Genomic DNA, 144,179 nt, shown 5'->3' on the forward strand with positions numbered 1-144,179 from the left:
TATTTAATAACACCATGATTTAAAAATTCTATCAATTTTAGGGTGATTGAAGTAACTTGTGTAGTAGGATCTATAGGAATGTTTATACCTTGCTCATTAATACCTTGAAGACCTTGCTCATTAATATCAAGTCATTGTTCACTATAGCCTTGTTGACTATGAACATGGGTAGTATAAAGAGGAATATGAAGGGAAATAATCTCTTTAGGTAGATCAGGATTCCTATCGCTATTCCTTTCTTTATTAGGTGGAGAAGAAGAAGATGGTTTATCAAGATCTTCACATAGATACTCAACGTTATTCTTGGAGATGAATCGTTAATAAAATGTGTAACATCATAATTATGATAAATGCTTTGATAATGTTGGTTACTTCTAGTGTAATCATCAACAAATAGACTTGTGTAATCAATATATTATACGCATTTTGTTAAAGATCTTGTGAAAAAATTAGAATACTAATAAAAGTCTTAAAGACATCCCTCATAAGGAAGAAAGATATTTGAAAGTCTCATAACACCATATGCAATAAAATCATGGATTATAAACATCATTAAGTGCAAATGGTATATTTTTCACCATGTGATTAATAAAGAGAAGGAAAAATATAACTACATAACTTATCACACACCAATCTAACTTAGTAAATTCCATAACAAAAATTGCCCCAACTTAGACGTATAAATGAAATGTATTAGATCCAGTTATACAAAAAAGAGGTAACACTAAAATCAAAATGGAAATATCATATGTTGTATTCACCAAAATGTACACTAAGAAAATTTAGCAATGTGATTGTTCCCCTAATCTTGATTTACAATTGGAAGGAAGACATCTCAATAGGTTTAAGTCTTAAGCTATAAGAGATCCAGTGATACTTCACTGATAGAGATGATATGATGATGGAGAATAGAATGATGAATAAGAAAATATTGACAAAATTACAAAATAGACTTGGAGAAAATAGACTTTCTAGGTATGAAATTCCTTGGATTTTTTGTTCCTAGAAATACAAAGCCTGAGGCACTCTTTACCCAAGTGTTTTTCCATAATCTAGTTGTAGTTTTTTTACAAATCTTGTGCTTGTCATAGCAACTCTAGACAAGTGTGCCACCTATAACTGCACATGAAAGAAAAATGACAATTTGATAGAGAAAATCCCCTAATTGAAATCAACCTTGAGATTATTGGAAGAAATGAAATCATGTTTTCATATAACATGGCTAGATTTGAAAAGAAAAATATGTCATACCTTGGCTATGCAAATGTCTCTTTAAATATGTTGATGTAATAGTTGACATAACATAACAACCCCAAAAGGAAAACATGAAAGATAAAATTATACGATGGATGCTCTAACTCACCCCAAAATTTGATTGAAAAGAAGAAAAATGTAGATGTGGGTTTATCTCTTGGATAGAACACTCATTTTCTAGGCATTCAATGAGAGAAAGAAGATTGATCCATAGAGAATACCACCTTGAATTATTGAGAACAAATCTAGATCTGTAATGCTTGAATGCTTCCTTACAAACCTTGATTTTAAATTATTGCACTTGACAATAATACATGCTTGGTAATAATGTTAACACCTCTTAAATTGATGAGATAAGGTGTTTATATACCTCTAAAAACAACTCCAGGGTTATGACTAAAGTAGGTTGAGTGTAAATCCATATATTCCAGTAAACTGCCTAATCTTCAAGGAACAAAGTGTCAATGTATATGTTCCCAAGAACATAATGTCTTTCACTCAATCAGAGCTCATAGCAAGGCCACAAGTTGCAGACAATTAGGAGATGCCAGATTATAGAGCATGGTTGATTTTGAGATCAAGACATAAAATGATGCCACAATGGTAACATAGGGCCTAGCTTATGATATAAATTATTTTCTTGGAGGAAAAGGTTGAGTAGAACACTTCGAAATAAGAGCTTACCATGATTTCAAACAAGATTGATATAATAAAAGACCTATGCGTAAATTTAAGTGTCTGTGAAGATAAATTTAAAATCCTCTTATGAAAACACACTAAGGTGGGTGCTAAATAATTGTGAAATTGTACACACATGTTAGGCACTTGCAATTTATACTGTATAAAATAATTAGTTAATTAATGAATATTAGCCCCTAGAAAATAAGTGGTTAAAGCCATGTCCCATATTATACCTCCATAGATTCTCCAAGAAGATTTAGTTACTAAAGCACAAATAATGAGTTCTTTTTTGTCAAACCCATTTGTGTCCACTTAGAGAATGGCACTCAGGTATATGTATGTTTGAAGTAAAATAAAACATGTTTGATAGTTACAAGTAAAAATATATATTTTTAACATACAATGAATTTGTGGGTAGACATATATCAATTCTATCAATATGAAAAAAAATTGAGATAATATCTTAATCAATCTCAAAATAATTTAGTTTTAAAAAAATACTTTTATTAAAATATTGAAAATAGTTGATAATAATATAAATTGAATTTTTTAACTAATACTTCTTCATAGTTGTATTCCTTCAAAATAAGAAGGCAAAAACTAAATTTGTTATTATGAATGATCAAACATCATTGTTGACTTTTTGATAGATCTATCCAATATTTTCTCACTTTAATGTTGAAAACATAATATTATATTATTCCATTACATGTATACCCTCATCTAAAAAAAAATTAGAAGACTAAATTATATCTAAAATTATACCAATATTATTAACTAGCATAATTATATTTTTTAAAATAAATTATAGATGTTGTAAAATAAGAACTAACATATTAAGAATTGGAAAGGTTACAAGTCATATATTTTCAATAAGATTTTCATATGCATGACAACAAAGTGAATTTGTAGCTTGAGTATTTCAGATTAGAATGAAATGTAGAATCTTTAAAACACAAATTCAAATTAAATTGCATACATTTAACAAAAAGATGAGGAAAATATAGCAACCATCTCCTTTATATTGAAGTATACCATTTGAAACTTTTATAAATTGTGGAATAATCTTACAAACAACTAATATTTAAGACAAACTTCTTTATAAAATGAAAATAATACTAATATTAATAAATGATAGCTCTTTAGAATGAAAAACACACTATCTATATAAAATGAAATAATGTTAAAACAAAACATTAAATAAAGATTAAGAGGTCACTAATTATTAGTCTATCACATAAATGGGCTATAAGGCATATGACACAGAGCTTCAGCTCTATTTTTGAGGAAGAACCCATCATCAAAACATTATTTTGCTATAGGACAATTTTGAATCTCCTAGAAAATAATAGCTCTTATTTTTTTAGTAATATTTTTTTTTCATTAATCAAATATTAAAATTTCATATTTAAAAATATCAAAAATTAAAAGAAAATTAATTTTTTAACTTGTTTTTTATAGGCAAAGTTACGCCACGCCTTATTTAAATTTTGTAATTAATCTTTTTAGGTTAAGATAGACTATATAATTCATGGTAATGCTAGCTTTCAAATATTCCCTAAAAAAAAAAGCGAGTCATTCATCTCTACTTTTGAGGATGCTCCCTTCTAAATAACCCCACCCTGTACATTCATTCTAGTTAAGAATAAGAAATATCCTTTCCTTTTCAAATATGCTACAAATTATTCGTTTTCAAATATGCTACAAATTATTCTATAAGTGGTGTGATTTCCTCCAATTATTTTGCAAGGCACCAGCCTCATTTTTTTCATTTTGTTAAGTTTTACACTCTTTTAAACACAATGCCCCGTAGTAAACGGAATGTTGTACGTGCAATAATTGGTGAAATATTTCCATCGATCGGCATTTCTAAGGGCTTGTGTTGGAATGCATGGTTGGACGCTCTAAAGTTAACTAGTTTCATTGCTTCTAGTAGTAACTTCATTCCCCGCCCTCCACCAAATTCAGACCTTGAGACATCTTTGATTATGATGTGCTCCCCAACTAATATAGTAGCTACTATAGTAACTTGAACTAAGTTTCCTTCACCAGATTTTTCATTTCTTCAACACGTCATAAATAACAGAGCACAATGTTTGAGTTCTCAATGTCAAATAAATGTTTTGTTTTGTTTTTTCTCATTTTTCCCCATTTATTGTCATCAGATTTTTACAATCCATTAGAAATGCATAAGACAGTTTTTTCTACTGTGTATGAACTTTAAACATGAGTTTTCTATTCTCTTCACTCTCCTTCATCAATGGGTAACTTTATGGCCAGATATGTTGATGTTAAAAACTCACACAATCAAAATTCTAGAAAATTATCTTATGTAATTTATCATTATAAGGAAACCCACAACCCATCAAATACACTCCACAAAAGTTTTAGTTCACTGGAATATATATATATATATATATATATATATGATAATATTGTTTAGCCAAAAGTTGAGAATGTGAAAAAATAGGTGATAATAATATTTGATAAGAAGATATTTTTCTATATCAAATTAAATTGTGATATTGTTATTAAAATTTAATTTGGTAGATTTTGAGTCGAACTCATTGACACATGTTCTATGTGCAGCAATTCATAAGAACTCGTCTTCCATGAATGAATGGAACACTAAACACTCATTGCATCTCAGTATTACTCTAGCTCAAACACACCTAACCACAGTTTCCACAAGAATAAGCTCACTTGGGTTGCAATCTGGACAGCAATATCATAGAATAACGTTTTACAAACACTCAGAACAAACGAGTGCAATTCATTGTATCTTTACAATTCATCATTCCATTCTCAAGTATATAATAATAAGCAACTTAACATCAGTTAAGATTTTTTTCCCTAGTATATATGGTGCCTATCACAATGGAGGAAGCTCACCTGAGTACAAATATAGTTTACTAGAATCAAAAGACACTTGAAAAAATGTTATTTAAGGCTCTCAAAGATATAAAAATGACTTTTCTAATCGACATGGTTACAGACAAAAATCAGCACATTCAATCTCTTACCATTCCTACTTTTATTTAGGGAAAAACAAACCAACCATCTATACAAAGCGTCAATATACAATCATTACATGGGGATGCAAGTATATGTGTCCCGCCACTCTCCAACCTCACCTCCCACGGACACGAGGATCTCACCCAGTGATCCCCTGTTCTGTAAGGGAAATGGGTACAGGTGCATCCCTTCTTTTCTTTACTTTTAATCACTCACTTTCATTAGAAAAGCAGACAAAAAAGTGCATGGGGAACTCACAAGCCATCTTACTCCCCTTCTGAAAACCCTTAACATCCCAAATGGAACTCGCTCACCATTTACAAAGACTGCATAGATATTTTAGATTTTTATGTAACATTTGAACAAGGCAACCATTCTATGAAATTCCAGGAACTCAAAACAGTTCCTATATTAATATATATGAACTGCTGCCCCCGCCTTGGAAACATCGTGGAACATGGCACTTTTACAACAATATTTCTGAACTTGAATAGTTCACGTGTCTTTTGACAATAACAAAAACAAGGCATTAAAGAAATTGAACCTCTTTTGCCGAGCACAACAAAAAAATTCCAAAAATTAATCTGCCAGCAGATTTACATCATTGCCATCGCCAAGAAAAAGTATTTAGTAACAGTCGAGTCAATTGCAAATAGTTAATTTAGCAAATTGGATTGTCAACAATAGAGAGATAAATCAACGACAAATTCCAGTTCATCTATTACAACGAACATAATAATAATTGTGCTGCTCATTTATCATTTGAGATGTGCATTATAATGCAGTTAGAATGCCAAAGAAAATACAAAAATTCATCCAATACTTCTGCGCAGCATGATAGCAAATCAGCATTTTGTTTGACTTTCGACCTTTCTTGGAACACTTCAAGCTGTGAAAAGAATGCAATGTATAGTTACAATCAAGATATACATTAAGCAAAATTACATTTCTTTATAAAGGAACCACATATTCCATACAAACTTGGACACAATAAAAAGTTTTTTAGTCTCCCAAGTTAATTATTCTGAATTTCTGCACAATTCAGCCTTAAAGACAAAAAAATGGTATCAGTAACTACAATATCTATTAGTAGCAAAAAATTTCTATGATACAGGATGAAGCAACCAATTCCTGTAGTCAAACAAGGGCATAGTGGTATAGAAGACATACTATTAGGAATCAATATTGGCCTATATCTCATTCTTTCTCAATAAAACCCAGGGACACAAACCCAACCCAAAACCCCAGAGTACCGGGTGTTGGGACATCTCCAGGACGAGTACTCCGCATACCCAAGTACCCCCGCCACCGCTGGAGCTCCCACCATTCCGCGCAGGTGCTCTGAAACTCCAGTGTGGTGTGATGGTGCTTGGGGACTTTTAGACTCCAACAGTCCCTCAACAGCACCATGAATGTGACAAGGTGAGGTCATCTGCGGGAATGAAAAAGTACATTAACATCCTACTTGAAAAGTGTTATATAAGTAGCTTGCAACTCCCTTCACCTATTGAAGATATTGTTTAATGTTTCAAATATGATTTATCACCATACAAAGCTACCAATTATTTGGATGGGCCATTATCAACAATTGGATATAAAAATTTCACTCCAAGAAATCTTGAGGCCTAGTTTATTTTGATGTAATAAATATTTGAACTTCAGAAAATTTTATTTGTAATGCGAAAAATCTTTACTCAAATTCTGTAATAATTGTTTTCTGAACTAAATTATAGAATGTTCCCAATGAAACTGTATCTGGTTCACACTCAGTCTACTTGGGTCTGCCCTAGTTCAACCTAGGTTTGACCCAAAGGAACCAACCTGCTTGGCTTTTGATGGAGGAGCATCTTGGGCTTGCTTGCAATCCTGCATGTTGGAGGTGTTTTGGCGAAGTATTGTGGACTCGATCACCAAATAATGATGCTTGGTCACTGAAGGGTCTAGTTATGGCCGAGATGCTCGATCGTCGTTGGAGCTCAATGCATTTTGTGGTGCTCGGTTTATGTTGGCTGCTCGACACTCTCTGTGTGCTCGGCATAAGTTGGTTGCTCGGCACTCTCTGTGTGCTCGGCATGCACTAGGAGCTCAACAGTGCTTGGGAGTTAACTGATGCTCGGCTTGGTCTTTCTAACGCTCGGCTTGGTCTTGGTTCCTGATGGTGCCAAGTTGTCTATGAGCTCACTTTTGGTATTTAATTCGTGTTGAAATCGACTTCGGGTATTTAAATTGTGTTGTAGCCGACTTGTGGCTCAACATATATTTAATGTAAGGGATTTAATTTAATTTGTAATGAACTAGGCCAACTTGTGGCTTAGTTGGATATAAGTAAGGGATGTTGGGGAGTCTTTTAGAAAGAGGAAAGTGATCCATCTTGGAAAAGAGGATGCGAACTTTGAAAGGCTAGTGGCTGAGGCTTGAAAACTAGGAGAATGTTTGGTAGGCTTGTGAGCACAAGTTAAGATTTCCTTGGTGATTTTCTTTCGGAGTTCAAATATGAACAAGCTGGGAGTAGTGTTTGGATTGGATCTTGGGGGATCTTGCAAAACTATTATTGTAATTGTTGTTGTATTTGGCCCTAAACCAAAAGGCCTTACAACCAAGCATATTGCATATAATCAGTTGTTTTATGAATGAAGAGTTGTGATTTGGTATCACATCTTGCATTATTGTTGCATTGTTTTGGTGTTTCCGCTGTGTGGTTATTTGTTAGGCGCTTGGACATCTCCTTTAGGGATTCTCCTGCCTTGTACTACATCAAATGGTATCAGAGCCAAAGTTTTCCTAAGTGGTAGACAAATCGCCAAAGTCGAGGCAATTTGCACCAAGACATTGGTGAAGGCTGGAGAGATGGTTGATCTAGTGGAGCTGATTGATCTTCTTGATTGTGTATCTATTGATTAGGGTTTGCAAAGATTTTGGAAGATGCCTCTAAGAAGACTTGACCCTGGGGCAATTGATCATCTTAGTGATGTTGTGGAGGAAAGGATCTTAGAGAAGATTAGAGCAGAATTCAGATCTGAGATTGCATTGATGAAGAGTGACATGATTGCTGAAATTGTGAGTGATTTAGGTGGTGTACCTAGGCATGTGGTTACTGAAGATGGTTATGAAGAAGTTGTTGAAGACTTTGAAGTTACTGGATCTAGTGGTGAGGACAGAACTGATCATGTGGAGAGACCCACTGGAACTAGGGTTGGTCAGTTTGCTAGACCTGGATCTCAATTGAAGCTGAAGCATAAGATGGAGGTTTTTAATTTCTCAGGTACTTTGACTCATGAAGACCTGATTGATTAGATTGGTGAATTGAAAAACTACTTTGAACTTGAGGATATTGAAGATCCACTTAGAATGAGGTTGGCACAAACTAAGCTTAAAGGACATGTTGCTCTTTGGTGGAAAGAACTACAAAGAGATAGAGAGGAGGAAAGCGAAATGAAGATCACTAAATGGAGGTTGATGGTGACTAAGTTAAAGGCTAAGTTCATTCTTGATGATTATGAACTTGAGTTGCTTAAGAGGTTGCAGAATATGAAACAAAAGGATATGACTGTGAAAGATTATACTGAGGAGTTCTACAAGTTGACTATTTGGTCTGGGCATAGAGAATTGTCAAAGAAGAAAGTAATGGTTTGAGATTCATTATTCAGGATGTGGTTGGTATGCTGAATATTTCTTCGGTTGAGGATGCTTATCAGTATGCTCTGAAGGAAGAAGTTAAGTTGAAGAGGAAAAGTCAAGGGAATGCTAGAGGGAAGGTGAAGCAAGATAGCTTGGCAAAGGCTAAATTGAGTGCAGAAGGTGAGCCAAATCTATTAGAAGGACAGGTGGAGGTGAGTTCAAAAGTAATTGTTTTAGATGTGGTGAGGAAGGGCATAGATCTTTTGAATGTCCTCGTGGTAGGAGAGGAGTTGTTGTGAATGAGGTTGTAGTCCAAGATAGTCAACCTAAGCAAGGAGAGAGTTTACTAACTCGGCGAGTACTAGTTGGTCAAAGGACATTGGATTCTTGTCAGAGGACTAATTTGTTCAGGGCTTGTTGCAAGTCTGGTGGTAAAATCTGCAAGATGATTGTGGATGGTGGTAGTACTGATAACTTTATTGCTGAGGAGATGGTTCAAAAACTTGGTTTGAAGAGAGTGAGACATCTTTATCCTTATAGGATTGGCTGGTTGCATGGTGAGCATGCTTTGGAAGTGAGGGAGCAGTGCCTTGTTGATTTCCAGATTGGGCAGTATAAGGATCAAGTGTTGTGTGATATTGTGGACATAAACAGTTGTCATGTGTTGCTTGGCAAACCTTGGCAGTACGATTGCAGATTTGTGCATGATTGTGTCAAGAATGTGTTTACTATTGTGAAAGGTGGTAGGAAGCATTCCCTGATTCCTTTGCAGAATGAAAAGTTCACTACGAGAAACCTGAGTATTGGCAACCGAGTTGACTTGGGAGATCAGCATTGAAAGCAGACCTGTATCACACCTAGGATGGATGAGAAGAAGGGAAAGAGTGTGCAAGTTGAAGAGTTGGAGGATATGTATGTGAAGAACCAGTTTGGGATTTATGTGTTGAATCCTAGAAGATGTTCTTCCAACTACTGAGAACATCTTTTCGCACTTGGGGTGTTTGACGCAAGAGCATTCTGGGCTTGCTTGCAATCCTGCATGTTGGAGGTGTTTTGGCTAAGTATTGTGGACTCAGTCACCAAATAGTGGTGCTTAGTCACTGAAGGGTCTAGTTGTGGCCGAGGTGCTCGATCGTTAATGGAGCTCGGCACCTTCTGTGGTGCTCGACTTATGTTGGTTGCTCAGCACTCTGTGTGCTCGACATATGTTGGTTTCTCAGCACTCTCTATGTGCTCTGCATACACTGGGAGCTAGGCAGTGCTTGGGAGTTTACTGATGCTCGGCTTGGTCTTTCTAACGCTCAGCTTGCTTTTGGTTACACTTGGTGCCGAGTTGTCTATGAGCTCACTTTTGGTATTTAATTTGTGTTGTAGCCGACTTTGGGTATTTAATTTGTGTTGTAGCCCACTTGTGGCTCAACATAAATTTAATGTAAGGGATTTAATTTAATTTGTAATGAACTAGGCCGACTGCTTAGTTGGGTATAAGTAAGGGGTGTTGATTGTCCCTCTCAAATTTTAGCACCATTTGTATGGGGTCCTTATGATCCAAAGTCTCCTATGAAACCTATGAAACAGTTCCAATAAGAGTTTCACCATCAACACCTACAAGTTGTGGCACGCAAAAATGGAAATGTAATTTTTGTGGCACAAAATGGTTTTGAAGAATTATTAGAGTTAATTCACACCACCTCTTTTGGACTAGAAATTGTGTGAGTACATGCAAAATCTTGTCAAGTGCTGAAAATGGCAAGTTTAGAATTGAAATAAACAAAATGTGGGGAATTCCTAATGGTAGTGTAGTTCCAATGCCTAAGTCTTTGGCTAGTATGCAATAGGTGCACACAATTCAGCAATTACGGGGGTAGCATGTTACTTCTACGTGTATCTTGCATTAGAAAGTAAGGACTATGTCAGAATCAGCTTCGAGAACTTCATCCATTCACAGTTTAGCAAGAAAGGGTAGGGCAGGGGAAAGTAAGGTAGGAAGTTGTAGGAACCCCATTGCCGATTTGTTTAATGTCCACAAGATGGTTAGACAATGCCATTGGTACATTCTTCTTTACCAATGGCATCCCTTTGCATGCAGCTTGATCTCCTTATTATAAGGAGTTGATGTCCTTGGTGGCAATGGAGAAAGGGCCATCATTTGTGCCACCATCACACCCCTCCAAGATACTTTATATTAAACAGTGGTTTTGTAAATTGAGCTCTAAATGGTTTTAGCTTTAAATTAAACAATGGTTTTGTAAATTGAGCTCTAAATGATTTTGGCTTTACATTAAACAATGGTTTTGGAAATTGTGCCCTAAATGGTTTTATTTGGAGTGAACTGTGGTTTTGTAGGTTGTGCTTGAAGTGGTTTCTGGTTTAATTTTAAATGGTTTTGTGAATTATGCCACAGGTGGTTCTGCATGAAATAATTTATGATTTTGAATTATCCTTATTTGTATAATGAATTTAATTTAATTTTAAGATGTTATGGTTAATCAAGTCTAGTAGATTTAATTATTATTTTGCATTATGTATGTCTCTAAATTTACCATAATATGATAACAGACTGAATGCTATTGTACTGCAAGTGGGTGCAGGATCGATGCAGCCTCCAAAGGATGGGAAAGGTATCATCGGGAAAGATGTTTGGTCACCTTCGTAGATCAAATTTCTGGTAAGAAATTGAAATGGATATGTTCATCTTTAGCTTTGATTAATGTGCATGACTCCTGAGTCAAATTGTTACCCCCACTTGCACCATATAGGATATGTTGACCACGTATAGCTTGTAAGGGGTTCTAAAAACGTTATTAGGGTTATCCCAAAGCAAAATTTAATATGTGCCGATTTAAAATATGTATGTTTGGGTAAATATGTCACCTATATGAACATATTTACCTATATTTCTCTGTGTGCTCGGCATGCACTGGGAGCTCGGCAGTGCTTGGGAATTTACTGATGCTCGGCTTGGTCTTGGTCCCTGTTGGTGCCGAGTTGTCTGTGAGCTGACTTTTGGTATTTAATTCGTGTTGTAGCCAATTTTGGGTATTTAATTTGTGTTGTAGCCAATTTGTGGTTCAACATATATTTAATGTAAGGGATTTAATTTAATTTGTAATGAATTGGGCCAACTTGTGGCTTAGTTGGATATAAGTAAAGGGTGTTGTGGAGTCTTTTAGAAAGAGAAGATTAAGTGATCCATGTTGGAGAAGAGGATGCAAACTTTGAAGGGCTAGTGGTTGAGGCTTGAAAACTAGGAGATTGCTTGGTGGGCTTGCGAGCACAAGTTACATTGCCCACACAAGTAAATGTCACAATAGAATTACCCAAACATAAATAGTAAATAGAATTACCCACACAAGTAAATATGTGTCATGTGAATGTTTTGACTATATGAACATACATGTTTTATATTACCACTTGCTAGCACTAAGGCATTCCGGTGTAATGCATAGCGACACACTAAGTAATGTTGATGAGAAATTGTACAGCCATAATTTATTAATGCTTAGTTAAGTCTAACTTGATCATGTCCAAGTCGCCACCTTTCGATAATCCTATTGAATTTAATTCTTTGGTTAATGGATGAGTTGTCAGGAAAGCTTGGCTCCATATATTGAAATATTTTTGGAAAACATGAAGGTAAAGGATTTTATCGGGAGAGAGGGAATCCGATTTTGGAACTTCCAAAAACAAAAATGATCCCTAGCATGCAAATACATTCTTGAAGCACGAAGGGTGGTAGTGGAAATAGTGTGCCCACTCATTGTGAGTTAGGGATGCACCTCCTGCCAATATAATGAGGATGAGAAAACAGCTTTGAGCAGCAACTCTTCTTTCTAAGTTTGTAGTTTTGCATGCTTTGCAACTGAACACTATCATGAACCTAGGAAAAATAAACGTTGCACTTTGGGTAGCTTGGGACTCAGGTGGGGATGAGATACTTGCCGAGCCTTTTATGAGGAAGAGCTAATACAGACCTTGCAGTCTCTCAGCCAGCATGTCCAGGCACGTGAAATTCCAATCGCTTTATTACTTTCTTTTGAATTGAATGAACTAGAAAAGTCAAGTTGCCATCATAGTTTCCTGTTCAAAAAGGTTCTGATAATCACATCCCAAAAGAATGGAATGTTTCTGCTATTTTGTCTTGTTTATATCTGAAGTTCCAGTTTTATGCTTAAACATGAATGGAAAAATAGAAGTACAGTTAGGTGTTGCATAGTTCAAATTAAAAGAATCTTTGAAGATGAAATTAGCAGAGAGAAATTGAACCAAATCTTGATCTGGTGCTGGGCGGCATGCCCAAAGTGCCGCTCAGCTATTTCAATAGCATATAAACTTTTAGACATCCAAACTTACGTTGCATGCATTTAAGGCATTCTCTTGATCGTTTTTATGTCTCAACTCTCAACAGAAAGGACTTAAGCCAAAAGAAAAGTAATATGAAGGGTGACTAAGCTGTTAATGTTCAGACAGAACCGATGCAACCTGAAAGAATGGAAACAATAACCTTTAATGCCTTAACAATAACTCAGACTGCTTCACGTGCCATGTGTGAACTGGTTCAGTATAGGCAGTCCAACATAGCAGCAGACAAGTAGGAACTGTAACAATAGGTTCGATTTGACCAATATCTAAAGCATGATACAATAGTAATGATGTACTAAGAACATGCAGTTTATGGACGGTACTCCAGGATAGAGAATACCTATCAACACTTGTAGCAGAGCAACCTTACAAACCTACAACATTAGAAAGGTCATGCACAATGTAAGCACTAAGCCCAAGTTAGGACACCCTGGGAAAACCAACCATAAACAAGTCAGTCACTTCACATAAGCTGCAAAAGTTGATCTATGCAAGTCAGATGTAAAAGAAAAGTCTCAAATTATTCATAGCTGCAATCTAACCTAATAAGAGTAATGCTAGTGATCCAAGCTCAGTGGATACCTAGTAATTGTAGTTTAGACAATTGAATTTAGATGGTGCAAGTCGATAATGTGTGGACTGATTCCATGCTTGCCATGAGTATAAATCTTTGGCCAAGTTACACCAGAACTTGTCAGTGCTTGTCAATCTCTAATTCCCAGATACAACTTCGTCAGGAGTTACACCAAGTTAGCAGAAGCTTTAGGGTGTAACCGACTAAGGTTGTAGGATAACACCAGTTCCAAATGACTCGATCCCTTACCACGTACTTTTCCCTTGCAAAGGACCAGGCACACTCCAACTAGAAGCGTACAAAGGAGGTTCAGGTTGATCCATGGTTCGGTGGTTAAACGCCCCAATGATAATCCCTTGGGGAGGTTTGTGAGTGCATATTGATTCCATGCTTGGCCAGATAAGGGCGGTTGAGCGTGAGAGGGACCCCAATTTAGCATTGTACAATGAGCACATTCGGCCTATCATTCACTGCAGATAGAAGAAGTTGAACAATCCTTTGCACATGGTTGCCTATGCATTGAATCCTAAGTGGTACATGCCTAGGCCTAGAAGAGATACACCACAGCAGGATGATGAGGTGAAGACCAGGTTCTTTAGGTGCATTGTAAGACGTCTAATGTTGAGATTGCTGGTGAGATTTGTTCAGATTGGACGGAATTTGACACTCTTACAAGTAATTGCTAACTCAATATTCATTACTAATATTTACTATCTCTAGTTTAGTAACTTCAGTTTTTCTATTAAGTGTATTTATGGCATTATGTTCAAACTTATTACATTCTAGGTTTTACTCGGATTTGGCACAGATGGGCGTTAGAACAATAGCATACAAGCACTCAATTTTGTGATGGAAATATCATATACCACAGAGGGCAAAGATTACCAATCTAGCCAATCGATTGCTATCTCAGGTTTGTAGTTCCTCATTTTTAGAACCTATTCAAGTTCTAAATTTTATCATTTTTAATTTTAAGTTAAAGAATCATACTTTTCTGATTTTCTCACAAGAACCATTGGTTTGCTATCTCAAATTGATGAGGATGAGATTGCAGCATAAGTCAATGTAGTGCTAGTTAGTGTTTTTTTAGCAGAACTTGACCATGAGGAGTCCAATAGTTCTAGTGTAGAGGACTTTGGCTTGGGGTGATGATTAGAGGCCTCCCTTTCTTACATTTTGACATGATTTTGTACTCATTTTGGCTAAGTTGCCAGTTCGGGTTCAGTTCCAAGTTCAAAATTTGAAAACCAGTTCACTGGTTTGACAAAATTTTGGAAAGTGGTTTGGGTTCGTTTGGGTTTGTTAGTACAAAAACATGTAAAAATTATTTTTATATATATATACATTTTTATGAAGCATGAGTTAAAATTAGAATGTAGCATAGAAGCATAAACACATTTAAACAACAAAAACTTTAAAACACCGTAAACAATAACATATCATAGTGATCATACCATCATATAGTAACATAGTTCAATCAACTTCAACATCAAATATTCAAAACATTTAAAATATCAAGTTCAAGTAATCATTGTTTCACGTTCATGGTTTAACTAATGGAATGAAAATCTATTGTGTCAAAGCAACGCAGGGCTCTAACTTAATTTCTTATCGCCCCTCCCCTATTATCGTAAATGAGCCAGTTGGACCCGTCTCTGATTCCTACTCACTGCCTTACCCTTAAATAGTAGGGGTAGGCCCCCCCATAGAATTGTAGTGTGATTCCTTGTCCATTCAAAAAGGGTGGGGTCGAAGGGTCGGTTGGTTTAAATGATTGAAACTGAGAAAATGAACTTATTTTAGATCTTGTTTAATCTTTCCATTTTGCAATTTTATACCTAGTTTTTAGCTTCTCTTAGATTTTCACAGGTGGTTAATGATGGAAACAAATCACTAAAGATTCAATTCTTGAGAAAATAATGCCAATCAGGATGCACTGAACTTGTAAAAGGGCTTTCAAAGCAAAGGCTGAGGCCAAAAGATGAGTTTGGATAAAGTAACATAAACACACAAGGTGTAGAGTTGTCTCAATCATCAAGGCCAGATGCAAGTCACAGATGACTTTGATGGAAGAGATACTCCTTTGTCATGTAATCTAAGTTGAAGGTTGACCCAAAATGGGGAATCAATTGATTCTGTGTTCCCTTATTTCGCTTGTAAGTTATGTACTAATATTTATTGGCAAGATGTCAGGGAAATGATGGGTGTAAATTCTCCTTGAGAAAGTCTTCTGAGAAGTGAATGCTTTAGAATCTATAGTATGCTTTGCTTTGTTTGTTGTTCTGTCTTTGTCCGGACAATATTATGTGTTCCCGCTGTTTGCTGGATTTCTGCTCTTTCATTGGCAGTCCCTTAGGCCTCTTGTTGGACATTAAAATTTATCTAATGATCTATCTATTAATAACACCTTTTTAGGTTACATGGACGTCAAAACATTATACAAAATTGCAAATAAAACACTTAAAAGAGAACCCTGGTCGAACCAAGTTTGAACCGGACCCGAACTTGGAACCGGTTCGAACCAGATCGTGGTTCGGAGCAGGGGGGGAGGGAGGTACCCGTGCAACCTAGCATTTTGGTATTGATTATGATTCATTATTTCATATCATGCTACTCTACTCATTATCATGATCATCTTCATGAATTACTATATTTCATATTTGAACAATGAATTTTGAACAAATAGATTAATAGAGTGTCATTACTGAATGGTGACATAATTGTGACCGGGTCAGTTGAATTGGAAAAATGAGTGTGGAAAGCAGAACAAGGCTTTTTAAAAATTCATACATAGCAAGTAGCAGGGTAAAAGGTCTGATCCTATCAACAAAGTTTGGGGATTATATATATCCAGTCAATAATTATTTCAGGCAAGAAAACCCGGCAAATAATTATTCAGTCACTTCCAACTACTGTATCTAAACTCTGATTACTAGCTGGTTTGAAAAGTATGGAAATAGAATTCAAGATCCACTTTCTCAGCCTACCCCTGCAGTCCCTCAAGGCTTCAGAAATACACATCCTTACTGGTGGAAATTTATTAACGTCAAAATATACAGTCAAACATATAGTTCTAAAGAATAAACAGAGACAACTGGAATGAGGTCTTCGAATACAAGCATGAAATGATTATGATAGAAGTCTATATGAACCATACAAGGTATCGATCATCATTCTGATCTAAGAAGGTAATGATAAATAATTTGACTGTATATACCAAAAGATAACATCCACATCAAACATGACAACCGCACCTAATTGGAGGATTCAATAAAAATATAATTAAGCAGCATACAAGCGTTGACATCAGCAGGAAATACGAGTCCAGACAGGATGAGGGAATATGAGGGTCCAAATAATGCTTAAAACCTGTATGCAACATCAATATGGTTGAAAGAAAAGTAACGATAAAACCCAGATTTAAGAGTACCAATCAGCGATAAAGAGGTTTGGCGTATCCAGTATTATCATTATCAAGACACTGCACATTAACTATGACCGGTGGCAGAAAGGTTTGGATATTTACGGCATCATAAGGCTATCAAAAGCATCTTCTCCAAGTCCAAATATGTAGCTGTGCATACAGTGCAGGATCATTGCAACTCAAACATCTGCGAATGTATAAAATCTTCAGAGGTGATTGGAAGGAAGTAACGAAGGCAATATAGCAACGCTGAAGTGTGGTTCGTCTTTTGTGGTCGCTATAAACAACATAACCAATTATCAACCAAACATATGGATTATGCATTATAACGCAAAAGACATAATAGTTTATGTTACGAAGAGGTGGGATTAATTAATAAGAAGAGTAATATGACTTTTTGAAAGGTCACAATTTTAGAAAAATAGGATATATATAGGGGCAGAGATTATAAACCACATTATTCGAAAAAGAACCATTTATAAATATTTGTAGGAAGGAATAAGGAGCAAAAATATGGCTTTGTAATATGAATTCAAATATTTGTAATAAAATAGAAGGCCATTTATTTATTTTCTAAAAGGCGAGGAGATTTAAAGTGCAGTTGATTCGTCCTTTATAATCATTTTTGAATTTTATAAACAATTTTGGTCAGATAAGTGGACAAGGTTATCTATGGCATTTTAAACTCGATCATCACAAATATTGTGAAAAATTTAATTGTTTCTGAATCTGTGTCCAATCTGTCTCCCCGACCTTAGGAATTAAAGCACAATCTGGACTAGTTTAGAATTGTGTATATATATTTGATCTGTCACCTCTTGATTATTAAACTATTTATAGTTTATGTGCATAGAACATCATAAAGTTGTACGTTATAATCTTCATTGTAGTTGACTTTGTTGCCCGAATAAGCCAAAGCACTAGTCTTTTTATCATTGAAGTATTGGATTTATATTTGAAGTCGTAAAATCTATAACTTCCTTCTTACACACCTCAAATCCATTGTTAAAAAACTTATACAAAACATTCATTTCAAAACTATAATGTAACTCCATGTTAATCGAGTACAACGACCTTGCCAGTCGAAGAACTCCCAAAGCTTAAATTTTCTATAGAAAAGCTCTAAACCAAGTGATCAGGTTCGAGGAGAAGATCTACCTGCCTAGTGTAGCAGAGCTTGAAGTGCAAGGGAATCAAGGTGATTCTTGTTTGTTGGCCTGAACTAATTGTGGAATCCTATTGGAGAAGTAGCAAGCTCTTGGATTTCCAATCTATGGTTTTGGGAACCAACAAAACTAACTTACTTCTTGTTACAAGCTAGAGTTGTCGTTGCACCAAAAGACCCTGTCAGTGCCTGATACCACTATACTTATAGAAAACAGAAACCAGTTAAGCCATGTGATGAAACCCTAAGGGGAACGTCAGTGTTTAGTCCAACACTTTCATCATTATGTTACATTGTTACTCTTTTGGTTATTCAAAAGTTTTGGTTTGTGTTGCAATTTTTCCATCTCAAGCATTTGGTCTATTATACTGTAAGTGTGAGGCCTTGCTCTGATCCATCGTATCACATCTGATACATTTTATTTTTGACATATTATGACTCAATGTGTTTGAGACACTAATGTGTTAATACCTTAATTATGCAATTAGTGATGATTAAATATGTGTGCAGAAATGAGAAAAGTTATTTAAATGAAAATTTTAATGTTTTAACCAATGTGATTATGCAAATGTGGTTTTAAAATATGAATGTGATGTTATCGAACTACTGATATTCAAATTGAGTGTGCAGGATAATTAACCATGGAATTAATCGAAGTATAGGTAATTGACCCTATGTGCAAACTGTAACACTAAGGTTGAATCCAATAAAGTGATTCGAACCTCGTTGTCTAGTGTTTAATTTGTATCATAATCGGAATGTATGCATCATTCTGTATTTTGTGACATGTCAAATGTTATGTAAAAATAAATCTTATGGTGTCACTTGACACCCATCATATGCATATGTGGACTAACATATCAGTTTAGGGTTAGCAAAGTAACCCATCAATCTAAGACTGATTAGTTAGTAACCTAAATTAGTTCCCCTTAATTAGGGTTTAGTGGAAAGGTTACATCCTTAGGGTTTTTGAAGATCAAATATTTCAAGCCACTCGTATAGGTCATAAATTGATCCTAAAAGCCAAAATTAATGCAATTCAAGTGCCCAAGTGGTATGTGTATGGGCTAGGAACTTTTTCAACCCTTCTAGAACTTCCTAGCAAAATGGCGAGCGAGAGCGAAGGAAGCAATGTTTTTCAAAATTTGAATTTAGGTAAGGGCGGGACTCTGCAGGAATGTCGAGATCGGATCCCTGGTCTGGAACACGGGTCACAGGCGAGGGATGGACAGGCATCTTCTGGTACTAGGTACCAGTCGGAGATCCTAGATGGGGACCCAGTTATCCCCCCCCAAGGAGGTGGTCAAGATTCCTCCGCTTCCCAAAGCAGACCTGCCAACAAAATGGTCTTCTCTATTCAGGGTCAAACCTTTAGGTAAGTCATCTTTCCTGCCTGTTAATACTATTCCGAAATCTGAGAAAGGTACCTGTGCTATCGCCATCCCAGACGAAATCGTGGATCACAGCATTCGATCCATGGCCTCTACTCTGGTTGGCAAATTTCTGGGGCCGAGACCTAACATAGACAATGTAAGGTCCTTCATCAAGAAGAATTGGGCTCTGAAAGGTCATGTCTCAGTCACGGCAATGGCGAAGGGTTTCTTGTCTTTTGCTTTTTCATGCATGGAAGATATGTCCAACATCCTCTGTGAGGGACAGTGGGCTATTGGTCGCTCCACCCTGGTGCTCCAAAAGTGGACCTCCAATCTGAACTTGAACGACTTTTGTTGTCCAAGCCCCTGTCTATAGGTTAGATTACCTGAGTTGCCTTTAGAGTTTTGGAACGAAGATGTTTTTGTGGGGCTTGCAAGGACTTTTGGTGAACTCCTATCTACAGATCCGATCACTGCCTCCAAGCGCCACCTAAACTATGCTCGCATCTGTATTGGAGTCAGGGAACGCACAGACATGCCTACATTTATGGCCTTTCACTCTAAACTTGGAGTGCACATTCAAAAATTGGTTTATGAAACTATTCCTTTCGCCTGCTTTCTCTGCCTGAAGGCAAGTCACAAGGCCAACCAGTGCCCTACGGTGGTCAAGCAGAAGACGATGGTCCCTGTTACCTCAGACAATTCCAAGAAGCTTCCTCCTCCCCCTCGCCCAGCAGCCAAGGGGAAGAAGAAACTGATCTGGAGGCGTAAACCATCTAGGTCTTCAGAGACGTGGATTAGCAAGGTAGTTAAGCAGATTACCCCCAGGCAGATTGACACCATTTTGGAGGATCAAGCCCACATTGATCCTGTGGTGGAATCCCCTGATGCAGAGGACGGTCCTGAGGCGGGAGGGTCAAAGCAGAATGGCTAGAGGCAAGAAAAACCCTTCTCTAAAGAGAACATTGGTCAGAGGATTGAGCCCCCCTGTTCAGATGGTAGGCTGGACTCTCCTCAGAAGATCTCCCCAAGGCCTATGGTCCCCCTGACCCGACCTCTGGGTCCGGGTTCTGATCAGGCGGAGACTATGCTAGCTCTTAAAGGATAGGAGGCAAAACTCCTTCAACTTATCAACAACTCTTCCCCTAACCAGGTTGCTCATTGGGAAGAGTGGATAGACAGCTACTCTCTGGACAATCTAGATGGCTGGTGTATGAAGAAAAAATATCATAGGAAGCACCGACCTCATGACCTCCCCTCGTTGTCCCCAACGACAACCAAGAGCAAGGTAAAGGCTGATGTTGGGATAACTCCCAAGCAACCTGATAGGAAGAAATCAAACCAGCTATTGCAAGAAGAAACCAAAAGAAACCTGGCAGACAGGAGCCAGAGAACCATCAAGGAATTCTCAGAAAGCAAGAAATGAAGGTCATTTCTTGGAACATTAGGGGCCTTCATGGAGCCCATAAACAGGAACTTATCAGAAATTTGATCAGAGATCAAAGACCCGATTTTTTGCTGATCCAAGAAACTAAGATGAAAAGGAATCTCGTTAATAAGATTTCTTTTAGTAAATCCATGAACAGTGAAGCCACGGATTCAAAAGGAGCCTCGAGAGTGGTGATGATTCTTTATAACAGTAAGGCGTTCAAGTTGTCCCCCATTTTTGTTGCAAAGAATGTTCTCCTTTGCAAGGTGTCCCATATCCATACTGATGACTCTTGGTTCATTTTAAACCTGTACGCCCCTAATTCAGTAAGGGAAAGGAAAGCTAACTGGGACAAGATCTCAGTGTTCTTTGCCAACTACAATATTAACAAAGGGATAGTTATTGGAGATTTTAACTCTCCCCTCACAGATGGTGAAACAAGCAAACGTCTTGCCCCGGATCAAAACAGCAAGCTCGACCTCTCCAACTTCATCCTCAACCTGGCTTTCATGGATCTGGACCTCTTGGGGGTAAGATTCACTTGGTCTAACAGAAGAGTTGGTGGGGAATGCATCCAGGTCTGTCTTGACAACGCTCTCATCTCTCCTGGGTGGCTACAGACTCGCTGTTGTAGACTCTCCCTTCTCCCCAGAGTTGGCTCTGACCACTCTCCTATTTCTCTCTCTGTTAGCCCCCTGGCAGTGAAAAGGTCTTTCCCCTTCCGTTTTGAGAAAATGTGGATTTCCCACCCGGATCTGGAATCTAAGATATCTTCCTAGTGGGATATTGAGGTTGAAGGCACCGCAATGTTCAGGGTTGCCCAAAAATTGAAGAATGTGAAAAGAAACATTAAAGTTTGGAACAAGTCCAACTTTGGTCACATTTTCCAGGATAAAGACGAAAAGACAGACCAGCTCTGTATCATTCAGGAAGAAATTCAGCACAATAGATATAATGACAAGAACAGGCTGGAAGAACGAGCCATCCTCTCTGACCTCCACAACATAATATCTAAGGAAGAACATTATTGGAAACAAAGATCTAGAGTCAGTTGGCTGAAAGAAGGTGACCAGAACTCTTGTTTCTTCCATTTGACCATGCTCAAACATCGCACAAACAACAGGATCGCAAGCATTAAGAAAGGCCAAGACCTTCTTTCCAAGGAAGATGAGACTGCGGATGAAGCTGTTCAGTTCTTCTCATCCCTCCTCTCCAAGGACCCCTCTCTGTCGGCGATTGATCAAGCTGACATTCTGTCGGCAATCCCTTCATTACTGCAACTGCACCACAATTCTCTGCTGAAAGCTATCCCCTCCCAGGAGGAAATCCTCCAGGCTCTCAACTCTCTTCCGGGGGACAAAGCTCCTAGCCCGGACGGTTTCGCGACTTTCTTTTTTCAAACCTACTAGGAGGTGGTCAAAAGGGACGTTACTAAGGCTGTCCAAGAATTCTTTGGGGCCAAAAACCTTTTGAAAGAGCTCAACGCCACTTTCCTGGTTCTCATTCCTAAGATTCCGGGGGCTGATACGCTGGACAAGTTCAGGCCTATTAGTCTTTGCAATTCCTTTTACAAAATCATCTCTAAGGTTCTTACCACCAGACTCCTCAACATTCTCCCCCTATTTATCTCCCCCCAGCAGACTGGTTTTGTCCTTGGCAGGCAGATTCTTGACTCTATTGTCACGGTTCACGAGGTCATCCACTCTCTGGAGGCTGGCAAGAAGGAAGGCTTTCTGCTAAAGTTGGATATGTCTAAAGCCTATGATAGGGTGGATTGGAATTTTCTCTTGGCGGTCCTTCAGGCATTTGGTTTTGATGCTCAGGTATGCAAGATTATCTCTCAACTTGTCTCCTCTCCATCTTTATCTGTTTTGGTTAATGGCTTCCCCTCTCTTTTCTTCTTCCCTTCGAGAGGACTGAGGCAGGGTGACCGCATCTCCCTTGTTCTCTTTATCATTCTGGCCGAATGCCTGGGAAGACTCATCCAAAGGAAACGTCAGGACAGGAGTTTGCAGGGTCTCAAGCCCTCTTCGAGCCCCTCTACCTTCTCTCACCAGCAATTCGTGGATGACACCATCTTGGGGGCAGAAGCTACTATCCGTGAAGCCAGAGCTTTCAAGGGCATTCTGAACACCTACACCAGGGGTTCAGGCCAAGCTATTAACTAGGAGAAGAGCTCAGTTTTCTTCATCAACACCCCTTTGGAGATAAAGAGGAAAATTGCTCAAATTTTGGGAAGCGGCATTGGATCCCTGCCAGCCAATTATCTTGGCCTGCCCTTGGGCTTCAGACCCCCGAACTCCTTCTAGAACAGCATCATTGATAGATTCAATAAGAAACTTGCTGGATAGAAAGGGGCTACCCTTAGCCAAGCTGGCAAGTATACCCTGGTGAAATCCATTTTCCAGAACCTCCCCACTTATGCTTTAAGCCTCTTTGGAATCCCTGCCAAACATGCGGATAGAATGGAGAAGATTCAGAGGGACTTCCTTTGGTCAAAGGTTGATGACCATAAGAGATATCACCTTGTCGCCTGGGATCTTGTCTGTCTCCCTAAATGCTATGGACGTCTAGGCATCAAAAAGATTAAACACCTCAACAACGCCCTTTTGGCCAAATAGCTATGGCGTATCTTTCAAAGCACCGGTGTTTGGAGGGATATCCTGACCGAAATATCTGAGAAGTCAACCCTTTAACTTCCTGATAAAAGAGACCGAGATTCCCCAGGGGTCCTATATCTAGAATGGGATCTCAAAGGCTAGACCCCTGGCCAAGTCAAAGGCCAAATGGAAAGTTGGCAAAGGGCATAATATCTTATTCTAGCAGGAAAACTGGACTAGTGAGGGACCTCTTATCAACCACCCCATTTATGGAAGATGGGCAAAACAGTGCATTGAAAGTTATGGTAGGCAAGTCAGTGATTACAGAACTAGTCAAGGTTGGCAGGACCTCACTGAGCTATCCCCAGACCTTATCCCTCTGATGATTTTATTGAATGCCACCCCCATCAACAACAATAGGGACTCTGTCATTTGGGGTGATAACTTGGATGGGCTTTTCTCTGTAGCCTCTGGCTACTTCTCCTTATGGGCCAGAATGGAGAAGCCATTGTGGGCCAGTGCCTGGATTTCTGGCCTCACTCCCAAAATTAATATCTTTTTCTGGCTACTACTGCAAGACAAAATTCTTACTTGGACAATTTAGCCAAGAAAGGCCAATTCATCCCCAATAGGTGCAGCCTTTGCAAGTTTAACCTGGAATCGGTAAATCACCTATTCATCCTCTACCCCTATTCCTCTAAGGTGCGAAATCTTTTGACCAAGCATCTTGGCTTCAGCTGGTGTCCCCCTGACAACATCCAGGACTTCTTCTACCAGTGGAGAAGCCACCACTCTATTTTGAATACTCAGCTTTTTAGCTCCTGGATTCTCCCACACTTTTGCTGGGGAATTTGGAAAGAGCGCAACAACCGAATCTTCAGAGACAGAGAGGTTCCTAAGTTCATAATTGCTGAGAAAATTGAAGGTCTAACTATGGAGAACTTTGCCATCACAAAGGGAGGAAACATCAAGGAAGGAGGGAATAGTAAAGCTAGGAAGAAAGATAGGGACAAGAGAAGACAGGAAGCAAGATGGTCCTTCCGCCCTGAGGATTGGCACAAAGCCAACTTTGATGGGGCGGCTAAGGGGAATCCTGGACCGACCAGTAGCGGTGGCATCATCAGAAATTGTTCAAAAGGAGGAATTGCGGCTGTTTCTTTCCCTCTTGGTCACCAGACCAATCGCTTTGCTGAAGCCAGTGCGGCCAAACAGATTGTTAAGCTCGCCCTAGCGTCAGGGATCGAGAGCCTATGGCTTGAGGGCGACTCCCTAAACATTATCAATTGTATTAAAGGACATGCCCCGCCCTCTTCAACGATTGCTAACATCATTGAGGACCTTAGATCTGACTTGGGAAAGTTCAAAAGGACTTTCATTAGCCACACTTACCGTGAAGCCAACTTGGTTGCTGACTGCTTCGCCAATGACGTTGTTACCAGAAACTCGGTGATGACATGGACGAACAGAGACGAAATCTCGGCAGCGGCAATTGAGTTACTCCGGCATGATCAAATCTAGGGTACTAATATCACCCCTTTTTAATTATGGAAAGATACGCCAAATCACACGTCGAAAGGGGAGTAATTACAAGTCATGCAAAGCTCTTTTCAAGTGATAATCACGCGTACGGATGGCACACTTTTTGGGCTGGTGTGAACAGAACCACCAAAAATCGTAATTACGATTTTTTTTTCAGCGTCTCAAGGAAAACCGAGCTCAACATTTCTGCTAGAGGAATAGGGTTTATAGAGCCGAAGTCTGCCATGGTTGGGGAAAGGATCAGAAGAGAGCCTTGGGGGGAAATGGAGAAGTGGAAGGGGAAGGGGAAGGTTTGGCACAAGCTCGAAAAAGGGGGTATAACCAAATTCATGGAGAACCTTCATGGCTTTGACGTTGGGGTTACCAAGGGGATGGTGGAAACATGGAACAATGGGAAAGTTAAAATTGATGGTCACCCACCAAATCACTAAGGGATTGATAGCAGAGGTGACGGAAATCCCTCAAGTTGGCATAAACTTCTTCAGGGATAAAAAGATGTCGGCCAATGCTATTAGTGAATTTGTCAAGGACAATGCTGAGAGGAACAATCTTATCAAGATAGACACTTACTATGAGATGGAATCCATCAAAAAATTATGGAGGTATGTTCTCAGGATTCTCATTGAGTATATTACTCTTGACTCCAGGTTCGATAGGATAAGAACGCACCATTTTGTGTTGCTTAACCACTTTAAGCATGCTGTTAAAATTTATTTTCCTTTCTTTTCACCTCCATGTCTAAGAATATTGAGGGTTTCAAGAGAAAACCCATCACTAATCCCGCCCTCCACGAAGGCCGTCTCCTCTTGGTTTATGAGTTTTTGAAAGCTCAAACCAAGGGAAAAACCCTTGGTGACCCTGGGAATGCTTCGGAGGACACTGCCAGTTCGAACTCTAAGGATGTTCAAGTTGTTAAATCGGAGGACGAGGATTTTTTCACCAAAGCCATCTCTGTTGCCCTCAACCCCCGCTTTCCTAGCAGAAAGAGCCCTAGAGGCCTCCCCCCATTCTTCCCAAGCCTGAGCCCCAAGAGGTGAAAGATGACAGTGAAGAAGAAGAGGAAACTGCGACTGAGTCAGAGGATGAGGAAAAGGCGAAGGGGAAGGACACTGTGAAGGATGGGGAAAAGGGGTGGGGGAGAGACAGGGAGGAAACCCTCGATACCCTCGTTGCTCCCCCGGATAACCCCAAAAAAAGAAAAGCAAAACAAGCCCTGCTTCAGGAAGACCCCATCGCCCTGACCTCCGAGACCCTTGCTCCTGTCTCGCCCTCTTCCTTGCCTGAGGTGAAGACTGTGGTAAAAAGTGGGGAGGTGATAACAAAGGACAGGAGGGCTTGGAGGAATTTTAACATGGATACTGTTAGGCTGGGAATTGTCAGAGAGCCAATGAACATCCAGGTGATGGAGGACCTCGACAGCACAACCCATTATGATGAGCTCATCGACCCCGCTCTTCTGGTCTTGTCTGATAACACGCGGGAATCCGGCTTCGACCTTCTAAACAACGCGAAGAACGGCTTGATAGATAACTTTCGATCTATCAAATTGTTGTTTCAGGAAATCGAGGCTCTAAAGGAAAAGATTATCCAGGATAGCAACCAGAGCTCCTGCAGAGTCCAAGAGAACACCGAAAGGATGAACGACTAGGATGACAACCAAAAGCACTACAGCGGCCAGGACTCCAGAAATTATCAAGAGGATAGATTTTCCCGGGTTGAACAGAAAGTCCAGAGGTTAGAAACATTATCCAGATTCTAACTAATCAAATTGTGGACACTCTGCACACTTTGAATGAGAACATTGTCAACCTGGGGGATACTCTAATGAGAATTGGCGTCGAGGGGGGGAACACGGGGAAGCTGACTAGCCAGAACATTGGTAAGGAAGAGGCCGATCTGAATGCAGGCAGGGACCAGGTGGATCATTTGGACCAGGAGGAAGCCCAGAACTTCAACCAGGAAGGAGCGGACAACCAAAAGGATAATGAAGCTGTAGAAACTCTGCAAGATCTGGATAAGGAGAACCATTAGGTTTGGTTTTCCTTGTCGGTCTAGCGGTTGGCTTTTGCCTCCTGGCCTCTGGCCTTTTGTTTCTTTTTGGTTGTTGGTTGCTATTTCGTGTTTTGTTGGACTTTATTGTCTTATCTTTTATGCTATAAAACTTTCGAGTTTGAAGTCCCTGTAAAACCTGTTTTCCTTGATCAAAAACATTTATGACCCCTTAAATATCCCAATTTCTCTTTGTTGCAAAAATGGATCATCTTCATAAGGTTAGCCAAGTTTTCACTCTTTCAAAAGGTTGTCTTGATGATAGGGGGAAGTGAGAAGACCATAGGAAGCTTAAAGTCAAGTTTGGAGTTACTGTTATTTTGGGTAGATAAGTTTAGAGGCTATTTAAAGTCCCTTTGAAGAGTTGAGGGTTGTTCACTCATTCTCTACATTAGAGAAGTCAAGTTTGGAATTTGCAAGGAGACTCAAAATTCATTGACATAACCTTTGTGAAGGTAGGTTCTCCATTGCCATGGTTATGCCTTTTTGTTCATTGCTTGTATATATAAAATTCTTGCATACTATAGTATGTGTGTGTTGTATCATGTAAGGAATGGGCATTGTGGGATTTTACTTGCTTTGTTTCATGTTTCTTCTCTTGTTTTGTTGGGAAAACTATGAAGGGTGTGTTGGCATTACTCACCCTCGAATAGGGCATAAGTGGTCATGTAGGAGGGAAGGGCTTAGTTCGACCTCAAGTCAATGCAGAGTCTCTTCCCATGTTGAGGAAAGGGAGAAAGCAAGGTGTTATGGGCCCTTGCCTGTCAATGCAAAATTGAGTTTGTTTTTGGGAAATAAGGAGAGAAAGAAATTGAAGTTTATGTGGTTTGGTAGCCTTGAAAGAAGGCATATGATTTGTGCTCTTGAGTGACATCTCCTACCTAGAAAAATCCACCTTCTCCCTGGTCATAGGCTCATTATGAAACCTGTTGTGCATACCTTGGATGGTAATTATATGATGAGTTATGTCATTGTGATTGGTCTTTGAATGTCACCTAGTCAATTACTAGTTCTCCTAACTCGATGGGTGGCCTTTCGAGACCTAGGATGGGAGGTAAGCTCTCCATAGTTGTTCTTTCTATTTTGCAAATTGTCTGGATAGGTTCTCATGATGGAACAATCCTGGTTTTCTTGGGGCACTATTGGTGTTCTTGATGTCATGTTATTGGAGGATTCTCCATTGTAATACCACCTATTGTATTGTATATCCATGTTGAGAATGATTACGAAAGAAATGGATTAAATGTTGTAACTTCAATATTGATAAATAGGAATTCAGATATTGTATGAAATAAGCAAGTTATGTGATCTAAGTGTTATTAGATTGTAAATCATACCTTACTTTCAATTATATTGCTTTGCATAAAGTTCAAGTTGAAAACTCTCTACTTTCTCCACGAAATCTTGGATTTAATTTATTGTGCTCGAGAGTAATCAATGATGTGGATGTTTGATTTAGATACATCCATCTTACTTGCATATTAAAACCTCAATTTGTATAAGTTTTATTAAATCAATGAATTTTACCTTATGGTGCATAATATGTAAACTACCTAAAAATACTCCCAACTTGGATGCAAAATTAAACATCAAAATTATACCTACAATCCACTCAATAGAATGAACAAAACATTATACCCTATGACACTATAAAATTTCTAAGAGGAAATCTAATACTATTAAAGAAGGAAAACTTATCATTTCCATCTATTTGGGAGAGCCAAAATGCTCTCTGGAGAATGTATGGGGGAGATTTTAATTCTCTTTTGTGACAGAGAATATTCTTTCAATATTCCTCTTATTAGGATATTTCACCTATCATATTTTATTGTTAGTGCAAACCCAAATGCTAAGTAAGAAAGGGTAGACATAAATTAGTGGACACCAATTTTAATTAAAACAATTAACGAATTAAACTCTTAAAAAGTAAGTGAATGGGAAAGCGACACCCGGTGGGTCCCACCTCCACCTCACCACTTTAACCTTAAAATACCCTAAGTATATGCATGTGGCGACATGCCCTTCACTTTACCAAAAAAGGCAAAGACCCCATCTTGCAAATATCTCTACCTTCCAACACAATCCACATTAAATGCATTTTGGAGCAGCTCTCCCATTGGGCCGCTCATCCTCGTTGTCCTTGGTGAAGATTTGATGACATCGTCCTTGCCATGCGTACCTGGTATGTTGACTTGGCAGAAGTTGAAAAGGGTTTTAAAAAAAAATTGTTTTACACTCCTTCCTTTATCCTTATTCCACCCACTTGCTCATTATCCTCTACCATGTGTGTAAGATCTTTAGTGTTAGTAAATAGGTTTTTATAAAAAATGATTGTGTTCCTATTTACATATTAAATTGAATTAAAATGAAAGTGTTAGGATATAAAGTAATTCTAGTTAGTAAGGTTAGTTAGATAGTTAGGAGATTAATGTTATAGTTTGTTCATTAATTTTTTTAAAATATTTCTTTTTATGTGACATTTGAAAGTTCAGATTTATATTTAGAATATAATTTATTTTTTAAATGAGATGTAAAATTATTATAGGATTTCAAACTTTAGGTGTAAAGTTAGAGTTAGATCGGGATAGTGAAATAGGAAGGTGTTGTAGAGATGAAATGTGCAATGTAGGTATTTGCATGATGAATATTTAAATGTATTAATTAGTTTTATCATTAAATTATGATTAATTGAGAACCAGTATTAAGATTCCGAATCACTTCCTAGGAGGTGCAGAATTAGTTCACCTAGGGTAATTGTCCGACATAATGAAATAAATTTATGGAATCATGTCAAACCTAATGTGTCTTGGGTAATTAGTCAAACATATTGATTCAACTTTAATCCAAGAACTATGGAACCCTAATGTCCCCTCGAATTTGATGTCACATCATAAACATGGTTTAGTCAACCAAATTGTGTAACTCGAACTAAGTGTTCCTGTAGTCACTAAAACCTAAGGTTTCGTCATGGTGTGATAGGGTTGAGATGTAGACTCTGCATCATTATAAAATACAACCGAAACTCACTTCAGTCTCTTTTTCAACTTGCCGTAACATATTCAATTTAGTAGGTGTTAATCATGTGTTTATTAAGTTTAAAAATAAAATAAATTGTTTGTGTTTTTGCCCCAATTTTTGGGCATGACAGAAAGTTGACATGTCATTTCATAATTACCATTTCAAGAACTATTTATGTATAGTATGCAATGCCCCCGTACCCCCACCGTCCCAAAATTGAGGCCATTTTTTCCCACACCTGAAAGTTGTCCCAAGGTCCGACATACCCCCACGTTGGTGTTACAACCTAGATTAAAATCAGGATTAGATTCAAAGGCCACTCTGTGAACTTGTATCATCAAAATCAATTGTTTCCCATGTATATTACATTTGGGTAGAGCATTAGGCACAAGTTCCACCAGACTAACTGGTTTGACATTGTTATATTGCTATCAGGATTTAACTGTGTAGTTCTTGAGTCAAACTCACTGACTCATGTTTCAGGAATAGTAATTCATACGAATCCATCTATCATGAGAATAAATGGAACACTTAGCACTCCTTGGATCTAGGTGATGCTCACAGAGGTGAAGCACCGAGACTTCCCAAGAGGTCACCCCCCCAGTACTACCTCCAGTTGAGCACACTTAACTATGGAGTTTTCTCCGTAGTTTACTCAAATTCACATCACTTAGAATTCGACTATATTCTTATTTATTGAATTGCTAACTGTCACTTTGAATATTAAAATGCGTATAGGTTAGGTCCTACCAATATATATATATATATATATATATATATATATACACTAAAACCTAAGTTGTCAGTTTGGATATGAGTTTTCCCTGGGTTCACTATACATTATAGATAGGTAAAAGCAGCCATTAACATATATGAATGGAACTTTTACAAAAACCTTTGCTGCCTGACAGAATGAGGAAAGTAATCCATGACTTTCAAGGGATTAAACCCAACACAATCCTAGATACATTTGATTCGGCATAGCAGTTGAATGACAGTCAAACATCCTAGTCACTATCAATGGAGCTACTGTCCTACACCTGCAGAAGCAAATTTGCTTTCACATAGGCCTTTCCATGAGTATTTGCAATCTCAATTGAAAAACAAAATGACATTTATCACATTCTGATATGCTTGTGTGGTTGAGTCACACGTCAAGTCGGCCTTGCCAAGTCTGAGCTAAGTCCAAGTTAAAGAACTATTGTCTAGATGGCATCAATCTAAAGAGCTTCCTTTATATTTCACCTTGTATTCCAATTGCTTTCACCCTTAAGACAGGAACAAATTCTATATAGCATTCAATCATCACTTTAGCAGCACTACAGGAATGCCATTCAATTAAAAGTAAGAATTACCACAAACCAAAAGAAAGCCAACTTTCCACTACAGAACTTATATTGGAGCCAAAAGTTCTTCCAATTGTAAGTTTACAAATAAATTGGCATCCAACACACTGAACAATAAATTCGCTTTCATGTTCAGAAACAATTAGTAAAGCCTCAGTAGCTTCACCACGATTTATAAACAAAAACTAACCTTTGGAGGAATTATCTTCTTGAGGTTTCATTGCAGGGAAGAGCAGAACTTCCTGAAAATGGTGTACAGTTATTAGTTCTTCTATCAATTATGCATCTTCAGAAATGAACAATGAAGCAAACAGAACTGACCTTAATATTCTGGGAGTCTGTCAAAATCATAGCAAGACGATCTATTCCCATTCCCCATCCACCAGTTGGTGGCAACCCATACTCTAATGCAGTACAAAATGTTTCATCTAAAGCCATTGCTTCATCATCACCAGATTGCCTGTCCTGAAATATTTAAAAACGTGCAAAATGAAAAGTATTAGAAAACATTTAGATAAAATATTCATCTACAGCAACCAAACATGCGGCTTTGGAACAGTTTCTCAGAGTTTAATCCCTCATCTTAAATTTTTAACACGAGGATACAGCTACATCATGTTCCTGCCATAGTGCTTTGTTTTAAAGTTGAAATTGTTGTAAATTGTAATAATAATATTAAAATGTTGACATTTATAAATCACTAGTTGGAACTCTTTGACTAATAATTGCAGTAATAATATTGTTAGATGAATATTTACTATATTATTACTGCAATAAGTTAAATGTGATGTAATTATTGGCATTAGTTGAGGAGAAAGGTGTCACAAAAGTATTAGTTGCTTCTGCCAAAGCCCAAATTAATATCTGAGATAAATGTTTCTAAGGTTCTCCCTTGAAATCCATCACATTTGAGAAGCCAACTTCTCTGATCAATTCTAAGTAGTTCATAAGCTTTTCTAACGTGAAAAAACAGCTGGTATATGCCAGAAGATAGATATTTGAACAAGAAGCTAATAGGCAGACACTGACAGTCAATATAATCCCTTTAACAATAAGCAGTTGGTATTTTAATTTTGTTTTACCAAAATGAAGTTTTTGAAGTGAAGAACAAAACTTGCTGGTTCAAATCAATTAAATAAGCAAAGATTGTTGTGCCTTAGATAGTCAATCAGCTATGTTTACAAGGATGGCAAATCTTGCTCCCACAACGTTGAATGAGGCTTACATTAAAGCAATTGAATTAGGGAAGCAATTGGGCCAACAAGGAATGGAACCTCCAAGTGCTAGGTATCCGAATAATCCAGTTCCACAGCTTGCATTCCAAGCACCTACAAATCAGTTGATGGTACATCCGGGACCTCTGTTGTCTTAGGCACCGCCATCAACGCCAGTTTATCTGAAAAGTGCAAGTTCATCCACAAGAACGCAAGAGGAAAAGGATGAAATGAAGGAATCGATCGAGCAAGTCAAGAAGCTATCTACAGAAGTTACTTATTTGAGAAATCAAAACAATCAACTCCAATCTTTCCAGAGGAACAATCAAGGAGGTAATCAAGGAAGCAATTATCAAAATCATGGCGGAGGTTATCAAGGAGGGAATCAAAGAAATCATCAAGAAGGCAGAGACCAAAGGAACTATCAGGGCAGAGACTATCAAAGAAACAACCAAGGTGGTGGTTATCAAAGGAACTATCAAAATAACAATTACCAAGGTAACAGCCAACCACAGGACCAAGGATATAACAATCAGTCTAACCAAAAGAGGACGTGGAACACAGGCCCAAACAATGGAAATGTGGTGTCGCCACTAGATAATCAAGCCTCAGTGGATAGTAGACCGGTGGATAGAATATTTCTAGTTGAGTCCGCCGTGTCCAAATATTGCAGATTCCATGAGACTGATCAACATTCGAAGTTAGGATGTGCTGAGTTCAAGAGGGCATCCAACCTGTTTCAGAACATAATAGATGAGTCAAACAACCAAGAAGATATTAATGTCACAGGGTATGAAATTGTCCCGTCCTTGGGATATGATCAATGCTTGACTTTTGAGGAGATTTCATTTCCATCAGAATTTGAATCATATGAAGAACACCAAGGAAGATTTCCTCCTGCGTCAACCAACAGGCTAGTTAGCGAGACAATAGACCAAAATGGGTATAACAATGGGTCAGATTCTTTCCCACCTTTGAGCGACGTCATTCTAGTTCAAGGGACAGGTGGGAACCAAACATTTCAACAACCGGCTAGCAATGCAAGGTTTTATCAGAGAAATAATAAGAGGAATGATGGACCCTTCACGTCCTCCATACCTCCAAACAATTTCAATACACCTCCACCCCCCAATGCAAGTAACGTACCAAATTCTTCAAGGGATGCACCCGAGTACAGACATGGTAACCATAACAGCAGAAGTGGAACACAGAGTTCCCAACAAAGTATGCAACAGAACAATCAAGATGTTTGAAGATCACAGAGTGTCCAATCAACACAAGGAGCAAATAAAGGAAGAACAGGAAACAATGTCGTGATTAATGATGAGTTGATAAGATTAGGACAAAGTGTAATAAAGGAGATGAAGAAGATCAAAATCAATCTCCCTTTGTTTGAATTGTTGAAGATAATGGAGATTAGAGATACATTCCTTGACAACTTGAGGATAACAAATCACAAGGGACTCACAATCAAAGTGCAATAACGCATACTCAAGGGAGGCCTCCTCCTAACTCAATGCATGTAATCCAAGACATTCCAGGAGGGAACATGATGAATTCATCTCAAGAGATTTCATATGGAGAAATAGAGAACTCTACACAAGGGATTGCATATGGCGACATTAGTGAGTTCAATAGACAGCTAGGGCCTCAACCAATTTATGTGGCTCAACGATCAAGCTCGGCAGCACCACAAGCTCAAAAAAGTCAAGACTCAATAAATAATAAGGAAAGGGTGAAGAAAGAAGAAGTAGTGCAACTGACAGATTTCGAAGTGAAGCCGAAGCAAGTACATAAGACACCAATGGTATATTATCAAGGGAAAGATGAGCCAGCCCCATTCCTACTATCAATGAAGATATTCGGAAAGCTTCTCCATAATTGTTTGATAGATTCAAGAGCATCAAGTAATGTCATGCCTTTGAATATTTGTAGAAGTTTGGGAATCACGCCTTTGGGATCAAACAGAAAGGTAACTCAATTGGATAAGACAGAAGTGCCAGTGGTAGGTGAGCTACACAACATACATATGCAGTTGGCATCTGATCTGAGGATGGAACATATCGTACATACTTCAGTGGTAGATGTGGCCAATACCTATGGATTGATCCCAAGTAGAGATTGGGCCAGAAGGTTGAACGGATACATGGCAACTGACTTTTCTCACATGCGGCTCCCATGGAGAGGACTGGCCAACCAAATCAGAATCGATAGCACCCCAAGGATGAGATTGATGGTTACCAAGTATGGGGAACCAAATGAAATATCGTTTGTAGAAACAAATATGAACACCTATAGACCAAAGAAGACAGACGTGTTGACAATGAATATCATAAGTGAAGGGGGGGATTCCACAGAGATCTTGATTGAGTCGGATCCAAACACTTCATCAAACTATGGTAAAGTCATGTTCGAGAATTTTAAGAACTTTGTAACTAGAACTGTACAGCAAGGAGGAGAGTTCGGTAATCAAAATCAGTGAGAGACTTATTATTGCCCAACAGGTGCAGAATCCACAATGCTTTCCATTCAGAATTATCTTGCTCCTTGTGCATAGTTGCCTTAGAACAAGTAGAGAAGAGAATCCCAGGGGCACTAAAACAAGATGATCAACATGGCAAACAGAGGGTTGAAAATTTACAAGTTGATGAAGCAGAAAGTAGCATGATGGGTGAAACAAAGAAGCAAATTACACCACCCAACTTGGAAATGAAGAAAGGTATTGAAACAGACAAGTCCAAGAATTCCCAAAAGGAGTATCAAGAAAGTGATGGAGTGTGGACTCTAAGATTCGATGGTTCCAAAACTAAGCAAGGGGCTAGAGCCGGATTTGAGTTAGTTAGCCTGACAAGGGCAACATATTTGGAGGCACATAGATTGCAATTCCCATGGCAGAATATGAAGCTTTGATTTTAGGCTTGTTGTGTGCTATCAAGAAAGGCCCCAAGATACTTCATGCACTTGGAGATTCATATTTAGTAATTGAGCAGATAAAGCAGAAGTTCACTTGCCATGACAAGCGATTGAAGAGATATAGAAACAGAGTTTGGGATTTGATAGAGGACTTCGATGCCTTCAATATCAAGTTTAGCTATAGAGAAAATAATTAGGTGGCTAATGCCCTTGCACAAACTGCAACCTCACTAGCACCAATTAAGTTGGATGGCTTGAAGAAATTCAGAGTTGAGTTAGCATCGGTCCCATCAATACTAGATAATGTCAAGAACTTCCAAGTGTTTGAAGATGATAGACATATCCTCAAATTCTTGACTAATTCAGATGTCTTTGCAGCACAAATCATCGATGGTGAAGTGGATGAAGAAGCAGAAATCGACTTAGGAGTTATAAGCTTGAAGACAAATACTATTCCATTGGGAATGATTGAGCTAGAAAGAATATTTGACATGGACCAATTCAACAAAGTGCAATATCAACCCACTGGGGATGATGAATGCAAAAAAGTAAATTTGGGAAAAGAGGATTGTCCGAAAATAGTTTATATTGGGAAAGTTTGCACACCTAAGGAGAAGGCAGATATACTGAGTTTGATGAAGGAATCCCAAATGTAATTGCTTGGGGATATAAAGATTTGAAAACATATGATCCTTCCATCATCACACATACAATTCCACTGAAGGAAGGAAGTAAGCCATTCAGGCAGCGATAAAGACCAGTCAATCCTTTGTTAGAACCATTGATATTCCAAGAAGTAAAGAAGTTGCTAAATGTGTAGATCATCTTCCCAGTAAGGCATTCAATATGGGTCGCCAATCTTGTCCCAGTTAGGAAGAAAAACGGAGAAATAAGGTTGTGTTGATTTCAGGAATTTGAACAGAGCATCAAAAAAGGATAATTATCCATTGACAACACTAGATGATGTCCTGCAAATTGTCAATGGAGCACAAATGATGTCATTTATGGATGCATATTCGAGGTACAATCAAGTAATTGTTGAAGATAGATTGAAGACAACTTTCACCACGAAGTGGGGAACATTTGCATACTGGAGGATGCCCTTTGGCCTGAGTCGGTGCAACATTTCAAAGAGCCATGGTTTATGCTTTCAAGGACTTAAAAGACAAGTGCATTATCATTTACATGGACGACATAACGGTATTTTCAAACAACAGAGAGGATCACATTCTGGATTTGAGGAAAGTTTTCACGAGATGTAGAAGGTTTGGAGTTTCTTTGAATGTGACGAAATGTATGTTTGGAGTCACCGAGGGGAAACTTTTGGGACATGTAATTTCAGAAAAGGGTATCATGATAGATCCAAAGAGAGTGGAGGCAATTTTCAAACTTGGCGTGCCAGCTAGCAAGAAAGAGCTCAAATCATTCTTTGGAAAGATCAACTTCATGAGAAAGTTCATATCTGCATTCGCTGAGATTGTAAAGCCAATGAATGACATGTTAAAGAAAGATGCAAAGATGGATTGGACTCCAGCAGCAAAGAAGGCATTTGAAGAAATAAATCATGTTATCGTTAACGCACCAATTCTAGTAAGCCCAGATTATGAGAGGCCATTCTATATATACTCTTTTGCCTCTGATCATGCGTGTCCGGCCATTTTAACACAGAAGAATGAAGTAGATGAAGAGCACCCGATAGCATTCATGAGTGCACCTTTCAAGGAGGCCGAATTGAATTATCCAAATGTGGAGAAACAAGCTTATGCCTTGGTAAAAGCAATGAAGAAGTTCAGGCATTACATATTGAGAAGCAAAGTACATGCAATTGTGGCTGACATAGCAGTGAAGACTCTCTTAATGCAAAACGAAATTGGAGAAAGAAGAGGCGAGTGGGTCGCCACTATCCAGGAATATGACATAGAAATTCAACCAATGAAATTGGTCAGAGGGCAACGGTTGGCGCAGACCATGGCATCAGAGGGGCCTGGACTTGTGCAGCAAGTTTATGAATTGGAAGATGTGCACCCAGATGAATGGTATCAAGACATAATCAATTATTTGTTAAATCACTGGTGCCCTTCACATTTGAAACCAGTACAGAATAGAGGAATTGAGTGTTTGATATCCCATATCAAGTATTCAATTAGTTAGACGGTTGGTCCGTCTGAGGAAGTTACACAGATGCAAAGGTTCACCTTGCATCCTTTCGGGAACTATAAGTATATACTTCTCTCTTGGAATGAGATACACTTGTATGGAGAAAACCTATATGTAGCAAGGAGTTGATGAATACAATGTTGTTATATTCTCTTTATATCCATTGTTGAGTAGCTTACTTTGGTGTGCAATTAATCTATGTTAACCTACGAGGGAAAACATTTGGGTCATTGCCCATCGAATTTGGGAAGTGACGAAATGATTGGATAAATGGGATTACCATTTGAGGTAAATGGGAATGTGAGGACCAATGCCTAAGACATTACGGAACTCTTTGAAGGGGAGCATGCTCTAACAATTGACTTCCTTGTTTCAATTCACACAACGATTGAGACTTTTGTACGAAGGGAAGTCGTACGAGTAGAAGTCGATTCAAACCTTGTGTGGGACGCACTCAACATCAGTCCTACAACGAATAGGTTATTGCATCAACTACCTCATCTGTTGGCGCAAGCAACCATAGCAAAAAGGAACCGAAGGGAGGAGGTAGAGCGTGAGCAGCGCCGACAACAAGTCCTCTGGAACTTTGCCGAAAGTAACCATCGCAAGGAGGAAGAGTGTGATTGCACTCAACGAAGAACAAACCCATGAGCTTTAAGCCTCGGGGAGAAGAATAAAGAACACTGAAAATTCATAATAACAAGATCACAAAGTTGACTTGTTGTACAGAAATATGGATCAATAAAAGTGTTCAACATTTTGTTTTAAGATGATTATAATGTTTGATTAGATTAATGCCAAATCAATTAAACAAAGATAAGAATAAGAAGCAACAGCCGAATGCCTTATAAGCCCCACATGATGCTTTAATTTTTGCCCAACAAGTAGAACATAGACGAAGGTTTCAGCAAATTGCCACGGGATAGCCAGACGACGGGTTAACCAAAGGAGATCACAAAGGTGGTTAACAGCGAAATGCCTTAGAAGCCACACATGATGCTTTAATTTTTGCCCAGCAAGTAGAACGTCGACAAAGGTTTAGGCAACTCACTGAAAGACAGTCAACCGACGGGTTAACCGAAGGAGACAATTGGAAAGGCAACAACCGAAGGGGAAGACTATTGTTTGTCAGAACCTAGGAGAGTAAGAAGTAGGGAGGAGTCGCTTGTGGAAGCGAGGCAAGAGCTAAATTTGATTGAATAAATGCGAGAACAATTTCTCAACCTATCCATCACACCACAGGCAGAGTAAACAAGGAGTAGACGGGAAGCAGGAACCGACACGTCTGAAGGTGTCGATGGGCACAAGCGCACAGCAACCAAGATACCCTGTTTAGTCCTCACTGGGACACTCAATTCGACTCTTGTACGTCGAACGGGGGAAGACGGTTTGGTAGTAGAAATTTGGGATTCGTCCTTATTACGCCCCTGAACAATACAAGCAACGCAAGCGGCCAAATACAAACCCCACAAAAGGAACAACCCATACAAAAACCAATAGTGATGACCACAAATTGCCATCACAGGCCAGGCAAACAAGGATCCTCTACGGCAATGTCGAACCTGCGAAACCATATGGATGGCCAACCGAGTCACCGACGAGGATGAGTGGGTCAAGTAGGTCCTTGCCACATTGAGAGAAGGAGCCATTGATTGGTACTCGATGTGGACAAAACTCACATGACAACATGGGCAGATGTAAAGAAAGAATTTCAAACAAAGTTCAAATTATTGAGAGATGATAACAAGATCCTTTCTGAAATCTATAGCACAAACCAAGCAAAGAATGAATCTATTAGGGCTTACGGGCGACAACTAGAGGAGTTAATTGGAATTATGTCATCTGGCCCAACCGACGAACTAAAGAAGTAGTGGTTTGTCGAAGGACTAAAGACCTTCATCCGGAAGAAGATGAAGATCGTACCTTTGACATCATACAATAATGCGTATAACCGTGCAATGTGAAAAGGTTTGTAGGATCTCTAATAAAGATAAACTAAATCCTCTTGAGGCAATATCAATATATACTGATATAGATATTATTAGAACTATATATACAACTGAGCCTGGTTTTGATTAACAACATCGATGTGATTTTGATATGGTAAGTAGATCGACAATGTTTTTTATCACAATCTGAATGATGTATGTATTTAACAGGTTTGAGTGAGGCAACGATATATGTCTTCTACTTTATCGTTATCGTTGGTGAAGAGTAGAACATCCTCGTTGTTATTGATGATCTGATTCACCCAGCGATCAATGATTAAATATGAGAAGTAGAGGTGCATGTCTTGTAGGAACATGACTATACGTGGCCAATGGCCACATAGAGTCATGGCCCTATAGGGTCATGCACTTCTAATAAACTAATTGTTCTAATAACAAACTAACAATAATCAAACACCGAATATGATTAAGCATATGAAAATTAGTAAACATATGTTAGTGATTATATATATATATATATATATATATATATATATATATATATATATATATATATATATATATATATATATATATATATATCAATGTAAGAAAATCACAGATCGCATACTTAACATATCTACGAACTTCACTTCTTCTGAAGCTACACATTAACACTCCCTCTTAGCAAGAGAGAAGTGAAATATTAATCATATCTCATGAACCTAAACAAGATATCAATATTAATGATATTCACACACATAACAGATTATCTAACTTTAACAATGTAAAATAGTGACTTGTCAAATAATCATAATCACAATGTTATGAACACTATCACAACATGTATTATGATCTCCGTCATTCCAGATCAACAATAAGAGTGATCATAATACGTTCATTATCAATGACTTTCGGCATATCCAAAAACAATAACATAATTTGTCACGATAACAGGCCTATCATTTGTAAGATCATCACCTTACAATGATTACCTTCTAAATATATATGTCTATGAAAGATTGTCATCTTTCATTACATATCTAATGCAACTATTCAATTAGAAGCATAAACATACATATAAAATAGAAACTCAAATTCAATATTCAAAATTACAATTTGATCATACCAAGTTTTCCTGTAAAATATTCCAATTTAACCTTGGCAAGAGGTTTGGTAAGAACATATGTTGTTTGCTCATTTGTACTTATGTACTCTAGTTTGATAACACCTCGATCTACCATATCCCTAATATAATGATAAGGTATCCCAATGCTTAGATCGATTGTGGAGAACTGGATTTGCTGAAAGCTTGATACAACTTTGATTATCGCAGTGAATGATAGTTGGCTTCAAAGGTTTCTTGAACAACCCCACTAGCAACTTTTGCAACCATACAACTTCTATGGCTCCCATGCACAAGGCTATATATTCTGCTGCAGTGGAGCTTAAGGCAACTGAAGATTCTTTCCTACTAAACCAAGAAATCGTTGCAGATTCAAGACTGAAACAACATCCTGACATTCAATAGAGTTGTCGGCCCAGTCAAAATCTAAATATCCATCAAGATTGATTTCAACTTGATCATATTTGAGTCTCATACCAATTGAACCTCTTAAGTATCATAAGATGTGCTTAGCTGTCATAAGATGTATCTTCTTTGGTTCACACAAGAATTGACTTAATGTATTAGCTGCACAATAGATATCAACAACATTACTGATCCAATGATTTGCCTATAGTAAGTAGGATCAATACGTTCAAATTCAAATCCGTCGTTCTTCAGTTTATGTAAGTTAGTTAGCTTCCATAGGAGTAGTAACTAGTTTACAATCCATCATTCCAAACTTAGTCAAAATATCAACAATGTATTTTCCTTGATTTAAGAAAATGTAGTCCTCCTTTTGCCAAACTTCTAGACCTAGGAAGTAATGATGAAGTCCTAGGTCTGTCATATCAAATTATGTTGTTAGTTCCTACTTACATTTAACTATGAGACATTCTTCACCTATTATAAGCAAGTCATCAACATATAATACAAGAATAATCATATCATCTCCATTTATTTTAAAGAATATGTTGGGATCAACTTCATTCTTGGAATATCCTAATTTTGTGAGATAGTTGTCTATTCTTTCATACCATGCCCTGGGTGCTTGTTTAAAGGCATATAGTGTTTTCTTTAATTTGCACACATAAGAGTTTTTTCATGAGTGATGAATCCCTCTGGTTGCTCAATATATACTTCTTCAATTTCACCATTTAGGAATGTTGTTTTGACATCCATTTGATATATCTTCCATGCTTTGGAGGCTGCAATTGCTATGATGGTTCTAACAGATGTGTATTGGGCAACTAGAGCAAATGTTTCTTCATAATCAATTCCTTCCTTCTACAAGAATCCGTGGGCTACAAATCTGGCTTTGTATTTTTCAATGTTGTCATCAGGGGCATGTTTGATTTTGTATACCATTTAGAAGAGACCGCTGATTTATTCTTTGGTCTGGGTACTACATCCCACATATCATTTTTTAGTATTGATTGATATTCTTCAATTGTTGCTTCTTTCCAAGATTTGCTTGATAAGGCTCCCTCGACATTTGAAGGCTCTGTTTTGATGAGTTCAGAGAGTAGTGCTACATAGCATGATTGATTTCTTGTTTTCTTGTTTTCTCTAACTACTTCATCAAATTCTATATGATTTTCTTCCATCATTTTTCTAGCCCAAAATGGTCTCTTTTTGTTATTAGGATATTTAGTATCCTTTGAATTTGGAATAATAGGTGTAATGTGTTCAGCATCATTCTCTACTGAATGATCCTCATCTAGTTCAATAGTAGGCTCTACGTATGTTTCATCAATGTTCTTTGAAAGATTAAAGGCAATGTCTTCTTCAAATTTTACACCTCTACTGACTTCGATGATTCTTTGAACAGGGACATAGATCCTGTAACCTTTGGTTGATTCACTGTATCTGATGAGTATATCCTTCTTTCCAAATGGTTCTAATTTTGTTCTCTTTTCTTTAGGAATATGAATATAAAGAGGACACCCAAATTTTTCTTAGGTGGCTTAAGTCTAGTTTGATGCCTGTAAATACTTCTTCAAGAGTTGTATATTCCAATATTGAGTGAAGACATTTATTTTGAATAATAAACTGTAGTATTAGAAGCTTCAACCCAAAAAAGAAGTATGAAGATTTTGGTCATGCATCATAGCTCTGGCTGATTCAATGATGGATCTGTTTTTTCGTTCTGCAACTCCATTCTGTCGAGGATTATAAGGTACAAAAAACTCCCTCTTAATCCCAACAGTAATGTAAAAATCTTTAAAGATTTTTGAATTGTATTCACCTCCATTATCTAATCTTAATGTTTTGATTTTCTAACCGAACTGATTTTCAACTAGGGCTTTGAATTCTTTGAATTTAGATAACACTTCAATTGATTCCTTTTGTTTAAGGAAGTAGATCCAAGTTCTCCTAAAATATTCATTTATAAAGATCACTTAATAGAGACATCCATTTAGGGAAGGTACAGACATAGGACCACATAGATCAATATAAATAAGTTCAAGTGCAAAATTTGATTTGTGTACATGTATGGGAAAGGATTTTTTCGTGTTTTTACCTAGGGCACATCCTTTGCAAAAGCCTAAATGATCATGGTTTGAGGCTAAGTAACCCAATTTCAATTTTTCCTATTGATGATAAAGCACAGAAATGAAGGTGACCTAGTCTTCTATGCCATATTTCATTTGTGTTTGATGTTTCATGATTTAGAGCTAAATTTTGCTGGTTACAAAGTTTGTGTAGACTTCCATCTCTAAATCCAATGGATATAGCTTTCTTGATATTTGAATTATTTCGCCAAGATAGAACTTTATCTTCTTGGAAGGTGATTCGATACCCTTGATCAGCAAGACCGAAGATGGAGACCAAATTTCCTTTTATACCAGATACAAACAAAACATTCTCAAGTTGGAGAGTAATGCCTGAATTTAGTTGAATTGAACATGATCCAATGCCTTTAACCAGGTGTAGAGTTGTCTCCAATGGTTGGTTCTTCAAAGGAGTATCCTTCGAAGCTTTCAAATTTATCTCTAAAGCCTATGATATGAAGTGATGCTCCACTTTCTACAATCCAAGTATTCTTGTTGGAGTTTATTTCACTTGCAAATTTATCTCTAAAGCCTGTGATATGACGTGATGCTCCACTTTCTATAATCCAAGTATTCTTGTAGGAGTTTATTTCACTAGATAGTGCTAGATAAAATCCATAGTTTTCTTCTCTTTCATCTTTTTACTCTTTGATTTATGCTAGAGTTGCTTGAATTTTCTTTCTTTCTAAAGAGAAGTTGAGTGTGCCAAATTTGTCACATTTGAAACCTTGTACTTTTGACCAATCTCGTTTTTTGTATAATTTGTTGAATTCCTTCCTATTTCTTTTGAATTTACCTTTCTTTTCTTTATTGTTGATATTAGCATGAAGAGCTTGAACGTCTCCCTCTAGATTTAGGCTGATTCCTCTGGAAACTAATCTTGACTCTTCTTGAGTGCATTCATTCTTAAGTAGTGCAAATTTAGGAAGATCAAGTCGAGAGCTTAGGCCACAAATAAACATTTCCCAAGATAGTGGTAATCCTTTTAAGGCTATAATGCTAAGTTCTTTGTCATCTACTTGACTTCTAATAGTCGCAAGTTCATCTTTCAACTCATAAATTCTTAAGAAATAAGGCGTAATTGATTCTCCATTGTTCATTTTGATATATAGAAGAGCTTGCTTCAATGTTAGCAATCTACTAGTGTTGTTAATTCAAGAGTATTCTTAACTGTAGGAAACATCTCAAAAGTTGTTTTGAAAATGGATATAGGAGAGAGAATGTGATCTTTTAAAGAATCTATAATAATCTTCATGGCTTTGTTGTTGTGCCTCTTCCATGTTGTTTTATCTAGATCATTTTCTAGAATTGGTTTATTCTCGACTCTACATATTCTTGTAATTCCATCTCTCATAGTATAATCATAACTCGAATTTTCCATGATGTAAAATTAGAAGCTCCTTCGAGTCTATCCTCTAGCCTTACGTGATTCACCATTTTGATTTGAAAAGTCTGATATTAATAACTCTGAAATTAATAATTCTGAGAACAAGTTTCTCTATCAACTAGGCTCTGATACCATGAAAAGGTTTGTAGGATCTCTGATAAAGATAAACTAAATCTCTCTTGATGCAATATCAATATATGGGGGCACTTTGTCCTGGACTGTTTGAAGGAGGAGACTCCACAAGAGCTGTGTAGGTAGTGCGGACCAAGAGACCATGAGAAGGCCACTTGCCCCAAACTGGCTGCAACCTCCTTCATGTGGAGAAAGAAGACCCGAAGAAAGACATTCTGATGATTACAAGGGCACAAGCAAAAAAGACCACCTACCCTAACCCTCGTACAAAAAAGCAAACACTACTCAAGGTGAAGGTTGAGATTTAGAAAGAATTACATGCTCGAAGAGACCTAAGAGATACCTTTGGCACTTCTACTCGAGCCATAGCAGAGCAAAACATTTTAGGACAGATGTTGCAGTTAGAAGTACCCGTGAAGATCAAGGATCTCGTGGAAACGATGCCACATTTAAAAGCAGCCCTATTCAGTAGCTCAATGGTTCCAACAAGTACAATGGAACAAACAGAGGATCCTGGCAACTTCGCGGCAAACCCGATGACGTTGGCTATAAATAACAGGCGAAATTTTGCAATAGTGGAGATGGATATCCTCGGCACCATTCTCACCAACACAATTGTAGATGGTGGGTCAAGGGTGAAAGTTCTACCTAAGGACACTTGGAAGAGTCTCGAAAAGTGGGCATTGTGGCCACCGACATTCAACTTACTCAGGGCTGATCAACATGGCATCAAACCCTTGGGAACCTTGACGGCGCAAGAAGTAACCATCGGTCCACAACCATTTATTTTGGACTTCGTGGTGATTCCCCTCAATTGGAAAGAATACAATGCCATCCTAGGAAGAGGGTGGTTGGTGACCGCCAAGGAAAACCATAATTGTAAAAAGAATACCCTGTCATTCGAGAAGGGGGGAAGAAAATTTGTAATGGATCTCAGAACCTAGATGGTTGGCGAAGAAATAGCATCCTCATCAGATTTTGAATTTGACAACGGGGGAGATGAAGGGAAGAGGAGCATGAAGCCTAACGACGAAGGGGTACTAGAGTTGCAAGACGACACAGACTCCATGGATGGCTTATTTCATAGGCAAATGAATGACTGTGAACTATTCCCTCTATCCTGTAATGTGCTTGAAATCGAAGAAGGTCCCAATGAGTTCCCTCAGGAAAACAAAGAGTACAAGGAAGGCGAAGCACAGGTCGAGGACAGCCTTGCCCACCAATTTCCTAAGGATGAGCAGATCCAATACAAGGACAAGCACATTGCAGCCTTGGGGGGGTGCATGGAAAGGTGTCGGCGAACTCGTCTAGCACTTAACCCCAAGAAGTGTTGATTTATGGTGCCACAAGGGAAGTTGCTTAGGCACATAGAGTACATAGAAGGATTAAAACCAGATCCTGACAAGGTACGGATGATAGTGGAAATGGAGGCTCCTACAGACATAATCGGATATTACTAATGGTTCATCAAAAACTTCGCACAAATTTCATATCCGATGGATATGCTCACAAGGAAGGGGGAACCGTATGCTTGGAAGGGAGAACAAGAGGAAGCCTTTAGAGATTTGAAGACAAGGTTGTTGGCAGCCCCTATTCTTGCATTTCCAAATTGGGACAAAGAATTCCATGTACATGTTAACGCATCAAATTATGCCATCGGAGCCACCTTGGCTTAGCAAGGGGCACATGGACTCGATCACCCAATATACTTCGCAAGTAGGCTGATGTATTTGAGATACCGTCGAAAGGCAAATTAGCACAGAGAGTACCCTTAGTAATTTATTGGCGACACTTGGACACTGAGGGTAGAATAGCTGGCCTGAAGAGAGTGATGTAGGGATTGAGCATGAGTGACACAGATAGTGGCCGCGAAAATACTACAGAGAGTGAGGAGACTACTTCAAAGAGTGACAACTCTCAAGCCGAGGATGAGACAAAGGTGATCCAGAGCATGTCTCTGCCTAAGTCATTGTTTGCACCACCTCTATTACCAACGACAGCACACTTGACACCTACCACTGCCACTCCTTCCATTCCACCATTCGGACAAAGGAGGCCACAAATTGTTATGACACCTACTCCGGAGCCGCCCACAGAGATTGAGCAAGTGATGGGGACAAAGATAGTTGAAGTGCCCTCCTAGGTAGCTTAGAGTCAGATAGTCGACCTTGTCCTTGACCAGACTAGACTAGATCTAGCAGAAGGTGAGACGGAAATCCACCAGGCAAAGGCAAATGAGAGCGATTTTCTGAGCCCCAGGACAGATTAGAGGTCATTGGCACCAAGGCGGTCGTGACCATTGCTTCTCCCCTATTGTCTGAACTAGAGAGCATGGCGCAATCAACCCAACCAGAGATGGCGGATGTCCAAGTGATGGACCAAGCCAGTATGTTCCTGAGACACCAATTCCGACTCACTCCTACTGACGTCAGTCCCCATGACAGGAAGTGGGTTTGAGCAAAGCACCAGCAACAACAACTTAGAAGGAGAGTCCACTATCTGAGGATGCACCCGATGAGGAGGCTGCACCAAAAGTGTAAGTTGTTGTCGTAGGAAGTATGGAAGTTGAGTCAGATCAGCAGATTGGGCAGAGGATGAGGACAGATTTTCCTATGGGTCGGATGAGGAGAGATCCAAGGCATAAATCAGAGCTCTGAAGAATGTGTTGGAACGAGGTCTGATGATTGGACATCATGCCTTGACTAGAACACGGGAACTACAGCTGATCCAGGCCTACATCAGGTGAACATGCCCCGAGCAATTCCACTCTTGCTTTGAGGCAAGAGGATGACCAACAGTAGAGACACCAGAGATGCTGGCAGATTGTGCCACAGAATCCGAGTTGGGACCAGTCACCAACACAATGGAGAGGCTCGCACATGAGTTAGTAGCGGCATACAAGGACACCTACTATGCTCAGCGGCGTGCAAAGGCCGACGGAGTGGTAGCTAAGAGGTCCAGAGAGATTGAGGCAAAGGCTCGAGAGGAGCTAACTACTCATTTGGCTAGCCAACAGGCACCTTGGGCCGCAGAGCGAGCAGTGTTGTTACAAGATAAGGAGCAAGCAGAAAAGGGGTTAGAAGAGGCTAAAGCAACCTCTAAACAAAGGGAAGCTCAGGCCATGGAAGTCGGACTCTTATTGGAAGAGGTCGTAGAGGTCAACACAAGGACTCAAAAGGATTTGCGCATCCACACGGATCAGATCTACGAGTAGCGCCAATTGCTGAACACCCCAGGGACGCAACCTCCCTATTAGTCTCTATTTTCTTGATATATTTGTATAGATGTCTCCTATTTTGTAAGTTTTCTTGATATATTCATATAGCTGTCTTCTATTTTGTAAGTTTGAGTCACCAAGAGACGACTTTTCTTTTTAGGAGGATTATGTTGTCGGGAAAACGGGTAGCTAGACAGTTGGTCTGTCCGAGGAAGTTACATGGATGTGACGATTTGTCTCGCATCCCCTTGGGCACTATAGATATGTACTCTCTCAAAATGAGACACGCTTGTATGAAGAAAACTTGTATATAGCAAGGAGTTGACGAATACAATGCTGTTATATTCTCTTTATATCCATTGTTGAGTACCTTACTTATGTGTGCAATTAATCTCTGTTAACCCAAGAGGGAAAACAGGCAGCAAGTGTTGGTTTTATTGCTCGACCCACGAACCAAATTCGCCATTATGATAATAAGTTAACAGTAACAGGACAAATAAAGGGAGTGGAACATTTATTTGGACATGCAGTTTTTGTAAGTGGAAGAAAACTAGCACCTACAGCAGTTTAAATGCCCATTCTATGTCATTTTCCACCACAGAATCAAAATACATGTAGGACCAGATAAGAAAGGATTACCACCTCATCAAAAAGCAGGATTTATTAGAGAAAGAGGAAGCGTATGCAAGAGCCCAACGTGACACAAACCAACCTTTGTTGAAAGGAAAAGGAGGTAGATAAAGGCCCCCAACTTCTCCATCTCATAGTGATTTTTCTGATGTTGCAGATAGCCACCCATTCTTGGGCAGAATTGAAGAACCTATTACTACAAAGAGAGGCAATGGGCTGTCAGAGAGAGCATTTAAGAATGATGCTAGAGAGATTGCAAATCAACCTGTCGCAAGATGTGCATATTGAAAGGTAGATATGTTAAAACATTGCAAGTGAAAAAATCAAATCACTCCAGCTGCCTAAAGACTTTGCAGAAACTTGCTTTAGATGATAGACAATGGTATTTGACAATTAATTGACAAGTATCTATGCCTTCCTTCAAAATTAGGTTAGAATCTAGAATGAGAAATATATTCTCATTGTATATAAAAATTAACGCACTCTAAGAGTAATTAAAAGACAAATACTACTAAATAATATACAGAGCAAGAGAGAATTGGAATTGATAGCTTATATTATCATGCAATCCCAACATTGTCAAGCAAAATAAATATGTAGCCAAATTTCACAATATGCAGCCAAATTTTACTGGTATTCACCAACACAGAGTATAAGTCAAAAAATCAATGATTCTCAAGGTAACATAGTAAATTAAGGCAATGATTACAGAAGCAAGCTGGTCGGAGAAAACTTGTTTAACTTCAACTGATCTGCGAAGCGCTGACGCTGGACAACAGGGTCATTCAGTTCAGTATATGCATTGCACAACTGCAAAAGACAAATATAACATTTCTTATAGGAAAGACATAAAAGCAAGCTTCAAACCTAAGCATATGCAGCTAGTTTGTAGAATTCCGTCATTAGATAAACATGCAAGGGTTAAACAAAATGCAAAAGTATGACCATTAATTCTTGTGTACTTCGAGAATTAATTTTTTTCTCATCTCATTTATAGCACCTGATGACCATCCACACACTATAAATGAAATCTATTAATTATTGAACCAAAATTCAAACTAAGCAGCTGGCTGAAATACCTCGTGCTTATTCACAAACAGTTCAAATCGCTCAGTCAATTCCGGTCTGTGTCTGTGCCACTTTGCAAGGGGACTCATGATCTGGGGATGATTGATGATGAATGAAGGATTCACACACATTTCCTCCAAGAAATGTCCAACAAGCTGCCAATTCATTTATAAACGGATCAAAATTTCTGGTGCACCCATGATTATAGCAAAGCTTAACATTGATAAGTAGGAGATATTTTCCACAGCAAGTCAAATTGTGATATTGGTACACAGTTAAATCCTGATAGCACTATCACAAAGCTCAATATTCCATAATTGAATTATAACAACCTTATTACATGCAACTAAAATTTACTGTATACCCAAGAAACCAACTTATGTGAGATAGACAAGACTGAACTGATCCACAAAATCCATAACAGTCTAGATCGTCTTAAAAATCATATAATAAGAACGACATTTATGAGAGGTATTAATAGGTATGAAAATCAAAAAGGAAAATTAGCATTTCAAGTTTTCCTTGTCCGATTGAAATATCTTAAAAGCCTTTAATGGCACTCTTGGGATTAATAATGAGCATTATTGTTCTTGTACAGAATAGTGAACGATTGTTGACCTTAAACAAATAAATATGTGCATTCCATTATTGCAATTAGCATAACTTTTTCTTGCAAAAGTTCAGTTTTAGAACATTATAAACAATTAATTCCTAATCCTAGAACTGAGTTTGAGACAACTTCAATTGATCAAATAAGAATAATTTTCATTAAATAAAATTCTCAAATCCATTCCATACATCAATGCAAGGCTTTTCAATCATTCAATAATAAGCGTCTACGAAAAAAATTGCATCCACAAGCAAGACCATATGCTTATGAACTAAATTTCATTTGAATTCTTAATTGGATAGCATCAACTAAAGTTGCTAATGATACTACTCATAGTGTTTATCCAGCATTTCCCTACTCCTCTTAACATATTAGTGTTGTAGATAACCTAGAATAAGAAACAACAAAACTCTAGAAATATCCTGTGATTTTCCACCCTGTCTATCTTCAGTAACATCAAATTCCATTCCGGTATCTTTTAATTCATGAAATAGTCATCATCAATCTATTTGAAGCAGCTAACTCCTGCATAACACTAACATATCTGTTCTTGTATGTGGACTATTGATTTTCACCAGATTTATGAAATGATAAATTAACCCGCAATCTATACATATTATGTTACCAGGTACACTGCAGTGGGCTCTGGATCCTGTACTGAACTGATCCAAGTACTGGTTCTCCAACAGGAGTAACCAAGTTCGCCCAAGGTCCTACACAAGCACCCCAAGTTCACGATATACAAAAATGTGCCAAATACCTGAATTTTCCCTTAAGACATAAAATTGTGATAATAGCTGTTCCCAGTGTTTTTTCACTTTTTTAGTGTGATTTGAGGGCATTAAAATGTGTAGTGGTAATTGTTTCAGTTGAGTAAAGTTGAAATGCTTCTATGCAGTGTTTTCTGTGTTATCCACAAAGGTTCAGTTTTGACTGCCAGAAAGAACTGCTGTCAGACCTATACAAGGCAATATTATCGTCTCTAAGTAGTATATCTTAGTTGGGTACTTGAGTACATTCTTGATCCATATTATTTGGTTCACATTTAGCATTGTTGCTCAGGCTACATTTGTGATCAGAACTTCACATTACTTCACAAGCAATTTTTTTTTCCAGTTTTTTGTGGTTCGTTTTCAAGAATTTTCTCAGAACCCGACACCCTTTTTTTGTACCCACATTTTTCAGTTCATGAATGTGTGCTCCTGTTTTGCTGGGCAGTATTTTGCAGAAGGGTTTCTGACCTTTTTTAGCCCATGCACGGAGCATTTTTTTTGTGCTTTTGGCAGAAATTGAAGGGATTTTTGGGCCGTGTCAATTTTATGTGAGGGCTGTTTTTCTGGTGCCCAGACCTACTCTAATTCTGATTTTTGTCCACATTCATTCTGTCTGACGTCATTGTTTTTATGTATTTGGCGGCTACATTTTGCAAGTATAAACCCACAACTTCTGGTATCTATGGTCAAAAGTGAAGGAACCAGTGTTTTCCAGCAGAATATGAGTTTTCTTGGAGCCACCGTGTAATTTCAAACACATTTATTATTCGGCCATTGCCGCAGTTTCAACTCTCAAATTTGTGACCACAATCTTTTTCCACTCTGCAAATTCTGGGGTTTTTTACTGCCTCTTTAATATTTTATAGACCCTGGTTAGCTCGCGTTTTCTTCTGTTCATTTTTTATTTTCAGGTCGTCATTCTTCAGCATGTGATTGACAGACAAAGACGTTTTTTCTGTCAGCATGGATTTTCTGGGAAAACTCTACAATTTTGGCCAATAAAATTCTCTGGTTTTGGCCCTAAAACCCTATAAATCCATTTGGATCCATTCGGATTAAGTAGACAAAGTTCTACACTCTTTTTGGAAAAAGGGTCTTAAATATACTTTTCCCTTGAAAAAAAATCTGTTGTTTTCATAATTTTTTTCCTTCAAAAGAATGCTAGAGGACTTATAATGTTTTCCTCAAAAATTAAGTATTTGCTGCCATATGACCTGGTCAAGGTTTCTGCAGTTCAGGAGGGTTCCTTGCTTTTGTTGAGTTTTCCTATGCTGATCCATATCTCAGATTTGTGTCAACCTTAGTTATCGGATTCAGCCCTGGAGCTTGGTCCAGATCCGGATTCGTCTGGGTTCGGATTCGTGCTTGGGTCTGGATCCGGGTTCGGATTCGTGCTTGGGTCTGGATCCGGGTCCGGGCAGGGTCCCTGATTGGGACTGTGGACCATAAAAGTGTTTCAAATTAAATTAAAATATCATTTTTTAATATTTTCAATGTATAATTTTCTTTACAATATTAACATTGATTAATGAGTGAGTATTTAATGTTTATCTTTGACATTTGGCATTGATCAATGATCAAGTAACATTGATATATTCATACTATGAAATGAATTCGTAAGTTAGTTTTACAACTATGCATGTTTATCTTTTTTTTGCATATATATATATATACTCACGAACCCACCCACAAACCCAAATGGGAAAAAAAATTTGCCTGAACACACAAACCCGAACCCGTGCTTGAACCTGAATCGGCAACTTAGGTGTCAACTAGTCATTAGTTTTACAAATATGGATGTTTATCTTTATATATGTATACTCACGAACCCAAATGGGAAATTTTTTTTGCCTGAACCCACGAACCCAAACCCCGATCCCGAATCTGTCCTCGAACCCGAATCGGCAACTTAGGTGTCAACTATTCATCTAGTTACGATTGATTTCTCACCTCAAAAATTCAGTTCTATTTTGATTAATTTTTCACCCTGAAATTCGTGTTTGGTTTCTATAATTCATGAAGTTAATGTGGGAAGTTATGTCGGGAATTCCTATTTTCAGATTTTTACCATTTTTTTTCCAAAAAAAACAATGTTTTATTAACTTCAAATCATATGGTTTCTTGCAGTCTATTATGGAGCATCTTGCTCTTCTGCAATAGTTTGGAGGAGTGCCGATTTTTCCTCAAAATCCTGGCAGCTGTTCTCAATGTGTGCCTCTGTCTACAAGGAAGGACAATTTTGTTATCCAATATCAGGTTGGACTTCTTGTGATGATTTTTGGTCAGAGGTTTTGCAGATTCTGAAGGAATAGTGGTAAACTCATTTCAGTGGCAGGCTCTTGCCTTTTGTTGCAGACCATTCTAAAGAAGGGGGCAGACTTCTCTGTTTTTGCTGCTCTAGGTTGTTGACATTTGCAAATCCAAGGAGTATCAGCAGCAACAGAATGTTCTGAAGAATTTATGGCCACTAGATATGTACAGTCTTTTGAAGGCTAGTTGATACAATCACCATTAAGTAATGGTATTAGAATATTTTTAGTATCGTAGGTTCTCGCTATTTTTAGCCTGTTATTCTAGAATCTTTGTTAATGGTCATTTAAGCTTTATTTTAAGTTGTCTTAATTTGGTTTATTTTTAGGCTTCTTTATTTGGACAACTCTTCTTTTTAGTTAACATTTTTTACCATCTGTAAACAACTATTTATTTGTCTGTACTATTAATACAATTCATTCCACTTTTTAAAGTTTCAATTATGAGGCGATCGAGGGGGCTTCAACTGTTTAGATCCTTTCTTGGTTTATGACCTAAGGCTTGATTTGGTTTTTATTGCTCATCAGTGTATTCCGAGGCTTGTGATTTCAGAAGTCCTTCACAACCATTGTTTGGGCAAAATTTGATGAAATTTGTGGTCTACTGTCCGGAGCAAAGGCAGCATTAAAAAAATTCCTAGGATTTAAGTGTAAGAAAAACCACTTGAAAGAAAATTGCATTCTGATATATAGCTAACAAACACCAGATTCTGAACTAGAATGGCTAAAGATTCCAAACTATTTAGTGGCCTGGCATGGAAGCAGAAGCCTTATATTAGACAACTGCAAGCTTCTCTATATACAAATTTGAGAAAAGCATATAGTTACTTGGGTAATTATATTCATCATCACAAAATGATTGGAAACAAGAAAGGAAAACATAACATAGAAATAGCAAGACCAGAATCTGAATAAATACCATAGAACTTTCAAAGGATTATATTCAATGCATCAACTGACCTTGTCAAGCAAACGAGCCGTTGTTAGTGGAGGGGGACATTTCACATCAAACTTCTCACAAGCAGCTATAAGATACTTGACTGCCTCATCAGATGACAGGTCTTTAGGAATGTTGAAACCAGCAACTTCTTCTAACCCCTCGATCATATCTATCCTCCTGAAGTTAAAAAGATAAGGCTTGCTTTCAAAGTATCAAATCATCTCAAGTAAATAGTCTAAACAATAACCAATATATATACCACAAAACAAATCATTAGATAATATCACAACCAAAAACTCACTTGAAGGGAGGAGTGAAATCAATTTCAATGGGATCCTTATCCACACCATTAGCATGATATTTGATTTTATAGCCACCAGTTAATTCCTTGACTATTCCTGATAATTGGAAAGCAAGAAACAATTAATCTGAAGATATCGAAGATTTGATTGTATATGAAAGTAGAAACTGACTATCCCCAACTCATCATGTTCAATTCACTTTATGTGAAGAAAAATATTTCAGAAAACCATAAAATTGATGGTTGGTTAGTTTGATAAATAACATTGTTGTCCTAACCAGATAGCAATTGCTCTGTGAGTTTCATCAAGTCATTGTAGTCCGCATAAGCCATGTAGAATTCACAGGTAGTGAACTCAGGGTTATGAGTCAGATCTATGCCCTCGTTTCGAAATTGCTTTCCAATTTCATATACTCGATCCAAGCCACCCACAATAAGTTGTTTCAAGTAAAGCTCTGGAGCAATACGCATGTATAACCTCATATCAAGTTCATTAATGTAAGTAACAAACGGCCTTGCAGCAGCTCCACCAGCTATCATATTCATCATAGGTGTCTCCACCTGAATATCAAATTTGGCTTCAGGTGGCAAAATCAAGCAATAAACAACAGTAATGAAATAAATAAAAAATTATATAACTAATATGAGCAAATTAGGCAAGATCAATACCTCCAGAAAGTTAAGCCTGTCAAGAAACTGCCGTACATAAGATATTATCCTTGATCTTGTTATGAATATATTTCTAACCTCTGAATTAACCATCAAATCAAGATAGCGTTACCGATATCTTGTTTCCTGTCACTCAAAATTAAAAGATAATCAAGAGACAACTTCACCAGAACACTGCAACGTTTGAGAATAGTGGGATTTTTGTAGTTCTCTTCATGTGGATCAATCAGAACATAAGACAATATTTATTGGTTTTCAAGGACTTTAAATAAGAAGCCAAACAGAATAATAAGAAATTAGAGTGTGTGTCATTCCAACAACCTACTAGCTCATAAGAAACAACCTCTAGCAGTGTGAATATGTATTCAAGCAATTACAGGTTCTCAAGCACATTCACATAAAAAGAAATAAGATACCTGATCTTTCAGGACATATTTTTCAGGGTTTCTGGTCTGACCAGGACACCATACGCCAACAATTTTATCTCCCTCACTTTCCTGCATGTTGATCAAGAACATTAGATTTGGGGGTGAAAGCCTCTTGATTTGTAGGTAATAAAATCCTTGGAGTAATTATTAAACCTTTTCCTGAGCACGATCATCCTTAACCCTCTCCTGAGCTCTTTGTCTTGGCATCATGTGTAAGCAAGGTGATAGAACCTCCAAAGACTTGGGAAATATACTAAGCTCGCCCATTTTACTTTTGCCTGAAGCACAACATCAACAATCCATCTTACCAAGACTATTAACAATAGAATCACACTGAAACACATTGTATGATATTATACTTGGAATCAAGAAAGTCAGGAAAATAAATGCTAAATATTAATGTAAAATTTCAATACTTTCCAATATTTTGAAATTCATACTGTGTATCCTAGATTAAATTCTAAGTATATACGATACTTCTTATGATCAAAGAACTAAGCAAAATGGAGAAGAAAAAACTCTATAATCACAACAATCAGATTCATGAAGATCCCATACATAAATATAAAGTAATGCTTCACAGGGACACATCCCCTGTGTTTTTAGCTTTGTCCCTTACAAAGAACATTCTGGGGACTCCGGGACACACCAGAAACATCTCCATACCCTATCAGTCCCCAAAATTGAGATCATCCCCAAAATGCAAAAAAAATGCAGTCCTCCCCAGCAGCCCAGTCATGATTCAACACAGGGATGGTTGGGCCTCCACACCCCTTCAAACAAAACCTAAACCTATTTCTCATTTTGACATTTACAAACTTTGTTGATGAGCAGCAAGTGAAATACAACAGCTGATAAGAGGAGTTAGGGCGTCAAATCCACTACATTAAAGATAAGTTTTCTTTGTCATACTTTAGTTATTTTCAATTAAATCCAAAAAATTAAGACATGGGAAGGGCAAATTGAATTTACTTTTCCTTTTATAACTTGCAGCTTTCTTTGAAACTCTCAACCAACAAAAATCATAGTATGCAGTTAGAATACTGAAAATGAGGAGGTTGAGATTAAAATGGAAGAAAGAGATAGACCTAGAACTTAGAGGTAGAACTCATAAGAAATATGGCAGCCACTGAAGGTTCCTCAACGAAGGAGTGTACCAAGGCCAGCTAGTTCAAATCCATTTAAATTTTTTTCCAAACTGCTTAAACCTATGCAAAATGCCATGTAACCCCTAGAAACCTCTATAGCAATTCATAACACGAGTTGATAAGCATAACAAATAACAAATGTCCCCCAAAGGATATAAGGGCAGCTATCCTTGAGATTATTGTTATATTTCATTTATAGGTAGTAAAATGTTGAATAGTTGTGAAGCTATAACCCATCTGAAAAAGATTAAGACATATAGATTGCATATGGAGGGGCAAACCAAAAAGACAGGGATATCCATTGGAGAGTTTGCATCCTAGTGTGACATTGCCTACAAGATATGCAATCTGCCTCAACATATCATCATAGCATTATCTGCATTTCCTCTACCACAACCCATCTTGACAATAGTTCCTACAAGATTGTAACCTTCTTCAAGTTATAGGTGAGATTTCAGATCTGCCACCTTACAACCAATCCAATAAGGTTCTCCCCGATCCAATCTGCAATAAAGAACTCGCTCTAATACAACCTGACACAGGGAAAATGAAAGGAAGGGAACGAGGTGGAATAAACTCAACTTGAACCTTCCAATAAACCCCTCCTCAGAGTTACACACAGAAGCATCATACAGAAATTCAATTAAACAACAGTGAACACGAGGCCAGATGCAGCATATTCATAGGTGTAATTATTTAACATTGCATACAAAACAGCAGCACGCCCGACTGTGAGGCCTTCCAGGTTGCAGCCTTATACACAATAAGAATTACAATTTAGAGTCCAAGCTTGCATCTTCAATCTTCTAGTCTTTCTCTAGGAATTCTACCTTCCTACATCTAAGGCACAAGTCTGCTAGTCAAGCATTTAATTACAATTTAGGTCCAGCCTTAAGGAGTAAATCAAAACCCAAGCAAAGGAGAACATAAGATCACACGCACTTAAGGGGTCCACACGTGTGTTAGGAGTTGGGCCCAAAATGCACAAGACGCCACGCAAGCATAGGAAATCGTGCCAAATGAAACGGCATGCCTTGCTGGAAGAAAACTGTTTGAAACAAAGATCGCAAAGAACGACACAAAACTTGAGAGATATAAAACATTAGAACTTGTGCACTTAGAACAAGGATCTAGGATAGGTCTTCAACATGACATCAACTGCCCACAACATGAAACCAGAAGTAGCAACAGCTACTCCGCGAACAGCAGACTAGTACAAAAAATAAGAAATACTTTTACTTGATACAAGATTGCTCAAAGACCCAAGATGCTCCTACATTAGACACCCGGGATTAATAAAGAACTGGTGTCCACATTAGGCATCCTTAATAGTCTGACTTGAATCATAAAAATCCAACTCAGCTTGTGTAATCCATGAATTGTCTTCAGCGGGCTTATCTTTCCACTGAACTAGGTATTCCATGCAGTCTTTTCCTCTCATACTCTTGTTTATTCTACTATTCAAGATCATCTCAATGCTATTTGCCTTGTTCTTAGGATAATCCAAGTTGTCTGTCGATTCATCATCTAATTCAAAATACTCAAAGGTATCTACAATGTTGAATATAGGTGAAATATCCATGTCTTCTTATAATTGAACTTCAAAAGCATTTCCACTGTCAAACTTTCTCAGAATCTTACAAAGACCAAACTTCTTCAACTTCAACTTGTTGTAACTACCAATTGGAAACTTGTTCTTCTTCAAATGGATCATAACTTCATCTCCAACCTCAAAATATTTGTCTCTTCCTCTTATCTACTTTTTGTTTATATCTCAAATTACTGTCCTCCAAATTCCCTTTTACTTCATCATGCAATGTCTTCATAAAATTTGTGAATTCATTAGCTTCACCACTTATTTTTGTCTCAGTAGGTAAATCTCTTCACTATGTGGTTCCCTTAGGATGCAATCCAGTAACAATTTCAAAGGGTGTCCTCTTAGTGCTTCTATTTGAAGAATTATTATATGCAAACTCTGCTTGTGCCAAAACCAAATCCCAATTAGCAAGCTTATCTTCTATTGAATTCTAAGGATCACTTGCAGATGTAATAGCATTGCCATGCTTTTTGGTATGTGTATTTCAAATGCAACCTCCTCTTAGATTTATATTGAGAGTAGGCCATGAATAGACATGTCCCTTCATGGGACATGTCTATTCATTAATCAGATAAATAATATAATAAAAAAAATTAATCATATATATATATATATATATATATAAAACAATAACCTTATATCTCAAATATAAATAACACGGATATATAACAAGTTTATCTGACTAAAGCTATAAGCATTAGCACTCTGTCTTAGCTTAGAAGGATATCCACATAAGAATAAATATTACTTCAACGTAATATTACAAATAACAATTTTGAGGATATCTCAAAACATTTCCACCATTTGATATCACATTCAATATCAAGAATATTGGTCTCCCAGAATATCATTGATATTCACCAAGTACTCAAAAAGTTTTAAGGTTTGATATCACATATGATATCAAGAGTATTGACCTCCGAGAATATCAATGATATTCATCAAATAGTCAGAATAAGGTTTGATATCACATCTGATATCAAGAGTATTGGCCTCCCAGTATATCAATGATATTCGCCAAATACTCAAAATAATGATATCAAGTGTATTGGCCTCCCAGAATATCAATGATATTCGCCAAATACTCAAAATAAGGTTCGATATCACATCTGATAACAAGAGTATTGGCCTCTTCGAATATCAATGATATTCGCCAAATACTCTTTGAGTGATGGCCTCCCAAAATGTTGAGATGCAAGACATTCACCATATACTCGATTTGTTTGATCTCATAATACAAGTTATTGTAAGCTCGTCACCTTACAATAACTTCTGCAAATACAAGTGACATCATTTGGAAGTCGTCACTTCCTCATGATGTAGGCAAGGGGTAGGCCCATTAAAATCATAGTCATAAGGTATATTCATGAATCACAGTCCTCTTGACTACTATAATTTATTTGATCGCTAAATAATCAATCTCAACATGGTTGACTCCATCTGAATCAATATGGTCGAGATCACCGAAGGTTGACTTAATCATAGCCTATATATGCTCCCTCTCTTTCAAGGTTGCCTCTAATGAAATGTCAGTCTCCTTCTGAATCTCAATCTCTCTCTTTTTCCTGCAAGGACATTCTCGAAGGAAAAGATCAAGGCACATGGCTCTTATAGTATATACAAAATACAAATAAGATAGAGACTTCATTGATTAAATTACATAATCAAGGATAATAAATAATTATGTATAATAATATAAGATCAGTCCAATGCAATATAGATAAATGTCTTATTTGATGATACACTTTAATCTATAGTAACCTATATTCATAAGAGATTATATTACCATCTTGTTGCACATCAATTAATCCTCTTACATTCAATAAAGTCAAATCGTTAAATTAAAGGAGATTTTTATATTTTCATTTACTGAAATAAGATAACACATCTTACCTTTCATTCTCTCATAATGAATCTCTTTATATTTGTCAGGTTACTAAATATCATATTTGACTGAATGTATATATATAAATACATATATACAAATATGTATCTATATATATTTCTATACATCAATTATTTCTTTCTATTTGTCAATGTCAAATTGTTTAATCTGATTAGTGAATTAAAATATTATCCTTAAATATTTGCATCTACATATGTTTTCATATTTAATTATATACTTACATATATCTATAACATATCCATAATGTAAGGAACTTGAAACAATATAAAAAAAGACTTTAAATAATACACCCCATACTTTCATTGATGGGATCGGGACCCGGTGTCCTAAACAACCTCCCTGATATGTCTCAGTGCTAAACTGGCTTGTCTTACTTGCAGTGTGTGACCCTTGCCAACCACATGGCTTGTTGCGCTTGGATCTTGCAACGCTATAAAAAGATCACCTTATTTCTTTTGTGAATCGTTGTGTCTTTTTCTGTCACCTTAGATACGAGGCATTGACTGATAAGTGTCCTTTGTTTCTATTCGTTGGCAAGGAGAATTGCTATCAATGTTAGTGTGGTTATCTTGCAATAATGTATGCGCACACTAAAAATGTTCTTTTAAACTCCACGTTTGATCCTCGACAATATGTAAGGCACACTAACTAAACTTTGTTTGCCATCCTTTTATTTGTTACCAATCAACACTAGTTGATGTTGGGTCAAGCTCAGAGCTATCCAATCTACTTACCCAAAAAGCCTATACTTGGCCAGGTTCATTTTGACAATGTTGTGGCCATGTCGTCCTACTCTACAATACCCATTAATCCTTTGGAGCTATTTTTTTTAGATGGATGATTAAAGACCATTCAAATTTATTTTCCTGTATCCATTCCACGTCAAGGAGCTTTATGTGTCTAGCCGCTGCTAGTAGCATACATGGTCTGAATGGAAGTCAAACTTATTGACAATCAATCTGACAGTAAGCATTCTTCATTAAAGAATGTCCATACTCGTTGTCCGATGTGTGCCACATAATCTTTAGATTCTATGTTCATTTTGGTTGCTTTGCGCAAGTTGTTAATTCCTTGTAACTTTGACAAAACAAGTGTTCTGATTTTCAGATCAGTCTGATCTAGATGCATCAGTTCCCCTAAGTATTGGTCACTAGAACATATTGTCCCCTCTAGACAGATTGGCATTTTCTTTGTGGCTTTTATAAGCCTTCTTATTTACTAATGTGGTTAGTTAGTTACTAACTATTAGTAATCTTGGAATGGGCACCAATCTTGAGGAAACAACTATGTTGTTAAATAGGCCAACCTAGAGAGGGACATGTCCATTCAATGAACATGCCCCTTGAGTTAGGTATAAGGGAGCCAAATTGCAGATTAGAAGACACACCGAAATCTATAATTTTTCTCTTCTAGCAATCTGCCCGATTAGAATCACCTATACAAATGTAAATATTTGCAGAAGATCCATGACCTTAACACAAGTGGTATAAGTACCACGGGTTTCTTAGGAAACTCTTCCAATGGATATTCTCCATCCTCCCTCACCTTCTAGATGTCCTCCTTCACTGGTGCCTTCTTATTATACAGAGTATGATCCCTTTATTATACTCTTCATTTTGTTTACATCTGCAATTAGGCTCTAATAAAACGTTGAATTCCGAGGATCACTTGCAAATGTAATAGCACTACCATGCTTTTTGGTATGTGTGTTTCAAATGCAACCTCTTAGATTTATATTGAGAGTGGGGCACAAATAAACATGTCCCTTCATGCGACATGTCTATTCATGAATCAGATAAATAATAGAATTAAAAAATTAATCATATATATATATATATATATATATATATATATATATATATATATATATATATATATATATATATATATATATATATATAACCTTATATCTCAAATATATTAAAAAAACACATATATAATAGATTTATCCTATTGAAGCTACAAGCATTAAAATCTCCAACTAAACATCTCAACAAATTACCCAAACTCTTGTTCACAACCTTAGTTTGCCCATCTGTTTGTGGTTGAAATGTAGAACTAAACTTCAGCCCATTATTCATCTTCTTCCAAAGTGTCTTCCAAAAATAACCAATAAACTTAGTATCTCTGTTTAAAACAATATTTTTAGGCAAACCTTTCAATCTTATTACCTACTTAAAGAATAATTCATCCGTATGTACTACATCAGATGTCTTCTTACAAGGTATGAAATGAACCATCTTTTAAAATTTGTCAACTACTACAAAAATAGAATCATTACCTCTTGGAGTTCTAGACAAACCAAGAACAAAGTTCATACTGATGTCTTCCCAAGACTTATCAGGTTCAGGCAATAGTTAAAAAAATCCCAAATTCTAATTAGTTCCTTTTGTTTGACAAACTCTGCAACTCCTAACCATTGTTTGCACAACCTTATAGATATGCGGCCAAAAGAATCTACCAAAAATCAACTTTATTGTCTTATCAAACCCAAAATGTCTAGCAAGTCTGCCACTATGCTTCTCCTTCATGATGTTCTCTCTCATAGATCCTCTGGGGATGCACAACTGAATTCCCTTAACATATCTTCCTAAATGAAATAATCAATCCACTTATCACTTATCATCTGTTCTTTACAAACTTTCCAAGGATCTACAAAATCAAGATCAATTTCATACAAATACTTCAAATCATCAAAGCCACATACTTAACTCTCATCTCTGTCAATAAATTCCTTCTACTTACTGCATCAACAAAATATTTGACTGTCCACTCTTATGTTTCAAAGAGAAAGAGAAGTTCTGCAAAAACTTAACCCACTTCATATGTCTCTAATTCAACTTATTCTAACCCCCCAAACACTACAAAGCTTTATGGAAATTATACAACACAAAATCTTTAGGCATCAAATAATGTCTCCATTTCTTCAAAGCTTGAATAACAGCAACGAAGTCTTGATCATAAATTGAATATTTTCTTTTAGCATCATTCAACTTCTCACTAAAGAAAGCTACAAGTTTTCCCTCTTGACTCAAAACAACTCCAATAGCACTTCCACTAGCATCACAATGAACTTGAAAGACTTTACTGAGGCAATTCTCCAATCTTTTGTCTCAATGGTTCAAAGCTCTTCTATGCTCCATGTGTCCACTTGAAATCCTTATTATCTCCACTGATAGTCTCAGTCATAATATTGCAAATAGAACTGAATTTGTTTATGAACTTCCTATAGAAATTTGTCAACCCATGAAATGATCTTACCTCTCTAACATTCTCTGGTGTAGGCCAATCAAGAATAAGTTTTAGCTTTTCAAGATCCATCTTCAAACCATCCATTGAAATAACAAAACCAAGGTACACAATCTCTTTCTTCGTAAATGAACATTTCTTCAAATTAATCAGCAAATCTCCTCCTTCAATTTCTGCAATATTTGTTTGGCATTGTTTCTTTCATTCAAAATGTAAAATTGCAATTATGTTATCACATGCCAATGATATCATCGAAGGACACATACCAAATGAAGATTATAAAATAGTTGAGGTAAATATCCTTTATAAAAGCATAAACTATCTTTCATCCTGTTCAAAAATGAAGGTTAACACTATTAAAGAGTTTCATGGCAGCCTCATAGCAGGATGTAGAAAGGACATAAGAAAAAATATTCTTGGAAGGGACATGAGAAAGACATAGTTAGGCAAGTCTAAGAATGTACGAAATGCCCAAAAAATAAAGCAAACACACGCAGTCGAATTACTTCAACCCTTACCAATATCAAGCCACAAATGGTAGAGCATCTTCATGGACTTCATAGTAAACCTTCCCAAAGTACCAGGAAAGATTGTATACACGTAGCGATGGATTGATTAACCAAATACACACTTCACAGCCAAATCTATAGAATATAGAGCACCTCAAGTTACAGAGGATTTTTTCCAAAGTGTTCAGGTTACATAGGTTTCCACGAAACATTGTTATCGACAAAGGTAGCCGATTCTTTAGCATGTTTTGGCAGGAATTTTTACATTTGGCAAGCACTAAATTGACACCAAGCTCAAGTTATCATCCTCAACCCGATGGACAAACAAAAATAGTTAATACAAGGATAGAAGGATATTTGAGGAATTACATTACAAGTCAACTGAATGCATCAGTAAAGTGGCTACACCTTGGTGAGTACTATTACAATACTACACACCATCTATGCATTGGAATGAGCCCATTCAAGGCATTATATAGTTATGAAGCCGATTCTTTTTGGAGTTTGATTCTTCCAAAAAGTAAGGTACCAGGAGCTGGTCATTTTGAACAAACAAAACATGAACATTATGAGAGTTACTAGAGATAACCTACACCATGCACAAAACCAGCATAGAACCAAACTGAACAAGCATTTGAGTTTGGGGAATTGGGTTTTCTTGAGGTTACAACCCTATTTACAGTTGTCAATAAAACCTAGTGGCGCATAAAAATTTAAGCCATGATTCTATGGGACCTACAAAGATTTAAGAAAAATTGGTGGGGTAGCTTGTGAAATCAAGTTACACGATAACAGTCGGTGCAGGAACACCTAGCCATCATATAACTACATGAGATCATAATGGAAATTTTAATGATCTATGTTAATTCTTCTATGTTGCAACGTCATTTCATGTAATGGAATCCAATTGAAAAGAAAAGTTGTAACAAAAATGTAATGTTGTCCATATTGTCATAGTTGAGGTCCCAATTGATTTAATATGTCAAGAGTTGTAAAATAACCCTTGAAAGGGTAAAGACCATGTACAAGGTTATTAAATGGTCATTTGGATATGTCTTGAAGGTTTATGCAAAGTCATGGCATCACATTTGTAAAAAGTCTCAAAAGTTATCAAGAAGATGAAGAGTTGCAAAAAATGCAGCAATGCAAAATTGCATTAAAATTGTAAAAGGAAGTCCAAACGTCAAGGGTGGCATTTGTAAGGTCTAAATTGATGAAGAAACTATAAAATTCATTGTAAGGTCGAACCAAGCAAGAAAGGGAAGAAAAGTTAAGATCTTTTGGAGCACTTTGTACTTGTTATTTTGATTGGTTTTTCTAGTTCTTTTATCATTTCCAGCCTCTGTACGGCCATGTACAGCCTGGAAACGATGTATTATTGATATGGTTAAGTAGGAAAATGAATAATCCTTCTATTTCTTTTGGTTTGAGTTAATTTCATGCAGATTTGAGAAAGTTGTGAGCATTCTATGGATAATAATTTTCAGATTTTCAGAATACAATCATATTGAAGCAATGTTTACGATTACTTAATGGATCTTAAAGGGATGAATCTTATATTTCTGGAAACAGGGATGAATGAGCTTTCTAATGCAATTGTTTTGATATGTTTTTGTTAAGTTTTGTAAAAGTTATGACAGTTTTAGTGAAAACAGGTTTTTAACCCTCTTCAATGGAGTCACAGAAAATAGGTCTCAGTGTAGAGACCATAACTTTGGATTCTACCGTTGGATGTTTCTGAGTTTTGGATATGTTGTTGGGGACCAAACTGTGCCTAAATTGGATGGTTGGATTGAATAAATAAGATTGGGTTTGAAAGTTGTGAATCTCTGTGTGTAGATCTATCTAGAATGGCATAATTGAAGAATATATTTTCAAGATTGATTTGTTTTTGATAATGGTAATTTGATTGATGTTGTATTGGGAAACATATATTAATGTCTCTATAATATTGAAGACATTGTGTTGATGATTGAACTCTATGGTTTATTAGGGGATCTTTGTTGGAATCCCATGAAGCTCTGCATCAACAGTAGGATCCACATGTCTACTATGTATCATGGCTAAAGAAATACTTGGCCAACAAATTAATCCATGTAAAGAATTACCCCTACTTGATGATGAGGGTAAACTCGTCCTAAAACCAAAAAGGGTCCTCAACATGAGGGAGAATAAGTGGAGAAATAAGACCAATTTAGAATATCTCATTAAATAGAAAGGCTTGCTTGAGGTAAAATGCAACTTGGGAAGGAGCAAATATTTTTTAGCACCCAAACCTTAAATTGCTCAAGGACAAGCATAATTAGGAGTGGCAGACTGTAATAGCCCTTACTTGTACTAAGTATTTAATAAATAAACCAATTCACGGAATATATTAATTAAATATATATTTTATCCAACATCAATGTGTCATTAATAGAATAACTAAATAAGTAAAATAAATATTAAATGATTATATTGTATATCTATATATATTCAAATAAACAAATAATTTTTAATTATATAAAGCTAATAATTATTAGATACTAAATAATAATTAATAAATAGATAACTATCTATACCGTCAACACTAGGTATATATATCGTTGACAATAGCAATGAGACTCTTGCACAGTCTGATGACTCTGCAAGGCCACATAGGAGGTAGACCGTGCAAACACAATTATTCTAGAGAGTTAATAAAAATGAAACAATTGCAATTCAATTGCTGATGTGAACGACACTATTGATATTCATTAAGGAAATCGTAATTGATATTACCCAAGTAATCAATAATCTAAATCGGTTGTAGTACAATGATAAGAGCACTCTAATATCGACTAATATAGATTTAGTAAGAAGATCATGTTGGCAAGTGAATCCAAGGCGATTGTACAGATTTTGTCATTGATGGCAATATACATCATTGGTATACTCACCAGTGTTGGTAATAAGTTTTAGTATGTCAAGAATGTGAAAAATGCATGAGTACGGGAAAGGAATATAGAGCACAGTTGGGCAGTCTCATTCAGTGACGACAAAGGATTTTCTCAGATGGGTCTATAACTTCTAGAAGATAGTTGGTGTTAGTATGTGATGCACTGAGTTACAATGGTGTAAATTGGCACGTGTTTGAGAAGAAAATGTTACAGGACAGTTTTGTTGATCGGGCAATTTGGCTTAGTAAATTGAATTGACTTGGCAATTCAATTACTCGGCATTATTGGGCCGACATATCAGGACTTCTCTTGGATGGCACAGTTTAATATTGTATATCGATGAGTGTATGAACACGTTTTGTAAACCCTTCTCAAAGATAACTAGAATAGAAAATCAAGTGGTATAAAGGAAAGCAATTTGTATCTGAGAATATGAGATACAAATGTAATACTATTGTGATGTGCCAGCCTTGATGCTGGATGTCAAAACAGAGAAGATGTGAACTTCATTGGAACTAATCAAGCATTGAGATGCTATGTATAGTTCAAGCTTTTGATATAATACTTTATTGTATTGGACAGTGGGTCCTTGAAAGTGGCTATAACCTTCATCCTCAAGCAGTGAACTCCCTTTTTGTTCTCTCAACTCCTAACAGGGTTGCAGACCTTTAACAGAATCTAGTTTCTTAATAGGTTCAGTCTACTAACAGGGACATTTTCAGATTGGTGCATTATCTTGTGAGTTCAATCCCCATTGGGGTTTTCCCTTGCCCAAGGTTTCCTCGAGAACAAATCATGGTGTAATGAATTCTCTTGTTGTATATGCTTTACTTTCATGCTTTGTCATTTCCGTTATTGTAAGGTATTGTGGTGAAAAGTTTAATTTGATTAAAAGTGTTGCAACACTGATTCCCCCCGCCAGTGTTGATTGATCCGAACAGGCCAAGCTGTTAGCATGATAACGGAACAGTGCGATCCAAATACAGCAGTACCATTTGATATTAATGTGGCTAGTAATCATTTAATAGCAGTCTCTCACACACATACATATACACACAATTAATCTGAATTGTTAATGAAACTATAACATATAATTAGACTCAGATGCTATTATAGCTTGACTTATGAGAGTGGAAAGAGGGGCAGTCTAAATCCAATAGGGTAGCTCCCAAGATAGGGTAGGGATTAGCGTTATCTTTAGCCCTGAGGGCTTAATCCCAAAACAGGTTCAAGGCTGAATCTATAAACTTTTAGGGAGCCTATCAATGGTCTTTAACCACTTCGGGAACTGCCTCCAATGTCTTATCCCTTCTCGAGAATTGAAGGATTATTAGTTCTGTCCCATAATATACATTAAAAAATGGTCAATTTTATAATTCATTGCCAATTTCATATGTTGTATGACTATAAACAATATTTGCTAAATTATCTTAAATGAAAATCTGGTAGTGACTGCGCTTTCACTTAGCAGGCGACATTACAGTTCCCTGGTGGGTATGTTACATATACCTTCATATGGTTTTTTGTCATTATTTACTCCAGCTTTCTTTAAATAAACCATATGGCAAATATGCCTGATAAAAATATACAAGTCAATAAAAACCATTGTGTATTGAACCATGTTGAAAAAATACATACTAGAGTACGAATCTGTGGCTTACAAAAACAAAATGGGCTGTGCAACTGAATGCATATAAATGAGATTCTGTCATCGTTCCTTTAATTGAAAATGTAAAAAGCTGTGATTGTAATACTCCTATCACATTTAATGTCACTAAAGCAGAAACCTTACTTTATTGTTGTCTAAAATTTTCACATAGGCACAGAAAGTTTATTGCATTGATGAAAATTCAACCAAAATATTGGCCTCAATAAAATGTGACTCAATTAACTAAGGAGAACCACACACCTGGAAATCCAAGAATGCCAACAATATCACCACGCTTTACACCAGCATGGAGCTTAACAAATTGAGCCTCTTCCATTCCTGAATTCCTGAAAACAGTAACACGTTATGTGTGTCAATACAAAATGAAGGGGTATATCCAATGCTAAGATGAATTCGAAGATAGAAATTTTAATTTCAAGATTGAATTCACAATCAATCAATTACTTGAAAAAAATATTGAACAAAAAATCAATGCTGATTAAAATATGAGAAATCCCATATGTGGAATCTCCAATATCTTTGAGATGAAATAGATTAACCATAGATGAACTAGAATATTATCAAACTAAAATTTTCTAGGACATAAGAACCCGGACCATTATTTGTGTAAACATAATCACAAAAACTTATTCATTCCAATAAACTCTGGTTGACTTTTCAGCAATACATTTGGCACATCAAATTTGTGAAGGACAAAGCAATCTGATAATACAAGACTCAATATCACTGTACAGATAAGAGCTTGGATACAGCGCCCTAGCAAGGTGGAGGCGGAAGGGGAAGCAGAAGCAGATGGGCAAGGATGCTGATTCTGATCTGAACTGTGCATCCACAGCATATCCAGAGGCTCCTCTCGGGGAGCATCCATAGGGCACCCAGGCACTTCCGCTAGCATCTGCAGGTCCCATTTGGCAAAAACGTGAGTTTCAAACAAAATACAATTTAAAGCTCGTTCAAACATGTGCATAACATATTTAATTCCTTTTTTGTTTCAAAACCCTAAAACAGCCACGTAGGGGTCATTCATTCATTTTTCATCTCATTTTGTTTGCAGCTAGGCTCTCTCTTCTCATTTGGGCTCCAATTTGGCATTTTGAAGATGAGGTGATTATTCTCGAAGAGGATTGTTTATGGAGTGCGAGATAGCTTTCACATAGGAGTTGTAAGCATCTAAGGTAAGCATTTTATCCCATTCTTGAGCCCTTCAATGAATTTTTTGAGATCTTGATGAATTCTTTCAAGTTTGGGAAGAATTTTTTCTCTTTTTTTTCATTGTTTTTTTAATATTTTTGTATCATTTTCTCGCACTTGTATGCTTGATGTTCATTTTTTTTTTTTCTAATTTAAATTTATTTAATTTCTTATTATAGCAAGAAATTAGATTGTATTGTGCATGAATGGCTGCCACGAGTAGTCAAAGTTCAATGGGAGAACAAGGAGTTGATAATTTAAAAATTGATGTAGGATCTACATTATGGAGACATACCACAAGATTATCATAGGTTTTAAGAGGTGGCTCATTTCTTTCAAAGTGTAATGTTTGAAGTAGCAAAAGCAAACCATTCAATAGCTCATATTCCCAAGTCAAACTTCACTTTATGGGTTTTGCTGGCCAAGGAATGGGAATGTGCAAAGGCAAAGATGGCAAGGGGATGTTTCTATTATGTCTAATGGATGGAAAGATACAAGAAACGACCACTAATTAATGTGAATGTAATGTCCCCCAAAGGGCCTTAAGAGTCATAAGTAACCTCTATGAGTAGGCATTGTTGAATTGCATTCTCTAGGAGAACTCTAAGGTGAAAGCCCTTGTTCAACCCACTGCAAGTAGGTATGGTCAAAAACCCTCTACGAGTAGGCACAGTGGAAGTCCTATGTGCAACTCCATGACTTTAATTTTATGCTCCTATAAAGTAACTATGGTGAATAATCTTATGCTGAGATAACATTGCTTTCTATGCGATGAAAATTTATTATTGACATCTTTCATTGCAGCTATTTATGCCTGCCATACTAAAGATCTCTCTTTTGCTAAGAGGGAGCATTGAAGATTGTACTTGCAATAGAGATCTTTATCTCTGATTTTTCCATATGTTAAAATTGGGACAATACCTTTGTATTGTGTCATCAGCTAAAGGAGACATTTATGTTGTTATTAAGTGAGCACAATGTGGCATTGAACATGTGCTAGGCATACAAAATGCTAAGTCATGTGTTTGGAAAAATGAAGAGACTTTCTTTTGGAAATTGAAGAGACCTTGAGTTGTGATATAAAGAGTCTCTCTATTCAATATATATATGTGATTGTTTTCTGTATATGGCATCAAGTTGAAAGCATTGTATTTAAACATCTATGATTAATAAAAGAGATATTTCTCTAGTGTGGTTGGGTTTTTCCCTTTATTTGGAGGGGTTTTTTTTGGTAAGTCATTGTCGTTTGTACCTATTTTATTTATCATTATTTTTTAGCAAAACATTAACACCTTGCACCTCCTTGCATATTCTTTATCTCTGAATTACTATAGCGGAAAAAAACATGCTATGCTAGATAGAGTAGCTTCGTATGCGTATGAAGAAGTTGCTAATGGTTGCTACAGAGCTTTTGAAAGACTTCCAAGAAAATGAAATGCACAAAAAAGTAGGGCTAAAATTTGGCTTATTTACCACCAAGGCAAAACTTAGTTCAATTACAATAGAAGACCAAAATGACATGGGACCTATCACATGGTGGTACCTCTATGTCAACCATTTAAGAATCTACAACTTCTTGCAATCAAGATCCTCTCACAAGTACACTTTTATAGTTTTTGTTTCTTTAATTTGCTTTTCAGTTGAATGTTTAATTCTGTTAACACTATAAGTTCTTATGTTGTTGAACAGAATTGAAGTACAAACTTATTTATCCGCTCAGTGAAGCCTAATTAGTTGGGCTCAAAAAAAGCGGACTTGTTTTACATTCATACAAAATTGCATCTTTTGTTACATAAGGAGAATCACTACAACAAAGAGGAATCCAAGCTTTGAGATATAGCCCTTGAGTGTGCCAACTTGGATTCAGTGTTTAAGGATCTTACAACAATCATAGATGATGATGTTATGATGATGATGATATAATTATGACACATTGTGCATCTAGCATAAATGAAACTGTTTTGGGTTCAAAGAAGCAGTTGGAGATAATGAGGATGTGAATTTTCTTGAGAATCCTTACAATTCTAAATATTATTAGTGAATCTTGATTGATAAACATTAAATCATGAACTAATTTTTTATTTTGTAATTGTAATGATTTCTTGATTTGCATTGGAATTGTGAACATAGATGTATATGAAATGGCTTATTACTTATTTCAATTTGAATATTTATGAACTATCATATTACAAATATATTGATCAATGGTGAAGTACCATACAATCAAATGATTTAATTTTGTAGATTTCTTGCATTTCTTTTCGTAAATAAATATTTATGTAATATATATATATATATATATATATAAGGCTTGGATAACATTTCAGCGCTTTGTAATCAAGTATGGAAGCCGAAGACCTATGTGCCTCAATTCCCTTACCTTGCAATTTAGCATATCTACATTTTATCACTCTTTGTGCCATTATTGTTTTTTTGGTTTTAATGCTTTCATTTTTTGGGCTTGCTTTATTGCCTATCTTTGTGCCTTTGTATGTCTTGTGTCACTTGGGTCTCCTTTCCGCATATTGGTATACCCTTATTCTGCCATTATTCTCCCACCATAGATCACTCGTGGGAGATTTGATGGCTGAAATCACAAATGATAGCAGAGGAGGAGATAAATCTGTTGAAATGATAAATGAGGATGGGAATATAAACAATGTTAGCGCTCAAGATGTTTTGCAGAGTAAGGCAAAGGATGAAATTGTGATGTTGTCTTACAAGATCATTGTTACTAAGGAACAAAGGGCTTCTTGCCCGCCTTCTGCTTGGTTTTGTGGGAAAGTTTGTAAAATCTTTGCAGATGGAAGTCGAAACGATGAAACCCCCGATCAATGGAAGTGGACTCAGAGGTGGAGGACATGTCACAATTGGTGAGTGTGTAGTCGAGGAGGAAGGTAAGTCTTTTTCCCATGAACCGAAGAGCCTTTCTCTCTCACCGAATAAGGATATGGTAATAGCCATTAGGGCAGAACAATCACATTTAAAAAATGTTGCAGTGTTTGTTACTTGTTTGGATAAGGAATTTTTACCCTCCAGTAAGTTTTCTGATAAATGGATACCTAATGTTTGGGGAAAGAAATTTGGAATTCATGTCTCATTTTGTAAAACGATTCAAAATGCCTTTTTGTGCTTTTTGTTAAAAACCACAATATGCAGGAAATGATTCTTAATAAGAAATTTTGGAATGTGAGTAAATCCCTCTTTTGAGCCTTCCTTTGGTCTCCTATTGGAAATGTAGAGGTTCTGATGAATGGATACCTAATGTTTGAGGAAAGAAACTTGGAATTCATGTCTCATTTTGTAAAATGATTCAAAATGGGCTTTTGTGCTTTTTGTTAAAAACCACAATATGCAAGAAAGAATTCTTAATAAGAAATTTTGGAATGTGAGTATATCCCTCTTTTGAGCCTTCCTTTGGTCTCCTATTGGAAATGTAGAGGTCTCTACTAGGGCTTCACCTAATTGGGTTGAAATCAAAAAATTGGATGTGGAATTTTGGCCCTTTATTCACCAATTGTCAATGCCTATCAGCTCTATTTTGCAGATTGAACAGACTAAAACTACCCTTCTTCATTTGAATGCTAGGGTCTTGGTTGCTCTTGAACCAAGAATTTTATTTACAGATGTTATAACTCTTTCCATTGATTCTAAAGTTTTTCATGGAGTATATCTCGACTTGTTAATTTAGGTGCTTGTTTTCATTGCAAAAGGAATGGGCATTCTAGGAAAGATTGCCCAAATTTAATTAGAACTCAGATATCAAATTTTGATGTTTCAAAGGGTAATGTTAGTATAGTTCCTATTGTTGGAAAAAAAAGAATTACAAAAGCACATTCTTTTAACACTTAATCTAATTTTGTGCCTATTGAGCCACATAGATCTCATAGTAATAAGGGTGCTTCTCCTCCCCTTGAAGAAGAATTTGTTACAGTTTCCAACGATCCCTTGTATGATTTAGAGCTTATCCCTCCTCTCAATAATGTCATTTTTGGCTCTGAGGTCATCCCTATTGTTCCCAATTGATTACAATCCATTATTTGCCAAAAAGAAAATGTTGAGCAAATGCCTTTGGTTGAAACCCATACTAAACTTAATGCCCAACAACTAGCACTTAATACTCTAACTCAAAGGACAAAGATGGTTAAGATTGCCAACCGATCTTTGACTAGGAAGAATATGCATTTGGATAATTCGAAGCCTACAGGGATGGAGATATTTCCTGAGAAGAAGAAAGATCCCCCCTTTGTTGAAGTCACTAATAAAAGAAGTAAAAAAAGGAAAAGACATGATAATTCAAAGCTTCACTAGTTCTAATGGTTTTAAGAATAAACAAGGAGATATCTCTGATTGTTTTAACAAATTGTATAATAATCATAAAAACATCTCTAAAAACCATGAACATGATCAACATCCATAGCTGGAATGTTAGATGATTAGAGATGGTTGATAGAAAATATATTGTTAGAAGATGGTGTAATAAAGTTAAACAAAAGGATTTCCTTTGCCTTCAAGAAATTAAAGTGGTTGGCTTTCAGGCTCATACCATTTTGAAAATGCTATGGGACCAAGCTACTACCTTCTATACTAATCACGAAAGAGGTAGGTGGGGTGGCTATATTAGTTGGACCAAACTGTGCTGATTTTATTGTGAATAGAGGGGTCTCTCCTTGTCACAAAGCTCTTTGGATTGTGATTAGTAAGAATGGACTAACTTTTGGGATTTGCAACTTTTATGCACCTAAATTACAGAGATAGAGCTTCATTATGGGAATGGGCCATAACTAATTTACCCAACACCCACTGGATTTTTATTGGTGGCTTCAACATGGTTGAGTGTAGAGAAGATAAAGGAGGTGGTAACTGCTTTAGTTGGAAAGGTAATGAATTATTCTTTTGGAATAAATTCAAGAGAAGATTTAATGTTCTAGACCCTATAGAAAGAAGGAAAGCGAACTTCCAAGGCATTTGGTACACTTGGTGTAGTAACCAAAAAGGGTCTCATAGGGTCTATTGTAAACTTGATAGAATCTATGTTGAATCTACCTTCTTTTATTTTCAATCTGAACTTGGTCACTCTCCCATTGTCGTTAATCGTGCTTCTCTCTCAGATCATTTCCCTATTTCTGCTATGATTTGTGTTCAAGATGGGGAGCCATCTCCTAGGATGTCTTCTTACAGATCCTCTAAGTTAAATATGTCTCTTCTTAAGGATTAGGATACACCTGGTGCACTTCAACATGTGACCTCTCTAGTTAAAATGACTAGTTTAAACACCTCACCTAGAGAAATTTGGGATGAGTTGGTTGAATCATGGCAAAAAATCTTTCAAATAATTGGAAATAAGAGAAGCATGATATGAGTATTGAAGAAACAAGGGCTCAAGCTATCTTAGCATGTTGGAAAAGGAACTCCAGGTCAAGATTGAGGACATAGAGTTGGAGACTACTGTGATTAAGACCAAAAACTCGTTGAGAAAGATCCAAAATTATAAGATATAAGGACACAAGACTAGATCCAAACTGAATTGAACCCTTGAAGGAGATATCAGATTTAAATTTATTTTTTAATATCATTAAAGGAAAGAATGGGAGGGAGCTTATTGAAAGTATTCATATCAATGATCAATATACTTCTGACTCGGAAACAATGAAATCAGGTTTCATTGAGTACTCCTCTTAGCTTCTTTCTTCTCAAATGACTTCCGTTAATTATGAGGCTCTTTATAATTGTCTTCATTTGATTCCTATAAAGTCACAGATGATGACTCTATTAGACTCATAAACTTATCACTCTGGAAGAGATTAAATGGGCTATTAACTCCCTAGCCAACAACAAATCTCTAGGATTTGATGGACTTCCTACAAAGTTCTACAAATCCAATATAATTTGGAATCCAGTGACCTCTTGGCATTATATCAAGACTCCATCAATAGAGGATCTTTAGGTGGGAAGATTAATAAAGGAATGATTAAGTTGATCCCAAAAGATTGGGACAAATCTCAAATTAAGAATTGGAGATCGATTACATTGTTAAACATTTCCTATAAAATCATTACAAAGTTGCTAGCCAAAAGAAGTGAGAATATGCTTGATAGGTTGATATCAGTCACACAAACAGGATTCATTAGTGGAAGATAAATTTTGGAGAACTTAATAACAAGTTGGGAAGCAATGCGTTGGGCTCATAAGAGCAATCAAAATGTGGCAATGATCCTACTTGATTTTGAAAAAGGCTATGACAAAATAGAGTGGCCATTTGTTATTGGAATGCTGAAAGCATTTGATTTTCCTGATTATTTCTGCAATTGGATTGAGGTATTGTTTAAAGATTTTTCTATAGTAATTGATGTGAATGGCGATCTCACTAATCCCATCCCACTTGGGAAATCAATTATACAAGGTTTCCCTATTGCCCCTTCCCTCTTTGTGATAGCAGCTCGTGCTCTATTATATACCCTTAGAGACCCCTTCCTTCCTAATGAAGATACCCTTCTTAATTCTCAGTTTGCTGATGATGTTGCTTTATTCTTAGAATTTGACGAAAGAGATTTTTCTAATGCCCTGGACAGACTAGATTTTTTTTGTTTAGCGTCAGGTGCTAAAGTTGCCCCACATAAATCTTTTGTTCTAGGTTGGTCTAACTCTCACCCTACTTGGATTCAGTCAATGGGTTGGCAATGGAAAGGCCCAAATGAGATTGTCAGATACCTTGGTATCCCCTTTGCTATTAACCCTTCAGCTAAAGACATATGGCAGTGGCTATTTGATAAAATCTAGAAGAAACATACTAAATGACAAACACACCACCTCTCTCTAGCTTGTATTATTCAAGTTGTTCAGAAGGTGTTTTCCTCTCATCATCTATATTTTGCCTCTACTTGGTTGATGGCAAATTATCAAATAGATAAGCTAGAAAAGATTTTGGGAGACTTTTTGTGGTCTGATGACATGGGTAATAAGAAAAAGACATTGTGTGAATTGGAGCTGATGCTACAAACCCAAACAATATGGAGGCTTGGGATTGAAGGATCTTAAGAAACATGATATTGCTCTTGCTTCTAAATGGATACTACGGGCTATTCATGGCAATGAGCCTTTGAAAATTCTGATTAGACATAATATTTAATGCTCCCCTATCCTAAAGGGAAAAATTGGAGGAATATCCCATTCTGTGACATGCTCATGAGGGACTTTAAAATCAAGACATTTGGTTCTAATGTGTTTGCTACCCTGTGGAAGGCTTGGACCCATAAAAAGATATTCCTCCCAGTCAAAGTTGTTTGGTCTTCTCCACCTTATATTGTCTCGGATAGATGAGTTTGGTGGGGCTTATATCATATGGAACACTATTGGCACTTACACAAAGTTGTTCAACAAAACATTTGAACGATCTTGGTATTTCATTAATCAGAGATTTAATGATTGATAATCGGTTGGGTACCTAGGAAGAGATTAAAGCCATGTTTGGCATCCCTCAAACTCACAAAAAAACTTCTACACTAATTATCAAGGCACTTGGTAAGTGCAACTTTTCTAAGGTTATTGATTTAGATAGTTTCTTTAAACAACTGTTGTGGTATGATGGCACAGTGCTCAATGAAGTAATTCCAAGGCAAATATACAAGATGCTTGTTTTAGATCCGGATATATATAAAAAGAGTAATCCAGGGTTGAGGTTTTTATTCTCCATTTTCTGATTGGTGTTTCTTTTTTCAATATTTTTGGCAGTCAAAAGCTGAACCAAAGAAGTTGTGCTTTAGATGGTTGCTATTACTTTAAAAATGTGCTTTAGGTTCCAATATGGATTCCTTGGGTCTTAGTCCTGGATATTGTAAGATTTGTGATTCAATTGAGTCTTTTAAACATGTATTTTTTCAATTTGATTTTGCCATCATGGTGTGGTCCATATTTTTGGTAGCCCCATTGTGTGGAAATCTAAACCAGGTCTTTACTAGAGTGAAGTTCTAGCCAGGATATGTTGAAGCTTTTGATTCTAAACATGATATGTTTTGGTCTATACTTACTTTTGAGATCTTATGGTTCCTTTGGATGGCGAGAAATGAAGAGATCTTTCAGCAGAAAGATAGAAGGCTTATTGGGTTTACATGTAAACTCACCTGTTTTCTAATTATGTCACAAGTTTCTCTTTCCTTGGAAATTTCTATGGCTCAATTCATGATGTTGGTTCAAGATAGTATGCTCCTGATTCACAAAAACGAGGTCAAGGCTTTTCAGTATTTGGATCAGTTCAAAGACATGCTGGATCCTGCTGAGTTAAATCAACTTGAGAAGAAAATGGAAGAGCTACAAATCTCCAGTAATGTTCAACATTCTACTACTGCTACTAGTGGCAGTAAAGAGGTCAAAGAACTTGGTGACAATATTCCTAAAGAATGCATTCTACTACTGCTACTAGTGGCAGTAAAGAGGTCAAAGAACTTGGTGACAATATTCCTAAAGAATATGTGCTTGCAGGCTGGAACAATGAACTTTTGATACAAATATTTTGCAATCACTGGAGTCTAATGATGGATGAGGACCGAATAGAGATAATTAGCAAATGTTTGAATATGTTGTTATTTTGAGATCTTGTTTTTGAAACATGTGCAGGTGCTCTGAGGTCTGTTTACTTTATGTACACCCATTTTGGGTATATGTGATACTTTTCCCATATGTATTCCGATGTATAGTGCTGCTGGGTCTAGATACTGAAGTAACCGCTTAAGTTAGGTGCTCTTTGCTGATTACTTTCAGCTAAACTTCTTGTATTCAGTCTCTAAACTATTCTAATATCATATATATAAATGCATCCAAAACCCCAAAAAAATTGCATGCACCCAGTTCTCGCACCGACATTTGCATCGGCAACTTAAAATAAGAGGCAATGAAAAAAATAATCGAATACAAATATCTCAACAAGGATGATAGATGCAGAAGCAAAAAAGACATTAAAAGATCATGAAGGAAGAATGAATAAGAGATTCAATACTTGTCTTATATTATTAAAAGACATTGAATTAGTTGTCAAAAATGCTACAGATAGTTCGAATGATGCATATCATCTCAGGAAGCCATCAGATGATCCTATTGAAATTAAGGATAATGATAGCAGTGACAATGATGATTTTGATAACACTCCATCTATCATAGTTACACTAGGAGAGGTGCATGCACTTATGAAAGAAAAAGAGGAAGAAGCACTTGAGGAAGAAAAAGATGAATATGACCCAGAAAGAATTGCAACAGTAGTTATTGCATCCCTTCCTCACTCTCCACCAAAGATTGGTAAATCTACTATGGAGATAGCTTCTGCAAGTGAAATTGTGAGCACAACAATAGTCACTTCAATTGCTCAATCTTCACTAGCCTCATCCTAGCTCCAGGTATCTAAAACAGAAATGCCAAGCACTTTATCAACTAAGTTTCCTGTCACTTCTTTAGCGACCAAGTTAGCTACCTTAGCTCCTTCACCATTAGTTAGTGTAACAGTAAGTTCTACAATTTTGTCTCCATCTATTCTAGTAAGCTCTATGGTTTTGTTTTCATTAGGATTATTTGTATCCACTTCAACTCCAATCAGTTTAGATACTACTATGGGTACTCTACCGAGTGTGACACCATTTTTGGGAAGTGTTTTAGTTTTTGATCTAGTTAGCACTTCTATTGGCATTCAATCCTCAAGTCCTATCCATTTTTCACTGTTAGCCCTTCTATCTCCACTATTGTGTCTATTCCAAAGGTCAAACCAGTAAACACAGAAGTCAAACAAAAGCATCCATTAAAACTTCTGATCACTGGAAAGGAAATTGAAGAAGACATTGACTTAGATACGGAGATAGTGATACCAAAGATTAGCTTTGACACTGCTACCATTGAAGAGATGAGGTTATCTAGTCAACTCATAGAGATGAAAGCTACGTAGGAGCAGTTAAGGTTTGAAAGGGATAAGGAGTACAGAATAATTGAGAATGCCAAAGATATAATTACAGAAGCTATAGGTGTTGAATTAGATTCCACTCAACACATTTAATGAAGATCCTTCTAGAGCATATTGCTCAATAGATAGCAATCAAGCAAGTTGAATTGTCCACACTTTTGGGTAACTTTGAAAATTATTTTACAAAAGTTTAATGAAGATCCTTCTAGAGCATATTGCTCAATAGATAGCAATCAAGCAAGTTGAATTGTCCACACTTTTGGGTAACTTTGAAAATTATTTTAATAATGCAGCATCACTTTTTTCCAAACTTTGTGATGTTTCTGGTTTTACTAAAGAAATAAAGGATAAGCTAAATAAGATTGACATTGATATGCAATCAAGTGCATCCAAGCTAAAGGTGGACTCCTCCTCCACAACCTCCCTTCACACCAAAATTAGATATATGGGAGATGTGCAAGCAGAACTATTGAGAGAGGAAGCAAGGATCCAGTCTACACTAATAGACATCTAGAACATGATCCTTCCTATCATGGATACAATGCAGAAACATATTGCTCATTGCAAAAAATTGGTCCAAGATCAGAACTTCTTAGTGGCTGATCACATGATCCAATTATCAGTAGAAGTTCAAATTTCTCTCTCCACCAGTCAAATTTTGCAACAGACTTAGGATAATACTTTTGCCACCATCCTTAAGGTACATCAAGATTTTCTATCTCACTTTGGTGTACCCATATAAACTATATATGTAGTCCTTTAGCATTATTGTGAAAAAGGGGGAGAGATTCAGCATAATAAATGAGGAGAGTTATTAGTATAAGTGAAAGGGGGAGTTAGCACTCAATAGAATTAGCATGTGTACATAAGTATCTTTGTATATACATCATCAAGAAGATATATGTAGAAATGTATATGTAGCAGTCCTACAAAGAGTTCTACAAAGATCAATTTAAAAAAACCAAAATTCAATGAGTCAAGTTATGTACATATGTTTTGGCTTATAAGTATTTTGTCACTAATGCCAAAGGGGAGATTGTTGGCATTAAGTTACTATTGCCATTAGTGACAACACTTATCTATATCAATATAGCTACAGAGCTCAGCACTCAGTTTCCTACACTCACCGAGCTTAGAAGTGTTCAGCAGTTTACAGCGAGCTTAGAAGTGTTCAGCAATTTCCACCGAGCATCTTAGTGTCTACCAAGCAGTCACACTATGTCATGAGAATTCAGTGTAAACTGAGCATGGAAGTTATAATGTTTACCAAGTAAAGCAAGGTAAACTCAGCATGGAGTATATACCGAGTAACACTACATCTATCGAGTCACTAGTGGTCACCAAGTTTAGAACTACATCAATTGATTAGTATGGACTGAGCCTTCACTTCTACTGAGTGCATGATGATGCCAAGTAATACAGTGGATGCCGAGTATCAGAAGGTCACCGAGTCAGTTCAGTGAACCTGAGTTATTTACTATTGGGCTAACTCAGTAATATTTTGTTCACTCGTGTTTTAGCCGACCTTGCAATTATAATTATTGGAATTATATATATGTAATGTATTATATCATTTACAATGCATGCATGAGAGTATCGAGAAATAGACATATAATGTTTTGAGAAGTGTAAATGTGAATCAACAGCAAAGCAGAATACTCTGAAAGGTCAACAAGGAACAGTAAAGATTCATCAATCACAAAAGGTGATATGTACTTCAAGGATCTAATCAACAATCTAGTTGTAAGTCAAATCTACTATTTCATCCTAACAGGTGAACAAGTTTCTAAATCCTTTAACAAGGTAGACTTAACAGTCTTTTGTAAATCTCTTAACCGAGTGCATACTTCATTATATGTTTATAAATCCTCTAATAAGGTGGACCTAGCAATCCTTTATGCTCCTAATAGGGTAGATCACCAAAAGTGGTCAATGTAAGCCTTAACATGCCAACTTTATACTACAATATTGAAGCTTTGTGGGTATCATCCCCACCCCAGTTTTACTTTCTATTTGGAAGGTTTCTGGGTCACCAAATCACTGTGTACATGTGTTATGAATGTTTGATCTCTCATACATACAGTAGATTAGATGAACGAATGGTGAATAGTATATATAATTAAAGTGTTGAATTCTATTAAAGTTTTGAGGTTACTAATTCACCCCTCCCCTCTCAGTAACCTGTCATATCTTAGATATTTCTAACACCCCTCTAGAACTAACTCATGTACCATATCTCAAGATCCATATCCATGTAAGAAAAGCATAAACACAATGCACCTAAGAGAAACAATGGGCTATACCTCTCAAGTAGCAAACCATTGAGTAGACCAAGAGTGGGGAATGAGAATGCTCATCAAGATATCCAAGTCTCCAACCAAGACTCATCTAAGAAAAATATTCTCTCAAATCCATATCAAGTGAATGCCCCTCAGACTTCCTACTGAAGCCATTAGTTGTCCCAAAAAATACTCCTCCAATACAAGAGAAATCAATATCACCACCATCTCTAAGTATTCATGAGCACTTGTAACCAATCAACCATTACAACTCCAAATTGAACATAGCAATATCATGAAGTATCCAAAAAATGACCAATGCAATCAAATCCAAGAAACTAAACCAAGATCAATGTCAAAGTTCCAACCATGGCCTTAGGAACATAAATATGAAAAAATGATCTAAACCATCTCAACCAAATAGATAACATGCTCCATATGAGCATATCATAACATGTCAAAACTCTAAAGATGTATTAAGAGTATACCATGGCATAATAATAAAATAATCCTAATACCAAGGATAACATGTCAAATGAAAGCATAAATCACACCTTTACCAAGAATCCTATGAGTCCTCAAGATGAAACCATCTTTGTATACCATTAAGACAACCAAGAACCCCATGAATGCTCAAGATCCAACCCTCTTCACACAACATGAAGATAACTAGCATAACATGTAAATGTTAAAGATTATTTTGTAACAACAAGTTCTAAGACAAACCTCTAACATCTACAAAAACTCAATATATCAATGACAAAAAATATCATTCAACCATGCTATGGAGTCACCCATGACATCATAAAATTCTCTTACATGAATATCCTCTAGGTCTATGCACACACATAACCAAAGTGTCAGTACCAAATGAAACCAAGATCTCCAACCCAAGAAGATACAAACCAAACTAGGAACTAATCTTGTATCACCATCTCATTTGTTACAAGCTCCCAATAAACCATTTATCTAAGCTATCCATGAAATCATGATGAAAAAACCTTCCTCTAACCATGAGAATCAACCAATGCATCAAACTATCAAAGAACTCAAAGTGCACATCATGAGCTCCTCAAAAGAAATCAAATAACCATGATCCTCAACCAAGAAGATATACCACCATAACTAAATTAGGAATCCAAATCAATGAAATTATACCATGTACCTATATATCCAATCATGTCATGCCAAGATCCATGGCACCATGATCACATCCATGAGAACGAAGTAACTAACTCTCAAAGTGTCCAACCTGTTAGCATAAAATAGTCAACCACAATCCTCCACTGTGACTGTACTTGGTAACAAAATATCATCCTTTCTACATGAAGAAAAAATAGAAAATCGTGTGACTTAGGGAATAGAAAACCCAAATATAAGTCACCAATCTAAATATGCATCAATAATGAAAGATTAATGGGCAAAGACAACCCTTAACCAAGGCATAAATGCAACCTGTAAGTATAGACCACTTACAACACTGCATAACTTGTAGATCCAACAAGTCATCATACATACCCAAACCAAATAATAATAACCATATCATCATAAGACTAGTTTGAAATATAATTTGAGTGTACAATAACATCAAACTCAAATAACTCTTACCTGTTCTTTTGTTTAACGTTGTCTTTTGGTTTTTTGTTCTGGCTTTTGGCTGTGGCTTTGTTTAATTCCTTTTCCTAGTCTTTTCTTAGTACTCTTTACTTTGGCTAGGCTTAATGCTTATTATCAGCCTTTGAACTTATACTTTTTTGGATGGGCTGTCATGCTTATTATCAGCCTTCTTATGTACTAACTTTCAGGTTTCAAGTTCCTTGTAAAACCTGTTTATCTAATCAAAAACATCAAACTCAAATATCCAAAACATACAATGTCATAAAATCACAATGTTACCATAGACAATATATATATCATAAACCATTCTGATCAATATATCACCAAATTAATCATGTCAAACCTGCACCAAATCTAAACCAATGTGTAGAACACTCCAAGATTGTTCCATTGACTACTAGAAGTCCAAAATTTGTCTTTGTATACTAAGTTATACCCAAATCTTTGCCCATTATAAAAAACATATGACTTTTAGGCTCTTAAAACTTGATTAAATTTCAAAATCATAGAATCAAACCTACACCAAGCTATAGTTCTCTGAATTATCTTTTCAACAACTATAAGAAGTCTAAAATTTGATCCTAAGAGAAAGCTACGATCATTTTACCAAGACATTCTCTTTACCATTTTCATTGCAAATATTTCACTTTTTTGTGACAAAAATTATGCTACAATTAAATTTAATGGCCATCATGGGCTAAAACTAAAGATCTTTTACATTTTCTATCAACATGGCCAAACTAGGGCATATTATCTATCAAAATTTATGGAAAATCCAACCCAGATCCAATGGTGAGGTTTTATTTTCCCAAGAGGTCATTTCTACAAGCTTCTCCTTAAAACCCTCATTTAAATGAAACATCCAAAAATTGTGACATAAGATATACCCTTGAAACCCTCATTAAGGAAAAAAAAATCTAGCCTCCAAAAGAATTCATCACAATGTATTACTTAATAAAAACACCATTTCAATACAACCATGGAAGCTTTCAATTCCATAGCCACAACAAAATAATCCACGTGAACAAGCATGAATCCACAAATCCCATGTCATGCTTCTAAACTTCACAAATTCTCCCTTGGATAATCTGCTAAGCCCTTCCATGCTCGACTCTTGTCTTCTCATTTTTTCCCTTCTCATAGAACTACCCTTGTGGCTACTTATATTGTAGTAAATACCACAAAAACATAAAGTGGCATTACATAAACCATGTCCTAGAACCATGTGCTACCTAACCAATTGATCCCAAATTTAATATTGGACATTTAATTCTTTTCCACAATATTAAATAATTATATCAAATATTATCACAATATTAGAATACAACTCATCAAGTATGTGCCATGGGAATCTTTCCTCGTTGCACATCTGTCTAGGTGCTCTTAGGTGCAACATTACATAATATAATATAATAATATTATGCAATATGTACAACACACATAATCTCAATAGTCATTACTATGAAATCCATTTAGTAGAAATTGTTTATAAACTTCTTAGGTGTATGAACTAGATAAAATATGTTTCTTTTGAAGTAGATTTCTATGCTTTGGTTAACTATAGTAGGTAATTATTCTAAATGTCTAAGTGTGTAATACAAGGCAAGATGAATTGATTTTTTATTTTCATTCAAATCTCTATATTTTTCTACATTATGTATGTTGTCTCTAGCACGTGGTTTGGGGTGAGTCAATATATAGAAACTAACCTTATTTTAAGAAAACTTTTTTTTTTTTAGAAATCTTATTCGGGTCATCCTGAATCAAACAATCTAAGATGGATTAGGATATTGAGGGATGAAATATGTTTTTGGTGAAATCATATTTGGGTGTTGCCAAATTAAAAAAATCTTTAAGTTGATGAGCATGTTGTAAAACAAGGTGTGAATCATGATGGTTCTCTGTTAAATCAATCCCAATTTTTGAGAAACTAGTTCTTGAAAACATCACTAATAGAAGGAGAAATTTTAGTTGGAATTAAAATTCTATGCACAAAAACACAATTTGACATCACCCTTATTTACTCGAGATTTCCTAAGATATAATGACTTTGAAACTAATATTTTCTTGAAAACTCCTCATCAATAGAAGGAGAAAATTCAATTAGAATTTATTTTCTATACATACTCATTTCAACACTACGTATTTTTTAAATTCACCACATAAGCACTTTACTGACTCGTGCCCCAACATCTCTTCTAGTTTGACTCAAGTACGTGTGTGACCCCTAACCTACCTCTTAGATACTCAAATATATCCTTAGGTAATAGATTTGTGAAGATATCTTCTACTTGTTCCTTATTTGGAACATATTCCAAATATACATATTTTTCTTGTACCTATTCTATTAGAAATGATACTTAATTACAATGTGCTTTGTCTTAAATTGCATGTTCAGGTTCTTAGATATGTTGACATAACTTGTTATATTAGAGTAGATAACTATTTTTTCAATCTTTTTTTTTCCTAAATTCCTTCCAATATCTTCTTGATCCACACCACTTGGTTATAGTTGATAGAAACCATTTTTCTCTATTATATAACATTATAGAGCATCTCTTGAAGCAGAACATCAATTGAATGCAGAGGTCATTCAATGCTCTAACTCTAGACATAGTTATGGATGCCAACCTCTTCTATTCCATCTTGCCAATTTTGATTAATTATTTCTATAGTGTCATATTTTGAGATATGTGTATGGTTATAATCCTTGAAATTTGTGTATGGTTATAGCCTATGCCATTGTGAGAGGTACTTTCCTTCATTTGCCTAGTGACATAGAAGTCATCAATATAATCTTGGGGTTTCATATTAGCATGGATGATGATGGCATTCCTTTGGGGGATTATCCTAAGAATTAGTGAGCATGTGGCATGATTGACATGTTTCATTCATGACTGTGTTTGTCATCAATGACAATATCGTGTTGTTTCTATGAAGAATAGTAGAGTAGTATACATACATCATATAGACAAAGGTTTGATGTTCAGGTGATGCATGATAAAGAACATGTTCTACATTGTGTCTTGATGAAAAGTTCAAGTGTGTATTGAGTAAGTCAAAGATATGCATAAGATATACATGATTTATAAAGATCAGTACAAAGGCAGAGTAAATGATAAGTAGTTTCTGATGATTGGACTAAATCTCCTAATAGAGATAGAATCATGATATGAGCATTTATACAATGACGTAAAATAGTCTAATGGTGATGTCGGCGAGTGTGAAAATTTTAGAGTTGCACATGTGAGAAGTTGTAAAGACTATGAGCCAAAAATGTTATGTGATTTTGAAATAATTAATTATCTTAATGTGGTCTTATTATAATTAATTGGGAAAGCCTCAATGCTAACTCAAGGAATTGTTTTAAGGACATGGTATAAAGGAAAGATGCTTTCCTTATTTGAGATATGTATTGGATGTGAAGAAGTAAAAATAAGAGCAGAGAGTTTTCTAAATGCATGTAAGAGATCCAAAGGATTATTGGATGTGAAATTGGTGATATGGTATCTAGATCAGAAGAAGTAGAGTGGTCCAATTGATAGGAAAGAGGAAGAGAAAGTACAAGTATAGTTTATTTCTATTATTCTACAAGGAATAATATAGATATTATTTGGATAGTAAGTTAATTGGTCTTGCCCCTAAAGTTTTTTGGACATTGGGTCCATATGCATTCCACAACTCCTAATAGGGTTGGAATCTCCTAATAGGGATTCAAAGTCTTTGAATAGGGATTGATATGTATTGAATGTATTTCATAGACTCCTAATAGGGCTCATCTTTTAACAAGCAATAGTAATATTAGTACATCATTTTGTGGGTACCATCCCCACTAGGATTTTCCCTCTGATAAGGGTTTCTCTAGTTAACATGTATGGTGTTATTGTGTATGAGTATCTTTTTATGATTGTTGATTATATTTCTCATATGGTTAAGGATTAATGAGGTTGATAATTATTCTAATAGTTGGATAACTGACTCAACCATCACCGCCCCCAATAATTTAGTGGACTTTATATTCTAAAAATTAGTACTAGAGCATCAGGTCCTTGAAGAGAAATCTTAATAGCTTTGGGAGATCAATGATGAGTTACTTCAAAAAAGAAATTCCTAAGTTAGATGGAGGAAATTTTGACACCTAGAAGATGGAGCTTTTTGGTGAAATATTAGAATTGTGTAAAGAATGAAGCATCAATTTTCCTAATCCATAATCCTCCTATTGCATTCAAAAGATCATAAGAACAAGTAAAGCTAGATCAAAATCTAATGAAGACAAGAATATTAAAGAAGGTTTTGATCTTCTTATAAAAAAGGAGCCAAAAGGTATGAATCTTTTTGTTTTTTGGACATGTAAAGAGTTTGGTCATTATGCATCTAAGTGTCCTAAAAGAGAGAAATAGTATAAGAGAAATTTTAAGCCTAGAAGACCTAGGGATTATTTGTATGCAAATAAAGATGATAAATCCTAGGAAAGAGTTTAGAGTGAAAGTGGTGATGAGCTAGGATTTGTAGCCTAAAAGAAGATGAGCTTGATAAAGAAATTAGAGAAGAAAAGGCTCTAGCTTCCCAAGTTGAAAAGAAATATGATTGGATTATAAATAGTGGATGTTCACATCATATGACTAATGATATGAACAAAATTTTTAAATTCAGAAATCATGGTGGAGATATTGTTAGAGTTGGTAACAATGCAATATGTCACATCACAAGAATAGGATCTATTACTCTTGATAGAAATACTATAACTCATGATGTTTACTCTATTGATGGTTTAAATCATAACTTGTTGATTGTTGGACAATGGTGGATATAGATTATCAGTTGCAATTCATAGAGAAGACTTGTATTATAAAAGATAAGGATGGTAAACCGATTGAATGTGTTTCAATTAAATCCTACTTAGATGACATGTTTGGTTACAAAAGTGGATAATAGTTAGTTATGGCATAGAAGATTTTATCATGTAATTTTTTATAATATTGTGAAGGTTAGTAGTATATTTATAGTCATATATTTTCCTAAGATCATGAAGTCTACTAATGTCATTTGTAAAGAGTATATCATGGCTAAGCAAAAGAAGGTATCATTTCCTTGTGAGAAGTTCCCTACTATAGAGAAGCTATAGATTATTCATACATATTTAAGTGGCCCTACTAGGACAAGAGAATTATATGGAGAAAGGTACCGTATGATTTTTGTTGATGATTTCACTAGAATGATGTCAATAGTATTTCTTAAAGAGAAATTTCAAGCTTTTGAAAAGTTCAAGATAGTCAAGAATAGAGTTGAGAATAAATCTAGTGAAAAGATTAAATGTTTGAGATCAAATAGAGGTAGAGAATTTACTTCTAGAGATTTTAACATGTTTTGTGAAGAGAATGGAATTAAGAGACAATTATCATCGCCCAAGACCCCTAAGCAGGATGAGATAGAAGAAAGGAGAAATAGATTAGTATCAGAGGTAACAAGAGAAATGATGTTTGAAAATGATGTATCCAAGACTTTCTGGAGAGAAGTAGCCAATACAATAATATACACCATAAATAGAGTACATATCAATAAAGTTACAAATAAGAATCCTTATGAATTGTGGTTTGGTAATATACTTTTAGTAAAGTATTTCAAAAAAATTGGAAGTAGGTACAACATAAATAGAGATGATGATGTTGGTAAGTTCGATTCAAGAAGTGATGAAGGTATGTTCCTTGGTTATTCATTAAAAATCATAGAACTAAGATAATTTTTGAGTGTGAAAATGTATAAATTGATGAAAAGTTTGGAGTTAAAGAGAGGATAATGGATTATAACTCCAATGAAGAAGAAGAAGAAGATCCTAGATTTTTTAGAGAGAATGCAAAAGTTTTCTCGGAGATTAACAATGACTTGTAGAACAATGCAAATTATTGAGAAAAGAGGTGAATAGAGATTAGAACCAAGGGAAGAGATAAGATTTGAGATAGAAACTCCTACACCTAACAAGAAACTAATAAAGAATCACCCTATAGAACAAATAATTGGAAGCAAAGATAAAGGAGCAATGAAAATAAATAAAGTAAATGCGTAATTGTGTATGATTTCTCAAGTTGAACCTAAGTGTATAGATGAGGCACGTAAAGATGATCATTGGATTCAATAAATGAAGGAAGAACTAAATTAGATTGTGAAGAATGACACATGGGAATTGGTTTCTAGACCTATAGACAAGAATGTTATAGGAATGAAATGGGTATTCAGAAATAAGATGAATGAACAAGATGAATTTGTGAGAAACAAAGCTAGACTAGTATGAAAAGTCTATTTACAACAAGAAGGAATAAATTATGTGGAAATATATTTCCCTATAGCCATAATGGAAGTAGTGAGAATATTTTTGCCTTATGCAACAAATAAGAAGTTCTAAGTGCATCATATGGATGTCAAATCAACCTTTCTAAATGAAGCACTTGAAGAAGAGGTTTAGACATTGAGCATCTTGAAGGATTTCCTTTGACAAAAGACAAAGCTATGGTATGAAAATTGAAGAAATCTCTATATGATCTAAAGCAATAACCTTGAACCTAGTATGCAAGGTTGGACAAGTATTTGGAAAAACTTGGATTTGCTAAAGGTACGGTAGATAGTAACTTATATTTGAAAGAAATTAAGAATGGTTTGTTGATAATAGTGATATTTGTTGATGATATAATTTTTAGAGGAAATGACAAAGTAAGTGATAAGTTTTCTAAGGAAATAAAGAATGAATTTGAGATGAGCATGATTGGTGAGATCAAGTTCTTTCTGGGTGTAGATTGTACAAAATAATGATGGAATTTTCATATCACAAGCTAAGTATTTGAAAGATTTGTTGAAAATATTTGGCTTGGAAAGTTGTAATCCTATTAGTATAGCAATAATAAATAGTCATAAGTTATATAGAAAAGATGAGACACCTGTTGGAATGAGTAAATGGGAAACAAAATACTAAGAGGGGGAGGGTGAATTAGGATATTAAAATTTTGAATACAAAACCAATTCCATTAATTCATATCGAAATCATCACATAGATTTATAAATAAAAATGTAATGTTGATACATAAATGAAACACGTCACATCCATAAAAATTTCAACACATAACACAATGATTTGGTTACCCAAAAACACTTCAAGATGAAGGTAAAATTGGGGTAGGGATGAAACCCACAAATCTTCATTATTACAATAATAAATTTATCTAGTTAATGTTACCATGTTTGATCATAAAATATGATATTCCCTATGAAAGGTTTGACCTATTAAAAGCTTAAGAGACTATTAGGTCTCACCTTGCTAAATGGTTTTACACTCATAATTAAGTAAGGACTCTATTAGGAGGTTTATATAGATCTATGAAGACAACTCTATTAATAGATTTACCCTATCTCAATTACAAAATAACTAATTCAGTACTTGAGCCTTGGTTTTCTCTATAAAATGATCTTGGGTCTCCTCTTTCCTATAACTCTAATATGATTCTCCTAATCTGATGATTCTATTCAGTCCTTCACTTCTCCAATTTCTCTCTTTTTGATCTATCAATGAAACCTCATTTCACATGCACATTCACTCCTTATGAATATCTTCTCCTTGATAACAAATCTAACAACAATAGATTCTAGGGTTAGAATCCTCCTTAAATAGACACTTTGTGAAGATTCCAAATCTTGATCAATGACTTAAACTTCATCATCTTTTTCATTTATTTCCCATTTTCTGATTGGTTGAATTACATGCCTAGGGATCATTACCTTATGCAATTATGTATAATCAACATCTGTTCTAGATCTACAAATATTAAATACCCTATAAATTCATCCAAAAATGGTTTACATATGAGTTTGTGTAGTACAAACTAACATATCAAGACTAAACTACTCAATACTTGAGTAATCTGATGCTCAGTCATGCATAAACCTTCATGTTGTTACTCAGCCTCTATATACCTATCTATGTGGATCTTGATAGCTGATTAATATGCTCAATACTCATTATATTTCTTAGCTCATATATCTTCTTGGTCTCTATTGAATGCTTGACAATTACTATCCTTCTCAGTATAAGTATTATATGCTCAGCCTTCACTAGATAACTCAGTCACAGTGATAAGCTTGTAATCTTTCCTAGTAAATGACTAAGTGTTTGAAAACTAATAAGTAACTTAGGCTTAGAGATCAACAATCTCCCCCTTTGACATTAATTGAGAAAACACTTTTCCATGAAATCATCTCATTCAAAAAATGTGTTCTCCCCTTGAGACCAAAATTTGATTATGTTCAATTTGATATATCTGATCTATGATATACATATTGTCTTATCTCCTTATTTATTTATTATCATCCCCTTTCTTGTTATTTCATTCTACTTATCTTTCCTTATCATCCTTATCAATTATTCTTAGCATCCTTATCCTTATTATCCCCCTTGTTTTTGTCACTAGTGGAACTTGGAGCTATTTGGGTTAACTAATATTTATCAAAGAATTGTTGATAACTTGCCACAATATTGGCATAGCCTATGTTCCACCTCTCATATGCCTATTCCAAAATTTGAAATTGAATTTTATCTTAGTAGCTAGATCAACGAATCTTGCAATGTGTGAAAAATGTGTATCTTTCTTCAAAATATCTCTACCAACAAAGATTACCTTTTGAATTGTCTCTATATGTGGAAATAGCTGAAGTTGAATTAATGTCAACTTATGTCTTATCTCTACATCTTTAGTTGTGAGCTTGGTTAACCTTGTTTGACTAAATCTTAGTTCATTGTAAGAGAACAAGCTTGAACTTGCATTCTTTCCCAATGTGAGAACACTATCTCTCATGTCTGCATGCAATAACTCTAATGAGTGTGTAGTGTTTGCTATAAAGAAATCTATATCACACAATTTCAAGTATAAAAAATTGATGTACTTCAAAATTGTTTCTAATTGTGTAATGGATGTAGAAAGCTCATCTTGTCTCTGTACAAGTTCCTATAAGACTTTCTGTAATACTTTATGCTCCATTTTTCTGTTATACCATTGCAATAACTTCTCATTTGTCTCTATATCATATTTTTGAATTTTGTCAACTATATACACTAGTTGGTCCAAAATTGTTTGTTGATTATTTACATCTATAATTCCAAATGCATTAGTAAAGATATATTTGACAATATAAAGTACCTATATTCTCTTCTACTCTCCCTTTGACTATTTTTTCCCCCTTATGACTCAACAACATTTGTGATTCATGCAATTGTTCTAGTGTAAGATTATTCAAATCATATTTAGGCAATGTAATTACCTCATCAAGGTTGACTAACTCATCATCTTCCTCTTCTTCATGATTCATATCTTGAGATCTAGAGGGTGTATCACTTGGAAGTGACAGTCACAATATCTTCCCTTTTTCACTTGATCTCAACTTTTGCTATTGTACTGGTGTAGAAATCACCTGTTGCATAGGTGTCACATGTGTTGGTTCTATAGCCTTTGTACTTGGAAATTGAATAAGAGATTGAGTAACATCTTTCTCTTTTTGTGTTACTTCAACTTCTTCAAACTTAGTGCATGAGTCTTTTTAAAAACTTTCTTCCTTGTTCAAAATTTGCATACAAATTATATACAATTAGTGCCTTACCAAGTTGCTCAATACTTGTAGACTCTATAATTGATGTGACTATAACATCATCAATCTTACTAACTTCAAGATTTGGATATTCAACTATCTATAAACAAATTGTCTTTTTACAGAGTTTTCTTGAGTCCTTCATCAAACCTTGAATTTCCTCTTCAATTAGTATATTAGGATTAGGTGGAGGGGTGTTAGTGTCATCTTCATGTTGGATTTCTTTAGAATAACTAAGAGGGGGGTGGGGTGAATTAGTTATCCAAGGTCCAAATGTACAAATAAAACTTTTTCATTTCTTAACAAATTCATATCCATAAAATTGTATCACGCATGCATCCATTAGATCATCCAATACCTTAACTTAGTAGGTCACTATCCTAGGTCAAAATAACTTTGTAGTAATGTAAACATGAAATCCTACAAACTCATTCACAGAATTTGACACAAGGATTTTACATGTAAACCCAATTTGGGAAAAACTAATAGTAACATCATACCCAATTTCACTCTTTTGAAGTGATGCCCTGTTAAATACCAACTCTATTAAAGGTTATAATATACACTATTAAATGTGACTTGGTTAAAGGATTTCAATCACCCCATTAGGAGTGAGCCTTGTTAGAGGACTTTATAAAATTCCATTAGAATGTCACTTAGTTAAAGGATTTATAAATGACTACTAGGTCAACCTTAATCCAAAGGATTTATCCAAACTGATATAGTTGTTATAAAGTAACAATAGGACTTGATTTGATAATAAAATACAACTCACTTGTAGATTAAAAGTTTCTGGTTCAGCCCTCCATTCTATTTGGTATTCATATTCTTCATCTCTAATAGCTTGTTCACCCTTCAATCACTCATCCTCTTAAGCCTTCTTGCTTTGTATGCAAATCATAGTCTCTTCTATTCAGCCACCATATCAAGCAACACCATAGACTTCTTATCTTCCTTAGGTTCTCACACATGACAACCTTTGCTTCTAGCCTGCTATCTTTATAAATAGAGAATTTAGGTCTTTTTTTGTTTAACCACAATCATCCATTTTAGGTTTAAGTAAGATTCAATAGATCTACCCACTTTTCCATTTGAGTCCCTCTAGAAACTTATTCTATATTCTTCTTTGAATTTTCTTCAAAATGGGTTATCTTGAATTCTATGCCACTAGCTCATTATACTTGTCTTCCACACACTTCACATTGTTAAAGAAATCAAATCAATCAGCTTAAATTCATCAAATCTTCAATTTAACGCTTTTTGGTGTCACTCAGCATCTATATAATTCACTTGGCATTAATAGTCTTCTGATGCTCGACCAACACTAAGTTGCTCAACATCAACTATGTCTTCTCAGCTTGGTCACTACTATTATTTCCATGATGCTCAAACTTACTAAATTTTATTGGTGCTCAACACTTAATGAATTTTACTGATGCTTGACATTTATTGAATTTTATTGATTCTTGACACTTACTAAATTCTATTGATGCTTAGCACTTACTAAATTTTACTGATACTCGACACTTGCTCAATTTTACTTGGCTTACATTGTTCACTCAATCGGGCTTGGAAGACACTTATTATGAAAACACTTCTTCTTCACTTAGCTAGAGTGACCATTTTCTTTAGCCTTAAGTAGATTAAAAATACATCATATCATCCATGTCTTACTTGGTCTTAGTGCTCCTTTTATACACTAAAAAACTCAAACTTTCTCTAGGTTTTCTTGTTATCCTATATTTTCAAATCCTCTTCATCAATCAAATAAATGATAGAATTTAGACCAAAAAGCAATTATCTCACTAGCACGTAGTAGGTTTGAAATCATTGAAAAAATAATGATTGTTCCATGATAGGTTCTTCACTTCAAGCAATCTATTTTCAACAATCTCTCTCTTTGGCATTGATGGCAACCCAATACCAACAACAATATCAATATGAAAAATTAATATATTTGAAATCTCTCCCTCTATCAATATGTCTCCTTCCTCTATATAGGGTAATGTAACCTTTGTCAATCTCCCTCAATGTATCTTCTCCCTCTAACTTATATCTCTCTCACTAGGAATTTCTCCCTCTTTCCTATATCTCCCTCTTTGACAACAATGCCAAAGACTTGTCATCTTTTTATGCAAATATAATAAATTCAATTTCTCCCTCTATCAACTTGCATGTGACTATAAATCTTTTTATTCAGCTTCTTCATTACTTTAGGTAGCTCCCAAAGTAAGATCCACTGTACCAAATTCTAAGATATGACATTTAACTCAGCTAATGTAGGGCACTACTCTTGCCTCTTAAGTAGCTTTGGATTCTTAGATATTCATGTGCATCCTTAGGTATATGTTTTGTGAATATGTTAATTATTAGTTCTTTTGTATTCACATAGTCCATTCTCACTTCTTTTTCTTGAGCCAACTCTCTCAAGTAATAATACTTGATTGTAGTGTTCTTTGTCATTATGTATATCACAAAGTTCTTTGATATATTTATACCACTTGTGTTATCACAATAAACTACCACAGGTTCAGTAATTTCTTCCTTTAGTCCTTTGGGTAGTTGCTTGATCCATACCACATTTGTATAGTTCACTATAGTAGCCACATATTCAACTTCAATAGTAGATTGAGATATATAATTGTGTTTATTACTAGTCCAAGTGACCTATCTCTTTCATAAGAAAAATGCTCCACCACTTGTACTCTTTTTGTCATCAATGTTTCCATCCCAATCAAACTTATCATTCATCTTTTAGTATAGCCCATAGTCTTTTGTTCCTTTCAAGTATCTCATGATCCATTTAGAAACCATCACATGATTCTCCTTAGGATTTGTACAAAACCTTGCAACAATCCCAACATCTAATGCAATATTCCAATTTTCCAATTATAGACCTATACAAAGTTTGATTTACTTCAACAGAATCATCTATTTTGGATAGTTTGTGTCCTATCACTATAGTATTACTAACAAATTTTGAATCCTTGATAACAAAAAAATTCAATATTTCCTTTACATACTTAGATTGAGTGATGTAAATACCATATTTCATCTGATATATTTGTAAACCAACAAAGAAATTTATCTATCCAAACATAAACATCTCAAATTCTATCTTCATTTCATTTGTAAATGTCTTGCACAATGCATTTTGTCCTCCAAATATGATATCATCAACAAATATTTCAGCTAGTAAAATCCCTTTACCTCTTTCTATCTTCAAGTGTAGATTGTTTTTATCATCAGTCTTCTCAAATCCAATCTTCACAAGATAATTATGAAGCCTTTCATACCATGCTCTTGGGGCTTTCTTTGATCCATATGAAGCTTTGTGTAATCTACATACCATGTTCTTATTGTTTGGAGCAACAAATCCTTTTGGTTGTTCAATGTAAACCTCCTCCTCTAGTATACCATTCAAAAATGCTAACTTCACATCCATTTGATAAAATTTGTAACCTTTGTATGCAAAGTAAGCAAGAAAATTTATTACTCATTCCAATCTTGCAACTGAGGAAATGTCTCTCCATAGTCAATTCCCTTTTGTACATATCCCTTGTAAACTAATCTTGCCTTATTCCTTGTGACTTCAACATTCTCATCTAGTTTGTTTCTGTACACCCACTTGGTTCCAATCACATTCTTATTCTCTGGATTGGGTACTAGAGTCCAGTTTTTGTTCTTCTCAATCTAATCAATCTCTTCTTTCATGGCTTTACATCTTCATTCGCTAACACATCCTTCACTAAATTAGGCTCACACATGCTTAATAGACATTTATCACTTCTCAACCTATTCCTTTTCATTGGTATAGCTTCTTTATCTCCAATAATTTGTTTAGCAGGGTGATGTCTTGTGACATATTTTGACAACCTTGGTTCTACTCTTCTTTCTTCAATGGGTTTGTCAATTTCAAGGTTACTATGCACTTCTCTATCAAGTAAATTAACATTCCTTTCATTTACATTGATCTTGGTATCAAAATATACTTCAGCTTTTGTCTAAAACTCAGCTCTTGAATGCAACTAGACATCTATTGTATGTGACTCAGTAGTTCCTCATACTTGTTGTTGTTGATTTAAACCTTGGTTCAAAACTTCATCAACATTCATTTCTTCATAGTAGTATATGAAGGTTTTGTACTCTTTAGGTTCCTTCTTAGGTTAATCTTCATGTACCTCTGTATATTCATCAAACTTCACATTTGCACTTTCCACAACTTTGTTAATGTTAATATTTAAACACTTGTAAGCCTTTCCTTTTGTGGAATAGCCTAGGAACATACCTTCTTCACTTTTAGCATCAAGTTTATCATTCCCAATGTCCTTAAGAATGTAACACTTGCTTCCAAATACTTTAAAATATTTTACATTGGGTGAGTATCCATACCATAGTTCAAAAGGTGTGGAATTTGTACCTTTCTTGACTTGTACTCGGTTCAAGGTATAGACAATTGTACTTACAAATTCTCTCTAGTATTTCAAAGTAACATTCTTCTCCATCATTAGTGTTCTAGCACAATCCATTATAGATATGTTCCTCCCTTAATAAATATCATTTTGTGGAGGAGTCCTATGTGCAGAATTATGTATCTTGATTCCTCTATCATTACAGAATAGCTCAAACTCATTTGATGTAAATCCTTCACCACTCTTAGATCTTAGACATTTTAGGCTTTTACCAATTTCCTTTTCAACTCTTGTCAGATACCACTTAAACATTTGAAAAGCATCATATTTTTGTTTCAAACACATAATAGTCATCATCCTAGAATAATCATCAACAAATAGGATAATATACTTGTCACCTTTGTAGCTTTGCACATCAATTAGTCCACACAAATCACTATGAAATAATTCTAGAATTTCTTTTGAGAAGTGAATATTACTTTTAAAGTTAGATTTTATCATCTTTCCTTACTGACATTGCTTTCAAATCACATTATTAGGTTTCTTCAATTTTGGAAAATCTCTGACTCTTTTAATGTTAATAATAGTGACTAAGTTATCAAAGTTAACATGACATAACCTCTTGTGCCATAGCCACACATCATAAAATTCTACAACAAGACAAGTAGCATTATTCATGTCAAGATAAAATATATTACCTCTAGTTTGATCTCTATTCCCAATCAATTTCCATCAATTTCATAGATCTCTACTTTGTTGTTATCAAATTCAACTTTACAACCTAAACTATTCAATTGTGATACACTCAACAAGTTATAGTTAAGTCCTTCTACATAGTAAGCATTATCACACATGATATTTTCTATCAGTTTTATTGATTCTTTACCTTTTATCAGACAAGGTGCATTATTTCCAAATCTAACAATATTTCCATTGTAATACTCAAGGGTAATGAACTTACTTTTATCTCCAATCATGTGATGTGAACATCCATTGTTAATGATCCATCTATCACTTTTGTTCACATAGGATATTAATACAATTTTGTCATGTTCATCAAAATCATCCTTCATAGAAACATACAACACTTCATCATCATGGTCATTAGATCCATCTTTTGTTTCACAAGACTTCTTTAGTTTGTCTTTATAGTCTTTTTTTGTTCTCATCTCTTTTATCTATATATTTATCTCCACTTCTATTGTTGTTCTTCTCTGGACACCTTTCAACAATATGACCAACCTCAATACAATTGAAACACATGATAGGTAACTTACCTTTGTATTTCCCTTTGCCTCTATGAAATCTCCTCACCAGCAATGCTTCAAGATCTTCTACATCATCTTCATCTATATCACTATCACTAGAAACATGCTTGACCTTTTTATTCTTCTCTTTAGGTTCTTTCACTATCAATTTAGCTTTGAAAGCAGATTCAACATTTTTAGTTTTGAAATTATCAAAATTAGGAAGCTCAAAAGCAATGAGTCTATCCATTAGTCCTTCCAAGGTTAGATTACTACCAAGAAAACACCTCTGTTTTTGCATGGAAGAGACTCTAATAGCATATATAGGCAACAAGGTTCTCAATAATTTGTTGATCATAGTCTCATCTTCATAACACCATTTTCTCCTCTAATAGCATTCACAACATCTTGAATTCTTATGCAATACTAGATTATAGTCTCACCTTCTTGCATTCTCATGACATTAAAATTTCCTCTTAGACTCTCAACTTTGGCTCTCATAAAATTCATGTCTCCTCCATAGATCATCTCTATACATCTCACATCTTAGTAGAATTACATCCTTTGATGTCATCAAACTATAAGTAGCTTAGGGTAGATGCAAGATCTAACATTGCTCAATTGTGTTGTTTCTTCTTTTGCAATCATCAGAAGTAAGCACTCCAATAGGATCAATAAGATCAATGGTGATGGTATATTTTGTATAATCTCTAAGTCCTCCAACATGTAGCTTCATCAAGTTTTTCCATGTAGGAAAGTTTTCCTTGTTCGGTTTGGGCACCTCCTTTCTGTACATCTTTCTCTTTTTATTTTAATACCTTCAAAATATTTTCTTACAAGCACCAATAGAATTGATACCAATTTTTGGAATTATTTATAATAAATGAGAGTGGGTGGGTGGTGAATCAGTTATCCAAGGTCCAAGTGTACAAATAAAACTATTCAGTGCTTAACAAATTCATATCCATAAAACCATATCATGCATGCATCCAATAGATAATCCAATACCTTAACTTAGTAGGTCACTATCCTAGGTCAAAATAACTTCACAAAAATGTAAACATGAAATACTAAAAACTTATTCACACAATTTGAGACAAGGATTTTACATTGAAACCCAATTTGGGAAAACCACCAGAAATATGCTACCCAATTTCACTCTTTTGAAGTGATGCCCTATTTAAGGCCAACTGGTGCAAGAGAACCCAAAACAAATGGTGACTCATCAAAGTTATAAGAACACCTAGATTAGGTTAGATTAATCAATTAGGAATCTAGACCAAATTGTAAGAACTAGTTCCAAGATTGGCATAGTTATAAGTCCTTGGTCAACTATGGTCAAAGATGGTCAAAGGGCCTAGAGTCTTAGGATTTTTACTTATTTAATTTTTAACCATGTTTCAGACCTATTTGGGTAATTTAGACCAAGTTTCATTAGTTTTCCTTGTAAGTTTGCAAAAATTGCTAAAAATGCAAAAATTGTGTAAAAGGTTTCAACCAACTTTAGTAACTTTTTGCAAAATGTTGCAAAAACTCCCCCAATGGCTCAAAATAGTTCAAAATATTTTTATGACCATTGGAAGGCATATAAGAAGCCTTTTCAAGTAGGTGATAGGAAATAATGATGTACTTTCACTTTTAAAATCAATAAAATATCTATTTTAGTGCAATCCACCTATTGTCTCATGTTGTACGGATCTATATAGATACATCTAGAGGAGACCCACTTTTTTGGATAGGTGGATGAAGAACACTTACAATTAATCTCTTTTTAAGTCTTAATCTATATCCTAACTCAAGTTATCCATATTTTTGCAAAAGTTGGTTAAAAAAGTTGCTAACCTAGGGTTTTGAAACAATTTTATGTATAACCATGGATTTCACCATGGGAATCTAATGGACTTTGATAAAATCCTAGTGTTTAACATGTATTATAAAATGCAAGTGGTTTTAGGATTGTACTTGTAAGGTTCCATGAGTTACTTGATGCTCTAGGCATGCAAGACCCATGTGCATGCTACGAAAAGAATGCAACATCTCCCATAACTTGTACCAGACTTGGCATCAAGGCTTGAAATCAAGTTTTTGACTTGTCTAGGGTTTCCATCGCATTTTCCCTTTTTTTTGTTGGATGGAGTCTTATAATACGTACTTCCTTTCTAAATGGAGACTTAATAGGCCTAATTTCCTAGGTGAGAATTGGAGAAAAAACCTATTTATTTATTCCATCAAACCTTAGTGCCTTAGTATATTTTGTAAGTCCCAAAAGGGTAACCAAAAATGTAATTTTTTCCTTGGGTTTTGTGGAGGTATTCTATTTTAAGTCATATTTTCATCAAAAAGGGCTACTATCCTTCTTGAGTGGCTTAATAAAGCAACTATATGCTAGAAGTTGTATATTTCAAATTTAATCATTGGATCATTCCATTTTTGACCTAAATAGACAATTTCCACAAGTATGAGTCTCCCCTAGTCATTTCATGAAGTTTTAGGGTTGTTTAACCAAATTGGGTCAAATTGTGCATTGTGAGAAACTTGTGATAAGTTGTCTTGTTTGTAGGGTTCCCTTGTGATTAGAATTTTCCTTGTTTGGGTGAGTGTTTGTGATAACCTAATACCATCCTTGAAACACTTGTAATTGGTTCTTTGACATTTTATCATTGTTCCAACACACTTCGTCAAAAGGACTTCAATGAAGAGGATTTTTGAACTAGTTGATCATCATTTGATCAATTCCTCTAGGCTCCATTGCATCAAGTGGTATCAGAGCCATGAATCTTATTAAAGAATATGAATAAATAACTACAATGGTAACAATGCTGAAATAGAAAAGTTAATGAGAGAATAAAGGGAAAATAATGTTTCTCTAGCAAAGAGGTTGAGAGAACTTGAAGGAAAGGTGGACAAACAAAAAGGAGCACAATCTAAAGAGACTAGAATAATGAGGCTGAAGACCTTGAGGAAGATGGTGAATTTCTTGCTGAATAAAAACCTCTTTTGAATGCTCTCAAATATATAGAGAAAAGAACCATGAAAGTGAAGTTCAAATTGTTGATGTGGCATTGGATTGGATAGAAGCCCTAACTAGTTTCTTTGAGTATGAAGACATTCCAAAGAAGCAGAGGGTAATATGGAAAAGTCAAAGTTGAAGGGAGTAGCCCTAACTTGGTGGAACTTCATCTAGACTAAGATGGTGAAGAAAGGAAGAAGAATGATTTCTTCTTGGGATAGAATGATGAAACTAGTCAAGGAGACATATGTGCCTAAAGACTATAGGGTACAACTCCATGGAAGAAAAAAAAGTTTGAAACAAAAGGATCTAGATGTTAGTTCATATATAGAAGAGTTCTTAAAGTTGTGTATGAAAACCAACATAGTAGAGGATGAGGAAGAAAAACTAGCAAGGTATATGAATGGCCTTAAGTTACCCTTTTAAGAAGAACTCAACTTTCGCAGTCCCACTTTAGTGAATAAGTGCTATCAACTACCCCTCAAAGTGGAATTAAAATGAAAGAGGAGACAAGATCAAAACAAAGGAAAATAGAACAACAAGAATTTCAAGCCCAAGGACAATTCTTGGAACAAGGGACAAAATAGTGGAAACAAACCTACAAATTAGAATAAGGATTAGGGAGGACAAAGTTCTAAAGGGAACTATAGAAGATAAAATTATTTCAAAGGTAGAGGATAAGGTAATGGCCTATTTACATGCTACAAATCTAATAAATTAGGAAACCATGTAGGAAAGTTCCATGAGAAAATGAATAACAATCAAAGGGAAAGAAGAGCACAACTTGTGGAAGAAGAGAAACTTGATTGTAGAGACCTTGAACATAAGGAAGGAACATGTTTGATGGCGAGGCAAGAATTTTTGTAGATCCCTCACACCCAAGAACCTCATGCTCCTTGCACACTCCATTATAGTCTTGTTCATGCATTCAACCACTCCATTTTCCTATGGAGTCCTTGGAATAGTTTTATGTCTATGAATCCCATTAGTGGAGTAATAATCTTCAAATTCATGACTACAATATTCACCACCATTGTCAAGTGTAAGACATTTCAATTTCTCTCTAATCTCATTTTCAACCAATCGTTTCCATTTCTTAAAAGTTTGGAAAACATCGTATTTCTATCTAAGGAAAGAAACACATACTTTTCTAGTTGCATCATCAATAAATGTAACATAATAATGAGAGCCACCAAGGGAAGATACCTAAGTTGATCCCCACACATCTGTATGCACAAGCTCTAATCTCTCACTTCTCTTTTCCTTCGTAGTCTTCACAAAATTCACTTTCCTTTTTTTCCATACACACAACTTTCACAAAAATCCATATTGACACTTTTTAGACTTGGTAAAAATTGATTTTAATGAAGTAATTTCATACCTTTCTCACTCATGTGCTTAATTCTATTGTGCCACAATGCTATATCAAAATCTACAATAGCTATTTGTTCTCCCTGCTCAACTATAGAAACTATTCTTGAACATTAATTTTTCTCTAAAATAATCAAAGTAGAAAGAACAATATAACCTATACAAAGATATAAAGTGCCTAATTTCACACCTTTTCCTACTACAAGGGAACCTTTTGAAACCTTCCAATTTTTATCATTAAAAGTAACTACACAACCCTCATCACCGAGTTGCCCTGATGAAATTGAATTCCTACTCAACCTTGCAACATGTCTTACCTCATGTAGTAGACAATGATTTCCATTCTACAACTTAATCTTAACTTTTCCTTTTCCAACAATCTAATAGGGTTCATTATCCCCTAAATAAACAAGCCCAAAATCCCCTTGGACATAATCAATGAAATAACCTCTATGAGGTGTAGCATGAAATGAAGCACCGGAATCTAAAACCCATGAATCATCAACAATTTCTAATGATAGAAGCAAAGCATCCTCTTTGGAATTTTTACTTACCACATTTACCTCCTTGTGCCCTTCAAGTTTATCTCCTTCATTGTTCTTTCAAGTCCAACAATCTTTCTTCTTATGCCTTATTTTACCACAGTACTAGCAATCTCTGGGTCCTCTAGATTGAGACCTCTTCCCCTTTAACTTTCCTCTTGATTTCCCACAATTTTTGGAATTATTTCCTCTCTCAGCTATTCTGCCTCTACTTTATGCATTCAAAGCATTTCCTGATGTAGATCCACCTAAGCATTTCTTATGAGTTTCCTTAATCAAAATAACACCAATCACATCATCAAAATTTATGGTATTAGATCTAGAAATAGAATTACTCACAAGCATTACCAAGCCATTGTAACTTTTAAGAAAAGAACACAAAATTAAGAGAGCCCTAATTTCTTCATCAACATTAATACCCATAGAAGATAATTGACTAGTAATAGTATTAAACTTATTTAAATGATCTACAATAGATCCACCTTTTGCCATTTTCACATTAAATAAATGCTTCATGAGAAATACCATATTTAAAGAAAAGGGCATTTTATATAATTTTTTGAGGGTTTCCATCAACTCTTCAATCATCTTTGCTTTTTTAGTGTTAAATGTGACTAATCATGCCAAGCATAATTGAATGCTTCCAAATTCCTTTTCTGTCTAAAATCTTCCAATCCTCATATGACATAGTTCCTTGTTTCTCAAATTTTCCTTCCAACGACTTTCAAAAATCCTTCTGATAAAGATAGCCTTCCATTTGCATCTGCCATAACTGAAAGTTTTGTCCATTAAACTTCTCTGCCTATAGCTTACCCGTGTCTGCCATTTCTCCCACTCAATCATGAGACTCTCACTCAACTATAAGACCCTCTTATAGAGGATCACTAAAAAAAATGACAACAATCTACTAAAAATAACAACAACCATCTGGCTCTGTTAGGATTAACCTTAGATAGAAATAATAGTTACATGCAAATATAACCAATACTAGAAAATAGTAGATCACACATAAGAAAACACAGGATGTCAAGATTTAACATGGTTCACCCAATCCCTGGGCTATGTCCACTAATAGCAAGTCGAATATTATTGTGATCCAGTGGTTACAACCTAATTTTAATTCATAGTCCCTTATAGCTTGATACTACTACAAGAACCAATTTTTGCATCACACATTATAAAAATCCCTAATGCTTAGCCTTTTTATACAAGCTTTTTACTGCATACAAAATTAGGGCTAGAATGATAGAAAATAATATTTGACACTTTTTACAATATAAGGTCATTATGGCTTTGAGGCCTCCTCATGCAACAAGGAGTGCACCCCACAAGGGCATTACCCCTTGACCTCATCTTGGGGGCACTGCCCCCAAACCCTTTTAAAAATAATCTGGAGGGAAATTATGCTAAATAAACCTCTAAGTCTGATTAGGCTCTACATCACATCGATCTCCCACTTGGAAACTAATCAGAATCCACAATAATAACCTCCCACTGGAGATTGATCATAGCACTACTAAACCTATAGCTCCCATTGGGATATTAAACCACATTGGACTTTGTTGTTCTTTTTGTTTGGTTAGTCTAGAAAACCAATCGAAGCTAAAGCGGAGTTCAGCTTCTCCCTTGCCACTATATTTATAAACATATCTACTAGAATGTCATTTTTATGTATATTCTCTAGATTTAACTACCCATCATTCAAAATTGACCAAATAAAATGGTACCACAACTGTATGTGTTTTGTCTTTGAATGTAGAGCTGAATTCTTTGGAAGATGAATGGAGCTATGGTTATCTTTGAACAAATAATTATCCCTATATGGGTATTCCAATTCTTCTATGAAGAACTAAAGCCATATCATCTTCTTGGCTACCTCTATAGTAGCAACATACTCTACTTCTGTAGTGGATATACCGTTAACCTGCTATAATTGAGAAACCCAGCTCACTACTACCCCACTAATAGTAAATACATAACCTGTAGTATTTCACCTAGTATCAATATCTCCTACCAAATTTGTGTCAACATATCCTTATAAATCAATAGTAGATCCCCAAAGTGTAAACACTTACTAGATGTGCCTCTCAAATATCTGAGAATCCATTTAACTACATTCCAATGCTCAGTTCCTAGATTACTCATATACCTGCTAACAACTCTTATTGTATGTACAATATTTGGCCTAGTACATACCATAACATACATTAAGCTTCCTATAGTTGAAGCATAGGGCACCTTAGACATATTTTCCTCCTCTTTTTGTGTCTTGGGACACATCTCCTTAGTCAACTTCAAATGACCAAGTAAAGTGTAAGGAAACTTGGCAATAAAGAATATAACCGTTTCCACATAACCCATAATAAATCTAAAATAAACACGGAATTAAAATCCACATGCAAGAGAATAGACAACATACCCACAAAATTGTGACACAAGATATACCCTGGGAAACCCTCATTGAGGGAAAAACCCAGCCTCCAAAAGCATCCATCACCATGTATTATTTAGCAAAATAACCATTGCCATACAACCATGAAAGCCTTCATGGCCATAGCCACAATCGAGCAAACTATGTGAACAAGCATGAATCCACACATCCCATGCCATGCTTTCAACCTTCACAAATGCTCCCTTGGCTAACCTGTCAAGCCTTGTCCCGCTCGACTCTTGCCTTTTGTCTTCTCCTTGTCACTCTTTCTCACTCTCTCTAACAACTACCCTTGTGGCTGCTTATATAGTAGCAAGTCCCGCAAAACCACTAAGTGGTATTACATAAGCCATGTGCTAAAACCATGTGCTACCTAACCCACTGACCCCACATTTAATATTGGGCATTTAATTCTTTTCCCCAATATTAAATAATTACATGAAATATTATCATAATGTTACAATACAACTCATCAAAAATATTTCATGGGAATCTTTACATGTTGCACGTCTATCTAGGCACAACATTACATAATAAAAATAAAATAATAACAATATTATGCAATGTGTGCAACACCCATCTCAACAATCTCCCACTTGTTGTATACATTGCATAGGGTCAATCCGTAGCCACATAAATGAACAAGGGAACAATCCCTCCCAGCACATCCACCATCATGGATCAAAATACACCAAGTGCTCCATCCTGGTACCCGCAACAAAATCAAAGTATCCAGCATCTCGAACATGAATGATCTCACCTGCTATTATGCCACTCCCACTGGACATACATAGAAGCCATCCAAAGAGAAAACCACCCAACCTGTCGCATTAGAAGATCATAAAATCCTGTACCAACTAAAATTCCAAGCACAATAACCTGATCCAAAGGTAATTACATGTATCCGTAGTTGTCAAAATATCCATAGCTGAAATAGCACCCACAGCAAGTGCCAAACCCATCCAACTATCCATACCTCAAAGGTATAACAAGTGAATCTCATATCACCGACATATCCAATCTATAACCTACAATCACAAGCCTCAAGAGCAATACCTGCCACATATATACCAAGAAGCTCCCACTGCAAAAGATAATGTCAAATCTAAAACCAATCCACTCAACACATCGCAAAGAAGTGAATCCATGTAGTATCAAGGACATCCACAATACATAATCCAATATCCTGCAAGGAAAAACTCTCATAACAAGTCTCCAATAGTCTCTCAAATTCTCCACAACCAACAAAGGAAAGAGATAAAGTAATAACCATGTCATCTCTCACATGACATACATGAGCACAAACCAGTGATCACAATCTCTAACCAATCTCAAATCCAATGTAGTCAAAACTGAACATCCAAGGAGATAACCAAGACCAGAGAAACCATGCAAATCATAACCTGTATCATGTCCTTGTACACACACCTCTAGATGTAAACTGTGCAAGTATGATCTCCTCTATAAAACCCCAACAAGAAGCCTTAACAACACCCAAACCATACCATATAACTCATCATGGATGTAAGCCTCTCACAAGAAGATCAAACTCAATAGAACCATTCCTAAACCAAGGAATAACCATTCCTAATCCAAGGAATATGCCCAATTATAAAACCATCTTCCAAACTCAACCAGCATAACAACATATGCACATGGAGATAAGCAATGCTAAACCATCTCTCAAATGAACCCACCAGAACTAACTCATGTACCATAGCTCAAGATCCATATCCATGAAAGACAAGCATAAATATAATGCAACTGAGAGAAACAATGGGCTATACCTCTCAAGTAGCAAACCGCCGAGTAGACCAAGAGTGGGGAATGAGAATGCTCATCAAGATACCCAAGTCTCCAACCAAGAATCATCTAAGAACAATCTCCTCTCAAGTCCATATCAGGTGACTGCCCCTCGGACTTCCTGCTGAAACCATCAACCGTCCCAACAAATACTTCTCTAATCCAAGAGAAATCAGCATCACCACCGTCTCTAAGTATCCATGAGCACCTGTAACCAATCAATCCATGCCAACTCCAAATGCAACATAGCAATATCATGAAGTATCCAGCTTATGATCAGTGTACTCAATACCAAGAAACTAAACCAAAATCAATGTCAAAGTTCCAACCATGGCCTCAGGAACATAAACATGACAACATGATCTTACCATCTCAACTAAAGAGATAACATGCTCCATATGAACATACTATAACATGTCACAACTCTAAATGCGTATCAAGAGTATACCATGACATAATATTGAAACCATCCTCACACCAAGGATAACATGCCAAATAAAAGCATAAACCACACCTTTGCCAAGAACCCTGTGAGTCCTCAAGATGTAACCATCTCCACACACCATGAAGAAAACCATCTCCACATACTAGGAAGAACCATCTCCACATACCATGAAGATAACCAAGAACTCCATGAGTCCTCAAGATCTAACCATCTTCAAACACCATGAAGATAACAAGTGCACCATGCAAATGTCAAAGATGCTTCTGCAGCAACAGGATCTAAGACAAACCTCCAACATCTGCAAACACTCAATAAATATATCAATGCCAACAACTCCCACTCAACCGTGGTACCAAGTCACCTATGGCATCATAAAATCCATCCTCTTCAAACCAAGAAGATATAAATCAAACCAGGAATTAATCCTGCACTGTCACCCCATCACTGTCACAAGCTCCCACTAAACTATGTATCCAAGCTATCCATGACATCATGATGAAAAACCCATCCTCTAACCATGAGAATCAACCAAGGCATCAAACTATCAAAGAACTCAAAGTGCACATCATGAGCTCCTCAAAAGAAACCAAATAACCATGATCCTCAACCAAGAAGATATACCACCATAACCAAATAAAAAATCCAAGCTAATGAACATCAAGGATGTACCTGTATATCCAATCATGTCATGCCAAAATCTATGACACCATGATCACATCCATGAACCGAGCATCTGGCTCTCAATATGTCCAACCTGTCAGCATAAAATAGTCAACCACAATCCTCCACCATGACTGTACCTGGTAACAACATCTCATCCCTTCTACATGAAGAATAAAATCAGCAAATCATGTGACTTAGGGCATAGACAACCCAAATCCAAGCCACCAATCTGAATATGCATCAATAATGAAAGATCAATGGGCAAAGACAACCCATAACCAAGCTATAAATGCAACCTGTAAGTATAGACCGCTTACAACACTGCACAACTTGTAGACCCAACAAGTCATCATGCATATCCAAACCAAACACTGATAACCATATCATCATGAGACCAATCTGAAATATGAACTGAGTATACAATGACATCAAAACTTAAATCTCCAATGCCATAAACTCACAATATTACCATAGTCAAAATATACCTATAAACTGTTCAGATCAATATATCACCAAATAAATCATGCCAAACCTGCACCAAATCTGAACCAATGTGTAGAGCTCTCCAAGAGCTTTTTGTTGACTACTCGAGGTCCAAAATCTGACTCTGTATGCCCAAGTTATGCCCCAATTGTTGCTCAAAATAAACAACATCTAACTTTAGGGCTCTTAAAACCTGACAAAATTTCAAAATCATAGAACCAAACCTACACCATCTTGTAGTGCTCTGAATTAGCTTTCCAACGCCTGTAAGAACTCTGAAATCCGATATTCTGAAAGAAAGTTATGGCCGTTTTACTAAGACAGTCTTTTTACCATTTTCAGTACGATTTTTCAATTTTAATTTTTTTTTTGAGTGACGAAAATTCCGACGGGATTAAATTTGACGGCCATCATGGGCTGAAACCAAAAACCTCTTTCATTTCCTCTGAACATGGCCAAACTAGGGCATATTATATATCAAAATTTATGGAAATGTCGACCCGGATCCAATGGTGAGGTCTGTTTTTACCCAGGAGGTCATTTCTGCAAGCTACCCCCCAAAACTCTCATTTTAAATGAAACATCCGAAAAAATCTTTTTGTCCAACAATTTCACATGCCCAAATCTTTTAACATCCCATCATAACAGCAAACCCAAAATTCTCAGATCTGCAATAAATTATTCATATATCTTGCCCTTTCCTTTTATCCTCTCATGCATTCCCATGGATTCAATCTAGGGTTACAATAATAAAACCATAGCTCTGATACCAATTGTAGGGCCCATTTTCCGTTGCACCAAAAGCCATGACTGTTAGTGAACATGGAACACCACATAATTAACCACCTGTGGGCAGGGGAGCGCATCGCATCACCCAACAATCTCCCCCTTGACGCGCATACCAGGTGCTTACACGGGTCGGGAAGGCACCGGGGAGATTTGAACCCATGACCAGGCCAAAACCAGGCTCTGATACCACTTGTAAAGGAAACTTGGCAATAAAGAACATAACCGTTTTCACATAACCCATAATAAATCTAAAATAAACACGGAATTAAAATCCACATGCAAGAGAATAGACAACATACCCACAAAATTGTGACACAAGATATACCCTGGGAAACCCTCATTGAGGGAAAAACCCAGCCTCCAAAAGCATCCATCACCATGTATTATTCAGCAAAATAACCATTGCCATACAACCATGGAAGCCTTCATGGCCATAGCCACAATCGAGCAAACTATGTGAACAAGCATGAATCCACACATCCCATGCCATGCTTTCAACCTTCACAAATGCTCCCTTGGCTAACCTGTCAAGCCTTGTCCCGCTCGACTCTTGCCTTTTGTCTTCTCCTTGTCACTCTTTCTCACTCTCTCTAACAACTACCCTTGTGGCTGCTTTTATAGTAGCAAGTCCTGCAAAACCACTAAGTGGTATTACAAAAGCCATGTGCTAAAACCATGTGCTACCTAACCCACTGACCCCACATTTAATATTGGGCATTTAATTCTTTTCCCCAATATTAAATAATTACATGAAATATTATCATAATGTTACAATACAACTCATCAAAAATATTTCATGGGAATCTTTACATGTTGCACGTCTATCTAGGCACAACATTACATAATAAAAATAAAATAATAACAATATTATGCAATGTGTGCAACACCCATCTCAACATAAAGGTGCGCTGACAACTTTAGCATTCTCCATAGAGAAATGTTGCAACACCTTTTCAATATAATTATCTTGAGATAATGTCAATTTTCTATTCTTCCTATCTTTGCAAATCTTCATCCCAAAGATTTTTTTTTTTGCCCCCAAATCCTTCATAGCAAATGTGATCCATGTTAGAGCCAGCTATAAGCATATCATCAACATATAAACATAAAATAATGTAGATGTTAGCATCCAACCTATTAAAATAAACACAATCATTTGAATGACAACTGCTATATCCATGCTCATGCATAATCCTATCAAATTTTAGATACCATTTTCGAGGTGCTTGTTTCAAGCAATAAAAACTTTTCTTCAGTCTACACACTAACTTCTCCTTACCTTTGACCTCAAATCCCTATGGCTATGCCATTTATATTTCTTTATCCAAATCACCATGAATGAAGGCTATGTTAATATCAAGTTTCTCTAAATGCAAATCTTTAGTAGCCACAATACTTAAAATAGTGCAAATAGAAGTCATTTTAACAATAGGAGAGAATATCTCATCAAAATCAATTCCTTTTTTCTATGCAAATCTTTTTACAACTAACTTAGCTTTAAATCGTTTCTTACCTCCATCCTCTTCTTTTAACCTATAAAACTATTTATTCTACAAAGCCTTTTTTCCTACAAGCAACTTGCATAAATCTCATGTTTTATTTTTCAGCAAAGAGTCCATTTCTTCTTTCATTGCAAACTCCTACTGAATCTTTGTATCCACCTACACAACTTCATCATAACATTCAAGTTCAGCAACATCAGTAAGTGAAATAAAGTACAAGGAAGGAGAAAATCTTTTTGGAGGTCTACTTATCCTTGTTGATCATCTAATATTCACTAGAGTGTGTGGTATTCATTGTTGTAGTTGTTACACATCATGAGGAATTGCTAGACATTCAGCTTTTGGAGTATCATCTAGTACTACATAATCATCTCCTTTCTTCTCATGTTGCTACAACAAATCTTCATACAATACTTTCTCATTGAATAAACATCCCTACTTCTTATAGTTATGTGATTATCAAAATTCCAAAGCCTATAACCAAATCCATTAATTGCATATTTAAAAAATACACATTTTTTTGACTTAACTTCCAACTTGGTTCTATTTTCAAAATCTATATGAGTAAACGCTTCACAACTAGAGGTTTTGAGAAAAGAATAACTCACCTTCTTACTAGTCCATGCTTCCTCTAGAATACCACAACCCAAAAGAGTATATAGACCTCTATTAATGAAATATATAGCAATATTGATACTCTTTGCCCACATGTTTAAGGGCAACCCTACATGCAACCTCATACTCCTTGCACACTCCATTATAGTCCTGATCATTCATTCAACGACTCCATTTTCCTATGGAGTCCTTGGAATAGTTTCCTATCTATGAATACCATTAGCAGAGCAATAATCTTCAAACTAATGACTGCAATACTCACCATCATTCTTAGATCTAAGACATTTTAATTTATTTCTAGTTTCATTTTCAACCAACCATTTCCATTTCTTAAAAATTTTAAATACATTAGATTTCTATCTAAGGAAATAAACCCATACCTTTCTAGTTGCATCCTCAATAAATGTAACATAATAATGAGAGCCACCAAGGGAAGATACATGAGTTGGTCCCCATACATCTATATGCACAAGCTCTAGTCTCTCACTTCTCTTCTCTTTCCTAGTCTTCACAAAACTCACTCTCTCTTTTTTTACATACACACAACTTTTATAGAAATCCATATTGACACATTTTAGGCCTGATAAAAATTGATTTTAGTGAAGTACTTTAATACCTTTCTCACTCATGTTCCCAATTCTATTTTTCCACAATGTTATATCAAAGTCTACAACAACTATTTGTTCTCCTCGCTCAACTACAACAACTATTCCTGAATATTCATTTTTCTCTGAAACAATCAAAGTAGAAGGAACAATATAACCTATACAAAGATATAAGGTGCCTACTTTCACACCTTTTCCTACTACAAGGGAACCTTTTGAAACTTTCCAATTTTTATCATTAAAAGTAACTACACAACCCTCATCACTGAGTTGCTTTGCTGAAATTAAATTTCTACTCAGCCTTGGAACATCTCTTACCTCATGTAGTAGCCAATGATTCCCATTCTACAACTTGATTTTAATTTTTTCTTTTCCAATAATCTGACAAGGTTTATTATCCCCCAAATAAACAAGCTCAAAATACCCTTGGACATAATCAATGAAATAACCTCTATGAGGTGTAGCATGAAATGAAGTACTAGAATCTAAAACCCATTAAACATCAAAACTTTCCAAAGACAACATCAATGTATCCTCTTCGGATTTTTCAGTTACAGCATTTTCCTCCTTGTTCCCTTTTAGTTTATTTCCTTCATTGGTCTTTCAAGTCCAACAATATTTCTTCTTATGCCCTATTTTACCACAATACCAACAATCTCTGGGTCCTCTAGATTAAGACCTCTTCCACTTTGACTTTCCTCTTGATTTTCCATGATTTCTAGAATTATTTCCTCACTCATTTGTTCTACCTCTACTTTGTGCATTCAAAGCACTTCCTGATGTAGATCCACCTGAATATTTCCTACAAGTTTTCTTATTCAAAATAACACCGATCACATCATCAATTTTTATGGTATTAGATCTGGAAATAGAATTACTCATAGCCATTACCAAGCCATTCTAGCTTTCAAGCAAAGAACACAAAATTAATAGAGCCCTAATTTGTAATCCCTTACAGCTCGATACTACTGCAAGAACCAATTTTTGCATTACACATTATGAAAATCCCTAACCCTAAGCCTTTTTATACAATATTTTTGCCACTTATAAAATTAGGGCTATAATGATAGAAACTAATAGCCAACACCTTTTATAATATTCATTTCTAGCTTTGGGGGCACTACCCTTGAAAAACCCCTACAGGGGTGTTGCCCCTTGATCCCACCCTATGATATGACAAGAAGTGCACCTGGGATGCTACCCCAGGACCCTACATGGGCACTACCCCTTGACCCCATCTTGGGGGTGCTGCCCCCAAACCCTCATAGAAATAATATGGAGGGAAACTATGCTACATAAACCTCTAAGTCAGATTAGGCTCCACATCACAACAAAGATCAAGTGCCAAGGTAAAGTATGTAGTTTGTTGATTGATTTAGGCTCAACTAAAAATCTTGATTCCTCTAAAAAGGTATAAAAAATTAAACTACCTAAGAAACCCCACCTATTTCCATATCATGTTTCTTGGCTAACAAAGGGTCATCAAACCTTAGTAATAGAACAAGCATGGGTAGAATTTTCCTTAGCAGATTTCAAGGATAAAGTACTTTGTGATATTGTAGAAATGGATGAATCTCATATACTCCTAGGAAGGACTTGGAAATATTATGTTGATGCCATCAACCATTACAAAAAGAATACCTACTCTATAACTAGGAATGGTGTAACTTTCACCATGAAACCCATGCCTGATCCTAAAATAAAGCCTACTATTGTAACCATAGGAGAGAAACAAATGATAAAAGCCTTGAAAAAACCTAATGCCTAATATTTTATATTAGTTTCTAAGCCAAAGGAAAACATAACCTTTAAGGAAAAAGATCCTATTCCACAAGAGATACAAACCCTGATGCAAAAGTACAGTCATGTCACTACTATTAATCTGCCTACAAGCCTCCCTCCCATTAGAGATATTAGTCATCAAATTGACTTGATACCTAGTTCTTCTCTACCTAATATAGGGCCTTATAAGATGAACCCAAACAAACATGCTAAAATTTCTAAGCAAGTTTATTATTTTTTGGAAAAAGGGCTAATATAAAGAAGCCTAAGTCCTTGTGTTGTTCCATTTGTCCTTGCTCCCAAAAAGGATGGAGAATGGAGGCTCTGTATTGATAGTAGGGCTATCAACAAGATCACTATAAAGTATAAATTTCGCATGCCCAAAATTGAGGATCTATTAGATCAACTAAGAGGAGCTTGTTATTTCTCCAAGATAGACTTGAAGTCTACATACTATTAGATTAGAATCAAACTAGATAATGAATGGAAGACAAAATTCAAAACTACTCAAGGTTTTTTTGAATGGTTAGTGATTCCCTTTGGGTTAAGAAATTCCCCTAGTACTTTTATGGGGCTTATGAATGAGATATTCATTGATTTTATTAGAAGATTTGTTGTTATTTTACTTGATGACATACTAATATTCAATCATAGAAAGGAGGAGCATCTTGATCATGTGGAATAGGTATTAAGAAGGCTTCATTAGCACAAGTTGGTGATCAACTTGGAAAAGTGCATGTTTATGAAGAAGAAACTTGTGTTCCTAGGTTTTGTGATCTCACAAGGTACCCTCAAGATGGACCCTGAGAAGAAATCATCAACTAGCCTCCACCAAAGAACCAAGGTGATGTAAGAAGCTTCCATGGTCTTGCCACCTTCTATATAAAGTTTATCAAAAAATTTGGTCATGTGTGTGAACCAATGCTTGATTCCATTAAAGGAGGTAGGAAGACTAAATTTTCTTGGACAAAAGAAGCCAATGATGCATTTCAGTACTTTAAAAATAGAGTTTCTCAATATCCCATTTTGGTTCTACCTAATTTCAACAAGGTTTTTACTATGGAAATAGATGCAAGTAATTTGACCATAGGTGTAGTCCTAATTCAAGAAGGTAAGGCAGTTACTTTCTTCTTTGAGAAATTAACTGATGCTAAAAAGAAGTTCTCAACTTATGACTTGGAATGTTATGTCATGGTTCAAGCCCTCAAGAAATGGAAACACTATCTAATCCCAAAAGAATTTGTAGTATACACTGACAACCATGAATTGAGGTTCTTCAAATCTTAGGAAAAGATATTTGTTAGACATTTGAAATGGATAGAGTAGTTGTAGGCCTACACCTTCAATATCAAACACAAGAAAAGTATTGCAAACAAGGTTGTCAATTCCCTTAGTAGGAGGGTTGGTCTAGTTGAAGAGGTACAACTTCAAAGTGTGGGAATTGATTCCCTCAAGAATTTAGATGTTGATGATCCTAATTTTTTAGAGATTTTTCAAATTTTCATGGAGATGGTTGGAAGATACCATATTGATTATTCTAAATACCTGATTCAAAATAGACTCCTATTCAAAGGAGACAAACTATGCATTCCCAAATGCTCAATGAAGACAAATATAATAAGAGACAAACATTGTGGTGGCATAGGAAGACACTTTGGCATTGAAAAGATGGAAGATATGGTGAAAAGAAGTTATTATTGGCCAAGAATGAACAATGAGGTAAAGAAGTTCATATAGACTTGCACCATCTATCAATAAGCTAAAGGTGTTTTAATGAATCAGGGGTTATATTGACCCTTACCAATCCCCACAAGACCTTGGGAATCAATCTCAATGGATTTTTTCATGGGGCTACATAGAACAAAACAAGGTTTTGATAGTTTTTTTTGGTAGCGGATAGATTTAGTAAAATGATCCATTTTATACCATGTAAAAGCACAAATGATGCTTCTCATATTGCACATCTTTTCTTTAAGGAAGCAGTTAGGATCCATGGTTTACCACAAACTATTGTATCTGATAGGGATGTGAAATTTCAAGGCCACTTTTAGAGAATATTCTTCAAGAAACTTGGTAGTAACATGACCTATAGCTCTTCCTACCATCCAAAAATTGATAGGCAGATTGAGGTAGTGAATAGATCCTTAGGAAATCTCTTAAGATGCCTAACCAAACAATATGCTTAGAGTTGGGATCTACATTTTCCTCAAGAAGAGTTTGCATTTAATGACTCCATGAATAGATCAATGGGCAAGACACCTTTCCAAGTAGTGTATGGCCTTGATCCCAAAGGACCACTGGACCTAGTAGAACTACCATTTGATTTCAAAATCAATGCTTAAGGAGAAGAATTAGAAAAACTTCTATCAAGTGTGCGACATGAAGTTAAGGAAGGATTACAAAGATAAACATTGAAATACAATGAACATGATTACAATAAAAGAAGGGAAATTCACTTCAAAGTTGAAGACAAGGTTTGGGCATTCTTGAGGAAAGAGAGATTGCCTAAGGGTAGATATTCCAAACTTTAGATGAAGAAAGTAGGACCATGAAATATACTCAAAAAGATGGGTGAAAATGCATATGAGATATTTCTTCCCCCTACTTTTCAAATTTCTTCAAGCTTCAATGTTGTAGACCTCACCCCCTACAAAGGCATAACAAATTCGGCAACTGAACAAGGTGAGCAAGTAGACATAAATAATGAAGACTATGCAACTGATCTCCCTCAAAGAAAACTAGTGGAGTTAGAAGAAATTTTGGACACTAAGTTGCTAAACTAGAAAAGAACCAAGAAGCACATGCACTATTTAGTCAAGTGGAAAGGGCTTCCCAATATTGATGCAACTTAGATGACAGAAGACCAAATCAAACAACAGGACACTTTTGTGGAGTAATTAACCTCAAGTAGGAACTTCAATTTAAAAATTCAAGAGAATTATGGTGTAGGATAATTCACAAAAAATGGTGACTCGTCAAAGTCCTAAGAACACCTAGATTAGGTTGCATCAATCAATTAGGCATCTAGACCAAATCGTAAGACATGGTTCCAACATTGGCATAGTTAGAAGCCCTCAATCAACTATGGTCAAAGATGGTTAAAGGGCCTAGAATCTTAGAATTTCCTTTATTTCATATCTTACCATGCTTAGGACCTATTTGGTTCATCTATACTAAGTTTTATTAGTTTTACTTATAAGTTTGCAAAAATTGCTTAAAATACAAAAATTGCACAAAAAGTTTCAAGCAACTTTTTGCAAAATGTTGCAAAAACTACCCCAATGGCTCAAAAAATTTCAAAGTATTTTTATGACCATTGGAAGGCCTATAATAATCCCTTTTAGGTAGGTGATAGACAATTATGATGTACTTTCACTTTTCAAATCAATAAAATACCCTATTTTAGAGTAATTTGCCTATTGTCTCACATTGTACGGATCTATATGAACATATATGTGGTTGAGACCCATTTTTATAGATAGGTGGATGAAGTAGATTTAAAATTCATTTGGTTTTAAGTATCCATCTATCTCCTAACTCAAGTTATCCATATTTTTGCACAAGTTGGTTCAGAAAGTTGCTAGCCTAGGGTTTTCAAGCATTTTTAAGTATAACTAGGTATTTCACTATGGGAATCTAATGGACTTTGGTAAAATCCTAGTGTTTAAAATGTATGATAATATTCAAGTGGTTTTAGGATTGTTTTTTCAAGGATAAATGAGTAACTTGATGCCCTAGGCATGCAAGACCCATGTGCATACTAGGAAAACAATGCAACATCTCCCACAACTTGCACTAGACTTGGGATCAAGGCTTGAAATTAGGCTTGTGACTTGTTTAGGGATTCCCTCAAATGTTCCCATGATTGGTTTGAAGTATGAATTCTTATAACATGTACTTCCTTTATAAATGCAGACCTAATAGGCCTAATTGCTTAGGCAAGAATTGGAGAAAAACCTTATTTGTTTATGCCATCAAACCTTGGTGCCTCAGTTGGCATCAAGGCTTGAAATTAGGTTTGTAAATTTTATATGGTTTCCATCACATGTTACCATCATTTATTTTAAGTATGGTTTCATGTCCCCTTTTCAAATAATTAAAAAATAATAATATTTTCTAAGGCAGGCAGGCCCAAAAAGGTGAAGTTTCAGAAAAAGAGGATAATCTTTGGAAGCGAATGGGCTAATAAATAAATAATATTATTAAAATATGTTTTATTAACCCCTCTTGGACGTGAGTTAGGGTTGTGACCTCTTTTAAGGGGTTTGGAGGCATTCTGGGCTCATTCCAGAACTTGATTTTGCTCATTTCTTTGTTATTCTTCAGAGGCTGCCAAACCTGTGGAGAAGGAGACCTAAGAACGGGAGTTTGTAGGTTTCTAGGGAGACCCAAGAATGGGAGTTTGTAGGTTTATAGGAAGGCTAAGGATGGGATTTTGAAGCCATTCCATGTGCATGCTCATACAGAGTTTGCCTTTGTGCTAAACAGTGCAAATTTGTGAGTTTTCGGGTGTGTTTTTTGGTATGAGTTTGGTGTTTTCAGTTGAGTATTTCATATCAGTTTGGGTTGCTGCTGTATTTCAGAATTTAAGATGTTAAAATAGAGCTGAATATATGTATTTGGATGTGATTAAACTTCTGAGATAGATTATTAGTGTTTTTGTGGTGTTTCTGGGCATTTTTGTGTTAATTTCGGGAGCCCGATGAGCATAGTTTTTGTCCTACATTTGTGAGTTGTTGTGTAAAGGCTATACAGATCTAGAAATGTCATTTTGTAGGCCATTATGCTGCTGAAATTTCTGTAAAAATTTCCATTTTCAGATTTATTAATAATTTGTGAAGTTGTGAAGTTTTTTGGCACTATTTCAGACATACCCGATTTGGGTTTATTTGAGAAATTGGTGGATCTTTGTAATATTGGTTGTTTGGTTTTAAAAATCTGATTTAAGGCTTGAAATATCATGTAAAATCAGAAAAGGGACATTTCAGTGGTATCAGAGCCATGATCTTGCCAGCCTGAGGGTTTGTAGAAGCTTGCATGTCAGTTTTGACAACTACCCAGATCTTGTATGTCAGTTTTGACAACTACCTAGATCTTGCATGTCAGTTTTGATAACTACCCAAATCTTGCATGTCATAATTTATGGTTGCATGTTGCTTCCAATCAGCTAGATGTCAAAATTTATGGTTGCATTCTACTTCTAATCATTTGCATGTTAGTTCTTGGTGAATTTGGTGGTTGCATGTTGCTTCTAATCAGCTGCATGTCAAAATTTATGGTTGCATGCAACTAAGTGAAAGAGAAAAGAGATATTTACAGCGAGAAAAGAATAAATAAATTTTGATCAAACCTCCAGTTGAAAGCAAAAGTATAAAATCCAAGGAAGGAAAAAGTATGACTAATCTAGATGAGATGGCAAAAAATTCTTCCAAGACATCCAAAATACTCAGAAGCAAACAATGGATAGTTTGGCAAAAACTAGAGAGGCTTTGCGAATATTGACAGAAAAACTACAAGGAGTTGCATCTATTAATGAGAAAGGGAACACTTCAGAGGAGCCAAGAAATCTGAAATCCACACCATCTAAATCAACCAAAACTATTTTCTTGCCTGCAGATGAGCCACCAGTACCAAATCTAGCCATTAATCCTGTGGAAGAGGTTACAAGTAACTTGATTATATTAAGAGCTACTTATAATGGCTTAGATGATGACTTTCATAGTTCGGTTCCTTTTAGAGAATATGCGGATATGATGAACACTTTGATGCCCAAGAAAGAGTACGGAAGGGAGCATGACATAAGTGGAAGAGAGCTCAAAAATAAAATAAGCAAGTTTATAACACCTACTTTTGATGGAAAAAATAAAATTTCAGCTAGAGCATGGCTACAAAAATTACAGACCTTCTTCACACTTAACCCCATGAAGGAGAGTGATGCTGTTCAAATTACAAGTCTACACTTGGAAGATGCAGCCTATGATTGGTGTTATCATGGAATGACTATCCAAGGTCATGATCAGGTAACTACATTTGATGATTTTAGTCAAAGAGTGATAGATAGATTTGACCTCAAGGATGATGATTATGAGGATGTTGTTGTGGATGATGGTGAGATACCTAGTGGAGATGAGCAGACATTGAGCATTCATGACTTTTCTGAGAGAGAGTACAAGGCACAGTTAGATGCTTCGTCACATGAGGTTGAGGCTAGTCGTACTTCACATGATTTATCTTGCCAGCTAAAGGTGAGTGAAGACAGTATTGTGACTACATTATCTCATCATTACAGGTATGTGGAGTTAGTTGGTATTGGTCATATTACTCAAGTGAGGATTTTTCTTGAGTTACGAGTTGATTCTAGTTTACAGATATGGACTCGAGATTGTTATATTGGCATTTGGGATTCAGTTGACTGTAAATCTTTAACACTTTTTGGTAGCAGTGATTGTTTGGGTGCTATCATGGATTTGATTAGTAGATTGCACGGTGTTGTCTTTTCTTGTGCCAAGAGCTTATCCGATGTTGGTATTAGTTTTTATACACCGGTGTTGGGCTTTGTTCATATATCTAGTCGACCATACTTGCTGGAATGTGTTGATGATCTTTCATATTTGGCAGTGTGTACAGATGAGTCCCAGGATCATATTGGCATTAATGACATCCAGGAGGATGTAGTGGGCAGTTTTGAGGACTTAGTTTCCTTGGGTACAGAAGAGTTGGACAGTAGTGCTATAGTTTTTGATACTCCATATGTTGACATGAGCTTTAGAGTTGATTCACAGGATATGGATGGTAATACTCTAGAGACTAGTAACTTTGAGGATACTCCTTTAGACAGTCCATCAGAGGAGGTTTGTAGGAGACAGTCAAGCCAATGCCATCATGTGTCTGATCAATTGAGAGTTAGTGACCGAGACATTGCTATCACTTGCCAGCATTTCGATGTTGCTTGTTAGTTGTTATCAGTTTATGGATGGGGTTCTCTTACTAGTGATGAGCAGGGAGACAGTTATCTTTCCTTGACAGAGTTCCACTCTTTATGGGAGGCTATCCAAATTTTGAGACAGGATTATATGCAGTTGGTAGCTGATAGAGATTATCTTATGGAGTGGGGCAGTACAGCATACGATGCATTGTTGGCCAAGGAAGATGAGGTGAGTGAGCTTACTCAGCAGCTTGAGGTGACTTCTAATATTCTTGAGAGTACACAGTTGGCTTTCAAGAAGTCACAATTTCATTTGGCTAAGGTGACCATGGAGTTAGAGCAACTACAGTCTTTACCAGATTCTGTACAATCACAAGCGGTGGTGTCTAATGATCCGAGGATGTCCATGGTCGAGATTGTCAAAGATAGTGGAGATGGGGATGCATCCATCTTTGATACTAACATTGGCATATCAAGCTCATCCCCAGTAGAGTAAAGTTTAGTTGAGTTGGGTGTTGCAGCAGATTGTTGTGGTATGCCTAACATGGTGGTGACCTCTAGTACTAATGGCACGAAGACTAGAGATGTTGTATCAAAGACCATGTTTGATGTTGGTGAGCTGATAGTTGGCATGGTTCTTGCTAGTAATACTACTCCCTTGGCGATGTCTTCAGAGGTAGTAGTCAGTTCCAACTTGGTTAGTGATCGATTGTAGTTAGTTACATATGGATTGCAGTCTGAGCCACTGACTGAGATTGGTGCATTCTATTGGCATTACACTGTGAGGTATGCTCATCAATCTACCTTTGATGACCATGTTGATGAGATGATGATACAGAGATGTACTTTGGTTCCTAGTGCTTATCATCAGTTATGGGACAATTTGATGCCTCAAGATGAGAGTTGTGATGGGCATGATATGGTGATAGGTTCTGCAGTTGATAGCTTGATAATATGTGACTTAGAGTAGGAGTTTGGGAGTGATGCTTCAGTGGGTGATGTTATTGATTCTACTCCTTTGGCTATGACATCTCCTGACTTAGCTAGTGATCAGTCACAATGGGTTGTATCACTTGTTCATGGTGAGCTGTTGACTGAGGTTGGTTTTTTTAATCAACATTATATTGCAGGGTATGTACATCAGTTAGCATTTGATCCTTGTGTTGAGGAGTTGATGGCAGGAAAAATTGGTTTGGGTTCCATTTCTTGTTGTTTATCTTGTGATGGCTTTTCACCATCAGGGGTGCATGGGAGTTATGGTTATGAGACAGTGGCCAATGATCTACAGAGTTGTTTTGACTACAGGAGTTGTACAGTGTGTGGATTCTCCATACTTGGTATAGTTTCATTTGAGAGCATTCACCATTGTTGCAGAGTTGGATTGTACATTCCGTATAGGCCAGTGGGATGCGTTGATGGTATTTATTGTGTTGGCAGTTTGATTTGTCCACTTTACTTGGGTTCTGATGTTCTAAGAGTTTGTGTCTCATGGGTTTTTGATTGTGGTAGTGGTGATTTTGGAGTTTGGTTGAGCTGTAATTGTCAATTTGATTATGGATTCCTCTTGGTCATATTGCAGAGGGTATTGCAGGAGCCTATGTTATGTGGCAGTAGTATAGTTCATGACTACATTTGGGATCCAGGTGGATTGATTGGTTTATTGTTCAGCCATTGCTTGAGGACAAGAAATATTTGGGAGGGGAGGACTTGTCATGTCCCCTTTTCAAATAATTAAAAAATAATAATATTTTCTAAGGCAGGTAGGCCCAAAAAGGTGAAGTTTCGAAAAAAGGGGAAAATCTTTGGAAGTGAATGGGCTAATAAATAAAAATTATTATTAAAATATGTTTTATTAACCCCTCTTGGACGTGAGTTAGGGTTATGCCCTCTTTTAAGGGGTTTGGAGGCATTCTGGGCTCATTCCAGAACTTGATTTTGCTCATTTCTTTGTTATTCTTCAGAGGCTGCCAAACCTGTGGAGAAGGAGACCCAAGAACGGGAGTTTGCAGGTTTCCAAGGAGACCCAAGAATGGAAATTTTCAGGTTTCTAGGAAGGCTAAGGATGGGAGTTTGAAGCCATTCCATGTGCATGCTCATACAGAGTTTGCCTTTGTGCTGAACAGTGCAGATTTGTGGGTTTTTCGGGTGTGTTTTTTGGTATGAGTTTGGTGTTTTCAGTTGAATATTTCATATCAGTTTGGGTTGCTACTGTATTTCAGACTTTAAGATGTTAAAATAGAGCTGAATATATTTATTGGGATGTGATTAAACTTCTGAGATAGATTATTAGTGTTTTTGTGGTGTTTCTGGGCATTTTTGTGTTAATTTCGGGAGCCCGATGAGCATAGTTTTTGTCCTACATTTGTGAGCTGTTGTGTAAAGGCTATAAAGATCTAGAAATTTCATTTTGTAGGCCATTATGCTTCTGAAATTTCTGTAAAAATGTCCATTTTCAGATTTATTAATAATTTGTGAAGTTTTTTGGCACTATTTCAGACATACCCGATTTGGGTTTATTTGAGAAATTGGTGGATCTTTGTAATATTGGTTGTTTGGTTTTAAAAATCTGATTTGAGGCTTGAAATATCATGTAAAATCAGAAAAGGGACATTTCATATGGATTCTTATAACATGTACTTCCTAATAGGCCTAATTGCCTAGGTGAGAATTGGAGAAAAACCGTATTTTTTATGCCATCAAACCTTGGTGCCTTTGTATGTTTTGTAAGTCCCAAAAAGGTATCTAAAACTATAATTTTTCCCTTAAGTTTTGTGGAGATATTCTCTTTTAAGTCATATTTTCATCAAAAAGGGCTATTAGCCTTCTTGAGTGGCTTAACAAAGCAACTATATGATAGAAGTTGCATAGTTGAAATTTAATCACTGGATCATTCCATATGTGACCTAAATAGACCACTTCCATGAGTATGAGTCTCCCCTAGTAATTTCATGAAGTTTAGGGTTATTTAACCAAATTGTGTCAAATTGTGCATTGTGAGCAACTTGTGACAAGTTGTCTTGTTTGTAGGGTTCCCTTGTGATTAGGGCTTTCCTTGTTTGGGTGAGTGGTTGTGATAACCTAATATCATCCTTGAAGCACTTGTGATTGCTGCTTGCGTATTTTTTCATCATTCCAAGACACTTGGTTAAAAGGACTTCAATAAAGAGGGTTTTTGGACTAGTTGATCATCGTTTGATCAATTCTACTAGGCTCCATTGCATCACCAACCCTATCCAAGGTTACAATACACATTGTTAAATGTGACCTAGTTAAAGGATTTCAATCACCCTATTAGGATTGAACCTTGTTAGAGGACTTTAGAACGTTCGATTAGAATGCCACCCGATTTAAGGATTTACAAATAATTGTTAGGTCAACCTTAATCAAAAGGATTTATCTAGAATGATATAGTTGTTACAAATTAGCAATAGGATTTGATGTAATAATAAAAATACAACTCACTTGAATATTACAGATCCCTAGTTCATTTCTCCATTCTACTTGGCATTCATACTCTTCATCTCTAATAGCTTGTTCATCCTTCAAGCATTCATCCTCTTAAGTCATCTTACTTTGTATGCCAATTGTAATCTCTTCTATTTGGCCACCATATGAAACAATACCCTAGACTTCTTGTCTTCCTTAGGTTCTCACATATGACAACCTTATACTTCTAGTCTATTATCTCTATAAATAGAGAATTTAGGTCCTTTTCTATTTAACCACAATCATCAATTTTAGGGTAGGTAAGATTCAATGAATCTAACCACTTTTCCATTTTAGTCCCTCTAGAAACTTCTTCTAAAATCTGCTTTAAATTTTCCTCAAAATGGTTTGTCTTGAATTTTGTACCATCATCTCATCATACTTATCTTTCATATGCTTCACATAATTCAAGAAATCAAATTAGTCATCTTAGATTTTTCAAATCTTCAATTTAACACTTTATGTTGTTACTCAACATCTATACTACTCACTCAACAATAATAGTCTTCTGATACTTGGCCAACACTAGGTTGCTTAGCATCAACTACATCAAATTAGTCACCACTATTATTTACCTGATGCTCAAGACTTATTAAATTTTACTAAAGCTTAGCACTTACTAAATTTTACTAATGCTTGACACTTAATTTTATGGACACTTGGCACTTACTAAATTTTTCTTGATTGACACTATTTGCTTGGTCAAGCGTGGCACTTTTTATGATAACACTTCTTCTTAGCTTAGCTAAAGTAACTAGTTACTTTAGCCTTAACTAGATCGAAAAATACATCATATCATAAATGTCCTACTTGGTCTTGGTGCTCCTTTTATAAACTAAATACCTCAAACTTTCTCTAGGTCCTCTTGTTATCCTATCTTTTCAAATCCTCTTCATCAATCAAGCAAATGATAGCATTTAGACCAAAACGCAATTGTCTCACTAGCAAGTAGCAAGTTTGACATCATTGAAAAAATAATGATTGTTCCATGATAGGTTCTTTACTTCAAACAATCTCTTTTCAACACTTTAATTTTTACTATGTCTTTCTCTTCATACCCACTAACAATTTTTTGAATTTCCTCTATTAGCTTGGCTACTTCTTGCTTATATTCATCTTCAAATTAAATAACATCTTGGCCTTCCCTCTCATCTACTATTTGAATAGGCACTCCAAATGCTTCTTTCCAAACTCTTATACTATCCTTCTCAACTTTATGAGCATTATTTTTTGAAAAATTATATGCCATGTCACTTGGCGTAAACTTCTTGACAAAATCTTTAAGGGCTATAGACATGTGTGTCTTCCCTAAATCTGGAATAACTTGTGCTAATGTTGTTTCTATTTCTTGGTTTTCAATGGACAATGCCCATTTCCACTTAGCATCCACTCTTTTGTACAATCCTAGTGGAAATCATGTTCCTAATTCCATGGATGTGCGCCTAAAATTTATTATCAAATCAATCACTTGCCTTCAAGTTTAACTTTATCATCACTACTCAAAGAATCATATTGAATGTCTTTAAATCCTATAATGCATTTAAATTATACTAATTTTAAATATAACTAATCTACAATCATTGGAGGGAGTTTATTTTCCACTTATAGTTTGTTGGTCTCATCAGAATCATTCATTTCTTTATCTTCATCTTCCTCTTGTGTAACAATCAACTTCCTCTTTGGCTTTTCTTAATCATCTTCTTGCTTCCTTTTCTTTGATGGACTTCCTAGTAATATCTCAGCAGGAGGATGTGCTAACCTCTTTTTGGTGATGATCACCTTTCCCTTTGGTATTTGTGGTGTCACTATTTCTTGTATGTTTTTCTGGAGATCTTCTTTCACATTGGGTTCTATAATAACAACCTTTCTCTATCTAGTGGCCTTTGGATTCACCATTGGAATCTCTTTACCATTACCTTCCTTGGCCTTTGAGGGTTGTCCTAGCCCTTTCCCTTGTTCATTCTTACAAGTCTTGACACTTTTTCTCTTCCTTTTCTTGTCTACCTTAGGTGTGTTAAATTTTGTAGTCATCTCGATAATGATAGTCTCATATGTACCAAACTACTTGACATTAGCATCAATGTCTTCTACTAAGAGTGTAATAACTACTACAATTACATCATCAATATTTACCTCATAGGGAATTGGCCTTAGCCATGCTACCCTTAATAATACTTCATGTGCATACACAAAATCTGTGTCCACTATGAAACATATTTCATCATAGTATCTATCTACAACTAATTTTGGAATTCTCAATCTGTTCTTCATTTTAACTTTGAGCTCTTCAAATTTTTTGTCCACTAATACCTCAAAATTCTCTCCCAACCTATCTATTAGGTCACTTAGCTACTCCGTAGTAGCCCTATTTTTGTCTTACACAATCCTTCTAATTGTAGGAAAATAATTTTGTACATAGAAGAATACGCAAACTAATAGTGAACCTAATTTACATAATGTGTTCTTCACTTTTCTCATTGCTTCTAGGTTCTTCAAGAGTTAGTGTAGCTATAGCTCGGCAAGATCATATGAATGATGTTTCTTTACAATTTTGTAGCCCAAATAAACCATGACGAAAGGTATTTTGTTCAATCTACTTGATTGATAAAACTTGTGTGCATTCACATGAACAATAAATTCAATTAGTGGATCCTCAATGTTGTCTATTAACATTCCACAACTATTCCATTTCACCTTGGTTAGGTTCTCAATCTCATTCTCGGTTCCACTCCTTATGCTCTTTGGACTATCTAATGTAGTGTACCCAGTTACCCTTTCAATGATTTCCTTTTTGATATTTATTTTCCCACCTTCCAACAAGAATTTCATGTCATGAACCTTGTTGAGCATAATCTTGATCCATTCAACTTTGAAAACTTTTGGAAATCCTAGGGCACGGCTAATCCCATTGTTAGCAACAATCTTGAATTCATCTTTTAGAAATCCATCAACACATAGCTTGTCATATGTTGCTCTAATTTCAAAATCTCTAATCTCTCCAATCTTGCATTGGTAGCATGATCTAGTGTCTTGCACAATCAAGACTCTAGGTGGAATTAATGACAAAGCTCCAACATCATCGAAATTAGTTTTAATGTTAATTATATTTCTAAAGTTGGGTGGAGGTCTTTGATCATTCCTAATAACTTGAGCACTTCTATCCTTCACCATTTCACTTCCAAATGCTAGTGTGAACTAGGCTTTTAATAAAAACTTCAAAAAAACTTGACTAAATACTTTACTCATCACTAAGAATAATACTTGCTTCACTTTAAAAATTTATTGATAACTTGTTGAGATACTTTTCTTTTTTTGCTGAAATTGCTTTGATCACCTTTAAATATTCTCATGAGATCTTTGATTGCTTGGTGAGTAAAAATGAAAGTTCAAATTCAATATATATCTTTACTCTTTTGGTTTAGATATGTAATTAATGCCTTTTTACTTAGTTTAAGATAGCTAGCTTGGTCTTTACTTTAGTTTGGTCAAGGTTACACATTCAGTGATAACCAATTTACTTGGTCAATATGTAATCCCTTTTGATCACTCAGTCTATACTACAAGGTTTAGTCAATATAGACTATACCAATGGTGCTTGGTACTTTCTAATATTCTTTTTCTAACAAATCTTAATGCATCTTTATTTATGCAGATATAACTTTTCATCACTTTTATGCTAGGAACTAATGTAAAATATAGCTTTAAGTATACGGTTCCTACATACCTTCTTTCTTTAGTGAGATGTGGTTTGATCACCTAATCCATCACATTGGGTGACCATAATTTCATCTACTCTGCTACTTCTAGTTCTTACTATCTCTACCCATGTCTTCTTCCTTTTAGGTTTTTCATTCACATTTCCTAGTACTAGTGTTGGTGTTTTAGTTTTGCAGTTCTTACTAATGTGTCAAACTTTGAGACAACTAAAACATACTATCTCTCCATTTAACAATTTCTTGTAATTTCCCTTGAAATGTGTCTTGAGGAAATTTGATGGAATGTGCCTATATTATCCACAATAATGACAATTGTACCATGTGTTGTAATCCCAATAGTAAGAATTTTCTTTCCTTGTTGTATGAGCTTGTTTCTCAAGTAACCAATTTGAATGTTTCTTAAGTCTATACTCATAAGCTCTACATCTATACTTTTGACAATTATAGCAATGACCTTTGAATCTAGATACCTTTATGGTTGAATCATTGTTCTTTGATTTGCATTCATGTGCTTGACGTCCTATTTTATTGCAATTAAAACAATTACCACTTGCCTTAGGTTTAGTATTTTTCTTACCATTTATGTTTCTATAAATATTGGTTGTGTATCCAATTTTTCCACAATAATTAAATGTAGGTTTTCCTTTTGACTTTGCATTTCTTTGTTCTCCACTTTTGGATGAGTCTCCTTCTTTATAAGTTGAAGATTGCTTGTTTTATCCAAGTCCAAAGGTGTCTTTTGCTCTTGGTGACTTCATCATATCTTCAAAATTCTTAATTACTTCATTAGGTTTGGTCACTATCTCCATGAGTTACTTTTCATACCTTAACTTATTTTCCAATTTCTCATTCTATATCCTTAGATTTGTGATCTCCAAATCTTTTCTATTTTCTTATTGATTTGCAATCACTGATTTATTTATCATTTCCATATGATTGTTTGTAAGCTTATGTACTTTAAATGATCTCTCTACAATTCTACTATTCATCTACCTTTTGTCTTCTTCAACCATATTCTTATCTTCCATTTATTTCTCTTTTTCTTGGTTGCTTCACATAGTGTACCTAATTGGATTTCATGTTCAGTCTTGAGATCTTTTACTTATTTACCAAGTTATTGTTCTTCTCCAATAGTTTTGTCAATGATCCATCATTTTTACCAGCCTTTCCACTTTCCAACATTCCTTTTGTATCAATTTCTATGTCCTGAGTGTCATTTAGTTGAATATCTATCTCTCTTCTTCTCTTTAGGTTTTTCCTTAACTCTTCTTTTGATGTCTCTAATTGTTGCAATACAATATGCATTTCAATCATCTGATTCTCAATAGTCTTTCCCATCTTAAAAACTTCCATCTCCATGAATTGGTCTTCTCAATTTTTTAGGCTTCTTGACAAGAGAAGTGGCTCCAATATCAATTGTTGGAATTTGTAAATGGGAAATAAGATACTGGGGGGGTGGGGTGTGAATCAGGATCTAAAACTTTTGACTTTAAAACCAATTCTGTTAATTTGTATACAAATCATCATATAGGTTTTTTAATAAAACTATAATGTTGAAACACAAATGAAATACATCACATCCATAAAAAGTTCAACACATAACACAATAATTTTTTTACTTACAAACACTTCAAGATGATGGTAAAACTAGGGTGGGGATGAAACCCACAAATCTTCACTTTTGCAACAATAAAGTTAACCTGTTAAGGTTACAATATTTGATCATAAAATATGGTCTACCCTATGAAAGGTATGCACTATTAAAAGATTAAGAGACTATTAGGTCTCATCTTTTTAAAGGATTTTACACTCACAACTAAGTAAGGACTCTGTTAGGAGGTTTATATATATATATATATATATATATAAAGAGCACTTTGTTAAGAGATTTACCCTATCTCAATTACAAAATAATTGATTCATTACCTGACCCACAATTTTCCTTGCTAGCTGATCTTGGGTCTCAAATTTCCTATAACTCTAATTTGATTCTCCTAATCTGATAATTTATTTTCATTCCTTTACTACTTTTATTGCTCTCTCTTGGATTTGACAATGAAAATTCATTTTACTCCTTCACATGCACATTCTCTCCTTATGCATCTCTTATCCTTGATAACAACTCTAACAACAATAGATTCTTGGGTTAGAATCATCCTTAAATAGATGTTCTACGAATTTTCTAGATCTTGATCAATGACTTAACTTCATCACCTTTTTCTATTTATTTCCTATTTTCTAATTCATTGAATTGTACACCTAGGGATCATTACCTTCTGTATTGACGTGTAATCAACATTTTCTTTGGCTCTAAAAATATTAAATACCAGAGAAAGTTAGACAAAAATGGTTTGTATATGGGTTTGTGCATTAAAAACTAACATATCAAAATTGAACTACTCAACACTTGAGTGTTCTAACACTTGGTCATGCATAAACCTTCATGTTGTTACTCAGCCTCTATATACCTATCTTCTTGACTCTTGATAACTCGTTAATATGCTTGGTCTCCATTGTATTTCTTGGCTTGCATATCTTCTTGGTCTCTACTAAATTCTTGGTAATCACTATCTTTTTTTATATAAGTATTGTATGCTCAACTTGTACTAGATAACTCAGTCATAGTGATGACCTTGTAATCTTGCCTAGTAAATGGCTAAGTTCTTGGACACTAATAGGAAACTTAGTCATAGAGATAAACAACACCTATAGTTGAGCAAAAAAATTATAGATCAATGATTTGAGGTTTGTAATAGATCTAACTCACACTAGACTAGATATAGCAAATGCAATTGGGATACTAGCCAGATTTCAAGTTGATCCTTAAGAGTACCATTATGTAGTAGTGAAAAGGATATTCAGATATTTGAAGGGTAAATCGGATTATGGATCATGGTACAAAAGATCAATTGATTTCACTTTATGTACCTATACTAATGTGGATTGGGCAGTAGTATGGATGATAGAAAATGCACTAGTGGTGGAGCATTTTTCTTAGGAGGAAGATTAGATTCTAAGCTAAGCAAGAAATAAGATTACATTTCACAGAGTAAAATTGAGGTAGTGTATGTATCAAAAACAAACAATTTTAATCTATTCATGTGGATGAAACAAATGTTGAAGTACATAATTGGGATAGAATTAGATCATGTTATCATACATTGTGATAACACAAGTACAATGAGTATGTTTAAGAATCTTGTATTGCATTCTAAGACTAAGTATATATCAATTAAGTATCATGTTCTAAGAGAGAAATTTGCAAAGAAAGAAATTATATGGGAGTATGTTAGTACTAAATATCAGATTATAGATATCTTTATGAAGCCCTTACCAAAAGATACATTTGAGTGCTTGAGAGGTATGCTTGGTGTTATGTCCCTTTCTACGTTTGAGTAGATGATGTGGAGAATGCATCAGTCTTGTGGTACCAAGCACTATTGTTTGACTGGACTAAACAATGATGCTTCATGTATGTGGGAGTATCTGAGTTGAGAAAAGTAATCTAGAACTCTTGATAATTGGTCTTGAATAGTGTCTTTTGACACTTGAGATGGTTGAAGACTTGGAGCGAATTATTGACATAATTTCATGCCCAAACATACAAGGAAAAACACAACTACAAATTTTTTTTGAAGATTTAAATTATACATCAGAGATATCAAATGACATAATGATCAATTAGAATGTTAAGATTATCTTAAAGGTATAACTATTACAACTTAGTGTCTGAGTATCGAAATTAAAGGCACACTGGCCATTGATCAACCATCTTCTAAGAATCACAATTACCATCTAGGCTGTATAGAACCTTACCCATACATCTCAAACAACCTAATTCTTTCATTAATTATGACCATGACATTGAGGTAACTCTCGCATAGTTCTTTTTGTATCTATTCCTAGAGATAATGGGTTCATTCATTTTTCAATAATCTCACTTACATTCTTTTATAACAACTAACACTAAGCGATCCTATGAGGGGTGCAACCCTTCTAGCACTTTATCATTACATCCTTGTCGCAATCGACCCATCATAATTACTAATTTTCACTATAACAAATACTTGGAAACATTAGGTTAGTCAATTGATCTCCAATGCTTGTCAATAAAGTTTGTATCCATAATTGATTATAATTGTACATTGTCATTTTGGATGCAGGATAATATAGATGACTTAGAACCTATGACTTAAGAACAAGATATATATCTAGTTTCATATTTAAATCTTAAACGAGTATTTTAATTTCATAGTTAAATGCATTAGTGCAATTGAGTTTTCCATGACATATATATCTTTACATAATGATCTTCTATGTATATTGTCTCAATGTTAAGGTCATAAGTGGAATTCATATATAGATATAACTAATTATCAATGGTAATTAATCCTTATGCAGTTACTCATATATTGTATATATCACAATTTCTATTGCTAATATTATTATTCTTATCTACCTATCAACCAGTTCCATTCTACCAACTAATACTAAATATTTATTTTTTAAAGCTCACTCACTCAACTCATCAACGAAGCACTTATCAATTTTACTAACCCTTCCACTCTATAACCATAATGACTTGAAATAACTGAACCTCTAATTAATCAACTAAATAATTTGTAAGAATTTTCCTTAGGGAAAAATTCACCCAAGAACTAAGAACTCAAACACAAGCACAATTGTAGACCAAAAAATGGATATGATCAATTAATCAGAGTATATCCTCATACATTGCTCTATTTAGTATATGCAAACACACTAGGAGTGCCTATATATAAAGGCCTCTCAGGAAGCACCTAGAATGTCTCTAGAAAGAACCAGGAGATAAGATAAGCATCATGACAACTAAGCACATGCCTTATCCATCATTCTAGATGAGTGGATAAGAATGACAAGGTTGTAGACATCATGTACTTAATTAGTGTGCTAACTCCTGTGTTGTACACACCATGTGCATAAAAGAGGTGTGGACTCCTATGTTATCAACATGACAACTCACAAGAGTACACCTACTCCTACGTGGCTAATAAATAAAAAATAAAAAATAATGCATTAGCATAAGTAAACTTAAGTAAGAGTAAATATTAAATACTTATTTACACCAACACCCCCCCTTAAGTGCAACTTAGGGGAATGCACTTAAGTTCACAAGAACTAGGATGAAATGCATAATGGGTCCAAGCTACTAGGCCATGTTAGGTACCCATATACATAATGATATGAAAATCTCTCATAAAGTAGGGAGAGAGGGAAAACATCATGGGAAAAACCCTTCCCCATTAAAGAGAGAGGAGAAGGGATGCATGGATGGATGGAGTAATCAAGAACACCCCATTACGACATACATCAAGTATATACAAGAGAAAAATGGAGAAGGACAAAACTCCCCAAGAGCAAAAAGTCCCCCCAAAAAAGGAGAAGAAGGGGATGAGGTAGTCCCCCCCCTTAAAGGTAGTGTGATGATCAATGGAAAAATGCTCTGACATAGAAGCCAATCCATGACCTCTGAATGATGGTTCTCCCCTTTAGAAGAAACAAATGCAAGGGCACAAAGGAGATGCATCCCATGTATGGAGAAGGAATTTCTAAGATGAACGATGTATCTAAAACCTCTTCAAGCGCCTCTATGTCAATGCTAATAATGGCTTCCTCCAAAACTATGAAGAAGAAGTGTAGATCAAACAAGGAGTGTTGTAGAACCTATTTCAAAAAGCCAACAGTCTTCTCAAATGATAAAGAGACCTCCTACAGATATTGTACATAAGTATCCACAATCACATCAGCCTAGAAAGTCTAATCATGTAGAGAATAATATGAGGGTCAGAGTGGGCCCTTGCAACAACTATAAAAGGATCATACTCAACAAAGAGAAGTAGTAGATAATCAAAGAAGTCTTCCAAATCAGCTATGTGTAACTCCAAGAACAAAGTTAAAATGTCTAGCAAGAAGTCATCACCTGAGGCTAGAAGACCAAGCATACCTTGCTATGCTAAAGTACATGAATTGGTTACTATGGTAATGAATGTACTATTTACCTCAAAGAGAAGATGAATATCATCAATAGTATCTCCCACATCTTCAATGTGAGACTCCATGAACAGGCCAGTAAGGACTAGTAGGAAGTCATCGCATGAAGGTAGAGTAGGAAGACATACAGGATCCTATGAAACTAAATCCAAAGAATCAATGGCTAGAATAGGATTAGTAGGAGCAGTAGGAGCATTTAGAGGTTTGATCTCATCTAAAGAGGAGTCAACTACAATTGGAGGTATGAGATCTTTTGGGAATGGAGGAATGTTTGGATCTCCATACATCTCCCAAGGATACATCCAATTATCATATGGATCAGATGACTTAATATAAGACATTATATCCAAAATGTCTATATCCATAAATAGAAAGAGAGTACACTAAATGATGTCAATCTGGTCAATATCATATTGAAGGTCTCTCACATATGGCAGTGCATTGTGTTGACTAAGAAATTGGATAACAAGTTAACTCCATTCCTGATAGTTGTCTAGGGTCAAGTAAATCAAATATTCTTCTTCTATGATGGACTAATCAATGTAACCCCCAAATAATCAAAGAACCCCCCCACCCCAATGTATGATTTGGGTACTTTACCACTTGCCAATTTAGGGCCTATTTCTGAAGAAAAAAAATTCTATCTATAGAACCTATAATCTAATTTTAGATTTGGAAAGTAGACAAAAAAAATGCACTTTCAGAACAAATAGAACCTAATTATGTGTCCAGACAAGCCTGTATGGAGCATTTTATGTGGCAAAATTTGGGATTTGCGAGTTGCAAAAATATTTAGGAATAGAGATCTCAAACCACCTACACCAATGTGTAGATCACAAAATTCTACCCCAAAACCAAAAAAATTGCTTACAATAAGGAGTCCGTATAAGGGAGATATCATTGTTTGAAAATCGTTACTGCTATTTATTTTTTGAATCAGCGTTGCACCTCCAGAAAACAAATGGCTCTAGATTTTGCCTCAGATGTTTGATTTGGTTGAAAAAAAAACCAATTTGGGGGTTTCTGGACCTTCTGAATGTGATGCAAATATCTAATTTGCACCAACAACCTCCAATCTCCACCTACAAAAATTCTCTCCTATGGCCCTATCGCCAAAACATTTCTAGAAAATAATGTAGATCTAAAAAAAATAGCAGAGACGTAGATGAAAAAAATCCAGCTCTAAAACTTAAATGTACAGATCTGAAATGATCATACCAATGCTACAAATCGGTCCTTTGGGTGCAAATTTGCAAAAAAAAAAATTGCCTCACAATCGACTTTGACCTAGGTTAGACAATTTTATAGTTGATTTTCACTGAATCAACATTTCAGACACAATGGCAAGGTTAGATCTAGCTCTAGACACTCCCAATTTTTGTAGTACTTTGAATTCAGGCTAAGGTTCTGAAGTAATAGTGGTCTTGAATGGCTATGTGATGAGAAAATCTCCATGAACTCTGATACCATGTAAGAATTTGGTATAGCTTTGATGCCATGTAAGAATTTGCCTTAGGGAAAAATTCACCCAAGACCTAATAACTTTAACACAAGCACAACTATAGAACAAAAACTAAACATGATCAATTAATCAAGGTATGTCCTATTATATTGCTCTATTTAGTATATGCAAACACACTAGGAGTGCCTGTTTATAAAGGCCTCTCAGAAAGCACCTAGAATGTCTCTAGAAAGAACCAGGAGATAAGATAAGCACTATGACAACTAAGCACATGCCTTATCCATCATTCTAGATGAGTGGATAAGAATGATAGGGTTGTAGACACCATGTGCTTAATTAGTGTGCTAACTCTTGTGTTGTAGACACCATGTGCATAAAAGAGGTGCGGACTCCTATGTTGTCAACATGACAACTCACAAGAGTATGCATACTCCTAGGTGGCTAATAAATAAATAATAAAAAATAAATTATTAACCTAATTAAACTTAAGTAACTGCAAATAGTAAATACTTATTTACACCAAACATAATTAAACTATAAACATTTCCTAAATACAATCCCTAACTTCTTAATACAATTCCACTATCACATCCTATCATGCTTGTACCCCATAACTCCATTTACCTCTATTATTTCATTAATCCCCTTACAAGATTTACTACCACTTAAAATTTAGGATTTTCTCAATATCTAATACTAACTAATAAATCTCTAATCTTATCTAACTACTATCCTAACTAAAATGCTTAGTCATATAATAACCCTTGATAATTCCACACCCCTAAATAATACTAACTCAAATCGCCTAACATCCCTTTTTCTACCAAGCAAGCACTAATTTCCAAGGGCCTATCCAATCCTTTGGATTACATTCTCTCCTAAGGCACTAAATTTACTATGTGATAGAATACCTAACACTACTCCTTCCCAAGTTTCCTAGGTTACCTAGGAAAACACATTATCTATATTAAATGGAATGAAGCATTTTAGGAAGGAAAATTTTTGACTTTTGTCAGTTCAACCATCATTACACCTTTGGTCAAACTCATTTTTCCTTCTCATGTGATATAGGGAGTAAATGCAACCAGTTTGTGTGGGAACCATGTTCCTCCCACCACTTATCTCGTGGCTGGTTGCCTTAAAAATAGGTGCCTATACATATGCCCCATGTTTTTTCTTTAAAGTTGTTTCTCCTTTTTATTTTCCTTTTTTATTATTAACTTTCATTTTCATTTGTTTCATCCTACATTTTGGCACCTAGGTAATAGTATTTAGGATGTATATTATTTTGTTTTCTTTTATAATTGTGATTAGTAACCTTTTCATACTTATAGGCCTACACTTAGGACATTGTATTGTATAGAGTTTTTGATATGAGTAGCTACATTTTTACGTAATTATTTATTTTAGTTTTTTCTATTCATTAGATAAAAATGACTATTTTATCAGTGTCCTATACTAAGGAACTTAGGTAAATTTCTCTAAATTTTATATTGGTCTATAATAGGAAGAGTCTTTAATTTTTCATTCTCATACAAATTCCAGAGAATAAAATGTGCACCTACAACAAGTTATATCTTAAATCTTAATATGTATACTATGTCATCTATTTTTTGTTCTATTTCTATAGTCCAAGGTATTCATAATATGTTATTGAAATGATAAGTTAGGAGTTACTCATCATGTTATCTATGGTCTAGATTGATGGTTTTGGTTTAATCATTTGAACATTAAATTCAATCCAATATTCACATATATTATGACAGAATCTCACATGAAACTAATTGATTTTACTTATCTATGAATAATGAAATTTGGTATACCATTTGCTCAAGCTCTAGCATTGTATTCTCATGCAAAGATTCAATTCAGTGATGCATATACAATTATTATTAAAGAGAATTGAAATGATAATATCATTCCATGAGACTAATTCTCCTAATATTACAACTCTTCCATGATAATTGGATTCATTCTTGCAATCTACATAGAAGTGAAGGAGCACCATAACTTAAAGAAAAAGTATAGCTTATCTTTCTACACACAATACATGTTTCCTTCAATAATTCTTACAATACACAAAAGGTGGTGAAATCTTCGTAGTATGATAACACAATGGAAATCCTATTCACTAAACATAGGCATTTCACCAAACCTCCTTGTCAATGAGAAGCAATAACACTATTCTTGCAGTACTTTTAAACGCACACAACAAAATGGATTTTTCTCACAACCTAAACTCAAATACAATAAAGAAAGGTTTTCATCTCCTATGCACATGGAAAGATAGTAAGAGCTCCAAGTTTTGAAGATCATCCAATAAGGACCTACAAATTAGAGATAAAAATGGGTGAACCATGGAGGCTCACCTACCAACCTAAACCTTGAGGAGGCCACCCACTGTGCCAAGGGAAATAAGGCTCAAATGAGATACATCCAAAATGACTTCATAAAATGAGAACAAACATGAACACAACATTTTTGCAACACACTTACAACCCCAACCAAGGTTTGCACAATAATTCACAATTGTAATCATAAACATTGGGTGAAGTTGGGCTCTCCAAGGAGGAGAATTCCATATCCTTATGCATTAACAAATCTTGCAATCGCAATATATCCAATAAGGCTTCCAAGAAACACATGCCATCCAAGGCTATCAATAATCACATCCCTCAACAAGGCTATCCATACTTATTTGTTTCACATATCCTTACTTATACCTCCCATAGAATAATAGAAAGGCATATGGCCTCATTGGAGCCCATACTCCATGAAAACTATTTCCTCTCCAAGAGAAGGATTTCTCAACTCCAATGTAAAGCCCAACTAACCCCTTCACCCCAAGGCTTCTCTTCCATCCCAAGGGTGAGTGAAGCCTTCACACCCAACACTACATTCAATCCACCATAAAAATTCAAGAAACAAAACCAAATGCTAATAGATTCAACAAGCACACTAACATTTACAACTTGCGCCATATGCAACACATAAATCCTACAAGAACACTTTTAAAATTTTGCATCCTTCAACTTTCATGAGATGAGAGAAAACATGGCATGAAGCTCTAACCTCCTTCCAAGCTAAAGGTTATGAAATGGTGATGAAGAGCTTACCTTCCTTGGCTTCCAAGTTTCTTCCTCCAAACCCTAAGTGTCTCTACAATTAGAGAGTGGGTGAACAACAATTAAGTTTAGCAAAAGCTTCCTAAAAGGACCTCCACTTACCTCCCCACCTACCCCTCTTACACCTTTGTACCTTCCTACTGATAGGAACTTCACCAAGTGGTGGTATGAGGAAAGAAGTCATGTGACACTCTAATTTTCGAATTGGCTTGAAAATGACTAGTTTAGAGGGTCTCCTAGGTCCCCTAGGCCAACTTATGATTATATTTAGACCCCCAACCTATACTATTACCATGCAGGTGACTTATTTTCACAAAAATAACACTCGGGAATCACTTTTAGGCTCTCTAAATTTCCTATCAAATTTTAATTTGAATTCCAAAATGAAGGTGATTCATCCTAACACTCTCCAAGGTGGGTTAACTTAATTTCACAATGGGCGTTAAACTCAGGTTAAGTGACTCCATGCCCAAAATCCTACATGACATGTCATTTTCACATAAACAACACAAGTTTCAAATGACACACACACACACACATAAAATACTCTACACATCATGATGACATGGTGCTAATTAATCATGATCTTTAAACTTATAATACCCATGCACAATCACATCATGAAATAAACACATTACAACAAGGTTTTTAATCTTGCAAAGATTCACATTGGGTTTACCATGTTCATATAGGTAAGAACCTTGTTTCCTCGAATAATTTCCACAGTTCAATTTTCCTACACACTCAACTTAAACATCAATAGCCCAATGAAGTAATATAGAAATACATACAGATAAGTGCACAATAATCCAATATCACATAATTCGTATTAACATATACAATTAACTTTCATCTAATCATTTCCATAAAATATTCAAAACATTGAAATATCAAATATGTGTATCAATAGTTATCTTTCTTAACATAACCAATTATCATTATAAATATTATAACAACTCTTTCCAACATAACAATGAAACTCTAAAGTCCTCTTTACTAAATCATTGAAACATGGAAAATGGATCTTAGCATATATGTCCCAAGTGAAAATCACTACTATGTAGACTTGTTAACTTGTATCCTTCCAATGAAGTTAAACATAGTGACAATCCTAGCAATATCCCTTTATCACATTACGAGGGTTTTGTGTGTGAGTTCCTAGGGTTAATTCTTGAGACTATTAGAATGTTTCCATAATTATTTCATAATAATTTAAAACTAATTTTGAATGTAACCATATGTCTTGTTGTCATTATAACCTATATTCATTGTTGTTCTCACTAGAGTGAATGTTAATTTATCTTTCCTAATTGCCTTGCAGATCATACCTATAATTTCGTGACCAAGTTCTTAGCTAGAACATGTTGAGTCTCATTTTCATGTGGTCTTTTCTATTCAACCTAATGCTATTGAACGAGTATTAGACTTATAATAACCAAAATCTACATCAGCCTCTAATAGGATCTCATAAATCATTATTAGTAATGAGAATGTCAATCATGACCTAATTTAACTCCTAATGTGAACATTCATTCCTTAATATTTATGATAGGGTATGAGTGTGGGCCTTATATCCTCCCCAGCTATTGACTTCCTCCTAGAAGTCTTCTACAATTTGGGGCACAACACTCATAGGAAGGACTTACCTTGATTTGACATAAGTGTCCCACTTAGGGGCCTTGCCTTAAGATCAACTCACATTCCTAATGATTTTTATATATATTCAAAATTTAACTACATTGACTATAAAAATATTGTTCCATAGCTCATATAGGGAAAATTATTCTTAAAATAGGTTAACTCGCCACTCAATTTAATTAGTTACCATTCCAAGTTAATGTAACTATCAATACCTAATGAATGTAATTGTGCATAACTTCTTCCTAGATAGGTTGGGTAATTGTCCATTATATCTAGGATGTCCCAACTTCTTGTGGCATTCCTAGTCTCCTAATGAGTTAGGGATGGATTACCATGAATAGTGTGTTCAAATACCATATTGAAATTCTTCTTCTTTGGTAGTTAGGTTAGTTCTTGTCATTTCATAGTCTCATTTCTTTTATCAACTTGTTTAATCAGTGCCAATTCCAATTATTTATTGGTAGTACTTGGTCACCTATCTCCTCCTATGTTGTACCTTAGTTGGCATAATTACTCAATTTCCTTTCTCTCACTTGGTTACTCTTATTTTACAATTTTTTTTTTGTTGTGTTGATAGCTTTCAATCTTATATGTTATGTCTTGTTTGGGTAACTATTCGTTTACCAATTCTATCATATTCTCCTTTAGTTCTTACCAACTAACTTTAATCCTCATTAGTTTTAGAGTCATTCACTCACCTTAGTACTGACAAGGTTTATAATGATAGTCCAAGATTAACTTATTAGTGAAGGGTTGAAAACTTTCATAAAAACTCCAAGGATCCATTAGTTTTAGTTTAATATCAAGACCTACTTACAAGTTCTCCATCGTCGACACTCGGTGGTTTACATGTTCTTTATAGGCTTATCACATACTGTACCTTTACCTAAAGTCCTTAGGATGGTGTGAAATTGGGGTATATGTGTTTGAAAGTCTAAGTATTTCCATGTTTATAAGGTTGAATGAAATCATATCTCATGATGAATGAAAGGCTGATATCCTAATTTCCTCATGATGGTTGTCAAGAATATCCCCTGATATGATGGATTTATAAGTATAATACAATACTCTCACAAAAAATTGCCTCAAAAATAATTTAAATCAAAATAAAATCAGGTCAATTAAACATAAGTGTGGCCACAATGGTAAATCTTTTGTTAAAACAAGTCATGTCTCAAGGCAAAGGGGACCGTACCAAGAAATTATCATAGATGGACGTTCCAAAAAATTACCAAAATTTGCAAAAATAAAAAACAACAACAATTCATAACAATTCAAATTCTCAAAAGCATTGTGGTCATACCAAAGTCTTCCTAATGGAAAGAAGAGAAAGGGTTTCCCTAAGGTTACATGGTAAATTAATGGTATGCAAAAATAATTCCCTTGTATTTTCGGTCCTTCATAAGAATAGGTCAAGAAAGTGATCCACACTCTATTGCTTATGGTTTATCTAATCTTAGAAATTCATTCTTCATTTGCCTATGTTTCCTTACCTACCTACCCATTACTATCAAGAATTGTCAAATGTAGCCTAGGGCTAGGGTTTCCACCCAAATTACACTAGTGGCCCTTGAGATAAGTATAAGATTATGATTCATGTCACTTACCTTTAAATATAATAAGTTGCTATTAGAAAAATCATTGAGGGTATTGCTTGTACTCTTGTCACACCTTCCTTCAAGCATCATTTGGGGGTATCAATAACTTTTAAGAAGGATTCTACCATCTGATCCCATAATAGACTAAAATTCCTTAAGGTATTTAGTGATATAGTGAGAACTATTTAGTCTTTGTTGAGCTTCCATTACTTCGAGCTATAGTACAAACTGAGTAGGAAGCCGATGCACATGCCAATTCATTACCGAGTTACAAAGTGTTGTTGAGTAACAACAATGTTTGAGCGAAATTTGGCTTGCAAGTTCCATTGATCAACATTGAAAAACCTTAATGTTTCCATGGATTGCCCTAGTTGGTAAGTGTATATATGGTCATGTTGCCCATCCAAATATGATGGTACTGCAGGTTGTGAAGGGTTCTCTTTTTCTATGGAAGTATATATTGTAAGTGAAATCAATGTAACATCTTATACTTGACGCTATCTTTCCTGATGCGTGTTGTTCTTTCTGTTATTTGCATATTGTTCCTTATTGTCCCCCTACCTGTTTAGTAGGAGACTTATCTTTATCAGGCATCACTTCCAATGGAATTATCCATGTGTGATTTCTATCACTTAAACTATAGGGTTTGTATCAAGATATTCAAGGCATAAGATATTATCTTATTGTTTAACATATTAATCTTTGCATTGTTATACTACATCGTGGGGGTTTCTTATCACAATTCTATAAATTACGATTCTTATCATTCTCATTTATCCTAATTAAGAGCATTTTCCCCAAAGGACCAAAGTCCACATTTTACAAGGGTTTTTGAGTTCTTACCAATACCTAAACATCATCGAGATGAGCAACCACGCATTTAGTCCTTAATGTTGGTATAGTTTAAGAAGATGTATTTTCACGTGTGTCAAGATTTGCAATCATTAAGTCTCATAGCTATCAAGAGGGGTTACATAGAAATCCTTTTTAATTTGAACTTCTACAAGGTCGAGATTATATCCTTTCATATCTTAATCCTTAGTAGTTTTAAATTGTTACCACAACC

At 35.7% G+C, this 144,179-nt stretch overlaps 1 pseudogene across 1 annotated transcript; it reads right to left on the minus strand.

Annotated features, from left to right (window-relative positions):
• Nucleotides 1-5,324: 5,324 nt before the first annotated feature.
• On the minus strand, nucleotides 5,325-69,897 carry LOC149531682 (lysine--tRNA ligase-like; annotated as a pseudogene). Its single transcript, XR_016358903.1, has 15 exons — nucleotides 69,512-69,897; nucleotides 69,020-69,105; nucleotides 55,937-56,061; nucleotides 55,772-55,852; nucleotides 55,356-55,481; nucleotides 54,965-55,247; nucleotides 54,687-54,783; nucleotides 54,406-54,562; nucleotides 49,765-49,908; nucleotides 49,428-49,495; nucleotide 49,169; nucleotides 31,769-31,912; nucleotides 31,638-31,689; nucleotides 6,121-6,382; nucleotides 5,325-5,839 (listed from the first exon to the last, which is right to left on the minus strand). The product of XR_016358903.1 is annotated as a lysine--tRNA ligase-like (transcript).
• Nucleotides 69,898-144,179: the final 74,282 nt, after the last annotated feature.

This window comes from Cupressus sempervirens, chromosome 11 (assembly GCF_028749045.1).
Source record: "Cupressus sempervirens isolate cs-2001-9-10 chromosome 11, ASM2874904v1, whole genome shotgun sequence".
In the NCBI taxonomy this organism is placed as follows: Eukaryota; Viridiplantae; Streptophyta; class Pinopsida; order Cupressales; family Cupressaceae; genus Cupressus; species Cupressus sempervirens.